A 112,817-nucleotide genomic window follows, 5' to 3' on the forward strand; every position below is an offset into this window, starting at 1 on the left:
ATGACAAGTCCTCATATGCCACCGTTACAGGGCCAAGTTCAGTTATAGCACAACCAACCACATTATCCTATGGCAACACGCTGCCAAAAGAAAAGGAAATGACACCGTGTACCATTTTTATATGTCACCTTTTGAAAGTTTATATTTGTATTACGTTTTTTCTTTTTTTCTTTTTATTTTTTTTTAACTATATTTGTATATTGTCAATAGCCTAAAATCGTATCTATTTTGATCTTGTCGTCCGAATTACTAAATTAGTAAATTTTATACTTTTATTTATTTATTTTAGAAATTTTATTATAAAAACATATATTTATTTTTTGTTTAATATAACAATAATATAATAATAAATAATAATTTTTTAAATAAATATAATAATAATATTCTTTAATTTAATATAATTCATCATTACGATAACCAAATACTCTTTAAAAAATATATTTTATGTATAATATTACCATATTCTTGTTTATTATTACTAATTTAGTTTAAATATATTTATTTCTTGAATTTTATTATACATTTGATATAGATCTTTAATTAATAGTATAGTCCAAAATTGAATAAAATAAATATTAAAAATATTAATTATTAGAGATATAAAAATAAATATATATTATTATATTAATCATAGTTTAAATATTAAAATATATTTATAATATGCAATCAGTTTTAAATTTTTTTATTAAATATTATAAATCATTAATTTTAAGATATCTGTCACGACTCCACCCGTGGGCCCGTGACCGGCACTAGGGAATGGATAGGCTTAAGGCCACCGAAACCCGTAGTAAGCCTGACACTCACTGATTTAAACAAATCTCATCTCAAATTAATATTATTAAAGCCACAATTTATCTTAATAGTTATACTTTACAAAATTACTTCGGTCTATCAGAAAAACTAGGCGAGACCCGAAGCTCAGAAAATTTACAACTGATACATTTACTATTACTACTACGGAGAATCTAAGATTTACCAATTTACATACCAAATCAAATACATCACCCGATGATGAAGGAGTTCTTGAATAAGAGTCGCGGAGAACTAACGATCACGAATCCGAAAAAACATAAATGGAGACTCGGTCTCGAGAGTGAGTTAAAATCAAATAATGTAGGGACTATTGCTTCTTCTCGGAAAACATAGATTATTCAAATCGATATCAAACCATACTATAATCATACCCTACTATTTCCTTCACATAAAATATTAATCATTCGAATCAAAATATCAACCATGCATGTAAATACAATCCATATTATAATCATACCACAATAAATTAATAAATGAATAAATAAAAATATATTTTTACTTTTACAGGACGAGTGGCTCGGTAGAACCCTAAACCCCAAAATCTAGTAGCCATTCGGCTCTCTTAATCCAATAAGACTGGCGCCCCTTGAGCAATGCTCGACCAGGGACCTTACCTCCAGTCTGGTCACTTAAGTATCCAAATAAGTCGGCGCCCCGAGAGCAATGCTCGACCAGGGACCTTACCTCCGGCAATTTACACAAATCAGCCCAGAGAGCCATGCTCGACCAGGGCAAACCCATGAAAATCTTATTACATGTCCATGATCATTGTCCGATGTAACCCATCAAAGTGGCATGTTCTACAAGCCACATTTCCCAATTCGCAATCATCACATATAATAAATATCATTATCTGATGAACTCAACCAACACATATCGAAATAAAGATTAAAGATTTAAGGTAAAACAACGTGCAATTTGTGAGGGGAAAATAATAACGTTTATCTTATTATAACATACTAATAATAATATTTATATTATTTCAAATATTAATAATCAAGTGAAATCATTTATTTTGCGATACTAATAATCATATTAAGCACAAATTCTAAATAGCATATTAAAATCAGACTAGCAATAGCGCAAAGATTAAATGACTTTAACTCACAGGATTGGGCGACCTCCTAGCTCTGCTCCGGTGCCTCGGTTGGAGCGAGCCGAACAGACAGATCATCTAATCACGGAAAACAATTTATCAAAATGCCGAAACAATCGATCATTAATCCTAGGTCTAGACTCCTAGGACTGACTGTCTAAGAATCTCGACTCGGGAACTACCGAAAATTCGGCAGAACCTCCCCTACAACACGAACATTACCCCCCGTAAAAACGGGTCCAGGACCTGCCAGAAAAACACTCTAAATATCCAACAATTTAAACAACGGGAGTCGGGTCCCCAAACTTCACTATTTCCGACCACACAAAGACAAAATACGAGGTAAACCGACAGACAATTATTTTTTACTCACAAAATCATCAAATACTCAATACCATCCAATAGACATAATTAAACCAAGAATTTCTAAAATTAACGGGCTAAAGATAATTACTGAGACGCTCGATCGCTCGGTCGACTCGCCTCCAGCCGCCGGAGTCCGATCGACGATCCGAACACACCATCGAACTCACAACGACGTGCTGAAGACGATCCCCGCTTCCGATTTTCCGATCTGACACCCGATCATCCGGAGAGATTTACAGACGATCTCGACCGTCGATTCGCAAACGAAGCCCGATCGCCACGAAACCGGTGCCAATGCGAAGCTTGAGATGAGGAGAGTCGGGATACGTCCTCCGATCGTCCATCCTCCACCGGAGCTTGCCGGAAAAACTAGAAAACACGGCTGCCACCACTTCGCCAGAACTCTCTCCTCCGGCCACCAAAATCGACGCCGCTGCCGCCAAAAGGAAGCTCTCTCCAAAGGGAGCTGATCGCCACCGAGATCGGCCGGAAAGGCCACCGAAATGGGGAACGACGGCCGCCGCCACACGTCGCCGCCGGGCCGCCATTGCCTCCACCGCCACCATCGTGCTCGCTGCGCTCCTTCCGACGCAACACCGCTACTGGCCTCCGTCAGTCCACCATGGACGGCTCTCTCTCCTCCCTTTCTTCTTCTTCCTTCTTTCTTTTCTCTCTCCCCGATTTCCATTCCTTTCAATATCGACATTTGACCCCTGAACTTTTCCTTATTACAATTTGGTCCCTCAACTTCCTTAATTACTTACAATTTCATCCATCAAAATTCCAATTTAACCTCCAAACTTTCCTTTAGCCTTTCAATTAAGCCCTTAACTATTTAATTTAGGCCAAAACCGAATTATTGAAAATACACAATTACAAAAATACCCCTGACCGACATATTTATTTATAAAAATACCAAGCTCACAAATTTCCATTAAAACCCCATAAAAATAACATTATACTTTCAATCCTTATTCCAAAATGAATTTCCAATTTAGTCCTAACACACATTTAAATTAAATAATCAATTTCCAACTTAAAATTTAATACTACTAATCAATTATAATACCAATTTTCCAAAAATTCTTTTATAAACATCCTTTACAATTCTACCATAATTTTCCAATATATAATTTTACTTATATAAATATGCATTTGGAAAAAAAATTTGAATAACCAAAATATAATCATTTCTCAAATAGTTTACTTAATTACTCCTTAAAAATCAAACTAATTGGATATGGAAAATAACTCATTTATTTATCTAACATGAACATTCAAAATTTGTATTTAAATCATTCTAATTAAACCGAATAAAAATAAAGCTAAAATTAACTTAAATAAAAACTCATTATTAAATATATAAAAAAATTCTGGGTGTTACAATATCAATTTAGATAGATATTGCCATAGAATATAAACATTGAAGATCTACAAAAAAATTATGAGATCTATTTTACAGGAAATCTAATAATTAATATATATTAAATATATATAGGTATATATCATAAATATTTTTTTTAAATCTAATAAATTTTATGTTTATATTGTATGTATGATATATTTATATATTGACTATTATATATATATATATATATATATATATATATATATATATAGAAAATAATTATTTAAAAAATAATTTTAAGATATATAATGAAAAGTATATACTAAATATATAACAAGTTATTTTAGGTATATGATACTGTGATTGTCATTGTTTGTTATCTATTTTGATTTTTAAAATCATAATTTATATTAATATATTATATTATAATATATATATAGAAATAATATTTATTTTTCTTCATCACAATAGATATTCAATAAAAGTAAGAGACACATAAATTTTGATGCAAAGAATATTTAATAGTAATAGCTTTTTTATTCATTTTTATAACTTAGTTTTATAAATTAAGACTTATATAATTAAATAGTTTTTATAATTAGTTTATAGCTATTATAAGTGATTAAAATTATTTATTAGAATCTACAGTACTTGAGCAACAAATATATAGATTTTAATGAATTAAAAAATGGCAGTAGATACTTATAATATAATGAATATATAAGTTTATAAGTCTGTTTGAATTTAAGTTGAATATACTTATAATATATTTTGATGATACCATTTGTATACTCAAAATAAACTTGATATTAAATCTTCAGTGGCCGCTCTATTCTAATTTTGATTTGATTTGATTTTTGATATTATTTCTATAAAGTTTGAAAGCTGCTATTTTTTGGTATAAGAATGTTCATTACATAAAAGTTTACATATCTCATATTTTTTTTTTCAATATCTATTGTGATGGAGAGTAATAATAAATATTATTTCTATATTGATATATAAAAAAATATAAAAAATAATTTTAAAATATGAACTTAAAAAATTAGATAAGAATTAAAGTATCATATACCTGAAATAAATTCGTTATATATTTAATATATACTATCTACTGTATACATTAAAAATTATTTATATTTATATATTCTTTTAGAGAATAATTTCTCTATATGATATATATTTGATATATTCCTTTTATATACTTATATTCATATAGTAGTTAATATACAAAAACTTAACAAGATATATACAAATTACATACAATATAAACACAATTTTTAATGAAGTTATATACTTAAAAAATCATATAACGAAGTTATTTTTAAGAATTTTTAGCTAAGTAGGTATCATTTTCTCTTAGACATATTTTAAGCTGTAGATTTTATTTATTTGAATTTGTTATGAATGAAATTTATATATTTAAAAGTTTTATGGCTTAATCTAAATGTGTAAATGTCATTTTTCTTGTCATCAAAAGTTTTTTAGATATAAACATCCTTGAGTATAAATTGAATATGCTCGTCATATACTACGACAATGCCCTTTATATACTCATAATATACTTCAATGATACTCTTTATATACTCAAAATAAATTTAGTGTAAATTATATACTCATAGTAATACTATATACTATTAACAATGAGGTTTGAAAAATTATTATCTTTCTATGATGAGAATACATATTATATTAAAATTTGCATATCTCATGTTTTCTTTTCAATGTACATTGTGGTGGAAAAAATAGATATTATGTTCATATCTATATAAAAATAGATATAAAAGATGATTTAAAATTTGAATAAAAAAGATTCAGTAAGCATCAGAGTGTTATATACTTGAAATAAATGCATTATATATTTAATATATATTGTTTACTGTATGCATTTAAGACTTTCTTTATTTTCTTTTTAAAAAATTATTTCTTTTATAATATATAATTAATATATTCTTTTTATATACTTAATTCGTATAATAACCAATATACAGCATTTTTATAAGATATGAATCAAATACATAAAATATAAATACAAATTTACTATATTTTAAAACCATATATTTATGATACACCTATAGACACTATAAATTATAATTATATTATATAAAATAATAATAATATATATATAAAATAATATATAAATAGCGAACTATATATTAACAATATATAATAATTTTTATAATTTATATAATAACTCTATTCTATATAGTTAGTTATTATAAAAGTTATTAAATTTTATATATTTCTATTATAACTATAATATAAAATATAATAAATATATAGTATATAGTTATAATTTGTTATAATAGAAAATATTTTTGAGTTATAGTATATAGTTATAATTTGTTCTATATAGATAGACTCTAGATAATATATATATACTATATGTATACTAATAGAATATAAATTAATAAGAAATTAGAACAATGTTAGAAAAAATAATTATAATAAGGAAAATTGAAAGATTGAAAAATTTAATAATTTAATAATAAATTCTAAAATTTAGAATATTTATTGATAAGACTACTATTAAACTTGTTATGTATTTATTCGGGTTGATATGTATCAACAATTGTTACGTATGTTTTGATTTTTGGATGAGTTTGGATTCACCATTTTAAAAGAAGAGATGCCCGTTTAACTTTAATCGTATAAAAGTGAAATTTTTTTATTTTGGTGTAAATTTGTTATATTTTAAAATTAGAGGTATAAAATTAATTAAGTTAATTTTGCAGGCATTTGTATGAAAATTACAAAAACATAAAGGATATCACCAATGATTTCTTAATTTGGAAGGAAGAATATGGACACTGTATTCTATTCTAGCTGCTAAAGGAAGGGCCTAAAAATAACAATCCAAGTTCGAATGGCCAATTGAACTGAAATGGACTGTACAGACCTAACCATATAATTCATGGACACACAACACGATTTTTACTCTTTTCTTTTCTTTTTTTTTAAGGTGCCGTGTTTTTTATGTTCCTTTTTCTATTATTTTTCTATGGTTATCTATCTTTTACTACAAATTAATATTTTTATTTCAAATATATAAATTTAATTTATTTTTTATCATGTTATAATTTATTTTTAAGTATATTATTTTTTATTTTTTTAATTTATTTTCATAATAAATTAATATTTTTAATTTATTTTCTGTCATGTTATAATTTACCTTTCAATACAGGCTTTTAGTTTTTTTAGTTTATATTTAATTTATTTTATTTTTTTAATAACAAATCAGTATTTTTATTTTTTGATTTATTTCTTATTACGTTATAGTTTACCTTTAATTATATTATTCTTTTGTTTATCTTTATGATAAATCAACATTTTTTATTTATTTCCAGTATGTTATTTTTTATTTTTTTTGTATAACATATAATAATATTTTTGGATTTACTTTTTACTTTTTTTTTTTAAATTTAATCTTTTGAAATCAATTCGAAATTCTTATAAATATTTCATCAATGTTGGTTGGAAATCGACCAAAACAAATAAAAATTTAAAGATAAATAAAGTAATTTTGTGAGATTTATAATTTTATTTTTAAGATTTAAAACTGATTTTTTTCTATTATTTTGAATATAGTAATTTTGGCTTTAAAATCGAATTTGGAAATAAAGTTTCACCATTCTATTTATTTTTTATTTGGTACACTGAATTTGTGTTTGATTTATTCCTTACATTTTAGATTTTATGCTTTGTTTCAAAAAATTAGATATTTTTTATATTAGTTTTAAAAATTCAGATATTATAGATATTATTCTTAAAAATTTCAGTATTTTTATAATAAATTTTGAGACACGGAATTTAAATCTTTTATAAAAAGTATCCCAGATTCTGTATTTGTGAAATTTTATCTTTTATTTTTTGCATAAAATATTCAGTCGATCAGGCTAATGGCCCCAACCTTAAACTAGTCAAGCCTACCAGACCGAGGAACAAATCCATTGCCCTTGAACTTCGTCTAATTTCAAGGTCCGAGCTTAAGAACCTAGGATTTTGGTCTAGTGATGTTTTTAGCGGGCGAAGAACAAAATTCATTTGCATCATTAAACATGAAAAGGCTTTTTCTTTTCTTCAATTGCAAGTCAATTGAATTATCTTCATGCATCATATTGAAAGTGAACCCAACCAATATTTAAGAAAAGCTACTCAAACATTTCATAGTTGTCTTAATCCTATATATTGTTATTTGCATAATCTAACAATGTCCAAACTCAAAAACCTTTCCAGTTTAGAGGGTTCTGCATTGCCATGGAAAACAATCTGAAATTTACAGTTCAAGCATCAACCCCACCCCCTTATTGCCCATTTGCACATGAAAAATCAAAAATAACAGAGCAAAAAGCATAAAATCCTATCATCGAAATAATGACTTCTTTTTAGAAGAAAAATCAACTACCTTACAAGATTATTAATCCTGACTGTAAGAATGTTAACTAAAGAGAGCTGCATACAAAAGTTCGTTCCAAGTATCAGGCAATCCAGGCAGACACCAATGGCTACAATCTGTGTTACGATCCCTGCTGTAAGCTGACGGATGAGCATCCTTTCTGTATTCTGAAAGGGTAGTCACGTCTAGTAAGTAGACTGGTTTCTTGATTCTGCTCAATACTTTGTTCACAACAACCCATGCCAGTGGTGTTCCTGCTGGGTACCTTATTCCAAAGAATGGCTGTGTCTCTGCAGCACATGACCTTGTCGGTTCATTCCAATCCTTGCCCCTAATTTTGTTAACAACCCAAAAGAAAACATCAATTAAGGTTTTTACCAATTGAACAGCACTAACACATGTCAACAATTTTTAGTGCTAATTTACTTACTCATAGTGAGTGGGAGAAATGCCTTGGAAGAAGACTTTGGTTTTGGAAGGATCAACATTTCGGTTGACCCATCTAGCCCAAGTGGTCAATCCTTTGTAATAAGCAACTAGACGGTTCATATCTTTGTACAATTTATTTCCCTCTTGCATATAATCCCACCTGCAATCAAATTTTCAAATTACCCTTATCAGTTTATCAATTTTTTCTTGATATTTTGGAACAAAGGGAAATTGCAAATGCCAAGAGAAGTGAGAGGGATCATACGGTTGGGTTCTTCCTGTGTGAGTCCACCAATGCCATGTATTAAATATCAACATGTCCATGCCTGCCCATGCCCTGCCACCGTATATTGAGTCAAGCTTCAAAATTCTTCCTGCCTTACCATTAACGACATCTACTAGAAATGGTGTTCGATACAAGAGTATCGTCACTCCATAATCCTGATCATATAAGCGCAAATATAAATGGATCAGAATATTAAAAATATATTAGATCATTCATCAACTGTATGTAATTTGTACTCTTTATTCAATAATGACCTTCTTATATGAGAAAAGCAATGCTCCTATGACACAGAAAGAAAGTTTTCTTATTGAAGCTAGCTGTCCTAATGCTCTGCATTATGTTCCCAAAAGTTAGGAAAATGACATGAGAAAATTTTAAAAAGAATTTAGGGTAATTATCATCAATTATCCCTCTAGTTAACAGTCATTAGTTATCAAGAATTTGTGGTCCATGTCCTGTATTTGCTATGTTGCACACTACTCAAAAGAAACATTGCCGTATAAGCAAAGGACTCCCCCTTTGATTAATATTTCCACAAGTGGTCCTCTTGAAAGCCCCAAGTGCAATAAGAAGCAAAACATAACACAACAGGGAAAGGAAATGAAAATGTTAACCTAATGGAATATTTTCCTACACACACACAAAAAAAGAGAAGCAAAAAAAGGGTCAATTTTCACCTCCAGAATTAAATAGTTAATTATGAATTTAACATCTGTTATCTGAAATTAAAATTAATAAAAAGGAAGGGGGAATAGGAAAGAAGATCCAAGCTGTTAGAAATGAGAGACAGAAGATATGTAGATGTCTTTTATGTGAAGTTGAGTTAGTTTTTGTCTTGTATATATTGGGTGTACTATGAGGTGTGTTTGGTCGAAAACGGCAACCGTGTGGACATTGATAAAAGGATTTGAAATGATGCTGTTAATTGAAACATGTTTTATGCACACAATTGTGGAGTAATCATTGTAAACAAAATTTACTGTGCTTTTTACTCTAACCAAATTTTTACTCTAACCAAAAGGGTAAATCTCACAACTCTCAACTATTTTCTAAAAACAATTATTAAACTAACTTGAGATAAATACGAATATTTATTCTTATTCTGTCATTATGTGAATAACGTATTAAGCCACCAATTTGCCAGTAAATTTTCATTTAGAAAACAGAAGCTATAAATATATTTAATCAGAGATCCAGTCTGAAAGCTTTATATTATATATATATGAATTATTTCATAGTAAGAATATAAAAATATAAACGTATTATATAATGGGTAGATCATGATGAATCCTGACAACCAAAATCCCAGCACATGAAGGGTTCCATGGGTAAGTGATTTTTTAAAGACAGGAGGAGTGTGTCAAAAGTCTGAATCCAGTTTCTATAGTACAAGACAGATGACTGCTAACCTAATGGTGCAGCACTCTTCCTTTTCCTTAAAAGAGATAAATAAATTAATCTTACAAACTTTCGGTGTGATTTAGTACTTCCATGATTGAAGGTAAAATCTCAGGAATTTTTATTTAAAAAAAATCATTTAATAATGTGTAATTTTTGCCAGTTAAAATCCCTAATGGAAGCTTAAGAAGATTTGGGTCTTATGCAAAATTGGAGCATTGATTAATCACCGGCGGGGAAAAGAAAAGAGAAAAACAAAAAACAAAAAACTAGACATGTCTCCGGCAGTCACAGAGAAGCCCACCACCAATCACGCTCCACTTTTAAATGCTCATCAGGAAAAAGAAATAAATAAAAGAAACTAAAAGAACTCACTTAACTTCAAAGAATAAGATCGGATAAAGAAAGAAAACCATCTTGAATGCAAGTTGGATAAAAATGGGGATACAAATTCTCAATTAAATTCAAGCAATAAAAAACTTTACCTTCCCACATAAAAGTTACTGAAAAAGAAAAGTACAAGACATGCATGCACCACAACTAAGCAATGATTGTATAGTTTGCTTTGGTATGCATTCTAAAACAAACTTGTAAAATAAATAATTGGGTCTAACTTAATTGATACTATGAAAGTAATTTATATTTTAGACTCTGAGATATGATTCTGAACCTCTGCTATCTTTTAAAATAAAAAGCCTCCATCAATGGAAGTCTGGAAAATTAAAATTCAAAATAAAACTTATTACCTCAAAAGTGACCGAAGATAACCCATTATTCCTTATGAGTGAATACTTGGAATTTGGCACCCAAGAATGAAGCATACAGGTCAAAGATTGCCATTGGTTCAAACTCAAAGAATCACCTACAAACATTATCTTCTTCCCTCTCCATTTCTCCAAGAAATACAACCCATTAAACCTGCAACACTGTAACCACATTTAACTAGCTGCATTCCCAAATTATATAGGAAATCCACCGGCTTTTTTACTCGGTAATACTGAAATGAAATCTCTCTAATGAATACAGAGAGTATTAGGATATGAGTCTGAACCAGTTTCAGACTGCTAACCCAGAAAAAAGAATGAGTGTACATGTAATAAAGAGTACCTGGGTAGACTGCAGGAGAAGGGCTGCCACCTATACTTGAGATAGTAACGATCAGGACGACCATTTTCTTGGCAGTTGAATTGTTTGTCTAAGAAAGGACAACTATAAGGATCATAAAGAGGATAAGAAGAATCAAAAACCCATTTTCCTCTAAACCAATTGCATTTGCTGTTAGCTGCTAATTTTCTTGAACTTCTACTACTGATCAAGAAATTACTGTCTGTACCATTATTATACTCATCAGCTTTTACAACTGTAGAAGAAGAAGAAAGAGATATTAAAAAAAGCAACAAGAAGGGTTTCAAGAACAAGAAATAAAAACCCATAATCTTGGGTTTCCAACCAGAATTTTTTTTTGTTTTGGTTTGGTAAGAAAAAGTTGTCTGAGACCAGTGTTTATATAATGTAAGAGAGAGAGAGAGTAGACCCAAGTTTTCTTTTTTTGTCCTTTAAGTTTCACTTCACATGGAATGTGGAAACAGAGGAGTACTAACTGTGAAATCTTTAATTTAGTTTCTGACAAGGAAAATGGGAAATGGATTTGGATTTGGATTTCATTATTTCTTTATTTATCTATTGTCTTTTAGTATAGCATGTGGTGATGATTCCCAATTCCAAATCACTTACTTTGAAAATTAAGGAATCATGATGAGTTTGATAGTATAATCATGGATACATTTTCCCCACCAAGAAAAAAAATATTTCTTTTGTATTCTATTAAAGTCTCTAGCTTTTCTGTTGGGTCATTTAATAACTTCTTATTTTATTCTTTTTTTTTATTCCTTTTCCTTTCTTTATCATAAATTACATTTGCCTTTTATGTAGCTGTTTCTTATAAATGTTTTCACTAGTTCCATTATAATGGCAGAACTCTCTTACTTTTGTCCCATAGCAATGTAATGTAGTTAGAAAGGCTTGCTAATAAAGTAGCTGATGGTCTTAGCACAGGGTTATGCCTCAAATGCTCGTCCCTCTTATTGGCTCTGTGCACCCTCCCTCCCTCTGTTCTGAATCCTGATACTTTAAAATAACTAAGTAACAAAATTCAGAATGAACAATGAAACAACCCATCACAGTCCTAATGTAACCCTTGAAACTATATTTTTAGAAGAAACAAGAAATAACAAAATGAAACCATCACAGTTCCAAGCTTGTAATTGAAACTGATGCTTATGCAGTAAAAGCAAAAATAATTAATCCAGCCAAGTGTTTCTTTAAATTTTTTTTAATTATTGCTGTTTGTACAACTATACCTCTTTGATATTCTACCCTACCAGATTTAGATAAGAATACCCAACTTTTTAGAATCATTCTCAATCAGCAGGCACTTGTTTCAGTTCAATTCTTCTTTTTCACTTTGTTCATTAGTGTAGTACTCCGCCATTGCCCTTTTCTCAGAAACAACACAGGATAAAACAGAATAGAAACAAAATACTGTATTATTTCCTTATTTGGCTTCTATAAGAACAATTTCTTTCAATTAATTAAGAAAGTATAAATTCTCTCAAAAAAATTATTTTAATCTGTATCGTTAAATTATAAAAATGAACTCTTTCTTAAAAAATTCTAAATTAATGTTCAGTTATAATTTATAGTAAATTGATAAAGTGCAAATTATACACTAATCTTAAATAAAAATTTCGTTCACACATATATGTATGTATGTAATTCGAAAGGAGTCGAATAAATAATTAAATTTGAAAGTATTTATTTTTTAAAATAAAAATTATTGTATTTAAATTTTATTCTCTGCACTAGACCAGCTTTTATTTTATGACCGCCAGGTATATTAGAGCTCCGATGAATTTGAAAAAGAAAAGACTCTGTGAATTAGGAATTACACCCTGAACTGCGCTCTATTTTATGGCAATCTCAGGGTGGAGGCAAAAGGGGCATCGCCATTCTATATTTGCCACTTATATAAGAAGGAAAATATAATAACTGAATCTGGGGGCTACACGTGTAGATGAAGGTGAAGAAAGTAGATATCTTTGAAATGGGTGACTGACCCACTTTGTCTAATTTTTGGTGTGGTTTGAGCCAGTTCTGTATTGGACAAACAGCCCCACAAGTCTTGGAAAAGTAGGTTCATTGGCTCATGCTTTGAGTTGAGTTCTGATCAAATGGTTTACATTTGGTTAGTAGAAATTTAGAATTACTGCAGAGGGTTAGAGCTCTTTGTACCAAATGTCAGGTCTTCTTTATACAACTTTTTTTTTTTTTTTTTTATGTTTTTATAAATGAATGACAAAATAAAGATTCACTTTTCCACTAATTGAGTACACATCAATTAATGTATTTCTAGATAATTTCAGGTGGGAATTCTGACTTTATGAGAGTCAAGGAATTGTTTTTACTAATAGTATACAATCTAATTTTCTTTATCAATTATTATTTTAAAAGTTTAAAATTTTAAAATATTATTTAATAAAAATATTACATGACCATCAGCTGGAATGTTAAATATCTTTTATTTTTCCTTTTTTATATAATAACTATTGAACCTCTTTATAGATTAATTCAGTCTTTGTATGGTTGGAAGAAGTCCCATACGATATTAGTTTATTAGTATAAAAAGAAAATAGTCCATACCCATAAAATGGCAAACTTAAATGTATATGATAATATGCCAAATTATGAGCATGATCATTAATTGATTAACACTAGACCATGATAATCATTTCCATGTTAAAGCAAGGGAAAATGTATATTTATCATTGCTATGTCTTGGAAGGAAACATAATTCATGGATTTTTGGCAACTAAGTGAATTGAGTGCAATTTGGTAGAGTTTGGTCTGGTTCTGCTACAAGAATATTATATAGCTAGGTAGGTATCCTCTATGTAATAAATAACTAAAAACCAAATGAAGCTATAAAATGATATATATATATATATCAAGACCACACAATTTTATTATAAGGTTTAGACATGTGGGGGTTTTGGTCAATTAGTGTTTTTTAAAAGTATTTACAATTATGTTAAAATGCCCATAATTCTGCTAGTAAATATAGTTCATTTAAAAAAAATCATATATATATATATATATATATATATATATGGATTTTAAAATAATACTGGCTAGTAATGATAATAATACATTGAAATTTCATACACTTTATTCCCCCCCAAAAGAAAAAAGAAAATAAAGGGAAAAGTTTGTGGTTGTATCTGTCTCATGCATGCATCATAAAGATATGACTTTAGAGTGTTTCAAGAGAATGAAAATCAATCCTTGTCAAATGGGTTCTTTTTTTGCCAAACTGTTATGCACTCAAATTAAATAAAAACAGTGGGATATTTTGTTTTTTTTTTTTCTATTACATGTCTCATTCATAATATAAATGTGATAGTCACTAATATATTTTAATTCTAATTAATGAGTAATATATTTGTAAAAGGATTGAACGTTAAATTTTTATTCTTATTTTTTGCAAGAAAACAAAAAATAGAAGGAAAAAAGAAAAGAAAAGGTTGACTTTGTAATTCTTGATGTAAATTTGATTTGATCTTATTGCACATGGAGAGAAGCTCAGTTGTAGGGAATGCAGGCAAAACATGTGGATGTGGATGTAGCCAACTCCTTCTTTCTTTAAAAACAATGCGTCATCTAGCTAACTTCAAGTTAAGATGCTATTTTAATTTGCAATTATTATAAAACACTGTTATGTGTAATACAGGTGTATATTATATGAATAAATAAGTATTTCTCACATCTTATGTTGATTAGTGATTATAATTATCATGAACTTATTTGTTAATAATTTGTTTTCTTTTCATTAAAGACGAAAAGATAAATTTTCGTGTCCTACTTATTTATTTATTACCCTATTACGATATTATTTATGAGAATTATACACATGTATTTTTCTTTTTGAACAAACCACAAATAAGATAATGACAAGTTGATCGATTTGTATATTCTTGGTACCTACTTTTATTTTTCTTTTCATTCAGAATATTATCTTGACACAAGAACTACTATTATTTTAAAAATGAAAGCAACGTTTGGCAACTACTATAATTTTTCAAGGATTAAAATAATTAAAGAAAATATCGCTTTCTAAATCTATCCATAAATTAATTAATTTGTATATATATATCAAGACATACTCCACACAAGTTGTACAACTTTCCAAAAAGCAATCGCAAGGCGGCCTTGGCCCCCAAAATGTAGATACCTCTTTTTCATCACATGATTACTCACATCAATTAAAGAACCCACCTTCTATATGAATTTTTTTAATAAATATTTTTGTGTTAATAGCAATGTTAAAGGTGTGAAAAACATTGATAGATTGTAGAAAAAAAAAATGGAACTTTGTTGATTAAGATACTTCACCAAGTTTATGGCTTGTCTTTAAATCAACCCAACTTCTCAATTATAAGAAATTATGTCTTTTTTACTAAAGTAATTTTCATGTTTTGGGGCTCTATCTTTTTTGAAAAAAAAGGGGAAAAGGCTCTCCACTTATGGTGTGCAATTATATAATATCACCAACTTGTGCAAGCTTTTTAAACCCAATGAATAGTATATTATTTGTGAATAATCATTAAGAAGAGAGGGAACTTCAAGTTAAGAACTCCACAGCAAGTAATTAGTCCATCCTGTCATGCTAGAATTTATATTGGTTTGGGATTTTTCGAATTGGGCTGTGGGCCATGTCCAGAAAAATCTTGGCCCACTTGATTGGAATTACTTGAACTTGCGTACAGGAGTACTAAATAAAATGTCAGTTTTTGACTTTTGAACGTCATGATTTGTCTGGAGGGAAAAGAAAATATGTTAGCACAGCCAGCCAGAGCTCAATTATTGCAAGAGACCCTCGTGCCATACTTTGGCTGCATTTACCAAACTTATAATCAAATTTATTGCATTGGCATGCGGTTTTGAGAAGGCAAGCTATATTGATTGTTGAATTATGAGGTTTTATACCCTTCAATATTGATAATCTATTTCATTCTTTCTTATTTAGTTATTCTCTTATGGTTAAATATAAATATTTTCCTATATATGTATTTATTATATACGAATAAATTTTCTATAAAATTTTGCAATTTATGACCTCACATTCATATACTATTACATAAAATAGTCATTTGTTTGAATCTTAGTATATAAAAAATTAGTCAAAAAGTTTATTTGTTAGCTTTATCAGGGACTGAAGTATTAATTTGCTATATAAAATAAATGTTAAGTATCAACATATAATACGGTGTATGTTGTGTTAGTTCTTGAATTATAATTTTAATAATTCGTCATGCACTTAGGAATATATCAACATAATGTGAGTGAAAAATATAATGTGGTATTCTTATAAAAGGACATAAATAACAGTGCATATATATATTTATAAATATCTTTTTTTTAATATAGTTATTAGTGACTAATAATCTGGTCATCAAATGCCTATTTCATACATTTTAAAGTTAAAAATCTTGACCTTTTGCTAATGCATAAACTATAATTTAATCTTAGAAATTGAATTTGTTTACGTCTCCTTTTCTCATTGTTCCATATTTTAGGGCAAAATGAAGTTCCATATAGAGGGTTCTGAATGGATTACAGGTCAGTGACCTTATCTTTTGATGTTTACGTAGTAGTCATCAGGGTCGATCGGCTAGAGCCCAGTTAATCATGGAAGAAGGAACCAGTTCTATTTGGATCCTTTTTTATGGTAAAGATTCTGTATTCTGGGCGCTCCACTTAAATAGGGCAACGATTCAACATCAACTTTCTGCAGCACTTACGAATGATATTGATACATGATGCCCCTAAAGCCAATTGCTAGTAAGCCACATGACGAAGAGAGCATCTTTTGCACCCCGGAAAGATAGAAAGACACCGAGCATCATCCCCTAGTGGGCTCTGTCTACAAGGAAAGGAAAAAGAAGAAGGAAAAATAAAACCCTACATAAAATAGTCATCTTTTGCACCTTTTGCACCCGAGACACTTAACGCTCGAGGTTGAGACATTCCTTTTTCAAAATGTGGTATTTATTTCCCATTTTATAAAAAGGAATTTTTCTCTTCTCTCTAATTTAACAACTAAAATGCTAACTATATCTATTGTTAAAAAGAAATACTAGTCAATAGAAATTAGAAGCAAATATTTGTGCTTGTTCTCGGGTGTGTCATTATAAGTTTGATTTTCTTGATCTAACATTCATAAAATATATAACCTGAACGCATAGACTAAATGTTGAGTGTCCTTGGACTAATTATGCATGCTTATAAACTCATATGGGCACCAAATATAGGTAAATTTTCAGCCATAGGTCCTCTGTTAGGGTTTCTTAGCCTTAATGGTTATCCCATTATGAATCCATAAGCACCTTCAAGAAACCACCGTTACAGCCTTTATCCCAAGTGTCACAGTCCACGAAACTCCCGGTTGCTGCCGCCGCTAAGAAACCCCAGCAACTTCCTGTTTTCAGTTGTTTTGTTCTCAAGAAATTGTTCCATATATCTTATACAAAAGAATAAAAATAAATTGAAATCAATATAAACTAGCCACTAAATATTAATATGCTAAAAATCGAAGTGATCAAAATGACCATATATATATATATATATATAGCATTAATGTTCCGGTTGTTTCTGGTAACGATTCATTATGGCTATCAATATCAATTGGCAGCTTATGGACATGAGTAACAGCTCCTTTCTAAGTCACACTTTATACTCATATAATATTTTCTTGAACTTGGCTCATAAGGATTAATTCCTATTTTTCATGACAGAACACATCAAAACTCTTCCTTGGTTAGGTTTGCAGATCTTTTAATGATTCTCTCATCGATTTTGTTCTCACTGTTTCTCCTTTTGTTCCCACTTAGCCGCTGCTCATTACCAAAGAGATTGACATTCATGCATAAATTTGATACAAGGATAGTGCAGCTATAATAAAATCAGCCCAAGTATTAGTTACATGATCTTTAGACTTTACAACATACCAACTGTAGGCCAAGTAGGTAGGAACAAATGGAAAAAATGAAAGTTGTTGAAACTAGCATATATTTAAAGAACAATGGGGCAAAATAATCAAGCAAACATGATTTTGGCTGAAAATCTCTCCTCTCCTCCCCTCTCTATTGCTTTACTCAAATGCTTGTTTCTCTCAATTTGTGTAGTTTATATTTAGTTTTTGTCTTCCTTCTACACTATGCATGTGACGAGAGAAAAAGGAGGAAAATTATATTTTAAAGGAAGGGGAGGGAGTTGAGTGTAAAGGCTGAAAAAGGTATTTACTCTCTTATATAAATATTTAGTTACATACAAATTAATAATTAAAGAGAGTAAAAGGAAATTAGTATTTTTCTATTATAATATTAGAAATTAAAAAATAATTTAATTAATATTTAATTTCCTTTCATAATTTAAAATTCTTTACACTTCAAACTGGTGTATAATTAGTAAGTTTGGTATATATCTTTACCTATACTTACTTATACACCAAATCGATAGATGATTGACACATATTTATTAGTTTAAATAATAAAGTATATATCAATCATCCAATACTAAAGTGTAAAACACTCACATATGTATCACTTTTCTATTGATTGCGGTGTATATACCAAGTTATATAAAAATCTTTCTTAATTAATTTCAGTTTTTATAAGAACAATAAAAGAGAATTATTTTTTAAATTTTCTTTTTAATTTCTTAAAATTTTTAAAAATAAATACGGATTTCTCCTTCTTTTTTTTTTTCTTTTTTTATAATTATTTTACATTTATGAGCAATGTGCCGAATCTTTTACTTCTCTGGACTTTTGAATCGTTTTATCAGTTTATTCGAACTATATAGATGATTGAAACTAATTGGAAATTTGAATTAAGTATAACAAAAAACAAGAAATCGAAGGATAAAAAAATGTAATTAAAATGTTAAAATTAGAAAATAAATAAAATACAAATTGTTTCAGTTTTAATTCTATCACGTGTTCTTACATCATGATTTGACCAAGTGAAACAGGAATCATAGGTAAAAACACAATTTAAAACTGCGAATACATTACTTACTCATTTCTTAAAAAGTCATCGACTATCAATTTATATATAGACAAAAATGTAGGATTTCTTTTTGTTAATATCATTAATTTTTTACTATTATTTCTCTAAAATACTTTAATTAAATTTTCTACTGTATAAAATGTGAAAATTAGTTGTATGTATAATATTTATTTAAATTAGTGAAAAGTATTTTAATAATTACTTATTAATTTAACAAGTAAAGTGGCTTATGATTGGCGCGCACCAAAACTGAACAAAAAGGACTATGTTTTCAGAATCGAGGTGGTCAATATATAATGCATGTGCCTGAATCTCTCATATAAACAGGTATTGGAAGGCTAATTGTACGTGATTCTCAATATTACCACAAAAATAGCTATGAGCTTCCATTGCTAGAACTTCTGAGCTTCAAATACATGATTCAGAAAATGAAGAAACAATAATGCAAAATTATTTCTAATCGGACGATGCTTGTAGTTAGGCAGTTGGATAGGAGCAATCCATGGCTATACCACAGAGGCCTTTCCTCGAGGTTATATCTCTCTTCATCCTGACGTATCCTCTCTCACCCCATTCAGGGCCCCATGAATTCTTGACAATCCAATACTTTGATCCAGAGCTACTCGTACCATACCCTACTGCTGCAACACCATGGTTTAGATCACTTCCACAGCTTCCTGCGTAAATACCGCTTTGGTAGAACTGAAAGGACATTGAACCAGCATCAATGGAGACTGAAACAGGTTGGTGAGCCACTGCCTTCAATAATGCCGCTTCGCTGTTTTCCGGAACAACTTGATAGCCGGTGATTTTCGCTACGTGGGAAGCCTCCTTTTTGGTGTCGCATTTTCCATCTCTTCCTCTGTAAGCATAATAAGCTTCAGTTGTGATTCCACCGTTTCTTTTAATGAATTTGAAAGCGTCTTCCATTAGACCACCTTGACAGCCTTTATCTTCGCCTTTAACATCACAATCTACAAGCTCTTGTTCTGATAGAGACACCAATTTTCCAGTTCTTAGCTTGTGAACCCCTTCAGTGGCTGCCACAGCCGAGAAAGCCCAACAACTTCCTATATATACAAAATTTGCAGGCATAATAATGTTAGCAAACCAAGATTAAGTAATGAAAGAAAGCTCCATATAGGAACAATGAGCTTTCCCTATACATTACTCGAATAATTTTCAGAACTATGAGGTTATGATCAGTTTGAAACTCCGCCGGACAACAATCAACTACTAACTAGCTCATTGTTCTTATGGCAGGATAATATTTTGTTTCGTTATAGCTTACCGCATTCTCTTTGATCCTTTATGGAAGTAACAGCTCCTTTCCTCCTCCAGTCCATGCTATAAGGTAAAGCAGTGACATTTTCATACTTAAATGGTGTTACTATTCTTGATGCATCAAGAGGTCTCTTGTATCCATTCCAAGAAGCCCTGAACTCTTCATTTGTTAAGTCTGCAAATCTGTTAATGCCAAGCATGTAGGAATTGTTCCCAGCAGCATTGGATGACTCAATGAACTCAACGTTATTCTTGAATATCTGAAATCGTCTTAGTTTCTCTTCATCATCCTTATAAACCTTCCCATGTTTTGCCATCCACTTCTCATGTCTTTCAGCCATGGTTGATTCATGGAGCTCTCGGGTAGAAGCTTGATCAGCCCACATTGCCAAGACAAAGAAGAGGGCAATTAACAAGAATTTCCCCTTGCATAGTAAAGCCATTTTTGGAGTATTGGTGGTGAAGTTTGTGCAGTTGTAGTTCAGACGATAGCAGCTTCGGGATACACTTATAATTACACTGTCTAAAAACAACTGTGTTTATGTTAGAAGAACAAAGATAGTGCAAAGTTTTCAAGTGTTGTGTGGATCATTTGTGTCTAGGGTCATTCTGCCTGCGCCCTTTTATAGCTTCAAAAGAGACTTCAGATTTGAAACATTCAGTGTTACATGTGGCTCCAGTAATGAGATTGATCTCTGAAACTTTCAAAGAGTTACATGTGTGTGGTAATAAAGAACTTAATTTAAAATTTTGAAAGGCTTCAATCTTTTGAAGTATTACATGTGGTGAAGATGGGATTTGAGATTTAGATGTGAAAATTAATTATCTTTCAAAATTTTATAATTTTTCCTAAAATTTAGAGACTTAAAAATACATTGATTCTTGAATTTCACATAATTAACATATGTGAATCTTTTCAATACACCAATCTCATATGAATTAATGATCAGTATCAACATATTGATTATTACTTTTAACAATGGCCAACCATCACTAAAGATCTTTTTAGTGACTGACTGAAAATCTTTTTAATGACTATTTTTCTTATTTCCATTCTAGAATTCTCTTATAAATTTTATTCTCCTTTGATGTGCACATAGATAAGTGTTTTTTATTATTATATATTAGGCTTTTTTTTTCCTCCTCTCCGTCTCAACAAGAAATTCTTAGAATTGTGCCTAATATACCACATGTTAGAATCACAGTCCAACCATACCTTCTTTCAACCATACCGAAACAAGTGAGACTGCAAAGCTATTCAAGCTATATTTAGTTGAAATTTATTAAAAAAATTTATTTTATTTGAATAAAATATAACAAAAAATTAATATTATAAAATGTATTAATAAAATAATATAAAATTTATTTTCAAAATTCAATTTATTTCTTTAAAATTTAGTTTAACTATACTTAATTTTATAGAAATTTAAGTATGTAGGATTTTAAATTAACTTTCACTTTATTTAAATTATTTAAATTTTAGATTTGCCAATGAATTTTATAAATTTTATGAACTTCAACCAAATACAATATTAAGTAGTTTGACAAATCAAATTTGAGCTTTGTAATACTCAACTTGATATGTTTCTTAGACTTATAATCAAACTTTTATTATAATTATTTTTATACGCCAATTAGTTTGATGAGAAAATTACTATTACCCCTCTGAGATTTGTTAAAATTTACAAGTTCAATCCTGCAATTTTTAGAAGTGAATTAGTACTCTTTCGGCATTTATTTTTGTTAACTTTTACCCCATTTTGTCTATATTTTTCATGTTAGTCAACTGGTCAAAGAGCTTAATTGATTAAAAAAAATTTAATTTAAGTCCTTAAACTTATTATCAAATATCAAATATGTCCAAAATTAAGATATTATTAGATTTTAGTGAAATATTTTTTTCTCTTAAAATTATTTAATATCATTTTCTAAGAAATTAGAATTTTTTAGTTGATATAACAGTTTAATATTTTTTTTAATTTACAAATTTTATCAATATATATGTAAAATCCAATTTTTTTTTTTAAATTTAAATAACCTAAATTGTTATCCACGTCTTAATATTTTGATGGGAGTTATAACTCTTTAATTTGATTTAATATGATATAAGTTGAATTTATACATTAGAATTTGATAATTGTGATGAAGAATAAAAAAAAAAGTATTTGATAATTTTGAAAAATTTAAGAGTTGCATATTCTCTATTAATTTTCTATGCTCGTTTTAAATTTAAAATTAGATTTCACGTATGATACCTTTGTATGTTTAAACTGTCCAACTTGATTATTATCAATATTTTTGAGTAATTAAATTTGAGTATAAATGTGTTATAAATTATTATATACCATTACTCAGTATATTTGAATTATAAAGTTTTACACAATCTATTATACCAAAAGGTTAAATCATGTTAATTATTTTTTTTACCTTTAAAAAATTATAAATATAAATATTATATTAAAAATAAATTTATCTTACTCTAAATGAGTTTGATACTTACATTACTCTAAGAAAATTGATTTTAAATATTAATTTAATAAAAATTTAATTTTGAATGAATTTGATATTTGATAATAAATTTAAGGATTAAATTAAAATTGAGTATGTTGAATATATTATTAAATAAAGTTTAAGATCAAAATATAATTTTTTTCCTAAGTAGCAAACTGAAGCCAAATTGAAATAAGTATGTAATAAGATTGAACTTGAACTCGGAAAATAAAGCCGAATTGAATATTTATATTGATTATAGCTTAGAATCAGACCATTTCTTTCAGTATTACGACGACTCAAATTCGAATCGCATAGCAGTAGGGACTTGGGTATTTTCAACCTTAATAAAGCCCGTAACGAACTTAAAAAATATATCTAGCGTTTGACATGATGAAGCCATTCTCTATGGGCGGGGGAATTGCCCCCCTTGACTATAAGTTTTTTAATAATATATAAGAATTTTATTTTTTTTCTTGTTATAATCACCCCTAAATTAAAATTAAAATATTAAATTGCCCCCTCTAACTAGAATTTTTGGCAAAAAGATCTTAAAAGGCTAATTCCATGCAATTCCCAATTAGCACAAAAATACTAGAGTTTCCATTGCTAGAATTTCTGAGATTGAAATGTACATGATCCAAAGAAAACATTAAGATTTAATAAAATTGAGAAAGCAGAAACAAAGCTATTTCTAATCTGATGATGCTTGTACTTGGGCAGTTGGATAGGAGCATTCCATGGCTATACCACAAAGGCCTTCCTTCGATCTTACGTCTCTCTTCATCCTGATGTATCCTTTCTCACCCCATTCAGTGCCCCATGAATTCTTGACAATCCAATATTTTGATCCAGAGTTACTCCTGCCATACCCCACTGCTGCAACGCCATGGTTTATGTCTTTTCCACATATTCCTGTGAAAATGCCACTTCGGTAGAATTGAAAGGACAATGAACCAGCATCGATGGCGACTGAAACAGGTTGGTTAGCCACTGCTTTCAGTAATGCCGCTTCGCTGTTTTTTGGAACAGCTTGATAACCGGTGATTTTCACTGCGCGGGAAGCCTCCTTTTTGGTGTCACATTTTCCGTCTCTTCCTTGGTAAGGGTAATTAGCTTCACTGGTCATTCCACCGTGCCTTTTAATGAATTTGAAAGCATCTACCATTAGACCGCCTTGACAGCCTTTATCTTGGCCTTTAACATCACAATCTACAAGCTCTTGTTCTGATAGAGATACCAATTTTCCAGTTCTCAGCTTGTGAATCCCTTCAGTTGCTGCCACAGCTGAGAAAGCCCAACAACTTCCTGCGTATACAAAAATTGCAGGCCTAATAATATCAGACAACCAAGATCAAAAATGATGAAATTAAGAGCCATGTAGGAACATTGAGCTTTCGCTAAATATTACTCAATATAGTTTTAGAACTATGATGGACCAAAAGACATATATATAATGCAAAATGTTTGTTTGGCTGTCACTTACCGCATACTCCTTGATCCTTTATGGGAGTAACAGCTCCTTTGCTTCTCCAGTCTATGCTAGAAGGTAAAGCAGTGACATTTTCATACTTAAATGGTGTTATTTTTCTTGATGCTCCAAGAGGCCTCTTGTATCCATTCCAGAAAGCCCTGAACTCTTCATTTGTTAAGTCTGCAAATTTGTTAATGCCAAGCACGTAGGATTTGTTCCCAGCAGTATTGAATGATTCAATGAATACAACATTACTCTTGAATATCTGAAACCGTCTTAGTTTCTCTTTATCATCCTTATAAACCTTTCCATGTTTTGCCATCCACTTCTCATGCCTTCCAGTCATCTCTAATTCATGGAGCTCTCGGGAAGCAGCTTGGTCAGCGCACATTGCCAAAACAAAGAATAGGGCAATCGGCAAAATTTTCCCCTTGCATAGGAAAGCCATTTTTGGAGTATATTGGTGGTGAAGTCTGTGTAGTGCGAGCAGAGAAGATGCCTGTGTTGAGATACACTAATAATTTAACTGTCTAAAAACAAAGATAGTGCAAGAAAAAAATAATAATTCAGTTTTAAAGTCTCGCCTCATTATGGCTTTTGTAGCTTTAAAGAGATTTTAGATTTGAAACATTCAGTGATGCATGTGGTTCCAGTAATGAGATTCATCTCTGAAACTTTCAAAGTGTTACATGTGTGTGGCAGTAAAGAATTTGATTTCAAGTTTGGATCTTTTCAAGAGTAAAATGTGGTGAAATTGAGATTCGAGATTTAGAAATCTGAAACTTAATTGTCTTTCAAACATAAGAAATCTAGAAAGAAAAAAAGATTATGTATTTTTTTATTTATTTTAAAATTACAAATTATTTTTCTTAATTGAAAATTAATATTTTGCCACTAATTATTCCGGACGTATCAACTTCAGAACATGTGAAAAATACTTTCTTGGAAAAGGTCTTCCCTAAAGAAAACTGAGCTTGAGAATTTTACAAGAGATAAAAGAGCCTTAAATATTTTCTTTCTTAATTTTGCTACTGTAATTTGCTTTATTTACGTAATTAATATTATATAATATTTTTGTTTCTAATATTTAGAACCAGTTCAATAATATTTATAGTCCTAAGCAAGAGTTAGTTTGATAGCCCTTTAATAATATAAACATTATATTTAAAATATTGTCTAAATTTTTTTATTTTTTTTTTACTTCTTCAAATGCAAAATTACTAATTATACTTTTGAATGCAAGTTTAGAAATATGCTATAATTTCAAAAAATTTCCTTTACATTTTTATTGATGATAATCGAATAAGAGAATATGAATAATTTGATGCAATAATTTTATAAATTAAAAAAAAGAAAAGAAAAGAAGAGACAAATCAAATAACATGAGAGTATGTCAGATTTAAAAAAGGACAACCTAAGTCTTTAAAATATGTTCCAGAGGAGATGTCATTAAACTTGGAGCCCTTTGGTTATGAGGTAGACTGGTCTTGTTTGTTTACAACAATCAAATCGTTTGTCTCTGAAAGTGCATTTGCCCTATTGTTTTGTCCATTACTACAAGTTGTGTACATCCATAGTATCTACACTTTTATTATGCCATTTATGTTCCATAAAAAGGTAAAGAAAAATCATAGTCCTAATCAGAAAGTTGATATCTACCCGCACACCAAATGTAGGAAAACGCCACGAAATAGGTAGAGAGGGTACCTAATAATCCCATATGTATTTTCATCTGCTGTTCTTACCAGTTGCCACTGACTCTTAACTCAAGACTCACTGATTTGAGCTGTTTGCATGAGCACAAGGGGAAAGTTGTCTCCTCAGAGAGTCAGACTGATCCTGATTGGAACGGAAAGATTCTTGAGAGTACTGCGGGTCATTTTTAAAACTTACAGTAATTAGGTCGCCAATTTTATAAATTCAGTTGACCTAGAGAAATACATTAAACCAGTTGCTAAACCAAACTGCAAGAGACTTGGCACAAACTCAATGGACACCACTTCCACCATCAACAAAACCTGGAGCCTTTGTGCATTTACAAGCTTTATAGGCTGCATTTTCCTGGTACTTAGTCTGAATCATGGCCAGGACAGACTAAACCTTTCAGCTGTCCAAAAGATAGCCATATCAATAGCATCATCAACTCCCACTTATAGCATAGAATCGTTAGAGCCTGAGAATTTCTCTGAGAGTAAGAACCTAGTAAATGAGAAAGAAGTGAAATGTAATATCTTTGATGGAAATTGGGTTTATGATCCTGAGACAATTCCTGTATATACCGCTTCTCTGTGTTCATTTCTCAGTGATAAAGTGAGCTGCCAAAGAAATGGAAGGCCAGATTCTGGTTACGAGAAATGGACTTGGGAAGCTAAGGGTTGCAACATTCCAAGGTAGGTTATGGGATTGCTTGATATGTTTTCCTTTCTGTAGTTTTATCATTGTCTGATGTAGATTACTTTCAAAAGTTTAATGGCACAGACATGCTTGAGAGACTTAGAGGAAAGAGGGTGATAATAGTTGGAGACTCACTTGACAGAAACCAATAGGAGTCACTTGCTTGTCTTCTATATTCTGACATACGCTCGTGTCGATGTCAGAAGAAGTGTTTATAAAGTCTTCAAGGCAACGATAAGAGTTAGCAGAATCTTTACCAGGTACGTCTAATAAAGAATCTAAACCTTGACAGAAGTCTTTGTTGCTGTCACAGGACTATAATTGCTCTGTAGAGTTTTACTGGAGCCCATTTTTAGTCCAACTCAGTGGAAGCAAGCAAATGGAAGCAGGATTCTGAGGCTTGACAAACTTTCACCCTCAGCAGAAGTGGAGAGGAGCTGATTTTATGGTATTTAACACCGGTCACTGGTGGATTCACAGTGGATCGTTGAAAGCGTATGTGTAGTCGAATATAATGGGGATTATGCAGAGTTGAATCATAAACTTGAACCATGGAATTTGGACTGAATTTTGCAGGTGGAATCTATTTCAATATGATGGAAAATTGGAGGGAATGGAGATCAAATCTGCATTCATAACGGCTATGAGAACCTGGGCTCATTGAATTGATGGCAACATTGATGAAACGAAAACAAGTCTTTTTCCGGAGTATATCACCCAAACGCAAAGGGGAGATGTGGTGTTACAACAGAACGCAACCCATCATGGATGAATACTATGCATATGCTTTTCCAATGCCGGTACAAGAAATTGTAGAAAGAATAATTGGAGGCATGAAGACACCTGTAAGGTACCTGAACATCACGAAGCTATTAGAGTATCGAAGAGATGCGCATCCAGCCATATATGCAAGAAAACAACAGAAGCTATTGATAGCTGAACTGCAGCAACTACAACCGGAGTCTCACATTGATTGCAGCCACTGGTGTTTGCCTGGACTACCTGATACATGGAACAAACTCTTGTATGCAGCCATAATATCAGAAAGCGCACCAGATATTACTACTTCAATCTAGAATTTCCGCTTGATCAATCTAGATTAGTATTATTTGGGTAACATAGAAAATCATGAAGCAAACTGTTCCCAAATGAAATTCTCTCTCTCAATAACAGTTGCTACTCTGAGGCAAGATTGATTAGATCCTTACGCCTATGATTTTCGCTTTTCTTTTCTCTTTTTTTCTGGTCTTCCTTCATTTTATTTATTTATTTATCTTTTTGCATTTTCTCAAATTGTCAAGTATGATCATGAGGGCTGGCTCCTCAAGGCATACAACACTGAACAGAGGATATAACATATAAGTAGTAGAGCTGCATCATATGTCTGAGCGAATAAAAACTTGTTTTCCCATCAGGCATACCACAGGGAAAATAAGCCAAAGTGAATTACAAATTTTTAACTTTCACCAATATAGGAGATTATACATCCATTTTTCCTTTGCCATTTTTGCCAACTTCACAGCCAAAGAAACGGGTTGGAGCAGCCATTATTAACATCCGGGAAAAGGATTTTAATCCCCCTGATCTGCAAGGGAAGGCTGCAAAAACAGTTGAATAGTTATCTATATACACAAATTTGTTTTACAGATGTCTAAAGAAACTCCCACTCAGAATCACAGCAATCTGGAGTTGAGTATCTATCAGCATCTTTTATGGTATGTCTTGGCATTGAATTCTTGGCACACTCTTCTTGATTGGGATTTGAATCACTGCCGGGGCATATTGAAAGTTGTTCGTGCTTCCTCATTGACCTCTTTCTTGGAGAGAAAACATCCCGAATCTTCTTCTGGAAAAAATATATATAAAAAAAGAAGACCAAAACAAAAATTACTACATTTGATAATTAAACAAGTAAATGGAGCGAGTGGGAGAGTACCTTGTAAGATTTGCTTTTTCTTTCACTTTGAGGAAGATAATGGCATTCATCTCTATTGACTAAAATGCAGGATTCCTCAAGCTTTGCCTTGTCAACTTGTTGAATGATTTCCATTTCATGGCTGATAGAAAAATCAATCTTGTACACATCTGTGTTACAGTCATCTGACCCTAATGGAATTCAAGCAGCCGTCAGTAGGTTTATAAAAGTAAAGAACAGCATAATCAAATATCACTACTAGCTATCACAAGAATATCTATCACTGCAAACTGTTAAAATATGTCCGTGATTATGCAGTCTTATAATTGCAAGTTCCATTTGCTTGTGTAAAACGAATATAACGATTTGAAAGACTACCATAATGAATAAAATTAAATTGAAAATCTTCTTTCTACTAGTGATAATAATATATCCCTTCACATTAGGCTTGATAAACCAGACTTTGACCAAGCAACACAGTTCACTATGCAGTCAAACTAACAGAAGCAGACAGCAGATAGTCCACTATGCACACCAAAACAAGCTCTTATGCAATGTTAGAGATCCAACTATGATGGGCAGGCATATGAGAAGAGACTAAATGGTTTGTGAGAAAATACGGACCACAATTATAAGCTGGTAGTAAGTTGTGCAATAATATGTAATGAAAATTGAAAATAAACAGTTTCTTGCTGCACAAGCCTAGTTCTTGATAATAGACTACATTTGAAGTCAAGTCAGAAAAGATAGATAAGCTGGTAGAATCCCACGCACACGCACAACAAAAATAAAAAATAAATATGCTTTACTAATCTCACTGAGAATAAAGATGGCTCGAAAATGCAGCTGAGCAAGAAGCATATGGATACCTGAATTAGACACAAAATCCTCATCACTGTCACTACTTTGTCCTTTCCCATTTCCATTTACAAAGGAATCTGCAGGAAAATCAGCCCCATGGCTCATACAATCATCTGCAGCTGTCAAATCAGAAGATAAGGAAGAACATCCAATGCAAGAATGAAAACCACTAAACAAAAACAACAGGATCAGGAAATAGTCACCATGTGCTTCTGCTGATAAGCTGCCATGTGAGGAACATGTCATATCCATTCCTTTACTCGCACCAGATTCAGTTGAATTAACCATATCAGGAATATCAGGAATTTGTTCACTTGCATTTTCAATCTCATATTTACTTTCATCCACAGAGTCATGCCCTGTCATTTCAACAGACCCTGGAGTTGTAATTTTAGCCTGCTGATCAACACAATCCTTGTGATTTTCATTTGAAAGTTCACAGATTGAGGATGCTCTGGTCAAATCATTATACAAAGGAATGACGACCCTTGCTTTCTCATGTAGGAATATATTTTGTCTTTCTGAATTTCCATTGGTTCCCAGACTTGTGTCTTTAGGCAGACAACTATCACCATATTGTTTTGGGGCTCCTCCACCAGAATCCCCTAGATTTTCATTTGAACGTTCACTGAATGAAGCTCTAATTAAACCTTTATCCAAACAACTGATAGCCTCTAATTTCTTATCAACAGACATATTCTCCCTGTTAGAGTTTTTCCTTGTATATGGATTTGATTTATTGGACAGACTTCTTTTCCCATGTTGTCTTGAGGCCCCTCCAGCAGAATTCCCTTGTGATAGTGGAAACCTATTTTCCACAAGACCAAGTCGGTGGAAAGTGAGTGGATCCATTGATTTTTTATCAGTAGTTATTTTGGGATCCTCAGTCAACCTCTCTCTATCATCAACCTTTCCTTGCTTTTCCTTCACACCTACCTTTGGCTTCATATAGATTCCAAGATCAGCATAAAGCTCCAGCGGCACATCAACGCCTGCACCTTTAGCTGCATCCACAGAAGATGGGGGAAGCAAATCTTGCATGACATCTGAATAGAACCTTTTAACACTGGACCCAACTGTCTGTACCTGATTCTCAACATATTTAACTGTGTCCTGTCCAAAATGATAAAAATTTATATTAACAAATATCGCTACTAGCTTTGGGAAGTCAATTCTCAGTAACAGAAACAATGAAGTAAACCAATTCAACTGAATGATAATATTTGGTAACACCAGGAACATGAAGAGATATAAGGGTTCTAAAGCAGATGATCATTTCATGGAAAGAGCACCAAGTGGTTAATAAATAACAATAGACAACTTCCCAAGGAAAGCCCAACAATTACAGGAGTAACTACAGCAATTTGTGTAGCTGCCGACTAGGAAGATCAAGAGGTTAAGAGGTAGATGCCTTAGAATCCTTCTCGCAGCTTTAAAGCTTTTGCAACATTTAAGGTCATATCATAGAAAAGGCATACCTGATACATAACTTCTTCAACCTCCAAGCACATAGCTTCAAACTTCTGGTAAATATTACCAACCCATGATATGCCCTTCAGATCCATAATGGTAAAAAATGACCTCAGACACAGATATTAAACTCCTTCCACTTGGTGTTGTAATAATATGGTCAGAATCTTTACAGATTCCACTTATCTGCAGAATTTTAATCCAAAAGTCAGCAAAGGGGAAAAGAGATACAAATGTAAAGTGCCATTTATTGGATCATATTCCTTTAGCAAATAGGCAAGGACCAAGGCAAAGTAATCATGTACATGATAGAGAGATCCTATCCAGAAAATGCACCACAAATCTTCACTCGGATCATGCAATAAGTGACATCATATAGTTAACTTTCATAAATATCTAATTCATCTAGAGCATGTGCCCATTAGAAAAGGTCAAACCAGCAGATTTGATAATTACTTCACTAAACATGATATCATAATCCAAAATCAAACATGTAATATAAACAAAAATCATTTTCGATGGCGAGTAGCAATAACCAGAATACTAAAATAATAAAAAGCCACTTTGACATACGGGTGTTCCAATGATCACCAAAAATCATGAGCAACTGATGGAAACATTACTAAAGTTTCAGTCAATCTCCAAATTGTGAAGAATGCTAGTAGAAAACATGCAACCAGCAAAACAACATTTTCTCTAAAGCAGCCATGTAAAGAAAACTTTTTGGACAAAAGTATCCAACTTGGATAAAGTTAAAGAAGAAAAACAAATTTTAGTCCAAGCATACAGTTAGGATAATGAATGTTAGCTATAATAATTAAAAACTAATCAAATGCTTAGGTGCAGATACTCTTCGGCAGAGCAGAAAACCTCCTGTATCCAATAAACAACAAGAATTTTTAGGTGAGAAGTATAACCAGCAGGGCATTGCAAAAAATACACAATCAGGATTTGGGAGTTTTCCAATGCCTGGTAATCTCTGGTCAAACAGCATCATTTCTGGACACACGAGATTATCAAAAGAAAAATGAACTACAGAAAAGGAAAGTCAACAGAAGACAGTAAAGCAAACTTGGACTATTTTATAGCGGAGTTTAGGACCAAAGGTCTATATATATTTAATCAATCAGACCAACACAGCAGCTCATACAACAAACTATATCGAGTAATCTCAGCACCCACTTACTAATCCAACATAGTTCGACAACAAAATATTCTAAAAATTCGTGAGCCAATTAAAACCCTTAAAGCAGCTTAGTAAACGCATACGAGCTAACATATCAAATTGCAAACTTTTGTATTACTTGGGTTAAAATTTCACGACTCACCACCAAAAAAGAGAAAATCAATAAAAAAAAGAAAAGGAAAAAGCATGCCAAATCATATGTTTTTGGGTAGGATCATCAAAACAAGCACTGTGATACCCTCAAAGCAACCTCAAACACCACACGCAAAGAGAAAACTTTCTAACAAACAAAAGAAGAAGAAAGTAAACCCAGCACCATACACCCAGAAAGAAAGTAAGAGAACTTACGTACTGTGACAGCCGAAAGATGCCCAGAAGCCCTTTGATGAATCAAATTATTATTATTATTATTATCTATAAATAAATCCAATTCAGTTCAGCTTTTTCTAAGAGACTCTAAAATTTACTTTTAGACCAAAAAAAAAAAAGGAGTGTGGAGAGAGAGAGAGAGAGAGAGAGAGAGAGACGTGAACTGGCTTCCTGTGTGACACATACGAGAAGTTAGTCGTAAAAAAATAATTTGTGGGTCCCGCATATGTCCTTAAGCTTCTACCAGTGGATATGTGGATCCCACTTAAATTTTATGTGGTGTTGTGATGCAGTTCTATCAAAAAAGAGTTAGTTGGTAGTTGGGTTCAGTTTGGGCCTTTAGAACAATCACCCATCAAGCCCAATCAAGACAACTGTTTTTTTGTTTTTTTAAGGAGAGAGTTTTTTTTTTTCTTTTTTTTTGAGAAGATAGAGAGAGAGAGAGAGAGAGAGAGTTGAAGAAAGAGAAAGAAGCAATCAATCTCAAACCCACATCCATTTTATAGGGTTTTATGGTCAGAGACAATATTGCAGTGGAAGCTTGCAAGAAAAGAATATTAGAAATCTTGAAGTAAACATCAAAGTAGGCTTTGGTAGTTTTGCTTGCAAGTCATAAAAAATATATGGGATGGTTTGTTGATAAAGAAGGCTTTTTTTGTGGATAGGTGTAACAGATTTTGGTTGGTTTATGGGAACACAAGAAGTTAGCTTTCAATAATCCCCTCAAGAAAAGGATAAATTTTACATTGTCATATGCATCCAAACTATACATGAAAGTGATTTAAGGAAGCATATGAGAGAAGGAAAAGAATTCTGTGACCTGAAATGAAAGAAAAGAAACAGAAAGAAATCAATGTACTTCTGCTACTAATAACTCAAAAATTAACTATTATTGTCTTTTCAAGTATCATTAGAACCATCCGACTACTTTAGTACTAATCATACAATCCATCTTCATCAAATAATTAGCAAACCTGAGAACCATGAAGAAAGATTTGGCTAGCTTTAGCTAAAAAAGATCTTCATTATTACTAAAGCAGTTATTTTATTTCCATAAAACTTTGATTATACAGAAATCCTAACTACTCAGAACTGGGGAGAGAGGAAAAAAAAAAACAAAAAAAGTAAACCACTCTTAGTCGCATATCTCATTATCCAAAATAATTAAGACTTGTGTAATATGTACCAGATACTTTACAAAAGCATGATCATCAAGCATTTCATAGTTGGATGTTTATCTAAACAGGTCAGTCTTAAATCTTACTTCACCCGGCAGCTTGAAAATCACCAAAATCATCATCCGGGATATCTTGTGTGCTCTCATTATCAGGAGAATGTTGCTCTTTAGCCTCTTCCTTTCTCAGCCTTGGGGAATTATCTATAGAAGTTCCATCAAGGGATATTTTCGGAGGCAAGTCTGATGGAAATCTCGGGGAAGTCACAGGTGAAACTGGAGCTGGGGGTGGTGGGGGCAGTTTGATACCAAGGATGAGCTCTTTTTGTTCACCCTTCTCCTCTAATGAGAGATTATTTAGACCCTGATCCAAAATCTTGGACTTCATGCCACTCCCACTTTTCTGTGGACATCAGAAATTGTTAGGATGTATGTGTTCGCGTAGAATTTAAACAAGATGCAAATGAGCTTACATTTTTTATTTGTAGCACAAGGGTCTCCCCTTCCTTTAAACTGTAATCAACTGTGGAGGTTTTCTGAAAATGTTGTTCCATCTCTTCTGCTGTTTTCTTCTTGTTCAGATATCTGTAATGAGAGGCATCAAAAGAGACATTTTATAATTTTAGTTATAATTTGTTATACATAATCATGTAATATATGGAAATCTTATCAGCATAAGTTAATACGCAAAGAAAATAACAGCAGTGCAACTTGGAGACATTGCAACGAGAAGTAAATCTTGCAGATTTATGTATGTTGAGACATACTTCATATGATCATGCAGGGCGGCCTGAAAGTCATAGGCTTCAGTTCTTTCTCGAAATCCTATGCCAATAAATGCATGCCGAAGGCGACCACCTGCAAGATTTTCCCAAAACTAAAAAGAATGGATACATATAAATCAGAAGAATATGCAAGTGATTCATATACAGCATCTTTTTCTTTTTAATCAATGGTTCTACTAATTGATATGTTTCAACAGATATTTGAAATTCAATTTCTTGATCTGAATCTTTAATTTTCGAAAACTGATAAGTTCTTCTATTAAGCCCTGATCAATGAGCCTACAAAATCCTTCAAATTGCATCTGATCAAATCCAGGTATTATAGACATACTTGTCAATAAAAGAGATGAGCAAGAAGGCAACAGAGCATCACTAGAAGATCAACTTTTTCTATATGGGTAATGCAACGCAAAAATATATTTTAAGCGAAAATATGTTTAGTGCCATTAATAATATAGTCAGGTACACTTAAAATATTTAAGCAACAATGATTATTTTGGCTGCGGATCTCTCAGGGCCAGAGAGAATCCAGAGAGTTGACTATTTTCCCTAGGCAAACAAGAAGAAAGATGATTATGACCAAAGTGTCGAAATACAATATCTGTCAGTCTATTTGGGATTTTGGATATCTAAAGTCTTCATCTTCAAAAGTATCAGAGAATTAAAAATCATCTAACAATCTGTCCTTGTTATTGTAGATAATTCAATGTGACAGATTTGTAATTTACTCAAGCTTGATAGCAATTAGTTTTTCCCTAAAAATAAACAGTGATTACAAATATGGTAATGACAATATGATTGTAGCAATGGCCCTGATGAAAATAAGGAGTTAAGACTACAAATAAAGAGGCCACCTGATGCAATTAGTCTTGTCACTTTTTGCAAGAGTATGGTCCTTTAAATGCAGGAAGAAGGGAAAAACAGGAAAGGGAAAAAGGAGAAGGGGGGAGGGGGCAAGGAGAGGATGGAATACAGTTTATCATCTGTTTCTTTGTAAAAGAGGAATCCTAAGACAGTTACAGATAAAGGTGCCAATATTATCCCATAAAAAGAGAACTTTCAGCTTGAATTTAAGACTCAAATCAATAGGCATGGTAGCTTACCTATGTTTTCCTCTATGCGCAAAACAAAATATCTACAAAAGAAAGGATTTTCGATTAGAAACCCTCCAGAGATCATGTTACAGGCATGGCAAACAAAAGCTAACAAACAACCACAGGTTTTAAGATATACATTAGACTAGAGACTCATGACCATGTGCTGAAAACTCAAACACACATCCAAAAAGTTAATAGGAAACAAAAATGAACCCCATCTTCAATGAGACAAAGACTTTACCTGCTACTGTCAATTACAGGTTCAACTGGATGTGGCTCGCCGTCTCTCAAAAATGCCCTTGCATACAATTCCCCTATATAACATTAATGAAACCAGTTCAGAAACCGTGTGTTAAGCAAAGATAATTCACAGCTTTTTCTACCTTACGGCAATCAAATTTCAACTAACCTGTCGTTTTGTCTTCAAGTTTGATAATGCACTCTTCACCCTTGCTAATGACTTTCAGCATCCCCTCCCATGCCCATTTGTTAACATTCCATTCATCAGCCCTGAAATAAACTTCAGATGTATATAATATGATAACAAGTTTAAGTCATGAAACGGCCACATAATCAAAGTTGTAGAGGAAGTTAGAATGAAGACGTTGATTTACAAAATTTTTCAAAAACAAAAAAAAGCTCATCAATGAAAAGAATTATTAAATAAGAGACACAGTGCTTAATGAATCAGTATATCAGGCACCCTATTTGCGTTTTGGAGAAGTTGAGCACAAACCTACATGAAGCAGCACTTTTCCTTGGGGGTATCTGCAAAGTTAACAAATAAAATTAGCTTATTAACTGATTATTTTCTTGAACTTGGTTTAATCAAGCAATTATTTGTCTATATGCAATTAATTTACATAGATATAAGGGTGAAAAAATGATATACAGAAAGTCAGTGGAAGAACAAATATCATCAGCCCGATTGTAAACATACTTTAACTTGCACAGGGAATGTCAAATTGTAATGGGTTTACCATACAAGTGAATGAAGTGGATGTCATGAACATAACGGATGTATGACTTCTGTATAATGCAGGGCAAAATGTTAAAAGCCTAAAAATTGTAATCGACCAGCTTAGATCTAAAATTGTGTAAACAAATGTAGCATATCAATAGCTCTACACAATCAACCAACAAATTTCATATGACAGAAATAGGAAAAAGATTTAAACATTAAAAAAATAAACAAATTAATAGCATGAAAATAACTGGGTATGCATATTAAATACCAAGTGCACATAACAAGTATCAGAAACATCTAAAGCACTCTAACTATAGTATCAGCTTCTCGCTATAGAAGGATTTAGGTTTATGATCAGTGTGTTTATAATTATAATACTCTTCAAGTCTTCAACCTGTCTCTTTCCATAGGACGATAATATTTCTTTCTTCAGTTTCAGCGTTCACAGTTCAAGGCCTAGGCCACTCACTAAGAAGTCTAAATTCTAAGAAATTTTTAATTTTTAATATATTCCACTAGAAGAGAGTCTATCTGAAACAAAATGCCACATTTTTGACATATGATTTAATAATAAAAAAAAATTGAACCTCAAAAGTTGAGCAGTAATCTTTTGATCATATGAAGTACCCAGTTTAGCTAAATTTTTGCCTTTCCTAAGGTAGGAGAAAACCTCCATGACACTTTCTACAGAGATAAACTTGTTGTTCCCAGAAACTCATTATTGAAATTGAAGATAATCAACCTTTATCTTAGAGATTTATTCACAGCAAAACACACCTAAAACACTACATCTTGCATTGTACAAAAAGAATTTAACTCAATTATCCAAATCTAAATCCTGATCTTTTTCACCTACCACTCTATCTCCTAAAACAAAAAGCTTCAATCTTTTCCACCATTGCCAAGAGCCCATTTATAAAATAACAAGATGGATTCACTAAACACAAATTCTAAAGAGAAGGAGTGTGTGCGCTTTACCAAGTAAATGTAGCATTCAGAAACATGAAAGAGAACAAGCTCTATTGCTTCAGTTTCTTCAGTTTCTTTCTCTTGATCATTTAGGTCCTTCACTTCAATCTCCATGATCTTTCACAGAGATACAAAAAGAACTAACTTAAATCGAGAAAATAAAAGACTTCCAGAAAAATTTAGCTTTAAATCAGCACTTGGAAATCGAAGGATTAGATTATTAATTTGGAAAAGAAAACTCTCTCTCAATTTTCTCTGGTTTCGTTTCAGAGAACAAATAAAACACAGATCGCGGAGCTTCATGTTCAGATTCTTCTTGATAATCACTCTAATTAATGTGAACCGTCAGATTAGATTATTTTTTTCCTCAGCAGACGTGTTTGTAGTTAATCCGACGGCTTTGGTTATGAGTCCTTTTGTTGTTATCATTGTACGGTTAAGATGTGAGTCAATAGAAAAGGTTTGGTGGGGTGGGTGATGCTTGATTTGTAAGGAAGAACAATGTTATCGGATTGAGGAATATCCAACTCATATGGGACCTTAAACTAAAAATTTATTTGCTCATAGCTGTTAGCCTGTTTATGAAAAATTATATTTTATATGTCTATCTATTATACATAATTAACTTTTCATTTTCATTTTCATTTTCATTTTCATTTATATTGAAATACTTATATTTCAGAAATATTTTTTTATTACTTTTCATTTAATTTTTATTATTAAAAAAAATATGTAAGAAAATATAATATGAATATGGCTCCTAAAAAAAGAAAAAATAATAAAATGTTATTAAGACTCATTTTTTTATTTAAATTTTAAAAATGAAAAGGCGGCTTTAATTTAAATGAAGGATAGATTAAAAAAAATATTAAATTTTTTTTTTAAAAAATCCGTATATTCAGTTCGAGTCGCCTTTCTCTCATTTTTTCCATTGACCAAAAATATTTCAATAATCATTTATTTTTACAGAATAATTCAAAGATTGAGGTTTAACCTTACTATAAATAAATAATTATAATTTCAAAACTGTATTAATGCTTGACAATCCGATGATAATCTATCTGTCAGTGTCAATAGTTGCAAGCTACTTGTTTGGTGGGCTTCGCACAAAATGATGTAAATTACAGTTAATACACAAGTAAAGACTAACGAATCCCAGCACCTTGTCAATTAGTCAGTTATACAGAAACATACAACTTACAATCAGAACCGGAACTTGGAGACAATGCAGGTTTCATCTAGATTGAGGCACTGTTGCAGTTATTGTCATGTGCCTTGGATCTGTGAGAACTGATTGTATATTCAGGAATCCAGTTTCCTTCAATCTTACTTCTAGATCAGTCAAATAGTATTCATCTAAAAATGGTTCGGTGCTCTTCATTAATGTAAACAGAACTGGAGACAATTCCTGTAAACGTGAGAAGGCGTAGCATTAGATCCATGCATACCTATGTAATCCCATAGCAGTAACTCCATTGAAAGCATACCTGAAGGATCTTTGACTTAGGCTGCATAAGAGAGGAAGATTCATATTGTTAGTGTTTTAGCAGTAGAACATATTAATATGACTTAAAACAAACAGGCATGAGAATTTACGGATGAATCTGTTAAAGCTATTGTCCCTCCAGGTCTAAGTAGCCGATATGCTTCTCTTAATAGACCATTTATTGCTCTTTCAGGGCATTCATGAACCTGCATTTAGGAAGTTGGAAGCATGAGTATCTGAGAATATCACAACAGGAGCTTCTGAAAAGAAACACAAAATTCAATGATATTTGGAAGTCCCTTGATCTCATCTCATCATCAAAGCATCAAAGTTGAAACTTCCCTGTAATGTTAAACTACCATTTAATTGCAGAACTGAAATATTCATGAACACTATCTGGTTCACAAGGAATGACACTTCGGTTATCCCAACTAAAGATATAAATTTAGAGTCTATATTCCCTTTTTATTAGCAATATAACTATGATATCTGAAAGACTGAATCGTGTATAGTGCAAAGCATGATATCCTTCTTTGGTAAAATTTACAATATCTTTGCCTTTATTCATTCTGTTGGGTTTAGCGTACATACTTCCGAAGCCAATTATACTATTAGGTACACGCACAGAAAGTTTCAAGCAAGAAGGTTAGCTCCTATATATACCGAAGAAATATGTCAGAATTCGCCTCGCACAAATCAAAAGAGGCTATTTGTGTTTCATATATGGTGTGATGAATATTAAAACAAAAAAACTGCTATACTAGAACTGGTTTCATCAAAACAAGGGAGGCATTTTCTTATAGTTTTTAAAAAAAAAAAAAAAAGAATAGAACTGCTTGAGAACCTGCATACCACAAATGCAATAGTAACAAGGTCATATGATTTGGAGGGCAAGCCTGTGTCTTCCCCATTAGCATGTATCCAGTTAATTGGATTCTTTCTTGGGGCACCCTTCTTTTCCTTGAATTGAGCTACAGAAAGAAAGTGAGGAGACAGATCAAGCCCCTGCAGCAGTTATATTGGGACAAAGCTTGTGAGGTGTATATTCACATTTTAACAACTAAATAGGTTTCTGTCATTACAATTTGAGAGCATCTTAATCGTGATTACCCAACTGTTGATAAAAATTTATCATTGTAGGATACTTGCTTATTAAAAATAAATACAGAAGACTTGAACTCACTGTGACCTTTGCCAAAGGAAACTTGTCAGCAAGAAATCTTGTGCTAACCCCTACAGAGCATCCAACGTCTAGAATGTCACTTATTATCGACTTCCCTGAATACTGTTGATGATGTTGTTCAATTGTTTTAAGCCAATTTCCACGAAGTACTCGATTTCCTTCTTCTAGTGAAGAAGCATTGGGTATTGCTCGTCTCACCATTGACATTGTTGCAGGTTCTGCTTCTGCTGCAGCCTGATATTAGACAAATAATGATAATAGACATATCCTTCATATTATTTGCATTTTTATAGACTAAGAGTTTAGAATTCAACTTCACCATCTATAGCATGTTAGCATTAGTCAAAACTGCAGAATCTAATACTCAAGTAACTCAACCACAAAAAGGCATACATATTCCATAAGATCTATATCCTACTAATGGAACATAATAAGAAATTTTCAAATCTAATATCATTTTACCCGATTGGGGAACATCAAGTTTTGAAATTCAAAACAAAATGCTGAATAGCAAGCATGAAACGAACAACATCCTTCCATTTTATCAAAGGAAAATTTTCATCACTGGGATGAATGCCCTATCTATGGATGTGATGCCACAACCAATCTTATTTCACCCTCCAATTCAAACTAGCAAAATAGTTTGACAAGAACTAACATACTTTATAACTAGGCAACTTTACATAATTCCATAAAATACATACACAGTCCTAAACCAAATCATTGTGCTAGCAGACTTGAATAGTAGGATATATCCAATGATACACAGAGAACCATGCAACTGATGTGGAACTGTTGTAGAAACTTGACAAAAATGCAAGAAAAATCCACAGAAAGAAAAAAAAGAAACATAACTTACCATCCATGATAGATTCCCCTCATCGTATGCATGGAAAGGATTTAGATAATCTGAAAATTGACCAGTTTATTTATGGTTATCATCAAAGTATAGAGTAAATGTGCATGAGATAAAGCAGTGATGTTGGAACTGAATTATAAGTGGAGAAGTTGGAAGAGAGAAGAAGAGAAGAAGGATATTTGTAATGTATTTGCTGTCCTTTATTGAACTCAAGACTGACTATTTATAATAGTCTTACAGCTCAAAATTTAACAAACAAGGCTATAAATGAGGAAAAGACTAAGGCCAGTTCACCTGGCACATCTGCACTAAAACAATAACGTGAACATGCTTAGGACTAGTTCTAACTAGCTTATTAAGTGGAATAAATTGTAACAAACTACTGACTAAGTCTTGCTAAGAGTAAACAAGGCCACGTATCATTCCTCCCCACTTAAGAATCCTTGTCCCCAAGGATAAAACCTAGATATGACTTGGTAAAGCGCCATTCATTTTCCCAAGTGGCATCTTCTCTTGGAGCTCCTTTCCACTTGATTAAAACATCAGACTTGGGACGATATTTTCCTTTTTGAATGACTCTGCGATCAAGTACAGCTTCAGGTTGTGGAAGAATAATGGAATCATCAGACACTGGTGGAGGTTGACTTGAAATAGGAGAGTGTACTGGACCCAAATGTTTGCGCAGCATGCTAACATGAAACACATTATGAATTTGAGAATTTGGTGGAAGGGCTAACCGATATGCAACTATACCCACTTTTTCAATAATCTGATAAGGACCATAAAAACGGGGGGCCAATTTCATTGAAGCTCGAAAGGCAACAGAAGTTTGACGATATGGTTGGAGCTTAAGATACACAGTCTCCAATATCAAAAGAGACTTCCCGTCGTTTTTTATCTGCTTGACATTTCATTCGTTGTCTGGCCAATGAAAGGTTATAACGGAGTTCACGTAGAATGGTGTCACGATCACGTAGGTACTCATCAACAGCTTGAATGCGGGACGTACCTGGAATGTAAGTTAGCAAATGTGGTGGTGGAATGCCATAGACGGCTTCAAATGGCGTCATTTTGGTGGATGAATGAATGGATGTATTGTAGCTAAATTCAGCCTAAGAAATCCATTCAGACCATTTTCGTGGTTGGTCACCTGCAAAACATTGCAAGTATTGTTCCAAAGTGCGGTTCACCACCTCTGTCTGGCCGTCAGTTTGGGGGTGGTAACTTGAACTCATGCATAGCTTAGTTCCCTGTAACTGGAATAGTGTTTGCCAAAAAGAACTGATAAATACCTTATCTCGATCACTGACAATAGATGTTGGGACACCGTGGAGGCGAACGACATTGGCAATGAATGCTTTAGCCACTGTAACAGCAGTGTATGGGTGTTTTAACGCAACAAAATGGGCATATTTTGTTAAGCGATCAACAACCACCATGATAACTGAATAGCCATTTGACAGCGGTAGTCCCTCGATAAAATCCATTGACACACCTCAATCCACATCTGATTTGGAATGGGTAATGGCTGAAGTAAGCCGGCTGGTTTCATGCAATCAGTTTTGTACCGTTGACATGTTTCGCATTGTTGTAGAAATTCCTTTACTACCCGACGCATGTTAGGCCACCAAAAACTAAGTTTAATGCGTGAGAGAGTTTTATGGAATCCAAAATGTCCACCTGTTGGTGATGAATGACAATCTTCAATGATTTGTTGGATTAAGGTTGAAGTGGGACTCAAGTAGATTTTCCCATGTTTGAACCAAACTCCATCCCGTTGCACTAGTTGTTGGAGTGATTGTGACTAACTCAACTTCTTATAGAAAGGGTCTTGTTGCACTTCCTCTTCTAATTTTGGCCACCAATCTGCACATGGCCTTGAAATGGATGTGAACTGAAACTCAACCACACGAGAAAGTGAGTCAGCAGCTTGATTTTCAGACCCACGCTTGTACTCAATTACGTAATCATAGCCAAGGATCTTTGGAAGCCACCGAGTCTGTGCGGGAGTGGTAATTCGCTGCTCTAGTAAATACTTAAGGCTCTTTTGGTCAATGCGGACTATAAATCGCTTGCCCGGGAGATATGGACGCCACCTCAGAATCGACTTAATGACGGCTAACATTTCTTTCTCATAAGTGGACAATAGCAAAGCTGATCCCTTTAAAGCTTCACTGAAATAAGCTATTGGACGATTATTTTGAGAAAGTACAGCTCCAATTCCGATCCCACTAGCATCACATTCAATGACGAATTGTTGAGAAAAATCAGGTAGGCATAGGACTGGTGGCGATGTTAGTGCTTCTTTTAATCGATTGAAGGCTAGTTCAGCTTCTTCACTCCATTTAAATCCTTCTTTAGACAAGAGTTGATTTAACGGAGCTGCTATACATCCAAAGTGACGAATAAATTTGCGGTAGTACCCAGCTAACCCGAGAAATCCTCGCACTTGTCTTGTTGTTGTCGGAATTGGCCATTCAAGAACAACTTGTATTTTTGTTGGGTCTACTGCCACTCCATGTTCTGAAATGATGTGGCCCAGATAGTCCACTTGTGAAACACCAAACCTGCACTTTGTTTCTTTAGCAAACAGTTGGTTAGTCTTTAAAATAGTGAGGACTATTCGGAGATGTGATAGATGCTCTTCCCAAGTTCGTGAATACACCAAGATGTCGTCAAAGAAGACCAAAATAAATTTTCTGAGGTAAGGTCGGAAGAGATCGTTCATGAGACTTTGGAAGGTGGAGGGTGCGTTGGTAAGGCCGAATGGCATCACTATAAACTCGTAATGCCCTTCATGTGTTCGAAAGGCTGTCTTTGAGATATCTTCTTCATGCACTCGAATCTGATGATATCCGGCCTTTAAGTCTAACTTAGAGAAGAATTTGGCTCCATATAGCTCATCAAGGAGTTCATCAATGACTGGGATTGGATATTTATCCTTGACTGTGATACTGTTCAAAGCTCGGTAGTCAACGCAAAATCGCCAATCTCCATCCGCCTTCTTAACCAATAGGACAGGTGAGGAAAATGGACTATTACTAGGCCTTATCAATTTTGATTGCAGCAATTCTCTCACCATCTTCTCTATTTCAGTCTTTTGGTAATAGGGATATCGATATGGTCTGACACTTACTGGTTCAGTGTTGGGTTGTAATGGAATGCAGTGATCATGTAATCTTCTTGGGGGTAAGTCTGTGGGTGATTTGAATACTTGAGAGAATTCGGTTAGAATATGGGTTATGTCAGGTGGGTGGGGACTTGGTTGGGTAATATTTGGAGAGAGTGAGATTTGGAATAGGAATCCAGTACCCTGTAGACAATGGAACTCCTTATCAGATAAGGCTTCTAAAGTTCCCTGCTTTAGACCTTGGATCGTATATGACTCTCCTCCAACCTTATAGGTCATGGTCAATTTCTGGTAGTCTGTCTCTATTGGTCCAAGTGCTGCCAACCATTGTACTCCTAAAACCACTTGACAAGCTGCCACAGGAAGCACAAAATAATCAGCGGTAATGGATTTACCTTGGATGTGGATGGTAAGATCTTTGCAAAGACTCATGCACTCTATGTGATCACGGTTGGCGACGGTGACTTGAAATTTTTTTGTCTGCAATATGGGTAATGCAAATTTGGTGACGATGGCTTGATCAACAAAATTATGGGTGCTGCCCCCATCCATAAGTACAATCACATTTTTGTTCCTTAATTTACCCAGTGCACGGATAGTTTGTGGGTGACTAGCTCCAGAAATAGCATGGAAAGAAATCTCGGGCATGACGTCTTGATAATCAGGTTCTGCTTTAGCTTGTTCATCCTCATCAACGCTTGAGTGGCCGACATCTTCTATCATGAATAATTGTGGCCGCTGACATCGATGACCTGGGGTGAACTTCTCATCACAATAGTAGCACAATCCTTTCTCTCGACGTTCCCTCGCCTCTTGATTAGTGATTCTTCGAAAGGTGGTGGGATTAGCATTTGCATTGGGATTTCCACGTTGGACTGGTGGAGGGCCTAGTACTCCAGAAGCTGAAGTTGAGTTTATTTTTGATGCCGTTATTGCTGGTTGGAAGCGGCTTGGATCAGGTGGCTTTTTCTGTAGTCGATTACGTTCTTCAACCAACCGTGTAACTCCTATAGCATCCGCTAATGTTTTGGGCTGTTTAATTTTCACATCTAAACGAATGTCATCTCGTAGTCCTGCAATAAAACAACCAACAAGAAATCCCTCAGGTAGGCCATCAATTTGATGAGAAAGTTTTTCAAAGGCTTCTTGATAAGCTGCCACAGTGGAGGTTTGTCGAAGGCGAGTAAGAGCTTCAGAGGGATCTTCATAATCTGTTGAACCAAAACGAAGGACGACTGCTTTGGTGAATTCGTTCCAATTTTGTGGTCCACGAAATTTCATGTACCATCGATGCCATTGTAAGGCAATATCTTCTAAATGAAAGGAGGCTAGTTGGACTCGATGGTCAGGACTGATGTTCTGAAAATCAAAGTATTGTTCTGCCTTGTAAATCCAACCACTTGGGTCCTCTCCATTGAATTTTGGGAAGTATAGCTTGAGGTGGTGATGGTGGTCATTTGGAGTGTGAGGTCTGATTGTGTTCGGGAAATGGGAAGTTTCTCCTTGGGAAAATGGGTTGACTTCAGGTTGGGGAGTGGGGTTAATGCGAGAGATACGTAAGGATTGTATCTCAGTTAACACTGTTTGCTGGGTAGCATGAATTTGATCAAAATTAGACTCATGACGAGCTAATGCTTCATTAACATCATTACGAAATTCAGCATTCGTTTTACCACGAGTGTCCATTGTTGATACCGGCTCTGATACCAAAATGTTGGAACTGAATTATAAGTGGAGAAGTTGGAAGAGAGAAGAAGAGAAGAAGGATATTTGTAATGTATTTGCTGTCCTTTATTGAACTCAAGACTGACTATTTATAATAGTCTTACAGCTCAAAATTTAACAAACAAGGCTATAAATGAGGAAAAGACTAAGGCCAGTTCACCTGGCACATCTGCACTAAAACAATAACGTGAACATGCTTAGGACTAGTTCTAACTAGCTTATTAAGTGGAATAAATTGTAACAAACTACTGACTAAGTCTTGCTAAGAGTAAACAAGGCCACGTATCAGGTCGATAACCCATAAACTGAACCAAGGTTTCAGACTTTCAAAATCAAACAAATGTTGCAATCAACACAATGCAGCAACCGGACCAAGTTCAACATTGAACAATAAACGCCAATCTCTAAAAATAGAGAAGCAAAGTAGCCATACGTGAGCCTTGAGGATGCAAAGCTTTCAATACAGAAAGCCCACTAAATTGAAAAAGAAAAATATAATCTAAGAATTCCACCCTCAAGTTCAGTAACTTCCATGAAAGAGAAAACAAAAAGTATACAGCACAAGAAAATAGCATTAAATTAGAAATTCAACTAGTTGAGAGAATCACAATCAGGATATACGACTAAGGGGTTCCGAACGCTCTCAATCTCCTTATACACCTCAGATTCCAGAATCTCTTTCCTCATTTCTCTCCATGGAATATCATTCTTCTCAGCTGTACTGTTCCATGAAGACACAAACTACAATCAGAATCCAAAATCTAAATAGTATTCCAGTCAAACACAATAATAAAACAACTACCACAAACAAACTACAAAATCAAATGCTCTAGTTAACTGGGCTTCGATTCGAGTTCAAGCTCCTGACCTCAGAGCCCTGTAGACAACTACAGTACCACTAAAGCCAAAGCTTAGTGGCACAAATTCCCGTTACTAATTGTACCGATACTTGTACAAAATTGTTGAATAATTAGACAAAGAGAACCTGATAAGAACTTGTCTGGCCCCAAGCTTGAGCAGTGCAGAAAGTGGCTTAATGGAAAGAAGAGTTCCAACAAGACGTGAGAGAGGAGTTTCTCCTGCCCATTTGGGTCTTTCTAGTTTTCCTTCTTCATAAGCCACAGCCATTTTAACAACAAGAACAGAATCTGCTCTTCTTGATTTTGTCCTTCTTCCATGGCCAATTTCTATAGTTTTGCTTGTGGAAAGAACAGAGAAGTTGTGGCTAGAAGCGAACAATGCCATGGAAGCTTAAAGACAGGTAATTGGAAAAATCAAATAACATAAACCTCCTTTGCCTACCACAACTAGTCCACCAAACGGGGTTTAAATCTTTATTTAAAGATTTTAGCTCAGATTTTATATATATATATATATATAAAATCTGAGCTAAAATCTTTAAATAAAGATTTAAACCCCGTTTGGTGGACTAGTTGTGGTAGGCAATAAATATATATATATATGTTCAGATTTTCTTGGATAAAAAGTACTGGTTAAGAGTGACCTGGGCTTCGGTACCCGCCTGGCCTGCATTTTTCGGGCCAAACTTGGATAACAAATTTTATATATAAGTCCGGTCCGGTCCAAATTCGAAAAAAATCTGTAGTTTTCGGACCGGGCTTGGACTTTTATATAAAAATTTCAAGTCCGGCTCGATCCGGCCTGATGTTTAGTTTAATTAGGAAAAAAAAAATGTCATATCTAGCATTTGAACTTGTTATCTTCAACTTACAACTTATAATTAAGTACTACATACCACTTAACTACCTATTATTTTTGTCTATAATTTTATTGTTATTAATAATATATTTAAATAAAACTAAACAAGAGCCCGACCCGAACCCGCCCAGACCCGATCCGTATTTACAGGTTTAACAATTGGTCAGGTCGGACCGGGCTGGGCTTGGCTTTTTAAAAAAAATTCGGGCTCGGGCTTAGGCTGAGAGATATTAAAAAATTCTCAGGCTTGGGCGGGCTCGGGCTTGTTCAAAATAAAGTCAAGCTCGGTCAGGCCCGGATCGAGCCCGCCCAGGCCCGGCCCATGAGCAGGTCTAGTTAAGAGTAAGAAAAATTACATCTACATCCCTGAAGTTATCTTGAAACACAATTCCATCCATATCTTCTCAAAAATACTAGGGCTAATTACCTTAAAAATTCAAACTTTTATTTTTTTAATAATTTTATTGCGAATTCCGAATTTTATCTCATAAATACTTATTTTTTATTTTTCTCCACTAAAATACAATCCGGTCACCCTATCACACAAACCCAACAAAACGAGTATTTGTGAGATAAAACTTAGAGTTGATGATAAAATTGTTAAAAAAAATTAAAATTCTAAAATTTTAAAATAATTTGGCTAAAATACTATTTGGAATTTTTATCATTTTCTGCATTTTAAAAATAACACAAAGTTTAGCATTATATTTACAAAAGACAAATATTTTAGTCCCAAACACTCTTACTTCATCTTTTTTTTTTTTGATTCAAGCTTCACCTAAATCATGTCTAATATATTTAAGCATAAGAAAATCCTTGATTTTCATCTAATGCAAATTATTATTGTTGAAGTAAAAAGAAGTAGCTTATCCTTTTTCAATTTTATTTTATTTCAATAGTGATAATTATGAACTAAATGAAATTTAAACTTTTTTTTTTTTTTTGTGAGGAGTGCGAGTTGTGAAGCTAGACCAGGGGAGATTATGGCAATTGCTGGTCCAAGTGGAGCAGGAAGGACCACATTGTTGAAAATACTTGCTGGCATCGTCCCACCCAGTGGAGTCTCTGAACACGTTCTTGCAAATGAACAGCGAATTAATGCTAGATGGTTTCAGAGATCACCAGGTTAAATCGCGCAAGATGAAGCCCTTTCCCCCTTCTTACTGTAGAAGAAACTCTGCTGTATGCTGCTTGTCTCAGAATGAGAGGTGGGTTCCAAACTGATGTATCTAGAGCTAAGGAACTGTTGAAAGAACTTGGATTAGAGCGTGTTGCTAACGTAAGAATTGGAAGTGAATTAAAAGGAGGAATTTCAGGTGGAGATAAGCGCAAAATATTCATTGGTGTTGTAGTTCATGATCAAGTTGTTCTTCTAATTGATGAACCAACATCAGGAGTGGATTCATCATCGGCTCTTCATGTAGTTCTCTTGCTGAAAACTATGGCTGTAAAGCAGGGTAAAACTACTGTGTTAACCATCCATCAAGCTGATTACCGAATTCTTGAGCTGTTTGATCAGATTATATTATTATCAAATGGCATTGTTCTTGACCAAGGATCCCTGCATCTCCTTTAGCAGCAGCTTGGTTTTTCTGGTCATTCCATTCCTAGGCATATTAATGTGCTTGAGTTCGCCATTGAAGTGACAGAAGCCCTGGTCATGGATACTGAAGACAGTGAAACGGAACAGAGTTATGAACAGATCCTTAGAAATACCAACTTAAGCAATGTTAAAGAACCTAAAATACTTTACCCCAATGGACTCAAGGAGGTATTAGTTTTGGTTCCGAGATTCTTCACCATTATTAGCAGAACAAGTCAGCTCTTCACTGCAAGAATCTTATAAGCAGTGCTTGGCACTATATTAATGAATGCAATTAATAACCCAAAGAAATACAAGCAACAAACTCAAATGGGGTTCTTTGCCTTCGCCCTCACATTCTTGCTGTCATCCACAACAGAAGAACTACCAATTTTCTTGCAACAGAGAACAATTTTAATAATAGAAACTTTAAAAGGAGCTTATAGGGTTTCTTCTTATGTCATATCGAATACTCTTGTGTTTCTCCTATTCCTGTTAATTGTGGCACTCCTCTATAGCACCCCAATATACTGGTCAGTTGGATTGAGAAAAGGAAATGAATGGGTTTGTCTATTTCTTACTGGTGGCATGGATAATTGTTTTGATGTCAAAGTTATTTTGTCGTATGTCCCAGTGCTCTTGTGCCAAATTTCATTATGGCAACATATTTGATTGCGGGCCTTATGGGGTCTTTTTCTTTTTCCCCTCTTTTCTGGGAGAAAGAGTACATACCCAAATATTAGATTTTCTCTGTTCAAAAAGAAGTATTAGATTTCATGCATCATTTGAAGCCTTTTTAAGTGCCCATTTGAGTGTTTAATGATAAATGAGTATGGAAGGGGAAGGGTAAGAGAAAGTGCTTAGAGATTATGGAAGGAAAAATGTTACTGCATGGTGAGGAGCTTTTGATGCAACAAGGCCTGCCAGAGTCAAAGAAATATAATGTAGGAGTGATGTTAGGTTTCATTATTGGAGACGGGTTCCTCTGTTTCTTGATTCTATGTTACAGATCAGACAGAACTAGAATTTGAAACTTTTTTCAACAATCAAATTGGAAAGCAAAGTAGACCAGACAAAACTAGTAATTCCGCCAGTTTTTGCTCTTCTGTAATCCAGCTGGTTTACAATCATGTATTTAAACTTCAGTCATGCATACTTCTGCTTAAATTTCTATTGTTTAATTGTTCAAGATTTGGGAAGTGTACTTAGTTCAACACCAATAGGCTAAGTTTCTAGAGATGGATGGTTCAATATACATCAACCACCAGTCATCGAAGTAGATTTGACCCTGCAATTCAACTTTCTTACTTCTGCAACTCTCATAGATTACTTAACATTAATTTCCCAATGGATCATTGTTCATTATATATGCTGTGTGTATTATAGACAATAGTGCTAAATCAGAAAAGAGAATGCACATCAAAAGGGGTCCTAATTGAAAACATAGTGCCAAAGAATTTATACTACATTTCATAATATGCCTCTTAAAATGGTATTAATTATTACACTATCAATAACACACATTACAGCAAATAGATTATATTAAGCAATCTACTTTGCAGGCACAAGGTATCTGTACTATACTCTCACTTTTATACAGCAGAAGATAAAAATATGCTATCAGTGAACTGAATCAGCGCCTTGTATGCCATATTGCCAATCATATTACCAAAATAAAATGGCATAGCCAGAAAGGTCAATATCTTCACCAGATATCTCCTGATGAAGATGAAAAGTGAGGATCAAATAGAGAAACTCTTTGCCTCTTGTGTGAAAGTGTGGATTTTAATGACAACTCATGTGAAGCAGAAAATTTGTCAAGTATGGACCTGATGGCCTGCTGGACAGAGCATGCTAGAAGTTTATGGACTTCAGTACATCCACTATGCGCTTCTTTGCAGCTGGTCATCACAAGAACATTCTTCATCCTGCCTTCTAAGGTTGCAATCTCTGATCTCATTACTATAAGATGGAGCGCATCAAGCGCTCGTCTTAAATCAGACAAGAGTCCAGGTTTATAATCACAACATAGTGATATTCTGATCATGCAAGGGGCACCATCCACTTTATCGTCCTGTCCTTCAACTCTTACTTCATCAACATCCATTGGCATGAGAAGACCTTCACTAACTCCAGCTGCAGTCATCTTCAGTTCTTTCATATATTTAATTACTTCAGCAAGCAAGGATGCCTTGTCCATCTGTGAGCTCAAACTGTCAATTCATTAGTTCAGCAATTCTATGCAACAAGTGTTTAAGCAGGAGATGATAATCAAACAAATATTTCTATAGATGTATAGAAGTGCATGTACATGAATCTGTCTATGATCAATAAATACCCTTCGTTCAATATTTTGCAGAGTCGGCAAGATTACAAGAATATGAAATCAAGAATCGATGAGAACCCAACAAGCCCAGATGCATATAAAAACTATCATGTATCAGCTGGTGACAGTAAATTACCTGGTATATAATCATAACTGATAAGATGCAATGTTTGCATAATGAAACTAAGGAAAGCTAACAACCATGCAAAATTGGCAGCACATCTAACTAAAATAGTTCCATTCATATTGGCTGGTTCACATTCAGCAACAAATGGAGCAAAATCACCAATAAGTTAGGATAACCTCGTCAATATAAACCGAAAACTTCAATTTATTAACAGTATCAATATCATAAATGCATAAAGTAAGATGCCTGATTTGGCTTCGTGACATGAGAACATAAATTTTCTCCAAACCAAACCGAAAATGTAAAGTAGGATTCTCCAGAGAAAATTGAAAAGGGCATAAATGAAGTAATCCTTGTCAACCCAAATGCTACAGCTATTATCAAGTATAGTATCACAAAATCCTAGTGTCAAAATTGAAAAATCAAGAGGCAAAAACAATGTAACAAACACAAATACCTTCTTGGCACCAGGTACTAAGCTCCTAAGAGTATCAAGATGAGCATTAATCCTAGCTCTACGCTTCCTCTCTGCTTCACAATGATTCCTCAAAGCCTGAGTGCTTCTCTCTGCAGACACCCCTTTTTTCCCTACACTAACAGTAGCCTCCACAAGCTCTCCTCTCTGACTATCCAAAACCAAAGAAGAAGTTGAACATAACCCATTTCTTATTTTTGCTTCAAAGTCAGTATTCATAAAAACCTCATCAGAGAATCCCTCCAAATCAGTACACAAATTTGAACTCAAAGAATGATGTTCCATAGCTAATAAAATAGCAATGAAGAAGGGTATTATTGTAATTCTTCGAATGATGGGTTAGTAGTAAAAGTGGAGTCTTTCAAGACTTGCTCTCTTGCTCAGTTCTTTTATACATGTGATAAAGTTGACACCTTTCCAATCCCACCTTATCTGCCTTCCTTTTTCTTCTTGATTTATCTCTTTTTGTTGCTAACACTGCAAAACTGTAGCATCAAATAATGCTCATAAAATGGTTTGAAACATTAAACCTAACATCCTGTAACAAGATTATGACTCAAATTGTTTGAATTGCAATTGTTTTCATACCTGTTTAGACCAATTATTGTGTGTTAAAAATTGTTAACCTCTACTATATTATAAAAGACCTTGAACTGCTACAAAAGAATATCATCAGACAATAATGTGAACATTTTATTTCTTTTTTTTTTAACCATTATTTCGTTTAGCACACTTAACAGAATTCTTATCACAATTACACACACATGTTTAAGTAGTCGTATTAAAATATCATACTTAAATATATTCATTTTTATTAATTGGATTATTTGGATGGAACTTATTTAGTTAGTTAAATTATAAAATACTATTTATTTTAAATGAAAAATTATCAATTTAATTTTTAGAAATTATATTTTCTAAATATAAGAAAACTCAAACTTGAGTTATTATTTTAATATACAATAAAATTTTTATAGCTGAGAAAATTACTTGATAATTTATTAATTTATTTAAATATATATGTTTATTCATATTATTTGAAAATTAATTTAAATTTAATGTTTTTATGTGTTATAATCGGATTAAACCCATATATAATTATATGGTGTGCAAAAATTACCAGTGGCAGTAATGATGGCTAATTCAGGAAAAATGAAACTTGAATCATAATTTTAGTTCACAATGAATTATTTGATCTCCAATTTGTTTAATTATATCTCAAATTGTGTAAAGTGAGTGCCGCAAATTTAGATTTATTCCTAAAATCTGGTTGCCCACATCATTGAACATTGTTTTGGCGATTAGTGTGGTACGAATTTGTGAATTAGGCAAAGAGACAAGCATCAATGGGACCCCTTGTCTTGCTTAGCCAGCTCATCTCTTCACTTTATTATACCCAATCAGAATCACCCTTCCAATTTGCATTTTGACATTTGGATTAACTCACAACACATAAAACAATTTAACTTTTAATTATTATTATTATTATTATTAACAATTTAACTTTTTCTAATGGCCGTGTAATCGAGTTGCTTTGCATCGTTTGAATTGGTCCCCTTTTTCTTTCTCTTTTCTTCTTAACTCTAGAGATCTTAACTTTTTCTTTAACCAAGAAAAAGGACCAACTCATTGACTTTGTGTTTTTAATCTTGTGACCGACGTGCATAAATATGCTATGTGATTTAGAAGTCTAGCACCTCCGTGACTAGGCCCTGTATATATGTACTGAATTAAAAAAATAATCTATATATATTTATTAATTTTAGATATAAAAATATATATTAAATATTTAATATTAAAATATAAAATATTTATATTATTTATTAATTAATTATGGTGTATATATATATATAATATATATTAATAAATATTTCAATAATCAAGTATATAATCCACTTGAAGTAATCCAATTACGATGAGCGAATTGTAATAGTATATGGGTTTTTAGCCCAAATACCAGTGCGCAAGGCCTTCAATCATTCCCAGTTTGGGCCTGTTCATTGACAAATAAGTCCAAATTAAGAGCTTGAAGTGGATCAGACAGTAAAATAATTTTCTAGAGTCTACATTGATTTTATTATTTAGTATATAATGTAAAATCTATTTTTTATTTATACTTCAATTAAACTGGAATTAATGTAAAATCATTTTCAAGCATTACAAAATATGTCTAAAATTTTTTGATTTAATATTTTTTTATAACAAAAATGTATAAATTAGTTTTTAGTAAAATCTGTTTTTTTTTTAAATATTTTTTAAATTTAAAAATAACTAAAAAAATACTTTTATCTCTTGATATTTATAATATATAACCGATAACCGTGATAATATAGTATATAACAAAATATATAAATTATTATCTGATTTGATCTTAATTTATGTTTTAACGCAAGAGATACAGTAATCTAATTATAAAAGCTAACTCAAATTACATAGGAAAAAAAGAAGAAGCAAGTATATCAAAATCAAATCAAACTTTTCATATTTTTTATGTTTATTTCATTTTTATATTTTAGTAGTGAACACATTTTTTCTTTGTTTAGAAGTAGAAAAAGTAGAGGGGAAAAACTCAATCAAATCAGCTTATTATCCATTAATATGATTTTTGCTTTTACTTGATTTACGTTAAAACCAACGCTCAAGGAAAAAATAAAAAAAGAAATATATATATATATATATATATAGGTAATGGACAAAACCCCAATCTTTTTCTTTCATTTTCAAACATTATTTGCATATCTTTCTCCTCCAAAAGAATCTTTATCACCCGAAAATATTTGAATTCGAATATGTTAAAACTCTTGAATGTAAAAATATGATATAATTCCAAAATATGATCTCTTCTTTTCATCCCATTTGTTTCTTCGACAAAACCCACAATAGAAGTATTACGGTAACGGCGCACAATAGCAGGCAATAGAAAATAGGAGACGTATCTAACTACAAATTAGTATAAAACGACTGTTACGAGTACAAGTGTCGTCATCCTTTTAGCTAAACTCACTGAAAACTAGTCGCTGGAATCTCTCCTTCTCTTCTCAGCTCTTATCGTCCTCACAAATGTCTGCCACTGCCTCATTTTCTGCTACTCTTCCTAAACCGACGCCGTTTCTATCAACTCCGAAATCCATCTCATCCTCCTCTAGTCTCAGTACTTTAGGATTTCTTTCAATTAGGTCCAAGTCCTTTAAGTCGCTTAGAGCTAATGGCGGCGGCGGTTCAGCTGTTGGTGCTTGTAGTATGGTCTCGATGCCAGCTGTTAAGCCTTTGATTTCTCTTGATTTTGAAACTACTGTTTTCAAGAAAGAGAAAATCTCTCTTGCTGGCCATGACGAGGTTGTTTAAAAATTGGATTTTCTTGTTCTCACATTTTCTTTTTGTTTCTGCTTGAAACCAAAGAAAAAAATATGGCATCTTTATTGGATTTTGTTTTGTTTGATGATGTGGTGTTATAGTACATTGTAAGAGGGGGGAGAGATCTGTTCAAGTTGCTACCTGATGCTTTCAAAGGAATCAAGCAGATTGGTGTTATTGGTTGGGGTTCCCAGGTGAATTATAGTAATAAAAAAACGATTTCTTATGTTAATGTAGAATTGTAATGTCTTTTTTTTTTCATCTGTAAAGGATAAAGTAATGATCTTTACCTCTTTTTTTCTAAAAAAAAAATCCATTGAAGGGTCCTGCTCAAGCTCAGAATTTAAGGGATTCTCTAGGAGAAGCCAAGTCTGATATTGTAGTAAAGGTAATTAACACACCCATATTTTCATATTCAACCACTCTATGGGCTCGTATGGAAATAATCATCTGCATGAATTGAATCTTGCCATATCATGTCACTTGTGAAGTTTCCAAACACGAGAATTATATGTAGGAATTGACATTCTTGCATTTTTAGACATTCCAAAACAATGTTACATGTTTAATTTGTCTAATGTTGCTTGATGGTTACTTTTGTATAATGTAGATTGGACTCAGGAAGGGATCTCGTTCATTTGCTGAAGCTCGTTCTGCTGGTTTTACTGAAGAGAATGGGACTTTGGGTGACATTTGGGAAACTGTTTCTGGCAGTGATCTTGTACTCCTATTGATATCTGATGCTGCGCAGGTGTGTTATATAATACTCACTAACTCTTTACTCTGAAAAACCTTAGCTGACCTTTACAACTCTCTGGCTGTTAGATTTGGCTCAATGCACTGCCTACATTGAACATTCCTGCTCTTCTATGCGAGAGAGGAAAGAGGGAAAAGCTTGGAAATATTCTCATAATCCCTGCCCTTACTTTTTGTAACTTTTTATCTGTCACTTACAAGATATAATGAAAAGTCGCATGAGAGTGGAGATGTGTACGCTTCTTTCAAATTTTGTATGAGATGTGTTCTAGTAGTTTGATTCCTGTAGGTTATGAGATCCAATTCTTAAAGAAGTTAACTCTTTGAGGAAGTAGTAAATGTAAAATTTTATCTTCATGGATGCATGTACTCAATATCTGTTTTTTTGTGTGTGCTCTTTTCGGTGTATGCTATGCTAAATTTTGATATATGATGTGAACCTCCTTTTTCTTAGGGGTATCTTTGGGTTTCTTGGATAACTAAACTGCTATTTGCTAACTTCTCATTTTATTTCTAACACATCCTTTAGCTTCTTACTTTCTCTGTCTTTTATTTTCTTTTTGCATGTTTGATTCTTCTATGAGTAAAGTTCTGTATTATTAATTATGTAAGAGTTTCACTTCCATTTGGTTGATGCTTAGCAAAAATGAAGTGTAATCAGAAATCTTATAAATTCTACAGTTTTCATATTTCAATTTTCTCATTTTTTCTTTTCTTTATAATTTTTTTCCTCTCAAGAATGATCTTGGGTTTGTTTACAGGCTGATAATTATGAGAAAGTGTTCTCCCATATGAAGCCAAACAGCATACTTGGTCTTTCCCATGGATTTCTTCTTGGACATTTGCAGTCAATGGGACTCGACTTCCCAAAGAATATTAGTGTTATTGCTGTGTGTCCCAAGGGAATGGGTCCATCTGTGAGGAGACTTTATGTTCAAGGCAAAGAGATAAATGGTGCTGGAATAAATTCTAGTTTTGCAGTCCACCAGGTTATATGAACATATATATGCAGTGAGGTTGGGCATGTCCATTAGGCTTTATTTCATTCATTGACTGTTTCAGTCTTAATTTTTTTTCTGTTAACAGGATGTTGATGGTAGAGCCACAGATGTTGCCTTGGGATGGTCGGTTGCCCTTGGTTCTCCTTTCACTTTTGCCACTACACTAGAACAGGAGTACAAGAGTGACATCTTTGGAGAGCGCGGTGAGTGCAGCTAGTTGTTATCGTCATCTATATATTGTTGTGCTCTTACTGCGTGACATGTGACATGTGACTTTTGTTTGTGGTTTATAGGCATTTTACTTGGCGCTGTTCATGGAATCGTAGAGTCTTTATTTAGACGATACACTGAAAACGGAATGAGTGAAGATGAGGCTTACAAGAATACTGTTGAGTGCATAACAGGAATTATATCAAAGACCATCTCAACCCAGGTTGTCTTGCAATCGGATTTGATTCATATTATTTAGTAGATCATTCTCATGCATTTTTAATGTTGATTATGAAGCAAGCATCCGTGGTTAACTTTTCATATTTTGTCTTCTTTAAGGGCATGTTGGCTGTATACAATTCCTTGTCTGAAGAAGGCAAAAAACAGTTTGAGACTGCATACAGTGCCTCGTATTATCCTTGCATGGACATCTTGTATGAGTGCTATGAGGATGTAGCTTGTGGTAGTGAGATCCGCAGTGTTGTCTTGGCTGGGCGTCGCTTTTATGTATGTTCATTTTCTCTTCTTTTTTGGAATTCAAATGGTGCTTTTGTTCATATCTGTGAGGAAGATCATAACTCCTTGCCTATGATAAGATGTAATTTTGAGCTTGTTCTGTCGTCAATGTCTAACCTGTTTTAGAGAAGAAGTTCTATTGTATGTGATTTCCGTGTTGTCATGTTATAGGAAAGGGATGGTTTGCCAGCTTTCCCAATGGGTAAAATTGACCAGACACGCATGTGGAAGGTTGGTGAGCGAGTTCGATCAACTCGGGCTGCAGGGGACTTAGGTCCTTTAGATCCTTTCACTGCTGGAGTCTATGTGGCACTAATGATGGCTCAGGTATGATGCTTCCTATTGAATGAAATGGGACCGTAAAATGCAGAATTGCCATGGCCCAATCTTCTAACTACTGAAGGTTTCTTTCTAAAGTTGGAAAACAATTACAGAATTCACCAAGCTGTTATTTTTATTCTTCTTCTCTTTCTCTCTTGTTTGAGGCTTATGATAAGTTCTGAATGCTACTACCTTGTCACTTTGTTAGATAATGGAATAGATGGTGTTTTTCTGTCCATTATTTGGTCGTTCAATACCTAATGCTTCTATCTTTTGCTCCCCAGATTGAAATCTTGAGAAAGAAAGGGCACTCCTACTCTGAGATCATTAATGAGAGTGTGATCGAGTCGGTGGATTCTTTGAATCCATTTATGCATGCTCGTGGGGTTTCTTTTATGGTTGACAACTGCTCGACAACAGCAAGATTGGGATCAAGAAAATGGGCTCCTCGTTTTGACTATATCCTCACACAGCAAGCTATGGTATCAGTGGACAATGGTACTCCCGTCAAATGTGATCTTATCAGCAACTTCATGTCAGATCCAGTGCATGGTGCCATAGAGGTATGCGCCCAATTGAGACCTACAGTTGACATCTCAGTTCCCCCAGATGCCGACTTTGTGAGACCTGAATTGCGCCAATCTAGCAATTGAGATCTAGGGGAAAAAAAATTTTCTTCGATCGGCTAGTAGAATTCTAATTTGTAAGGTTGAGTGAGAAGCTTGCTTCCAATAACAACTTATGGTCTAGTTTTTAGTTCTTATTTGTAAGGTTGAGTGAGAAGGTTGCTTTGAATAACAACTTATGGTCTAGTTTTATGAACTTACTCGTGTGATGTTTGTAGTACTCAAATATTTCTATGTACGAGACATGTCTGTGCGCTTCTATTACATGGATGTTAAAACTGGGAAATATATGTGATAATACAAAACTAGAATTCCTCTAAAACACCATAACTGGAATTTGTAAACTCCGCTTTTAATTTTAACAAGAAACGTGTACCCACTGGCTTAGCAATCCAGTTGGGGTTTATAACACATCCCTAGAAGACAGATAACAAGATGAAAAGTCACTGATGAACTTAGCCATCCTATGTCCTTTAATGCGATCATCAAATCCAAAATGAATGGTCAGGTTGAACTCCTGGTAACTCTGTCGTACAGGTACAACCTCGTCTCCAACGCTAAAGACTATTGAATATAAATTTATTTCATCAATGTCAGCCTCTTCCAGATTCCGGCAATTTAACATTCTCGAGGAAAGGGAATTTCTTGGAGACATTGTTTTTGAGCCACCGGCTGGTTAAAACAATATTCTTCAATGCTATGATATTAAGAAACTCGGTGGCTGCAACGTTGATATTGCGTGGGCTTGGACGTACTATTGTTGCGGATGAAAGATTCAAGATTAGGAGCAAGGATCTAAATTTCCTGCAACCTGGAGCAGTCGTAAAACTGTATTCTTTTAAGATTAGGGCAAAAAACAAATGCACATCCTCCAATAAGTGTCAGCAGCAGAGTTTCAAATTCTCTAACAGAACAGGACTTGGAACTTGAGATGCAATATACTCGGAAACAGAACATTCTCTGCTGATAAATAAATCGACCTGCTTGCAGAAATGCTATTCTCAGATAATCTTAACAGAAACTCTCCTTTTCATGTCTTAAACCCTTTAAACAATGGGCATTCAAGAAAATATTAAACCCTTCAAACAATGAGCATTCAAGACAATAATCTCAATATTCTCAAGATCATCACAAGATTCTATCTCAAAGAATTTCGATTGATAACATGAAACCTTTAGAGCTTGTTTACTTGTAGAGAATTTTTTATTATTTTTTTTATTTTTTAGTTTTTGAAAAAAAATAAAAAATATTTTCATAAAAAATTTATAAAATTTGTAAAACATATTTATTATATAAAAAAATTTATATTTTCTATTTAGATAATATTTTAAGTATAAAAAATATATTTGGAATAAATGAAGTAAAAAGTTCATTATTTTTATGAATTTTTATGCAAAGAAAAAAATAAAACATGTTAAATTTATTTTCAAAAATCTTTAAAGTTTAGTTATAATTTAAAAACATGAAAAAACTGTTTTTTATTTTTATTTTAGAAAAAAATACCATAAATAAATACAAAATTTTATTTTATGTTTCTCTAAATAAATAAACAGAGGATAAGTAAACACAAAATTCTATTTTATATTCCCTCCAAATACCCAAGCCCTTAAGAGTCTTCATCCAGGATAACACCTGAGACTCAAGACCATGATGAGGATAGGAGAGTCGAGCCTCAAATCATCCTGCGATTTAAACACAACCAAAACCTTTCAACTTCAAGAAAGTAATTGATTGTGCAGCAGATGACAAAACTGCGAGTGGCAAACAATAATTGATGGAAGCAGCAGCATAATACTTGCTCTAGTCTCCAATAGCATCAAGGTCAATTTCTTCAACATGATTTTCTCTATCGGCCATTCCGATAGACAATCCAGATCCACCTCCTCTTCGATTGACCACCCACGATAGTATTTCTGTGTGTTTTGCGTATAAAATTATACATCTCTATAACCTGTAGGAATTACATGCATGTATATTATGCAACTTCCCTTCAAGAAGTCTACCCCTTGTGCGCAAGACAAACAAATAACACGGAGATTGTATTGCCTATATAGATGTTACAAACACAAAGCAATATATTAAACAAGATACTGTTTTGACAATCCATGTGAAAGTAGAGGGAGCTCAGAAAGGCTGTTTAAGGGCTTCAAAAGTGAGATTAAAAACGTAAAGAAAAAAAAAATAAACGGCTATATATTAAACAAGATACTGTTTTGACAACCCACTATGAAATTAGAGTTCATCTGAACTAGGGTGAATACTATCATCCGTTACAACTCCTTTTAATAGAACAGCAGCAAACTAGAACACCAAAAGGGAACCCCCTCCAGTTATCAGCAATAACATCCTACCACACCATCATAATCTAAGCTATAGGTGCTTGATAATAGAACGTCACTGAATGCAAAATCCAAGTGACGAATTGCAGGAGGCAGCTAGGCATCATAGTCTCCCTGACTGAACTTGTTCTCTGGATAAAACACAGCCACAACTTGATTTCCGCCAAATTTCCTCCCATTCATCCCTGACCGGGCTTTTGAAGCACCTTCAATATCTGCATACTCCAGGAACACCTGAGAACAGGACGAAATTTGTGCTCAAAAATCTAGGCTGAAGAAAAGATGTTTAAGGACAAGTTCCAAGGACAAATCCTATGCACCCGAAAATAGGGAGACGGGCACTAACCTTCCCAACTCCTGCTGCAGCTTCACCATCTCCCCTTGGGCGTGGGATAACAACATTCACCAATGCACCTGCATTTAAAGTGTGAAAATATGCAACAAGCCAACAGAAGTTTTTGAAATCAATAGTTTCATTTTTAGAAAAAAAGGATCTCAAGTAAATATAAATAGGGGATAATGATGTCTTCTGTCTGTGTATGTTAGGCCTGATTCTTTATAGCAGAATGTGGCACTACAAAAGGCTGTAAAACAGACATACAACAAAAAGAAAATAAAGAAAATCAATTACTATGTAAGAAGTCTCGCAAGAGAACATTAAACTAGGGCTAACTACGAAAGCCTTGCAGGAAGAAAAACGGGTAGCTAACTTGGAATATAAACAAACAGTCCAAATATTTTACCAAATTTCCCGCCTTCAGTTCTCATATCTTCCAATATGTCTTCATACTCATCGTCATCTTTGAGCTCATCCGCAGTGACAACTTGAGTTAGGCATACAACTTTAGTAGGCACAGGTTGCAACATTAGCCTCTGCAAAAAGATAAGGCTTAATAAATTAACTGAACAAAAACCAAACTAGAGGAGACAAGAAATTAAACAGAAAGGATTGGAAAATGTTAGATATGTAAAAGTACTAGTAAGTTCACCCACACGATGCAACAAGACAAATTTTATAAATTATAATATATAATAAGTATTGATTAAAATTCTAATGTATTTCAAATATATCATCAACTAATAATTCAAATTTTACCATAATATTAACATTTAGATCAGATAAATTTATATATGCATTTTTCAGAAAAATAGAAAAATTCCAAAATATCCTTTCCAAACGCCGGTTGCTCCTTTCATACAGTAATAGGCTTACAACATTAAAGATAGATAATTATGTCTTTATTTGTTAGGATAAAATATAACCAACTACTTGTATGTTAACAAACTTATTCAACATAACATGAGTAAGAAATAAGCATAGAATGCAATTCTATCAGTTAAAATGTAAATCTTTTTTAACAAATTTTAAAAATTGTATTAACCTTTTAAATAATTTTTTAATTTCTATTCTATTTATGTCAAAAATTCAAAATTCCAATTGACGATCATAATTCTGTAAAAGAAAAGAAAATTCAGTAAATAAACACTGTTAGATAGAGTGTCAATTTTTTTTAATAAATTTCAAATTTTTAGTATATTTGTATTTTTTAATAGCATAAATTTTGAATTAAGGAGCATAATGTAGCAAAAATTATACTTTTAAGAGAATAGGATAATAAACGTTAAAACACACAGTCAAAGTTTCTGTAAGAAATATATACTCTCTAAGTTGGTAGGAAAAAAATAAAACAACAAAATAATACACATTAGCAAATAATCATCTAAACTAAGGAAACACCAAATTGGTTCCAGACCCATTCAGGGACACATCAAAAGACACCAGTGTTCCCATCTAAATCACGCAAGAGCAAAGTGGAGATGAGAGAGAACAGACCCAAAAACACCCATATTCACTTTTAAAACATAATAACAGAAAAAAATCATAAGAAGAAGAACCAGAACAAGGCGAAGAGATGAGAGCAAGAAAATCACAACAGACCATTGTTTAGGCTGGGTTCTTCTCTATGGAGAAACAGTTGTGTGAGAGAAAAGTTAATGTAGTTTTTCTTTTTTTAATTTAGGGCGGTTCCTCATCTAGAAAGTGTGTAGATAATGGAATTTGGGTTAGCTAGTGTCAACTAGTGAGAAGTCAGTCCCCACCAACCAAATGACAGTCTAAGGCATGCTAATACTAAAGCTCAATGGGCAGGAGAGTAACTCAGCAAAAAAAAGGGTATGTGATGTGATGCCAAAGAGCTTAAATAGAAAGCCAGGTGGCTTTAATGCATAAATTAAAAAGTCAAAACTAACCCTGTCAAGGAGCACTATTAAACCAGAAGATATTTTGCTGGCTCGAAAAATTAGTCATTTAATATATAGATGGCATGGCATTGTTTTAGGGAGCAAGGGATAAGTTGCCGTCTTTTCAGTAGTCTGGCACAGGGAGCAAAGGCATTCTGGACTTTTCAATTAGCAAATTGTAAGCAAGGACGTTTGTGTAATTTCATCTGGAAAAATAAATTGGAATATCACTGTTCATATACAGTGACTCTGTTTACTCTTATTGTTATATGTAGATGGGATGGAATGAAAATCATGAGATAACGGCGACTTTACCTGCAAAGCAATCTGCTGCTGGGCATGCAACAGTACAGTCTCTTGCTCAGGCTTAGGTTGGTTAGCACCTTGGTTGGCACGCCTAACAGTGAGAGTTTTATCACCCATTTTTATTCCATTCAGGGCAGCACAAGCTATGTCTGTAACTGAAAGATCTTGATAAACACAGAATGCATATCCTTTTGAGTTCCCAGTTTCCCTATCTTTGACTAGATCAAAACCTCGAAGAGGCCCAAAAGATTCCAACAACTCCCTGATTTGTGCTTCTGTAAAGTAATAAGGAAGCCCACCCACAAAGATGCGGTCTGGACCCTCAAGCCCACCAGCAGAGCCTGGAGTTAGGCCAACTGCACCCAGGTTCAGATTTGGATTGGGCTGGCTTGGACCAAGTGTAGCAGCAAGAGACGGATTATAGTCACTAGGTCTCCTCACCTTGACAGGAGCTCCCTGGTTAATTTTTTCCCCATAGAAATAATTCAGATAGATCATACCGTGAAACATAAAATTGAACAGGTTAAAGCCCTAAGCTTACAACAATCCAACAAGAAGGTACAATTACCTCAAAGATAATCCCATCTAAAGCCATTGCATTGCTAGCCTCCTCAACAGATCTCATCTCCACAAATGCAAACTTCTTTTCATGATTAATATAAACATTTACAACAGCATCGCCTTGTGAAAGCAAACATGAGAATATTTAGAGACTCAAAGCATCATTGGTAGTTAAGTTGGTCATCAGGAAAAATAAAAAATCAGCATACCTGGGCCTGCAGTATTCCCTCCAATAGCAGCCATTACATGGCTGAAAAATGTTGCTACAGACTACAGGATACAATAAAAACTACTGTCAGAAATAAGAATGGGATATCAGCCAAAACAATAAAATAGAATACAGAACCTGTTCATTAGCTGTAGGAGGAAGCCCTCCAACATATACCCGCCGAGCATGCCTAGTAGCCTAAAACAACAATATAAACCAAATAAATTTATCAAGGAATTGATGTCTCATAAATAAACATGAAAATTCCAAAACGCAGATATAATGTATCTTTAACCCTCCCAACCTGCTGTGTCATTGCTTGAACTGGCATAACAGGAAGAGTACCAAACTGCTGCAGTTAAACAAATGACACAAAATTAAGAACTAATAAATCATTTTTAAAAAAAAAGTATCCAAAATTCAATAATAAATAAGTCAAATCAGTAAGAAATACCTGACCAGTCCCTAAAGGAAACATGTTGGGGAACATTCCTGGAATAGCAGGAGCTGTCCCAGGAATCTGACCTGCAGAGATGGTTTGATAGAAATTAGAATAGAATACTAAACTGTACATAAACTATAATGCATTCAACATATCAAAATTGATACCTGCATCATTTTCTAATGGAACAATTAAAGGTCTAACTCTTACAATAACTTTATCAAAAGAGATGAAAGGAATACATCATTTATTCAAGTACTGGAGGAAATATTTGCATGACTACCAAAACAGGCAATAGTTGCCAGTTGAAGACGAACAAGAACCATCAAACCGGTGCATTGAATCCTCCTTGTACATAAAAGCTACAGAGTCGGCTCACGCCCATAGTCAGCAGAGTGGGGCAAGTAGCCCAACATTGCCTTACAACAAAAGACGAGACAGAAAACAAACAAACAAACACCAAACACAAGAAAAACCAAAAACGCTCTCAGTTCCAGAATTATTTCACCAAGCAATAAATAATAATAAGAGTACAGCCCATTCACAGACCATAGCTTTAGAAAGCTATAAGTACATAATGAAAGAAAAATTACCGCTTACCAAAATGACATCATGTAATTGGTACGAACTTTCCACACTAGATCACACAAAAAAAAGATGGCAGTTAAGAAATATGACAATTTTGACTATGAAGGAGGGTAAAATGTACCTGCAGCAGCAGCCACCGCCGCTGCACCAGTTAACATCGCAGATGGGGGAGGAGCCATATCAAAACCACTGATCCTTTTGCTGCAAGCATATATAGTAAGCATGGAAGGGAAAAATAAGTGAAATTCCTAAGTCAAGTATTGGGCTCATCCATCCCGAATTAATCAATAATTTAATAACAAAGCATACCTCTTCGAACGTGAGCGGGAACGGGAGCGGGATTTGGATCTGCGTTCTGATCTGCCCCTTGAAGGAGATGGTGACCGACGTTTATGTCTCTCTTCCCTATCTCGATCATAGTCTCTTCGCCTATGATTAGCATTAACAAATAAAGTAAGAATAGTATATGTAACAAGTAAATGAAATAAGGTGGAATAGCATTCAGATATAGTTTAAATTTTTTCACCACCTGTCCCTATCATAGTCTCGGCTTCGGTGATAATCATCATCATCTCTATCTCTTCCCCGTTCCCTCCTCTCACTGCGATCTCTGTGGCGATCACGATCTCTATGATGACGGTCACGGTCCTTGTCACGATCCCTTTCCCTATCCCTATCTCTATCCCTGCTTTTCTCCCTATCCTTGTCCCTCTCGCGATCCTTATCCCTGTCCCTATCCCGGTCTCGATCCCTCTCCTTATCTCGCCCCTTTTCTCTTTCCTTTTCCCTACTTTTTGAAGACTCCCTTTCGTGGTCACGAGACCCGTGCTGTAAATTAAAAATTATTATCAGCACAAAGATAAAAATACAAAGGATTATGGACAACTAGGATTAAAATGTTAAAAAGAAAAAAGAAGAAATATCTGAAATGTCAGTATTTGAAAATAATTCACTTTCTGCAAGATGCTTTGAATGTCAAAAACAAATGACAAGCATAAAATCACTACCAAGATATGACATTTTTACAATCAATTCAACAAAGGAAAAAGGTAAATAAAATCCAGTAAAGTAACACATTAAACAAATGAGTTTAATTGACTGCATGATGCTTTACATGTCTAAAGTAATAAACCTAATAGAAGTATCCGAAATTTAATGAGACAGTCCAATATTAAGCAAATCTCATTAATCTAAATTTATAAAATCACTCTGAAATAAATTTCAGAGTAAATTTACACTAATAAGGCCCAATTATAAAAAAAGAAAAACACACTCCATATTTTATCATAACCCTAAACCAAGCTGAAACATCTGCTACACATCCTTACCTTACATCGCAAACAGTGTTCACAGAACTCTACAAAACCCTAACATCCACAAGAATGCACAATTTAAGGAAAAAAGTATTTTAAAAAAATTCTTATTCAATTACATTACCTGAGATTTCGAATCACTGTGATCATCAGGACGAGCCGGAGGAGAAGAGCCGCCGCCGTCGGCGCTACCATAGTTATCGTTATCAAAATCGGTACCGTTTCCTTCGTATCTTCCTCCTTCGTAATCGGTCATCTTATGATTTGATTCTGTTTCTTATAGAAAAGGTTCCCGAGTTTATCTTCTTTATCTATAAATTTTTGGGTAAGAATTGAGAGAGAGAAAGTTGAGAAATCTAGGGCATGGAATTGGGTTTTAAATATCGACCTGGAAATCGTAGTCCTGTGTAACTGTAAAATCGGACTTTGTATTAGGGTACTTTGGTTATTTTGTACTAAAGGAATTTCATAAATATCTTATGCTGTATATAAAGACTGGTAAAACAAAAAGTTCTGACACGTTACGGATCTAAAATAGTAAAAAAAATTAAAAGTAATTAATTTAAATTTTTAATTTTAATAAAATTAATTAGTATTTAGATTTTTAATTTTAATAAAAGTAATTTTATTTTATTTTGTTCTTACAATAATTATATATATAATTTACACTGATTCAAATAATTCAATACAAATGTTTATTGAATTAAATAAAAAAATTGCAATATCTAATATGAAATAATAGGTTTATTTCTATAATATAAAGTGTTAAGACCATAATTTTTTTTGCACCAAAAGTTTATTTATATAAATAAAAAAATTGTGGCCTATATAGTATAAATATCAATTTCTTTAGATCTAACTAAAATTTCGATCCAATAAGGTTAAAAATCAAGATTTAAAAATTCAATCGAGATTGAATTAGTACTTTTTAAATATATATTAAATAACTTATACAATATATAAAATTAATAGCTTTTATGATATAAATTATAAATATATTAAATTACATTAAATTTAATAAATCTTATTAACATTATAATGAAATTAATATATCGAATGTAGTATATTTTAATGATCTAAAAGGATTAAAATATTATAATTGATAAATTTGTACAATTATATAAATAATAAAATAAAATTATTTACAATTTAAAATTAAAATTCTAAGATAAAAAGCTAATATAAAATAAATTTTAAATATTATTTGATAAATATTAATTATTCTTGTAAAGAATAAATTTTACAATAAAATAAGAATAATATTAATATGGCTTATTGGTTTAAGTTCTTTTTATTCTATTTTAATCGTCAAGTGTTCGAATTATAATTTGTAATATTTTTAAAATCTTTTGTTAGAAATGATTTATTTAACAACTTCGACCCATAAACGAATCACTAAATTACTGGTTGATCTGATCGAATCGTTGATTTTAAAGTGAATTGATATAAACATGACTAAACTGAAATATAAGTTTGGTTCAGGGTTCAACTGGCCGGAGTGGGCCAGATTGATAACCATGGAAAATAGCATTTATCCTATTAAGAGTTGGTAGGCAAATAAGACATTTTTGTTATTAGGAGGGTAATAGTTGGATGACAAATGTTGTCCAGAAATCAACGAGGGATTTAATGGCTACTGTCATTAGTGTTAGCGCTTTTCAGATTTGTCAAAAATTATAAATAATTTATAAAAATAAAAGTCCAACAGTAATTATAGTGATTTTAATATTATAAATTGAAATTTAATTCTATTAATTAGTTATATACTCACTGCTTGATCTACCTTCCATCTTAATTATTCGATTGAAATTCTTAATATTGTCGATACTGAATATATATGGATTGAAGAAGTCCCTATGGATGCGAAACTTCTCATTGACCATGAAGTAAGGCATTTGCCTACTTTATCAAATACATATTATGGGTTCGTGTGAAATTCAAGTTCGTGTGAATACATATTAAAAGAAATAGATACATTCATATTTTCTTAAAAAATACATTTAAGCAACTCGGTTTTATATGAATTTATAAAAATAATATAAATTAAAATAAAGAATTTCAATCTATTTTTTCAAACACCTAATAACAAACCTAAAAATATTTTAGAATAATACAATATACACGGCCATATTAAAAAGAAATATATATACCATCGTATTTTATTTAGACCAACATTATACTTCAATAAAATTATATTTTAAATGCAGTTATTATATTCATATTTAACTCCAACGAAAAATAAATTTAATATGAATTCATAGTAATATAATATTTCTGTATCAGATTAATAATGATTTATTAAAAGTCGTTGGACATAATTAAATATCCGAATAATTTATAATCTTAGACTAATATGTGGGAATTAAAATTGAATCTAGATTTATTAAGTCCAATTTAGCTATACAACCTTCTCCAATATTTGGAAGTCTATTTGCTTTTGTCGAGCAATACCCCTAACCTAGCCATATTTATTTTAGATTTTGATTCCAAAGTTAAATTTTAGATTTTATAATTAGAATTGAAAATTATTACTTAATAAATAATGAAGCACAAAATTTGAATAGGTTCCAAAGCCAACACCAACTTCTCCACCTTAATGTTGACTGGAGAATAAACTTGATAATTAGTTAGTATTCCAATGTCTCAAATTCTTATTCATAAAGTGCATTTCAAATGGAAGTAATGGCTAATATATGATTAAGTAAAATGAAATTAATATGAGTCAAAAGAACAAATTTAACATGAATGTGAACAAAAAGATTTTCCTATTCCATCTAATTAATAAATGTGTGACAAAAATTATTTATTTATATGTTATAAGTTATGATTTAAATAGTCTTCAACATATGTCAAATATTTGAGTTGAATTTATATTGTGAAATAAAATTTTATCTGTAAGTGCCAAGTTAAGTTATTCAAAAACCTATAATAACTATATATTTACGTACAGTCATCAATTTTAGAAGAGTTTTGGTAAAATATTCATATACAAATACTTCCATCGATTTTGGAAAATAGAAATAATGAAATTTAAATCAACAAACATAACAAGTATGAGCTAGAACAGATATTTAATCAAGAAAATACTTGAACAGCGAAGCTGATTGAAATCTAACTTTTTTTTATAAAAAAGAAAAGACTTAAAATCAGAATCTTCTTCCTAAAAAATAAAATTGGAAATGCAATCACAAAGCACAAAGCACGGAAACTTCAATGAATTTCCATGTGTTCAGGGCAATATTGAACTTGGAAAAAGAAGGATGGAGTTTATTGGAGACACCACATGGAACAAGTGATAAGAGCAGCTCAAAAATGGTCAACCTGAATCAAAATTAACAGCAATCTATTTGATGAATCTTGTCAGAATTTCAATCATCGCAGCACATTGGACCACATCCATCAGTCTGGTTGAAAATCTCTTTTCTGATCTTCATCTAGATCATTGCCTGAACCATATTCACTCTCATTTGTAGCTTCCGCACCAATGCCTACGGTCTAGGAAATTTCAAGTGCTTTGCTTCGGCAGTTTCAAGTTTGGAACACAAATCTTGCTTGTTATCCTGAGTAAAATGCAGGTAATTTCTGATTTTGTATCTTTCAGAAGTGTTTGGTCATATTTCTTTCCAGAAAGTCACGAGCATAGCTTGACAAAGGGCTCTTGTATACACTGCAACATGATATTGGCGGTGCAATTGCACCGTACAGGGTTATTGATAAAACCTTAAAGAAAGATGATAACAAATTACTGTAAACAGATCCGGTTTCTTAAAATTAGATGCCATAATTCTATTATGTGCCTTCAAGTGTTTGTTATTGAAGTGCTCATCCTGTCATAAGATAGTATCCTCATAAATCCGATTTCAATGTGAAGTAACACTTGACTAATAAATGTGCAATTGTCATCTTTGATAATGTATATGAATGCATCAACAGGTCATTATATCAGATCCTAGCCTAGCATAATAGGAATCCAAGTCTTACATCATTAAGCAATCATTTTTTTCATCTGTACCTTCCAACTAATTTTCTCTATCATGCGGGCTTTCCGTCACCACTCTTCAATACCCATGCAGAACCTTTGGATTCGCAAAAATCAGTCATGACCTGAAAACAGCAACATTTGTTGGACCATAACTTTATTGAATAACAAGATAGATGCATCATGCAACTCACTATCACCCATTTCATCCAGCTGCAGAACCTAAAGTATCACCAATTCTGTAAATTACTTCAACATGAATTAATTCAAAGTTAATTCAATAATTTAGTCCACAAAATTATTGCAATTCAACTACTCCCCTGCTCTCCCTGCCAAGAGAAAAGCAAAAGACTATGAAGGAGAAAATAAAGACAAAACTAAAAAGGAAAAATCAAAAATAAAATAATTCCAAGTCTGTGTATTAGAACTTTTCAATCCCATTTAGTTTATTTGAATATCTAAACAGGCCCACTAAAGTACATGATTTTTGAAGTACCATGTATTAACAATTTAGCATAAGTGGAACCGACGTGTTGATATAACTAATCCATAACAAATACCACAGCTGCTGTGTAATTTCCGTCCCCATTGGTTGCAATCGGTGAATTATAAAAATTTTCTCTCTAGTTCCAGCCCATTTCAACCCTATCTTTTTATTTAGCAAACCCTTATCCTAAATTGTAGCCAAAATATCTCCTAAGCTAGGGGTGAGCATTATTCAATGAGGTTAGCAACTGTGCCTTTCAAGATAACGAGGATTATACAGTTCAAGCTGAAAATGCCAATTGAATAAGAAATAAAATATGATGCACCAAAAAAATATGAGAACAAAAGCTGGTAGCATCATCAAATATATTATACTGACCTTGTTGTACTCAATGTTGGTAACATCTCTCTTAAAAGCAAGCCTGGCTGCCTCAAAGACTTCAGCCTTCTTAAGCTTTGCATTGGGGCCTCGTGCCAATAGGAGATCTATTATGACTTTCCTGGAATGTAGGGAAACAATTCAGAATTGCAAAAGAAGAATTGTGTTTAACATTAATGTATAATATTTACTTATAAGCTCCTTAAATTCACAAGAAAATCAGAACCTTAATTCATCATATTGTGGGTGTTCTGGTGATGACTTCAAAACATAAAAACCATGAATATTAGTTGCCACTTGGCTTATGATTTCCTGAAGCTCCTCCGGAGGAGCATCAGCACCAGAGGCTGCCGCTACAGCAATTCTGGGATCAGCTTTTGGAAGAGTAGATTGAGAAACAGCCAAGTCCCGCAAACCTTGGCAAATCAACTGAAAGCTGCAAGGACATAGTAATAGCAATCCAATCATTTAGCCCAAAAACATTGCAAAACATCCCACCAATTTATGTCAACAATATGCTTAAAGTAACAATTACTTGTCAAAAAAATAAGTTGCTCCTGTAAACCATATGTTAAGATCACATTGTATAATTTTGACACCCAATGCTGAAGCTGACAGGGTCAAAAAAAATGAAACGTCCAGAAATTCTCCTTCATGTTCATATACATAGGAAGTGCTCACTGAAGCACTGAATGGTTCAACTTTGTCTTCATTAATAAGTAGAAATCAGTTAAGATTTGGTTGTCATAAAGTAAATGTGAACATCAAAATAAAATTAAAAGAAATGAAAGAATATGCTTAGTAAATGTATGAATTTCACTCCATCTGAGAGATTTAAAATATATATGCTTTGTTTGGCTAACTTGCTGAAAATGCTTTGTTCACTTTCGGGAAGCAGATTTACCAAGTTTTCCAAACAAGACCTAACTTTTTCATTTTTGGATATGTCCAACCAAATTTTGTATTTCAAACTAGTAAGAAAGCAAAATAAAAAACAAGCTAAGACAGCAAATATAATTCCATGGCACCAAAATTGAAATATTTGCACATTTCCTCTGTTGCTAATTTGAGATATACTGTTAAATTGCTTTTACATAGAAGAATAGATTAGTTAATCAAAATTGTCAGTGTGTCTAGTAAATCCAACAAAACATCTCTATTAGCAGAACTCCAGCATAAACCACGCTCTTTCCTCCAACCTGCTCATAAAAGCTGCCACAAATTTTGATGCAATGACTGGAAAAATGTAATGATCAAATCGTGAAATTTACTAAATCTCGAAGTAACACCTACTAATTCCTTCAACTATCATTTGCTGGTTGGAGTTGCCATTGCATACAGATTGATTGAGAAGTAATAAAAAAACATGTGCATGATTCATGCTTATACATGCAGTAGATGCATATCAAATAAATATATACAACATGACAAAAAATGAAAACTAAGGGCTTAGTTAGCTGCAAAGTATTAATATTGAAAAGATACCTGCAAACTTTGTGACTTTGAAAAACTTTTGGCAGGGCCTTCAGTAAAGCTTCTCGAGTTTCAACTGTTATAGTTGTTTTAGTCAGCCTTCTCATTCCACTTGCAATTTTGGGCATGCTTTTTTCAGAATCCAAATGTTTTACAGTATTATGAACCATGGGGGGCTTTGGTATAGCATTCTTCATACTAGCTTTTCCACTTCGATCAAAAACCTTACTTAACCTTTTCTCTGTGTTGTCCCAAGCTTCTTCTTGCTTTTTAACAATATCTGGGTAGAGCTTTATAAATGTTGTATCTGTATGCTCTTTAAACTTCCAATCCTTAAAGGAAGGCCTTTCGACAGCAAACAAATTAAGGAAGCTCTTAATCTCTTCTTTAATCTTGACTGGGAAGTTAACCTGTGAAGAGTTTATCACCAGATTTTTACTAAATAGAAGAAGAACATAATCTCTAATCCCCTGTTTACTATTTGCATCTGGAAACAGCAAAGAACTCTTTGGAGCCCAAAGCCCCTGCACCAATTGCCCGTATTCCTGAAGAACTTTTAAGACATCTTCAACACTGTCATCTGGCGCAAAGTGCTTAAGAACACTAAACCGTTGAACCGGAGGCCCCTATTAATAGAAACACCAATTATCAAGAAAGAGATTATAAATTGGATAGCTGTTTTAGAAAGTGACCATAAGTGCATCACAAAATAAACATGACATTCCAGCACAGCTTCAACTTCTTCCTTAAAAATACTAGGGAGACATGGTTGAGAATGAAGACATGGAAAATTCAATAACTCTTAACTTAAAATAACAGGAAAGCTACCATCACTTAGGGATTCAGAGAAATGTAATTTTCATCGTTACTTTAAATAGCATTGCCTTATTTTTTATGTGTACCAATTGAAGTATTTGAAACAAGCAGATAAGTTCTGTTGGGATCTCTAACAGGCAAAGATCTTTTAGGTTTAGGACTAGATTGCTTGAGTGTAAGCCCTAGGAGTAATAAACAAAAAAAAGACATCATAAATACACAATTCTTGTTGTGAGGTAAATAAATAAACATGTTAGTATCTTCTATATGGCCAACAAGGATGTCAAACCAGTTAAGAAATGAAAATAATGCCTCACCCTTCATAAAACAATGACACATGCGCACAAACAAAAACAGTACATACACATGTGTGCACACACTGACACAGATGTGAGCTGGTTAAATTTGACATCCGCAAATATATCATCAACAGAAATAAATATTCACCGTCTTAAGTTAGAACAAACCTCTAAAATCAATTTCTTGAGACGCTCTGCCAGTGGCAATGAAAGCAAAAACCTGAAACATCACAAATAAATCTTTAAATTCTAATATCAAACAGATATATATAAAAAGCTAAGATACTCATTCAGACAGAGCAATCAAGAAATCAACACATACCAATTACTTCCCCCCATAACCACTGGAAACAAAATTCTTCCTATTAGCATAAACCAGGTCACACAACTAAAAAGCAGAATTCTAATAGAAATTAAGAGTAGTAGATGATGCTAATGAAAATAATAATCTCCATTAGCAGAACAGAGATACGCTAACATAATTTAGCATCTCAGTGTGTCCTTATTAGCTCAGAGCATCATAAAATTTACATAACTATATAGCAAATAACCAAATTGTGAATGAAATTGCCTGCTCGAACTTACAGAGCATTATTTTCTCCAGAAAAAAAAGATGTTGCTCGGAGTTTTATTATTTCAAGTTTTTAATAAGCTTTCATTCCAAGGCAAACAACACAGTCAACAACGAGGGATCCAAAAGTCATACAAGATGCAAACTCATGCACGTAAGTCTATGCATGCTGTCAATGACTTCAATAGATTGTAATTCAAACACGCCGATGATATTAAATTAAAAAGATGTTAGCAATTAAAAGGGTAATAGTACCTTCTCGGAGGACCTTTAGACTTAGTTTTCTCGTTGGATGCTACTGGACACAGTGAACTCATATAATCATACCTTCAAGTAAAATAAAAGTAATCAATACGGTCAATGCTTCAGGGGGAAAAAAACACTTAAGCTCTTTGCAAAAATTTGCAGAATTAGCTAGAGCTCAAATAAAATTATAACAAATAAATCATACGGGGCCATTGTGAACTCCATTGGAGAGCTTTCTTGAGCAATCATTTTCTCTAAATATCTAGAAGAGAAGTCACTCTTGGAGCCATGGTACTTGAGCGAAATCCAACACTAGAATGAAAAGAAAATAAAGGGAATACAAAATGGTGAATACTTAAAAGTTAATGTACAGTTTTCAGATAATTTAATGAAAAACGTGAAAGTAACTAACGAACCATGAAAATTTGTTAAATTGGTAATAAAATAACATAATAAAGCAAAGTGCTTCTGCCTCCAACTCTACTCCCCTTTAGTCAATTTCTGGAAACCTCTACATCACACAATTCTGATCATTGAACTTCTTTAAAAGACTAACATATTAAATTTGCTGGCTGACTTCAGCAGTATGTTCTACATTTTAATCTTTAAATACTTATTATAGTTTGCAGGATGAACCGCATGAGAAATAGTAGAAAATGGAATGAGAAAAACCCTCGCCTACTTAGAAACAAACAATCACAGATTTTAATTTTTTATCATCAAACATCACATACAGCAAAACTATAGGTATCAAAGATATAAAAATTGACTGTAACAATAAGTTCCATTATAAATAAAAACACTTTACCCTATCTCAATAAAAAAGATTGAAAATTATTTTACCTCCTCAGAATCTGAAATCTGATTATTTGTCACCTCCATGCGCTTGATCTGCACAAGGAAAAAAATATTTAGGAACTTGTAGATGCTAAACTCAGCCAATACTTGATCTCAATAGAGATAGAGTGGGCTGTCTGGTTGCCTTTTCACATTCTACCCATATTATAGATAAGCTCACAAAGAGGTCTTAGAGATACTGCACCCTGCTTTGCTAATGTGCCCAAGTCACCATAGTTCTAAATCATTAAGAAACGTATACAGCTTTGGCATAGCAGAGGACCAGCTCTCAATAGCAAAATTCCAATTGACTACTGCAATTAGATTAGATATGCCTAGGAGCATAAATGTATATGTAGATTCATTTCTAAAATTCACTAAATCAAATTTAGAGGAAAGTGCAAATCATTTTTCATGTAGATTTTGTCAATAGTAGACACCATTTGCATGTTATAAGAATGTTTTAAGGATCATATCTTCGGCCGAGATAGCAACTGCTAACCTAAATTTTTAACCAAAATTCCCAGCCAAAAATATCTTTTAATGTCAAAAATAGTAATTACTTTTGGAATGGCAGTTGGAATGATATTAACTCCTATTTATTTATTATCTATGTTACATCAGATGTTTTATGGATACAAGATGTTTAATGCTCCAAACTCTTATTTTTTTTATTCTGGACAGAGGGAGTTATTTGTTTCGATCTCTATCCTTCTACCTGTAATAGGTATTGGTATCTATCTGAATTTCCCTTTCTCGTTATCAGTTGACAGAGCCCAAGCTCTTCTCCCTAATTATTTCTATAGATAGTTTTTCTAAATAAAACTCAAAATTGAAAAGAAATGTAAATTTAAGTATATAGGCGAAAGACTCTTGAATGAAGAGTCCGTTTAAATTTGAGAAGCTAAAATAGGGAATTAGTTAGAAAAAGTAGGTGGGGTTATGAAACAGCATCGCTCTTTATTTAAAACTAAAGTGGAGTTACGAAACGGTATCGCCCTTTATTTAACACTATGATCCCAACCTTCAAGAGAATTACTAGCCATCATAATGACATTCTAAAGCACTATATGCAATTATTCTGCTAAGATAGTTTGTGTCTATTTGAGAGCACGCAAACGTATGAGTGTGAGTGCGTGTGTGTGAGAGAGAGAGAGAGAGAGAGAGAACCTGCTTCTTTGATGAACCAATAGGCTTCCCCTCATTAGAATCTTCCAATTTAACCTCTGGATTGAGCGTGGCACTATTCTTCCTCTTTGAATCATTGGAATTAACATGTTCCAATGATGGTCGAAGCTGCACAACTGCATGAATGGGATTCAGGTGTAGCTGCAAGATGATAGAAAAGCCACAGCCTCATAAACCACAGGGTCTGTTTTTTCCAAATAGCAGTAATTGAAATTAAATTTACACCGACATTAAGAAGCATAGTAAAAAAGCTAACCTCAATTTGAAATAATGGCTAGTGATTTATCAATTATAGAAAAAGATTCTGGCATTCATATCAATAATGCCCATGGCCCATGCCCTAGTTAACAAAGGCAGGGCAGGATAATCAATACAAGTTACATACCTTGTTACCTATTAGAACTCCAACAGCATAGCCAGTGACACGAGGCGGCATAAATGAAGTTGATAGAGTCTAAAGAGAAACCACAAAATGAGATGATTACTATCTGACATAATACATATAAAGTTAAAAACAATACACAAGGTCACAAGGATGTGCAATACCTTAAGCAAATATCACACTTGCAATTAATGCAATCAAAATTAAACATGTATGTATCATTTTCTTATTAACCACAAGAAAACAAACTGAAATTTCATATATAAAAAGAACCTTATTGAAATAAAAATGTGCCAGAAGCAAACCTGCTTTTTAAAATTGTATTTGCTAGCTTGAGCAGGGTCCCAATTGCTGGAATCATCTATAGTCAAATCAACCTCCACTTCTGTACTTTGCGGTTTCACTCTAACCTACATATAGATGACCAAAACAACCCTCTTTCTTTTATCCTGCTTTCTCTACAAACAATAGAATTTCTCTATTAAACCAAAACAAATAATAATAATAATAATAATCACCTCCTCGCAACGTTCGTCTAATTCATAAGGCCTCCAGCAAGGGCGCAATGGATATTGCATAACATAAAGCTGAAATAACAATGAAAAATAATAACAATAAGGCCTTCTCTGGAATAAGGATAACTGATAAGCTAGAATTCAATTAAATATTAAATTAAAATTTTACCTGAGTAGCTGAGTCAATAGAAGGTGTAAAAAATACATCAATTTCACGAACTATCATATCTTCTTCTTCTTCTTCTTCATTTTCTCCTTCTTCGCGTTTATCTTCATCCATAGAATCATCAATTTCCATTTTTACAGCGCCATTATTTGATAACCATGCTTCATTTTTAGGTGTGGAAATGATTTTAGGTTTAATTTCTTCTTCTTCATCATCTTCATTTTTCTTGGAAAGCGGTGCGTTTTGAGGTTCCTGCAGTTCTGAATTTGAAGACGGCAGTTGCGGGTCTGGTTTCGGGTTCGGTTTCGTTTTGGGCTGGGGTTTAAATTTGGCGGATTTCGGCGCGTATTTTGAGGGTCGCGAAGGGACCTGGCTCGGTTTATCTAGGTCATCCAAGCCGTCCATACCCGGTGGCCGATTTAAGCTCCGGTGACTGGAAAAGTTATGAGAAAGAAGACGTAGCAGAGCTGAAAGTGAAAAACGAAGGGGGGTTTTGTGTCCACAGGGTTTTACTCGAGAAATATATAGGTCATTGTTGAAGTAAGAAACGCGGTCGTTTCAGAAAAAACGCAACATGAAAATATAATGGTATGATTACGAAAATTAGATTTCAAAATCAAGTATTCAAACTTAAGAATTATGATTTTTGACAAAGTTATTTTCGAAACAAGATTTGACAAAGGTTCAAACGCTCAATTTTCAAATTTTGTTAAGTTCACGTATTATTTTTATGATTATTCAACTTTTTTTTATATAAATGATTAAATTTACATATTTAAAAATTAATAAGTCTAATTATATGTTAAAATATAACTATTAAGATTTTAAATATTAAATTTTAAAATTTTAATAATTTCAGACACTATTTTGAAATTATTAAAAAATCCATATAAGTGCCTTTATTTTTTTTTCTCAATAGAAATGATACTCAGTTTACTAAGAAACCCAGATACATGAAGGACCAAAGGCCAATTCTTCAACTGATATAAACATAATGAAGAAGATCCAACACATCCAAAAGGCTCTCTCAACACTAAAGTACTCTTCTTTTCATGAATGAAACACTGTTGAGTCTAGAAAGACTTTCCTCGTCCAGAAATATGGATCACTAAAGAACTTCACCATGGGAGATATTACCGCCTTTTTAAGAGATGACGAACTAAAAACTTGTAATAAAACAACCAAACTAGAACATAAGAAAAATATTTAAAGATCCTGAATCTAAAAATTTGGACTCTTTCATTAGCTGGGAAGAAGAAATAAATAAAGAAAAGAAAGATTTGGAGGCTACTGCCAGCAACCTCAAAAAGAGGCTTTTAAAGTTTTATTTTTGGAGAGGAAGATAGAAAGCATTTTTGGGATTTGTTTTAGATCTTGCATATGTTATTAGTCATTTTCCTTTTTAATTATATTTTTATTAATTGGTAGTTTATTTGCATCTTCCATAATTGTTATTATTATTTTAATTACAATAATAATATAGAATAAGGTTATAAAAGAAATTTAATAAACTTTTTAATTTTTTATGATTATCTATCCAATTTTAATTTTTAAAATATTTTTAATGCGTTTCTTAACTAAATTTCTAATATTTTAAAATTTCACTGATATAATAAATATAACAAATATTTTAAAATATTTATTAGTTATATATAAAATTAATGCTACAAATGCTATTGATATAGTATTTTAATATCAGAATCCATTTGTATAATTAGGCACTTATTAGTTATTATAATATTAAAAGTATAATTAAAATAATATTTTCTAGGATTAGAATTACATTTAGTTAGGTAATTACTAGTCAATAAATTAATTATAAGATGAATATAAGAATTATATATCAACATTATATTTATATATAAAATAAATATACACATAAAAGACTATATATCAAAAATAAATAGAATATCAAAAAAGTTATGTATTAATTTACTATATATATATATATATATATATATATTTAATATGTTACTTTTCAAGATTAGAAAGCAAATGAAATATTATTAAAATGATAATCTCTAGTATTAGAATTATTATTTAATTAGAAAAATAATTTATCGATTAATAAATTAATATAAAAATTTATAAAATTATACGTCAATTAGAATTTATATATGTCAAAATAATGATATATATTATATTTAAGTGTTCAAACCAATCAAAAGATGGTCGTCGATAGTTGATTACTCTTTGACCAATTATCCAATTTATGTTTAGTTTTCATGTGACTTTATTCAATTCTTTTCTTGACTAAGTCTAGTGATGGTAAATAGCTGAGATGCAATTACAATATTTCAATAAATGGCAGATTAAACATGGCCAGATTCATCATAAATGCAATTTGAAGTCTCTCTTTTATTACCTCCAATGCTAAACAAAAATCAATACAAGGCCTTATCCCATTCCTTACTCTCGCATGAACTTACATTCGTTAAAACCCCTCGGTATGATGATCAAAGTCAATCCAACCAGTATGGACCCTGCAGTGCAATTGTACTTTAAGCCCTTCTTCTTGCAATTCAATCCAACTATACTTCTATAATAGAAAAAACTCACTTTTAGCAGTTCATGATTCTCACTTTTATCATATACACACAACTACCCAACTAATATATTAAGAGTCTATTTAGAATTACTGTTGGGTGGTATATATATGGATTGACAAAAGAATCTAGTTCAGAAGCTATTTTGAAATTCTTATAAATTGCAGGTGGTAAACCTAGTTGCTTGAAATGATCTTGGTGATAAATTCTTAGCATGAGCTTATCTTTTTGTAGCTAGCTTGAGTTTGCAGATGGTTACTTCTGTCACCAAATGTGTCAGTTTATAAAGCAATAAGCACTTGAATAAAGATGAATGATTTAGCCCTAGATAACATGGTCTCTTTATACAACTATATATGAGTATTATATAATGATATGCTTTAAACAATGCAATGATAACATGCAGAAAAGGGTTGCTTTTGATCTTTTAGCTGACATGATAAAATCATACAAGAGACAGCACCACAAGCAAAAGAATAAAATTCAGAGAGACAAGATCAGGAAAAGAGTGTATATCTGCACTCTACAATAATTCACAACTTTTACAAAATTATTAATAAAACTCTCAGCAAATTTTCAACTAATTCGCTGAATACTTATAAATCTATAGTACAAGATATTTGAGGAAAGGTATAAATTATTATTATCATTAATGTATGCATATTTCTTGGTTTTTTTCTATGCAATAACAGAACTCAGCTAAGCATATATATGATTAAAACACTGATAAATTATATTTTCTTTGTTTCTTCTTTCACTGGAACAGTTTCCTAAGTCTATAACCTGCAAGCAACAAAACCTGAATGCATATGTGTTTTAAACAGTGACCTGGCATTGGAAATCAAATATATATCTTGACCATTGAATACATATATATAAACTCAAACATATATCTTGACTATATATTGTAGCTTGGTTGCTTTCAGATGGGAAGATGTAAATTTCAGAATATCAGAAGATACAGAAAACACAAGAAATTGACTTTGCAACATCAGAAGATACAGAAGGATTGTTAATAATGTGGAAGTTGGGATTAGGATGAGAAGTTAGCCATTCATTTAATGATCATTAACTTGACTATTGTGCTTGATTGCTTTCAAATGGGAAAAGAAGTAAATTTCAATGACAAAGCTGATGATTCCTTATATTTTTTAGGTCAACATGCCATTGATTAGTTTAAGATAATGATATTTTTTATTTATTAGCAAAGAGTGACTCGATGCGATAGATTTTTGTAATATGCATATGCATATATATCTATACTCAAGCTTGATAAAGAAAAAGATCTAGACTTTTGTGTGTCCTGGCCCCCATCCAGACAATGGTTGCTTAATCCACTATATTGCCTGTATTATATATGCTGACAAAAAGCACACTACAGAAATCCTATATCATCACAAATAAATAGCCTTAATTTCTTCCTCCTACCCTGCAGCTCTATCTTTTTTTTTTTTTTTTGCTAAATTTCATATTTTTTGGTCTTTCATGCCGCATAATTCAGATAACAAAACCATACTGAAGATAAAAACATGGGTAATGCATAAAATGGCACATGAACTTTTATGTTTTTATCTGTTGTCAAAATGTTTCATTGCGACTAAGATAGGTGTTCTTCTGTTTCTTGATGTTCCAGTGGACAGACATATTTGTTTCACCTGATGATATATATGATATGATATGATATGATGTACCGCAAAATCTCAATTGCAGAATCACATGCATGTTGTAAATGCAAGCAAGCAGAAAGAGATATTGTATTTATGTTGAGATCAGTTTTTTGATCTGTGGGCAGCAGCACAAAGGAGTGATCCCCACTTATTGCAAGCATCTCAATCCACCACTTGGCCACCTTCCACTTGTCTGCTCCGACACACATATATACTCATATAAGTTGTACGATGCAGATGCTTTTTACTTACAATGCTCTTTCGGGTAGATTTTCAATAATCAAAGGGATTACGATTGCTTGCTGTGTGTTAAATCCTGATTTATAACTATATTTAGAGAGAGATAATGCCATCACTAGATTATGATCAGTATTCTAGCTTACAATCACATTATAAGAAAAACAGTCGATCCAGTGAATTATTAGTAATAAATAGTATAATTTTAACAGATACTCAAAGCAAAAAAAAAGGATCATCATTACTGTGGGGACTGGAGACATCATGGATGGCATTGCTTGTCCCTGTCAATATTTGTCAAAGGTAAAAAAAAAAAGAAAAAAGATGGAATCCCCTTTTGCAAGTTACATGTTCAAAGATGGCAACTTATCTGTTGGTGAATTAGATATTCCGCTGCTACTGCTTTCTTTTTCTCTTCTTCTTCTTCCTTCTTCTCCATTTAAAGTGAGAAGAGAAAGTGAAAGAATGACTGGTCATTGAGATGTAGTTTTCCATTTGTAGCATTGCAAACTAGATGAGGGCCGAAGTAGTTGTGGAAAGACAATGAAAATTTACATAACATGGTTTCCAGTCATCGCACCTTAATAAAGGGGCCCCCTTCTTCCTCCAGTAAAAATATTTCCAGCCTGATTGAATAAGAGGAAGTCCCAATTTATTGATTTTCGTATTATAATACTGATATAAAATAAATCTTTCTTAAATAATCTAACATCCAACTAAACATTTTTTATGATTATACCTAATTATATTTAATTATAAATTAAATCTTAAATTTTACACTTTTTAATAATTTTATCCAATTGCTTCAAAATTTTAAAATAAATATCTATTCTTTTAATTTATTCTTAAAGATACTTTCGATGGTAATTTTTAAAATATCAAAGATAATATGGAAAATTGATTATGCTTATTGAAAAAATAACAATCATGATTAAGTAAAAATAATTTATCATAAACTTAAAAATTGCAAACATGTATATTATTTCATATATTTATAAAAAAAATTAATATATTTTTAATAAATTTTTTATTAACTTACTAATTTTTATGTTAGTAAGCATAATTGATTTACTATATCATTTTTTTTATTGTAAAATATTAAAATTATTATTGAAGTGTTTTTGAAAAATAAATTAAAAACATATATTTATTTTAAAATTTTGAAACAATTAGATAAATTTATTGAAAAATATAAAATTCAAGATTTAATTAGTAATTAGTTCTTATAAATAATTATTAAAATAAATATTTTTAAATTCTAATTAAATGTAAAGGATATTTTGTAAATAAATTTTTAATTTATTCATAAATCTCGTAATATTACATCATTTAAATTTTATTTTAATTATAGTTCATGATAAATACATAAAGAAATATATAATTGTGAAAAGTTTGAATTAGTTTGGTAGTAAATTATTTATAAAAATATATTTTGATAAAAAAAAAAAAAAAAGGATTTCTATGTCCTTAAAATGTCAAATAATAGTTAGGAATTGAACAATGAGTTTGGATCACTGTGGTCCTAATTTAATGGGAGAGCAAGAAAAGATAAACCATATAATATATGTATTCAACTATCATTCAACAATATATAGTCTACCATGGAATTGTATTATGTAAAACTTTAGTGTTTTTTCTTTTTTTAATTTTCTTGGAACAATATACTTAATGCAAGTTTATTTTTAATATAAGTTGGGGCAGAGGCCAAACTGGAACTTCTGATGGGTTCCATAACCTACCTATCATTGACGGATTGGTATTTGTAAGTGCAAAATATGATGCCAATTAATGTTCTCTGATCTTCCTTTTAATTTATAAGAAAATAAAATTATTGTTCTCTATTCAGTACAATTTATTTTAAAATATTTTTTATACTACTTAACTAATACAGAAAAATAGAAATTAAATTGAACATAACACCAGCCTATTTGATTCAAATATAACATGCCATGAGTCATACGGCTAGTTATAGAATTTAATAACCATAAATTTCATGAAAAGTTGTTATCCAATATTTTCATATACAATAAATCGATAAAAAATAATTTATATATATTTATTAATTTTAAATAAATATAATTATTTAATATTAAAATATATTATATTATTTATTATGATATATATGACAGCTTTAAATAAATAAAATTTTAAATTTTATTTAGTAAAATTAATTATAAATCTCTAATATGAAGGTGAAATTGATTTTGCAACTACTTTGGATGGTTAAAGTTAGAGTTAGTTGGTACATGTATTTTTTTCAACAAATTCTGATTAAATTGAAGAGATAATTTTTTATTTTAAAATGACATTACTGTAATTAAAGAAAAAGGATTCAATATTACCTTTAAAAAAAGGAAAAAAAGAAAGAAAAGCAAAAGGACCCATTTGAATAAATTTTAAAGGAAAAAGAAATAAGGCAGTGGCATTGCCGGCTTTTTGGTTGTATCTTTCTTTCTGCCTGCTTCTAATTTCTCTCTATTGCCTCACCTGAGCATTATCGTCATTTCCTTCTAAATAATATATTATTTTATTCGGAAGCAGTCACTTATATCATTGATTTTGCTGCTGAATCTTTTTTTTTTTTTTTTAAGAAGTATTTGCATAACTGATTTGTGAAATCTTGAATTTAAATATCTTTTCCCTGTTTATTTAGTAATATGGTATAATATATAATAAATTTTAAAATAAATATCTGTACTTTTAATTTATTTTAAAAATATTTATTAGTAGCATTTTTAAAATTTTACAATAAATTTGACAAATTAATTATACTTACTAACATAAAAATTATTTAAAGTAATAAAAAATTTATTGAATTTAAATAATAAAATTTATAAAAAAATGTACATATAAGAGATTTTTAATAGTTATATAATTAAGTTTAGAATAAACTATTTATGTTAATTCACGATAATTATTCTTTTAGTAAGCACAGTCGATTTTATATATGTCATTTTTTTATTACAGTATTTTAAAAATTACTATTGAAAAATATTTTTAAAAATAAATATTTATTTTAAAACTTTAAAATAACTGAATAAAATTATTAAAAGATATATAATTTAGAATTTAATTTATAATTATATCTCTAATATAGAGTAATTTCTTTGGACACAAAGATGATTAAATATTTTATTGATGAATATCAAGTTATAAATTACGAATCTCGTTATACAAATAAGAAAATATTTTAAATGGATTTAATTTATCATTTTATTTATAAATTAAATATTAAATATTATTGATGTATTTATTACCATTAGTTCTAATTTATTTTTAATATTATATAAAAATTACATTTGTGTCACCCATTGAGAGAGGGAATCCAGCTTCTGGCAATATGACTCAGATTAATTGTAATGGATTTCTATTAGTCAACAAAGCTATGGTAATGACATGCCTAATTTTCTACTGCACTTGCTTAATTCAATCATTTTAACTGCCAAATAACTTGATATTGTTATAATTTGCTAAAGAATATTATTGAGAAAGTTGTTTAAAGGATTTAAAATGCAATTAAGTATCACTTTCATGTTTTTTCCAAAAATTAATATCATAATCAAATCATACTAAAAAAACTCTCATAATATTGATGTAAAAATATGATAAATAATTATTTTAATAATAATTTAACATAAATCTTCGATTGCTTTAATAAGAAACAAACGCCAGAAGCTAACAATATGTTCCCGGAAAATTTAAAGTAATGATCGGTCTTTGAATTGGAACTCTACTTGTACATTTGTTTTATTGTTTTACCAATGTGAAATTTAGTACTTCTTCCCAAAATAAAAGTGGTCCATCTTCAAGAGGCAAGAACTCATCCTCGTTGTTATCAAAGGGCAAAGGACCAGCAATACCCAGGTTCAAGGGCTCTCCCCCTTGTCTTGTCTGCCATTAATTTTCATTTTGTTATACAAAATGGTTCACAAATTCATTGGGGCATAATATAACCCCTTTTGCAGCATTTTCCCAACTGAAAAACTTAATTAGAGAGCTAACATGATCGTTTTCTATGTGTTTTAAGATTTTTAAAAGCCTATTAATATCATGAGCGGCTAAATGAATGACACAATATTTATTTATTCTAAATAATTATATATATATATATCATTTTACTATTTATTACGATATATATATTTAGTATAGACTAATATTTTATTCACGTGTGTTCTATATAAATTTTTAATAATTTAATTTATTATCTATATATAATATTAACTTTTGACATTTATAATTTTTCTAACATGTGTGTTTAATTTTAATATAAAAAAAATTATTTTGACACGTAGAATTCAAACTTATGTGTAAATTTGTGATTCTTTCTATTAATTTATTGATTAATAAGTTACATTTCTAATTAAACATTCATTCTAATTCTAAAAAATAATATATTACTAATAAATTAATTTTTTAAATAGATAATGATTATTCTAAAAGATAACATATTCATTATATTTTAATATTATGTTAACTAACAAATTAATTTTCTAATTAGATAATGATTCTAATTATAGAAAATAATACTTTAAATATTTTATTATAAATTAATTTTTAATTATATAATAATTTTTAATTTTTGTAAAAATAGTAACATAAAATTCATTGATAGTATTAATTTATATAATATTAGAGTTAATAAATAAATATTTTAAAAATAATTTGTTGATAGTATTAATTTAAAGATAATATTAATAAATTAATATTTATTAATGTAATAATATAAATAAAATTTTAAAAAATTAAAGATATTTAAAAATAGTTTGTTTGATATTATTTCTAAAATTATTATAAATTAATATTAAATATTGAACAATTGAATTAAATTATATATATAAATTTGATTTTATATAAAAATAATAATAATGATCGTGCAATGCACGAGCAAGTTATTTACTTAATTTTAGTTAGTTATAATTGAAATAGTCGTTTATATTATATTTAATATTAGTACATTTCATATTTTTACAAAAAACATTTTTATAAGTTTAGATTCTATAATTTATTTCATATAAATAGATTTTATTTAGATTTTATGTCATTAATTAATTAATTAAATTTTATAGGATATTATTATATTTTAATTTTATAGTTTTTTCTTATGGTTGATAAAACATTGTATTTGATTAAAAAGACGCAACCTTTCCCGTGTAATTGATCAATAGGTACTTTAAAAAAAAAATATTATCTCTCAATTAATTTTATATTTTAAATTAATTTTTATAAATTCTTCATTTATTATAAATCACAGTAAAAATAAATTTATTTATAAGATAAAACTTATTTATAAATAAAGAATTTTGGAACTTTATTTATAAATAAAATAAATTATTTTTGTAACATACGAACTAAACACCATTTTAGATTCTCTTCCTTTATTATTTCAACAGTCTAACTTGCGCTAGATTGGATTTTATATCTTCACCGTCTTTGTTTGATCTTTTCGCTCTTATATTATGATTTAATTTGGCATATTGTTTTATGATATCTTCAAAAAGCACATTTTCTTTTTCTGAAAAATAGCATTCAATCTAACAAAATGAGACCAAGACAACTTCCCTAGAAAACATTTCCGATACATTTTCTTAAAGTATGAAAGATTAAAATATTCATATCAGACACACTCACTTAAATTAAAATAAAAGATAACAGGTCCCTCAAAAATAGAAAATTTCTAAATTTTGCCGGTTTTTTTCGCCGACATTGTCGTCTCACCCTTTATTACTTTGGAGTGACTAAAAAGGAACATATTTAAGACCGAAATCATAAAAATATATGCATTGGTGTCATTTGGAGCTCTTAAAAATGGAAGGAAATAATGAAATTTGGATATTACTAAAAAAGAAAAATAGAAGAATGGCAAAAGCTCATAAATAAAACTATATAGTAAAAAATATATATATATATAATATATGTAGAAGGAAGATCAAAAAGCAAGCCACATGTCTGTCCAATTTTTCAACATCTAATGAATCTTACTTACACCTCATTGCTGTGCACGGTTCTCTAATTTTTGGAGGTGAACCTAATCTCAATTAAAAAAAATTGGGTAGCAATCGAACATGCTCAACTTCACGAAACACATTCCATGTGGCGGAATCCGATTGGGTAAGAAACTAAAAAAAAGTCTTGAATTCAAGATAAAAAGTTGTTTGACTTTTATTTTTTTTATTTTTTTCGTGAATTTAGAAAAAGAAAAAGGGAGAAAAAAAAAAGGGGAAGAAAACAATACAATAATGATAAATCTAAGAGAGACACTTCACAGGTTCTTCAAAAGTCTTAAGCTTCTTTCTTGTTTTTGTCCCAAAGCAAAAACAAAACACGCAGCAAGCAACAAAAGAAAAGAAGACGAATTCAATAACACTTCACTAAACGACAAAGCACCGAACACAGTATTATAAGTTTTATAACACTACTGTGTCTGAAAACGACAACTGCACGGTAAATCCTCTTCCTGTTGTTGTGCAATTACTGGAAAAAAAGTTAAACAAAATTTGTACAATAAGCCAAGGTTAATTATTATTTAATTAAATACTTAACCAAACTCTTTAAATTAAAACATTGGCCAAAGCTTACTTAATCTTAACACTTTTATTATTTTTAACTTACTGATCAAATAAATCTTTTTTTATTCTTTTTCTATTGTCTGAAAAGTAAGACCAAAGACCAAAGACTTGGCCTTTTTCTCTCCAAAAAGCTTTCCCACGAAAGTTTCTCTCTCTCTCTTTCTCTGTGTGTCTATCTATAATCTATCTATCTATCTATCCATCTCTGTTTTGTTCTGTTATACACGTTTTTATGATTAGGTTTTGATGGGTATTTGTTTATTTATTCATTAGTTGACTGTTTGATCGGAGAAGAAGAGTTAGCCGGCGATCACTGGTTGTTGGGTTTTGAATTTGATTACTAGTTTTGGGCTAGCTTGCAGACTTTATGGTTTTTAATCATTATGTTTCTTTTGATTAATGTGAGTTTCTGGGTTGTGTACTTATAAAAGAGCTGGTAGTTGGGTTTCCTAAATACAAATAAAGTTAGATTGACTGGTAGCTGAGAAAGAAAGAGAAAGAAACAGAGCTAAAACAAAACCCTAGAAGCAAAAAAAAAAAAAATTTATTTTCCAAGTATTTCATCCAAATTCAAAGATTAAACCTTTTTTTGTCTTTCTTTTATAAATTCTGAGTTAAATGACATAAATTGTTCTCTCCTTCTCTGTATCTTCTCTTTTGTTTTGATCTACAATTGTCTTTATCTTTTACTAAGTTTAGTTCTTAGTAATTTCATATTATGTCAGTTGACTTAGATAATTCTTCTACTGCTTCTGGTGAAGCTAGTGTTTTTTCCTCCGGTAACCAGCCACAGCCACCCAAATCCACTGCCAAGAAAAAGCGAAACCTTCCCGGAATGCCAGGTAATAATGTAATGATAAAAAAAAATATGTACTGAAAGTCTTGATGATTGATTAATTAGGTTACTGTTATTGCAGATCCAGATGCAGAGGTGATTGCTCTATCACCAAAAACCCTGTTGGCAACTAACAGATTTGTATGTGAAATCTGCAATAAGGGGTTTCAAAGGGATCAAAACTTACAGCTTCATCGCCGCGGCCATAATCTACCATGGAAACTGAGGCAGAGATCGAGTAAGGAAGTTAAGAAGAGAGTTTATGTGTGTCCTGAACCAACTTGTGTTCATCATGATCCGTCGAGAGCATTAGGTGATCTTACTGGAATAAAGAAGCATTTCTGCAGGAAACATGGAGAGAAGAAGTGGAAATGTGATAAATGTTCTAAGAAATATGCTGTTCAGTCTGATTGGAAAGCTCACTCTAAGATTTGCGGCACCAGAGAGTATAAATGTGATTGTGGAACTTTATTTTCGAGGTTCTTGTCAATTTTATTTTGCCTTTCGATTAGATACTTTTTCCAGGTGGGTTGGAATTTTGAAGTTAGTTTTGTTGTTATGAAGGAGGGATAGCTTCATCACACATAGAGCCTTTTGTGATGCTTTGGCAGAGGAGAGTGCCAGAGGTCAGCCTCCAGCTTCAAATCCGAATCCTAATCCTAATCCTGCTGCTGCAACTTCGAATTCAGAAACTGAGCTGAAGGTTGATCCAACTCCGCCTCAACAACCACCACCACCACCACCACCGGCAGCTGTAGTTGTAGCTCCAGCTACAGTTTCAGCCCCACCCGTTCTATCTCAGTCAGCTGCTGTAATATCTTCTTCAGTTTCACCAATTCATAGTCCAGGTATACTGTTGACTCAAAGTTTGAAAGAAAGTTTGCATTTTTCTTGTTGGAATTTTTTGTGGGTTTATATTTTTTTTGCCTTTACAAACAAGAAATCGTCTTTGTTTTGTCTCTCTTTAGTTGGATCTTGGAGTCTAGTAGTTTTTGTCTGGTATTGATCTTTGTATTTATTAAGATAAATAGCACAGTATATTATTTTGCTTTAGTGCTAAAGGAAGCAAGAAATATAAATTTTCTTTAAGACTTGTGAGATTCAGTTTACGCAATCTTTGATATGATAAAGAAAACAAGTCATTCAAAAGCTAAAAGAGGGGGAAAGAGAAGTGGGTTTAGTTTATGGAAAGGGATCCACTATTGGCTCTTGCTTTTTCATCTAAAGTTCTTCATAAAGAAAAGCCTGACTTTCCATGACTGAATGTTTAAGTAACCCTTTTATGTTTTCTTCTTTTCTCTTGTTTTTTTCGCATATGCAGAGTTGCCAGGTAATCCCACTCCAATTGTAGAAGAAGCACCAGCACAGGCGCCTGCTCCTGCACCTCTCCCAGCTTGTTTAAATGGAAGTTGTAGTAGCAGCACCAGCTCAAGCAGCAATGGCAGCACCAGCAATGGTGTCTTTGCTAGTCTATTTGCTTCCTCAACTGCATCTGGAAGCCTACAGCCACCTCAAACTCCTGCCTTTACTGACCTAATTCGGGCCATGTCTCGCCCTGAACGCCCAACAGATCTGCCTCCATCCTGCAATGAACCAATTTCTCTCTGTCTTTCTACCACTCATGGGTCGTCAATATTTGGTACTGGAGGACAAGAGCGTAGTCAATATGCACCTCCACGTCAACCAGCAATGTCTGCCACTGCACTATTGCAAAAAGCAGCTCAAATGGGGCCTGCTGCTACAAATGCATCATTGCTTCGTGGTTTGGGGATTGTGTCGTCTTCGTCATCATCATCTCAGCAAGACAATATGCAATGGGGTCATAGGCGAGTGGAGCCTGAAAACAGCTCAGTTACTGCTGGGCTAGGACTTGGATTACCTTGTGATGGAGGTTCAGGATTAAAGGAATTGATGATGGCAACTCCTTCTGTTTTTGGTCCTAAGCAAACTACCCTTGATTTTCTTGGATTGGGAATGGCTGCTGGTGGAGGTTCTAGCGGTGGCCTGTCAGCTCTAATTACGTCTATTGGTAGTGGTCTAGATGTAGCTGCTGCAGCAGCCTCTTTTGGAGGCGGAGAATTTTCTGGAAAAGACATGGGAAGGAGTTCATGATCTTGTCAAGGAAAGAACTATCACTTCCCTATTTTTGAACGGGGGGAGTCAAGGAAGGGTGTACAATTGAACAGAATATCTGGTCAGGTCATCACAGGCAGTCCTACTATTTTAAATTGTTGTTCTGCCTTGATGATGCAGAGTTGTGATATGATGGGGTTTGAGAACTCTTTCTTTCCTCATCATGTATTGGGGGCTTAAGTTATTCGGCATAAATGTTAAGGTCACTTGAGCTTAAACAAAAAACCATCTCTTTGTTGGTCGACTTGGTCATCACATCAGCTGCTCTGTGATTGTCGAGATAAATCATGAGAAAACAAACGAGAGTTCATAATTTGGTTAGCAGCTCCAGATCTAAATTGATAAACATGTAAAAATTTTGTTGTTGTGAGGTGGAATGCAGAGATGGACCCAGCATGTTGCTGGTGGTGGATGCTTTTTGAGTTGATCTTGTAACTGTCTATATTTAGATGTTGCTTCAGCAATTCTGTTCTTATAAATCAAATCCATAATTACTTGTATCTTTCTTATGGGGTCTATTCTTGTGTTAATTGGATTCATTACATGATGGCTATATGAAGGATAAATACGAGCTGCAATGCTGTCATTTACTGCAAACAAAATGATGTGAATTCATAAACAAGAAATCAAGATCCAAAACATTACTATCTGGAATTAATGTGAAGGGTCAAAGATTTGTCTCTCATGTTAGTTATCCAATAAATAAATCTGTCTTCAGTAATTTGTATATGCAAAACAATAGTGCTGAGTGTGAAAAATTACTGTAGGAAAAAGGAGGAGGTCAAGGAAAAGAGGAGGTAACAAAAGAAAGAACTACTGCTTCTTAAAAGTTCTATCAGCAAATGATTGATGAGTTATTATTACTTGAAAGAAAGAATGAGAAAGTTGTGACTAAAAGGAAAAGAAAAGGGAGAAACTACAAAGTGATTGATTCTTTCTTCTTTTTCATTAGACTGAACATCAATTTGAGTAGAGCTGCACAGGATACATACATACATCCCTGCAACTATAAAAACACCTTATAAAAAATTTTCTTTCCAGTACATCATTGTACATGGCACTAGGGAATAATTGAGTTCCATATACTCTCTTTCTTATACTTTGTTGTTATTTCTTGATTTCCATGGGATACAAGACAAAATGAAGAAAAGAAAGATTCTTGGATCCAATAATCCAATGTAGAGATTTGGTTGCTATCATGGAAGAAGGTCCAACACCTAGTATCTTCTAGTTGTGTCTTATTAGACAAGAAGATAAAAATCCTATAACATTTCCAGGTTGAATCAAACATTGCCTTAATACTAGAGAAAAGTGGTAGTCTATTGAATTAGAAGTGTCACAAAGTCTAAGCATATATCATTAATCCAATAGCAGAAGATGATTGTTTTGTTGCAAATGAAAATGAGGGACCTTTGCACTCAGTACTTCTACCTTGCTATCTTTACTACCACAACTCCTCTGTGGGATAAGCTAGAGTAGTCAGGATGATGGAGGTTGAGTCATAATTGGTCCCAAAGTTGGATTGGATTGGACCACACCCCAAGTAAGAAAATCAAATAACTCTGTAGCAGCTTTAAAGGGTCAAAATTCTACTCTAATTTTAGAGTCATTTCCTCAATCTGTGAGGGAGGAATTCAATTTGAGGATGCTCCACAAATCTTTAAAAAAAAAAAAAACACCCAAATACAAGATCTCTATATACTTGTCTTTTTTTGGCCAAAAATAAGAAAACCAAATACAGGATTTATATATGTTTGTCAATCAAAATGGTGGTTGTGGTGTAGATGTTGAATATAAAGATAAATGCATTTTCAGTTTTGACTATATAATATAGGCAAAACCTGAGAACATGATGGATTTAATATAATTCAACTGCTTTTTTATTCACAATTAAATAGAAACAAATACATTAAGATTACAAAGCTATCAAACATTTTTTTTTTTTTAATATTGAATGTATTATCAAATTCAAAGTCCAACTTTTGGTTTGTCTTTTCTTCTTGTCGTTTTCTAGTGTCTTATATGTCCCCAAGACAATTCATTTTGCCTTTTGTTTAGTGTTGTTCTTGTCTTTCTTCTCCACGTTCGCTTGCTTGTTTTTCCATTTGGCATCTTCATCTTGTATTCTTGTGCATCTTATACAGAAGAGAAGACCCTTTTTAACATCACTCTTCCTATTTGATATTTGAAACTAGATTAATAATCTCAACTGGAGAACCATTGCCATTCGAGCTCACTTTCCTCGCCATCATCTGTTTACATCAGTAAAATAATATCATTTTTATTTGTTCTTATTATATATTATAGTGAACAATTCATTTGGCTTCCAGCTAACTAAAAAAAAATTAATAATTGAATTAATAATTTCTAAAACTATTTTTAACATTTAGATATTAAAATATATTTTTCTAAAGAAAATTTTCTACTCCAATCTGTATGCATTTCAGCATTATGATAAGTTATCATAAAATCTTAGGCAGTTTTCTTTAAATATATTATATAACTCATCAAAATTGAAAATGTGTTAGTGTAAATTAATGAGCAAAGGGTTGGCTTTGTATGTGATCAAACTTAAATTAGATGAAGTACTTAGTTAAGATATAATATGAAGATATAGTTAATATGTCAGTATACTAGGTTATTGGAAAATTCTTTTTTATTTTATAAAATGAAAAATAAAAAATTATATTTAAAAAATAGTAATAATAATAAAATTAAAAATTTCAACATCCGGCTAATATGAAAAAAGGTGCTTATATGTAAATATTAATGGTAATTAAGTTGTCAGCTATTATGTCAAATTAGAGTCGACATGTGCAATCCATCCAGTATTTGTTTTGTTAAGACAGTCTCAAAATGTTAGGCGGCTGTCCTTTTCTTTCCAAGTAATTAAATTGTCTTTTTCTCTAAGAATCCCACGAGTTCAAGAAACACATGACTTTGTCCTTTTTTTTTTTTTTTTTTTCAAGAAAAGAAAACAGAAGATACAGATTCATAGAATGGATTTGTAGCTTGTGAATAGTAGTTATAGTTAGGCAGCATTTCATCTTAAATCAATCAAGTTTGCTTATTGAATATACAATCAACCATGTTTGATAAGCACTATAATCTGTAATTAATGATAGCCACTGAAACAGTGATACATCTCCTAAAAGAAAAAAAAAAAAAATCTTATCTCTAGCAAATATGATCCAAAAAAAAAGGGGATATTCTTTTTAATCTATCCTAAAATATGATCTATATTTTTAATTATTAGTTTAATAAATAATTATCAAAATTTATCACATTAAACTTAATTTTCACTTTGATAAAGAGAAATAGTGATAAAACAAAGCAATAATTTCATTTGCCGGAGAGCATTTATATCCGGCCATTGGTTCATCGCTTTAGTAGGTCCCCTTGTCCTTCCAAACTGACTTTTGCTTCCTCTCCTTCTTTAGGGTTTTTCTTTCTTTCTTTCTTTCTTGTTGACAAAATACTGAGTCGTTTTAATATCTGCGTAGCGTTGCTGATTTTACTTCCTCGGAGAACACGAGTTAAGATCACCGAAGGTCGGACCTCAATAAGGTTGAATCCAAAATTATATTATACCTTGTACTATTTACATAAATAAAATATTTTATCTAAATTCGGTGTATATCTCCACTTATATATTAAATTGGTAGATAATGGACACATATTTATTAGTTTTAAATTATGAAATATGTATTAATCATCTAATACCAAAGTGTAAAACACTCGTACATACGTGTCACTCTCTTATTAGTTGTGATGTATACATTAAGTCTAAATCAAAATCTCTCAAATACGAAAATAAATTATTAATGTAAGACCATTTATGTGAAACCAAATACGAATAATTGACACGTGTTTATTATATATAAGAAAAATAAATTATTTTTTTCATTCTCGGACTTTAATTAGATAATTATTTTCCTAATAATAAGCATTATAATAATATTGTCAGAATTTACCACTTTAATTTTTCTTTTTTTTTTAAAAAAAAAGTAATAATTTATAAATAACCTCGTTGGAGACAAATATGGCATTCTCCTTAAGACCCTCCTAAGAATTCTATGAGCTATAACTTACTATCATATTATGAAAGTGAAACAAATTTCTGAGAAAAAGATCAGAAATGAGAGATTACTACATAATTTATGTTCACACCTCAAGTTTCTCTATCTATCAACTTATTAGAATTTAAAGTTTTGGAAAGCAACTTCATGTGGTAAGATTCCATATACACAGCACGAAGACCTCAATGATGTTCCCAAAATTCTGACCTGGCAAAACAAGTGCATAGAGTTCAACATCACACATTCTCTTCTCATCATGACATGCATGTTGGTATATGGGTGCTGTGCATGGAGATTGGTGTTCAATTTTATTCTTCTGATCCCTCATTCTCACAAGCTTATTCCGATTTTCTTGTTTCACATCTGAGCAAAAACCAAAGTGGAATTAGCAAAACAATTCATTAAGCTATTGCTTTAGGTCATGGACATTGGAGATTGACTGCTTCAAGGTATATAATAAGACTTGCAAAAACATGTGGTAGAATTAAGGGAGGTCCACCAGGCTTGGCTGCTGCCCACCTTTTTTATACCACAAAATCTTGTATCCTTCCACACATGCCGCAGACAATGGCTAACTAGACCCTCTTTTTTCTTCTTGTTTTTTCGTTCTGCTTGTCAAGCTATCAACACACAAAGATGACTTGTAATATTCAAAAGTGAATTTAAATTAGTCGTCTGTCCACGAGTCTTACTATATAAATATGTTTTAGATAAAAAAAAAAAAACTGAAAAACTCCACTTCTTTATTTTAAAAAGTTTATATCTCCAGCATTTGATTAATAATAAATTAAATACTTTTAATATTTATTTAATAAATGTATAATCCACGATATGATCAATCATATTCGATATTTTACTGTTTTTTCTTAATAAAACTTTCAATATTATTGGTTGAGATAAATATATGTATAGATTATTAATAAGAATATAATAAATATTCTACCGTTTAAAACTAGAATCATAATTTAATTAAATAATTTATTATTTAATATCTTTCTATCAATTAATTTAAAAATATATAAAAATTGCACATAATAGTTATAATAAATAAGATAATTATACATGAAAACTAGTCATAGACTCAGATTTTGTATATATAGATTATAAAAGTTTGATATTTGAAATTCATGAGACTAAAATGCATAACAATTGGGTTGGCCCGAGTATTGTATGGATCAGGCAAACCCTTTAATCCTGGAAAATGCTTTTTTCTTGAGCATATATTTGTCTTACATCAAAGCCCAATCCTTATTCAGTAGTTACCTCTTGATGCCCCTCAAGAGTCCAAATTTCTGAGACCATTCAATAAAATTTGTGGGAGCGGGAGCCCATGGCTCTTCAAAACCCATTTCTGACCAAACAATACAGAAGTGGCTCACATATTATCTCTTACTGGTGGACCAACAACCCACCACATCTTGACATCTCACACCCGGTGGGGCATCTCATGGTCCCACTTTTGTTGTGCACTCGTTAGTCATTTTTATTTTTTATTTTTTTAACATTGTATATCATTCACATATAAGGATATTAGTGTATTAAAAAAGGAGAATTATAAAAGGAGCTTTCCAATATATTTAGGCTAATTAAATCAGTCTTTTAATAAAATATATTTTATCTATAACATATCAATACATCATAATACTTCGTGATTCATAATATGATAATTTAAAAATGGCACCATCTTTTCATGCTCCACATTAAATTAGTGTATATTTAAAATTACAAGAGCTTGTCTTCATTGGTATATTTGCAAATCACATTAACATGTTCTATTATTGTAATAGACATTATTAATTGGATGTTAGATAAACCCTAAACAAAAATAAAAAGCAAATCAGTATTTACAAGTCAACTTTTAAGAATCAATTTTAAACTAAAGAAACGGCTCTATATTATAACATTTATATAGAGTAAAATCAGTTAGGTTATAAATGAGAACAAACAAAAATGACCCAAGTAGATAAATTGAGAGAGTGAAACTATAGAGCATAATTTTTTTTTTTTAGAAAATGGTCAATTTGCCTCCTAAATTTTTATTCAACAGTTAAATATACTAATTAATTTTTTTTTAGTGAATACCCCCTTGAATATATATCAAGGTTCAAATATATATAATTAAATTTTTTTCAGCAAATAGTCCCGTGAACTTATATCCAAAAGTCAAATACATTAAATTTTAAAAAATTTAATAAATAAAAATAATATTATATTTTAAATTTTAATTGAAATATAAAGATTAAAAATAATATTACTTTATTAATTTATTGATATAAAATTTAGATTTAATTGATAAAAAATGACAAGTATTAAGTAAGTCAAATTTTAAATTTCTAAAGATTAAATAAATCAAATTTTAACTTTCTAAAGACTAAATAAATTTAATTTCGAATTTATTAATAAATAAGTCTATAATGTGTCACTAGATTACGAATTTTAAATTTTATCAAATATGTTATTATATAATACATCAATAAATATAATAAAAATAAATAATACTTTTAAATTGGATATATTTAATTCTTGCATGAGGTTATATATTGAAATTTTTTTGTTAAATATATTTAATTATTGGATATAAGTTAAGTTTAAGAGATTATTTATTAAAAAAAAAAAATTTAAACTGGACCTATTTGATCTTTAGATATAAGTTGAGGGGCAAAATGACCGTTTATCCGTTTTTCTTTTTGTTGGCTTCTCTTTCTCCCACAAAAGAAACAACAGAGACAAAAAAAAAAAAAAAAAAAAAAAAAGAAAAGGAAGAGATAAAAATTTGGAGAGAGTGAGACAAAGAAGCTCCGAAGATAACCAAAACCCATCTTCGGAGCTTCCACTAATCACAAAAAAGTATCAATTTTTATCTCCATAATTCCCTCTCTCTCTCTCTGCAAATCCCAATAGAAAAGGTTATTTTTTGTTTTACATTTCAAGTTCTTTTTATAGTTTCTTTCCATATTTAGAATCTAAAGCATTAATCTTTATCAACGAAATGTCATTAGTTTGTTACCATTTGAAAAAAATCCTCAACTTATGTTTCGATTTCAGGTTCCACATGAAAATATTTGTTTTCTCCAAGGGAGTGATTCAAGAAACTGAGGTATTTGGTATAAGAGGCTAAAATGCCATCTGGGTTCCTTGTGAAGTTGAATTTAGGATTTAGAACAGCTGCTATTGCTAGAGATTCAGCGTCTTTGTTGCCGAAAAGTTCTCGATTTTCAGTAAGACGTTATCTTTCTAGATATTCTATGGCTGCTTCTGGTTCTAAAGCTGTTTTTGGTGATGTTTATATTGATGATATGATTACTAATTGTGGAAATGGATTGGAGATTTCAAAACCTAGCGGAGTATTTTTTGCGGATAGAAGTCGTGCTAGTTGCTTAAAAGCTAGCATAAGAATGAGAAACGGAGAGCTTCCTAATAGTCGTTTGGTTTGCGGGTATTCTAGTTTTGATGCAATAAGGAGAACTGGTCAGTTGAATTATTTTGGTGTTGGGCCCTTGTTGAAAAACTTGCATACCTTGTCTTCTATGCAATTTTCTGCTGGAGCTGCTCCTGATGTATCGTTTGATGGAAATCCTCATGAGGAACAGTTGACAAACTCCATGGTGTCCAGCCAGTATGTCCTCTTATCTTCTGTATGTTTCGGTTATCTTCCATTTCTTTTGTTCTGATTGCATTTGCATGTAGGAATGACATTTATATTTACCATTTTTTGTGTGCTTGAAACCATTAAAATGATTCTACAATGATTTTATGGTGTTTCCTTTATAATGGAATGGAATTCATAGCATTCAAGAAAGACATCATCATCATACTAAACTTTGCTCATGCAACTGGTTTTAAGATAATGAACTATATGTAGTAACTTAGTTGCTTGCTCGGTATTGAGTGGAGAACTATTCTTGGTGACAGAACCCTGAAGCTGCTTTCAGGATCATGTTATTTGCCGCATCCTGATAAGGAAGAAACAGGTGGGGAAGATGCTCACTTTATATGTGCAGAGCGGCAAGCTATTGGAGTGGCAGATGGAGTAGGTGGTTGGGCAGACGTGGGAATTAATGCTGGAGAATACGCCCGTGAACTTATGTCTAACTCAGTAAGTGCAATTGAAGAGGAGCCCACGGGTTTAATTGACCCAGGAAGGGTGCTAGAGAAGGCACACTCGAGCACTAAAGCTCAGGGTTCATCAACAGCCTGCATCATTGCCCTTACAAATGAGGTCTGCTTTCTTCCTTTTGACTACTGGCCTTAATTGTCAGTCTCTTCTCTGTATAAGAATTGACAACAATTTAATGAACTCTGTAGATGCATGCATATCCAAGTTTTGATGGAATTTTGGTCCCTCCGCTGTCATTATATGATAGAATCATTTAGTTTCTGCCATCTGATATTTGGTGGTAAATTCATTTCAGTATCAGTTAATATCAAGCCTTCATTAAAAGAGATAGAATTTCAATGTGAGCCCATAGTGGTTTAGGTGGTTAATTGCTATTCTTGGTGGCACCAAACCAGATTCTGAAGTAAAATTGTTGTAATTTATAGAAGAAAATGAATGCAATATTTATTACTATTGGATGAAAGTAAGTACTTTTCTTACTAAGTGAAGTCGTTTATTATGAACATGTCCTTTATTTTATTTTTTTATGGTAGGAGAAGATCTTTATTTAGAAGTATTAGAATAGGTTACTGTCGCTGCTAGCTATGCTAAGAGTATATTTAGTTTCCAGGTCATACATATGAACATATCTCATCGTCAACCAGCACTGTGAATTTATTCAAGTTTGTGTTGAGTACTTGTTGAATTATTTGCTTCAGCAAGTATAATCTAGTAACTTTCGATTTTAAGCCTATGTAGTTTTATATGGATCTTTCTTTTTTCTTTCGTTATCAGGGAATACATGCTATTAATCTAGGAGACAGTGGATTTATGGTGGTCAGAGATGGATGCACTGTGTTCCAATCCCCAGTCCAGCAGCATGGCTTCAATTTTACATACCAACTGGAGAGTGGAGGCAGGGGTGATCTACCAAGCTCTGGCCAGGTCAGTGAATTCACTGTGCGTTGAATGGTATAAACTCTTAGTTATGTTATCGTGACCTTTATAGTTATTAGCATGCTTCTGTGTTTGTAGTAGAAGCAAATGTTGTTTGGTTCCTGCATTCTGATAACGTTGGATTTTATTAGCAATTAATCCCAAATTTCATGCAGTGCTACAATACAATTGGTTATAGCTGCCGAACTGAGAATTGAATTTAACCTCTGTTTTGCCTAGATCTCTTGAATAAGCAGAGGATAAGAAATTGTTAGAGCAGAGAATAAGGGTCAGTTTGGCATAACTATTCGAAATAGCTATGATTATTGATAAAAGTGCTATTTTGAAAAGTTCTATTTATAGAAGTTAGTGATTGTTTGGTAAATATATTTTAAAAAGTACTTTTACAGGCAATTTTGTCTATGTAATTACTTTTAATTGGTAATTGTGTCAATAAAATTACTTTTGAGGGATACATTTATCCATAAAATCATAAAAAAGACTTCTGCTTGGAAAAGTTTGAGAAACCAACTTTTCGCAAAATAGGATTTTGAGCTACCCGCAAAAGCTGCTTCACTTGCTTTTGCATTTATCATACGCCTCCAGTGGTGATTTTTGAGCCGAGAGGAACCAGGCGCTGAGGAATTGTTTGAGGAACCTCAAATGTTAGAGCAGAGAATAAGGAATTGGTTCTATGGTCCCTGAAATTCCTAGCTGCCAGAATGTCAAATAAAATTGCTACTTTTTCCTTTTTCTTTTTTTATTGTTTTGGAAAGAATAGAGTGTTTGAGGAATATTTTCCACTTGTAGTTGCTTTATTAAATAGTGAGTAGTTTGAGATTTGGAAAACAACAGACACTCTGACTTAAGCATCTGTTTTGGATTAATGGCCTCAGGTTTTCACTTTTCCAGTTTCTCCTGGTGACGTAATTATTGCTGGAACAGACGGATTATTTGACAACTTGTATAACAACGAGGTTACTGCTGTTGTTGTTCACGCGGTAAGAGCTGGCTTAGGTCCTCAAGTAACAGCTCAGAAGATTGCAGCTCTGGCACGCCAACGGGCGCAAGATAGGAACAGGCAAACACCTTTTTCTGCTGCAGCTCAAGATGCTGGATTCCGCTACTATGGTGGCAAACTTGATGACATAACTGTTGTAGTTTCATACATAACAAGATCTAAAATTGGGTGATCGTGTCTTCTCCTGTGCGACTGCAGCAATGGTTAGTATGCTGATTCATTTTTTAACTGGCTTAAAATCCCTGAGCTGTCATTTGGCCAAGAAACCTAGCGGAGCAAGTTATTCATTAGCGCCTACATGTATCTTCGATCACATTTTGATTAATAAAACTGCATCTTTGGAGACCCTCTTCTCACTTTTATCATATGTGTATGTTTGTTTGCTTTTGACTTTTATTAAAATGCCTTTGGAAAAACCTGATGAAAGCTGGTTGTACCGATCACTAGCTACAATTGACCAGTGTCCTCTATTTCCTCCATTTTGTACATGTGAATCGGAAAATTAACTCACAACTTAGAATTCGAATAGGTGTATATCTTGATTCATATAGTGAGAAAGATTTTTCTGTTATACATAAATAATCTTTAGAAAGAGGAATACAACGCAAACTCATTCCGATTCCTAAAATCTCTTTCTTTTCTGAAGCTCTACGAGCAAATATAATGGTACGAAGTATTACAAAATTCACCAGTATTCGAATATAAATTCTTCTGCTCGTGAAGCAACAAATGCTACCCGAATGAATTAACCCATTCAATTTTAATGCCAATTTTTAACTTGATTGAAGCATCCAACGGATTGAACTTCACATCTTGATCTGGTTGCGCTCGAAACTTGAAAAGTTTCAAGTTAAATTTACACCATCTCGTGCTTTTCTAAATCAAAGATCCACTTCACCGGGGTGTATAAATTGACAGCACGTAGTTTCAGTATACCAGACAGAAGTGCAAGGAAAGAAAGAAGAGAACCAATATGGATTCCGAAACTTCTTTTACATGAAAGAAGTCACCACCAAACTCGTGAAAGAATCTAAAGCTCTCAAGCTCATTACAATATGCACATGATGTCCAAAAGCATAGATCGCAGAGCTTATTATTACACTAAGGAAATAGAAGCTCGAAAACTGGACATACGCATTAATATACAAAACTAAAGAGTAACGATCTTGCAATACTGCAGCAGCAGCTAATTGCACCCTTTAAAACTTCCAGTTCCACACTTTTCTTGGAGCTTTCACTCCTTCCCCACCGCCACCTTCATGCTCTTCTTCACCTCCTTCTTCTTCTTTCTCTCTCTGCCTCCTAGCTTCTTCTTCTTCTTGCCTTTGTCTCTCTTGCCTTTCTTCTTCCTGTCTCCTGGACTCCTCTTGCTCTCTCCTTGCTGCTGCTTCTCGTCTTTCTCGTTCCTCTTCTTGCCTCTTTTCTGCTTCCTTTTGTTCTCTTTCCCTCCTTTCCATTTCTTCCCTTTCCCTTTTTTGCCTTTCTTCTTCCTGTCCCCTGGCCTCCTCTTGCTCTCTCCTCGCTTCTTCTTCTCGTCTTTCTCGTTCCTCTTCTTCCCTTTTTTCTGCTTCCTTTTGTTCTCTTTCCCTCCTTTCCATTTCTTCCCTCTCCCTTCTTTGCCTTTCTTCTTCTCGTTCCCTTGCCTCCTCTTGCTCCCTCTCCGCTTCTTCCTCTTGTCGTCTTCTCTCTTCCTCCTCTTCTCGTCTTTCTCGTTCCTCTTCTTCCCTTTTTTCTGCTTCCTTTTGTTCTCTTTCCCTCTTTTCCATTTCTTCCCTCTCCCTTCTTTGCCTTTCTTCTTCTCGTTCCCTTGCCTCCTCTTGCTCCCTCTCCGCTTCTTCCTCTTGTCGTCTTCTCTCTTCCTCTCTCTCTCTTTCTTCTTCTTCTTCTTTTCGCTCTCTTTCCCTCCTTTCCATTTCTTCCCTCTCCCTCTTTTCCCTTTCTTCTTCTCGTTCCCTTGCCTCCTCTTGCTCCCTCTTCGCTTCTTCCTCTTCTCTTCTTTTCTCTTCCTCTCGTTCTCTTTCTTCTTCCTCTCGCTCTCTTTCCTCTTCTTTCTTCCTAGCTTCCTCTTCCTGCCTTTCCTTTTCCATTTCTTGCTCCATCACTGTTTGCTCTTCCTCGGCGCAAGAAGTACAATCCAATATAATTGCCTCCTCCTGAGGAGCCAATAGCTCATGAATTGTAGTGTTAGTGACATTGAAGGACAAGGCCAAGATATCTTTGTCCAAAGTTTGCAAGACCGAACTCTTCCCAGCTAAAAATTGAGGATAATTTTTCCTTGTTGAAGTACTAAATCCCATAAATACAAATGAGTCATTGTTGAACGACATTTGAGCCATAGGATGAAATCTAGGCACTGCAAACACATCTCCTTCTTCAACCTTAAACCTCATGTTCTTGCAGTCTGCTTCATTTGCATTGCTGGAACAGACCACCTTCACCATTCCTCGTCCCTGTAACACTATTGCTATCTCACTAGCCATTGGGTTCCAGTGCGGCCCCATCATCGACCCCTGCAAGTGAAAACCAAAATGAATAAACACTCTAGATTGCTATTTTTCTTTTTGGCAATTATCTAGGCTCCGACTAGTTCTCAAACTGAAAACCTCAAAGTTAACAGACAACTACCCCATTGATGGAAATTCTACATTTGTTTTGGTTTTATAACTATAATAAATTGATGGAAGAACTCATTATCCATATACCTTTGTCAAGTTCACCATGAAAACACCAATGTTGGAACCTCTAAGAGATTTCAAATCACCTCTGCCAACAGTCACACTCCAGCCATTGCAGTTTTCGAAATCTGGGTTAGCATCTAGAATGTTGAATATCTTGGTTTTCTTTTTCTTGTGACCATTGACGCCATAGAAGTCACCATCTTTATTACCAATAAGAACATTTAGAAATCTAGCTTCTATTTCCTTGAGGATTGATTTCTTCTCTTCAGGCATTGCATGCACTATGGCTGGTGGCCTCATTGCACTTGCCATTTCTTCTATTACATCTCCAGACACCTTAAAAGCTGATTGTAGGAGTTTCCTGTCAAAGCCAAGAACCAAATCGCTGATACTAGAGTATGCTCCAATGTACGGCTCCTGCAAAATATAAATATTTATGTACCAATCTCACAAAGATAATAAGGGAGATTAGGGAAGTAAAAAAATTACATAAAGGTCTTCATCTGTATTTGAATATATAGCATAAATCCTCAGCTTTTGTCTTTCTGGCTCCAAGTTGCTCTGCATAAAGAAAACTGAGCCTGCAGGCAGCCTATAAATATCTCCTCTTCTTATGTTCACCCTCTTCATTTCTCTTCCATCTTCAGCCCAAGACAGCTTTCCACTCCCTACGATACTCTTCATTCAATTAGTTTCTAGATAATGCGAGCAACTAATAAAATGGTATGAAAATTTAGTTCGATTCTTTCGTCAACTCAAGGTGCAACAAGCCAATCAAATTACTGATAAGGTAATATAAAATAATCAAGAATTTCTTATCATATTGCAATTTACTGGGAGAAGTTATAGTTTCATCGTGTTATTACATGTTAATGTGGCATGACAGATTCTATACATATGAATTTGAATGTTCTTTTTAATGGGTCCATATTCAGACATCTCTTTAGAAGGCTCGTCTCTTATGAAAGAAGTAAAATGCAAATAATTAATGATTGCATTTATCATAATTAACAACTAATGAAGTAATTAAGGTTGAATCCCCTACTTATTAAAACTAAAAAAAGAGAGAGAGAGAGAGAGAGAAGTCGAAACATTTTGAACTTAATCAATTACAAGAAGGAAAAAAAAGGATTAATTAAAACAAATACCTGTGTTGACATAAAACACCATATCAGCATGAAGAGCAACAGGAAGAAACAAGGCATTAGGTTCTAATGTCATAAACTCAAGATGATAACCCCCTTTCCTTTCACTACAAATATCAACAGCTGATATCTCTCCATATTCAGTCACCACTAAAGATTTCCTGTGTCCTTTCTTCACCATAGACGGCCTCATTCCACCACCAAAAACATCATCTTCATTCTCCTTGCGACAGGCCTCACCGTCACGAACAAAGACACACAAAGAAACCAAAACGAATAGTGTTAAAAGTGATGGTAAAGATGGCATAGTGAAAGCTTTTCTGGACATTCTTTTCCTTGTTCTTGTTCAAGAAATTAAACAACGGAGAGGCTAAATGCGTTGATACATTGCTATTGGTGTGTAGTTATATATAGAGAAGGCGATGACTGGGGAGTGTTTACGTGTCCTTCATGCGGACACGTGCATGCTCACTGGACACGTAGTGATTTGCTTAGATTTTTCTTCCCGCTAAATTACAAAGTTGTTATTTTATCCTTTGAATTTTTTTATTTTTTATTTTTTTTATGAAAGGAATTTATCCTTTGAATTTTGACTGCTTAACTTTTCGAAATATATTTACTATTACAGTTTCTAAGGGTAAAATATTAGACATATAGATTTGGTGGATATTTCTTGCGTTGTAAGACAGGTATTTGTCCCTTTGTATAAAGAATTACGAAACTGTTTATAAATCTTTATGTGATATTCATAAATTTATCATATACAGTTTTTTTATTTTATTTGAATTCATAAGAATTTATAGTTAGTTTGTTATTTATGGAGTGAAATTTATAATTCTGCAATATAATTTATACATGTTTATGAGATTGATTGGTGTTTTACACAAATGGATCTATCAGTTAATCTTATATTTAATTGAAATTTATTTATAAATATAAAACTTATATATTTTATATAAAATAAAAATAAATAAAAATTTTATATAATTAAATTTATAGAGAAATAATTATATAATTAAACTAAAATTTTAATAAAATAAATAAAATTTTAAATAAATTTTATATTATAGTTTTTTATAATATTAAAATATCTATTTTATTTTTATTTTTCTAATTTTTTAGAATTAATTTCAATTAAATATAATATAAGTTACAATTAAATTATTTAAAAATCTTAAATTATATATAGAAAATTTAATGATAGAAAATCTCAAGATTAACTAAAGATTAGATAGTTAAGATTGAAATGTTAAATTATTATTTTCGTATTACAGAGATGTAATTGATAACTACTATAAAGTAATTTCTGTCATAAATATCTTCATAATATAAATAAATAAAAGATAAATTAAAATTTTTTATTTACTGCAAAAGAAGTTAAATTATATGTAATAAAAATCAGATAAATATAGGCATTTTATATTAAAAAAGGAAAGAGTAAATATAGCAACTAAAAAAGCACGGCCAACCATCTTCTTCGACTGTATTATCATATTCATTATAAGTAACAAAATCATATGCTTCTCTTGATTCCATTTCAATTTACAAAGCCAACGAGATTATTGTTTTCTCTTCTTTTTTTTATTTTTTTTTCTTTTTCTGGTTTTGGCATTAGATTAGAAATGAATATAACCATACTAATTAACATACAAAAGATTAATATACTATTAACAGAAAGTTCTTGTATGTTAAATGGCTACGTGATAAGCTGTAGAAAGGTTTGGTCTGTTATATATAATATATATACAAAAAAGATAATTATCCTGTAAGGAACTGGATTACACAAACGTACAGAGGAAGCCCATTTGCACCCATCCACAAACTTGTAAGATGTCAGAATTTACAAATTCAAAAATGATGATCTATATGATTCAATGAGGACAAAGAGGAAGGAAAGGAGAGAGCGATCACACTGCAGGATAAAGCGAGCATGGAGATGATGATAAGGAGGAGTGGAGGAGAATAAGACTCCACCAGAGGAAATCGAAAAACGGGACACGTGATAAAGAAGAAAAGGAAAAAGAAAAAAAAGGGAAAATAATCAAACAAATATTATATGCTGAATGCCAGAGTTAATTCAGCTTGCTTCTTAGATTGTCCAAAATTAGGTTTAATTTGAACTTCTGAATTTGTGAAAATTAAGGTCAAAGCCCATCTGTCGGATCTAAATGTAATCATTTTCTTTGATTGAATTCAAGTTAGGACCGGAGTGTCCATGTATTAGATACTCTTCTGCTAATATATCGATATGTATTTTTCTTTTTTCTTTTTTCTTTTTTACCGAGGCAAATATATTTATAAAAATTTAGGATGAAAATACAGAGTTTTGGCTAAATCATGAGCTAGAAAGTTAAATTTTTGTTTGGATGGATGTGTATTTGTATATATTAAAATTTAGTTATTTGTTTAATAGGTATTTGAATTTTATTTTTATAATTTTTAAATATCTAATGTTTTGATTTAATATAATATTTGAATTTTATTTTTTAAAAATATTTAAAATTTATGCACAATGCACTCAATAAAATTGTATATTAAATGTATATAAGTATCATAAAAAAAAAAAAAAAAAAGTCTACCAGAGTACATTGAAAAGTAACATGCTAAAATTATTAAATAGTCAAAGTTTGGATATGTAAATATGTATTTAATTTTTTTCTCAATTTTAGGTATATATAGCAGCTTTTATTAATTATAATTATTTAGTATGAATAACATTACTCTTAAATTTGGGTAGTTGGATCAACTGTTTAAAAGCATTGGACAACGGCCTCTTCAATATAATTGGTTGAAGTTCATGAAATCAAGTTTTGATTTTTGTTTCTGATTTTAGTGTATAATTTTATTTATATAGTAAATTAATTAAATATTAATAATCATATTATAAATGAATTATTTAAAACTAAAATTAAAAAATACTAATAAAATATACCACTGCTTTATCGCACCGCATATACCAAAACTAACATGTATTACAATAAGTGAAAGGAGTACACAAATAGCCCTAATGCCCAAATTGGGCCTAAAGCAGAACTCCAACTTGGCCCAAAAGGCCTATATAACAAGTGAAAGGATTATATAAACTACTGTTGGTACTAATTTCTGTTTAATACCAAAGCTTTAATTTCTTTTACGGACCACGTTACCTATTGGGCTTCCCGAAGCTCCATGTTAATATCACATTAAGCCTCCACATCAACCATGACTCACGTCTTATTTATGGTACATAACATGGGCCCCATAAGAAAAAGAAAAAATTAACCTTAATTTTGGCATAAAGACGATGATGGCGACGGTGATGAAGCATTAAAAGATGTGATTGACGGGCCTAGTTAAGGCACAAATTGCTTCATGTAAGGATGACAACCGGTAAGGTATTTATTCGTCTAAACATATTCAAACTAAATTTGATTAAAAAATATATAATTAAATTTATTAATAAAATTATCTTTATTATCAGAATTTATTATAAATCTAAATAGAAATATTATATTAAAATTTATTAAATTAAATAATTATTAAATATATTTATAGATATTTAAATAAGTAGTGGGTACTTACTCGTTATATAAACATTCAAGTAATTAAATAGTTATCCGTTTACAATAATTAAATTCTAAAATATATTAATAAAAATTAATATAAACGAAAAATATAAAATAGAAACTAATCAAATTTAGATATTTACGTTAATTATTCAATATATTATTAATACAATCCAAGTATAAATTTAGTTCAACTCAAAATAATGTTCTAAATAAAAAAAATATTAATAAAATTTAATATAATTAGGTTCGAATAATATGTACTTGCAGGTCCAAATTGGAACCCGACACCGATAGTAAAATCAAATTTCAAATCAATTTATTACTATCTAAATCCGTTCTATTAAGGTTCGATAAAGTAAGATACCTAAAAATATCTGTCTGACTGCTATCTCTAGTTATATGGTGGTAGTTAAACTGTTGGTTGCGAAGGTGATGAACGATATTTTCAGTAATTGAGAACCATATCTTCGGTTCTGCCTTTCACCTTCGCCTTCCCGCTTCCTGATCTTTTTCTACTTTTTCTCATTTTCACGGCTGCTTCAATCTGATTTTATTTGGCAAAACATAATATTAGCTTTCATCTAGCTAACACTATCATCATCAAATCTTTAATGCTTCTAAAAGAAATCTTATTAACATTTCCAATCAAGTCCTCATTCACAATCCAAGAATCTTAATACTTAAATTGAATAAGAACATAATTCCTCTTCTTTTCTTTAACCAAAAAGCCAGTAAAGTCAAAATTTTAACCGGTTTAACTCGTTTGACTTATTAAGGTGAATTGAGGAAAGTTCAGTAAGAATTATGAAATAAATGTGACCATGTGTAAGAAGTTTGCCTAGCATTTGAATTTGGAGTTGTACGAGCTTGAAATCGACAGTTATGAGATGAGCTTGGCAGGAGGGTGAGAGATGGGAACCATTATAGAATTGAAGACCTTGGATTTGGAGTTGGATTTTCAAAGGAGAGATTCAGAATGGTAAAGAGAGATGTGAGCTGTAAATGAGTAGAAGATCCGGAATGTGACTACTGGATTTTGTATATCTTTGTCCATTACCTTAAGCCCTATTTGAATAATAGATCTGGAATTCACATAATCAGCAAGCTCTTCTTATCCTTCCTAACAATCATCCAATGAAAGCATCCTAAGAAGTTGAAGGGAGTGACGGAAATCGAATAAACATGACAAATTAGAAGTAACCACCAAAATACCAAAAGATTGATCATTAATTTCTAAAAAACCATAACTAGAAAGCACAATAAATTTTTATTTATTTATATATATATATATACATATATACAAAAACGTTAGACAAAATGTAAGAAGTTTGGGAGTCGGCCAGACTTGGCTAAAAAGTCAGTTCGAAGTATAAACTAGATTGATAAAATTCATAATCAAATCATGTTAAGTATGAAATCCTAAGGGACAAGATCTTATTAAGACTCAAATATCATATATTGAATTTGAATTGATATGAACCGGAAATGCTCATCTGGATGGTTCAACTATTAAATAAAAAAAATTAAATAAAATATTATCTTAAAAAATTTTTTAAATTTATATTTAAATTTGATCCATTTATAACTTATATAAAATAATATTAAATATACACAAATAATTTATTTAATATTATTTAAATATTTAATTAAATTGAAATTTAGTTAGCATTTAAAAGAACTAAATTAAATCATCATTCTTAACTCATTTGTAAACTGCATAGTTATTATAATAAATACTGTAAAAAATATAAATAAATAAATTAAAGCGTATAATCAGTTATATCTTTTTATAATTTTTGAATTTAAAATTTTATTTTTTCACTATTTGAACCGGGGCCTAACTAGAACCAACTAGAAACTCTAATAAACTTAAACAGTAAATCGGCCCTGAACTATTTGACCCTTGACCGCATAACGAACCTTCTGTGCACGGACTGGTTGAAAATTTAATCTCTAAATAAACCCTAAAATGACAATTAAGGTCTCTAGCTAAGTCTCGAACCGGCCTCCAATAGCTGAAGCCACTGGATCCAAAAGCTACGTTTTAAAAAGAAAAACTTTACAAGAAGAAAACTTATTATGTCAGAGAGATGGGGAGGGTTTTATTGAAAAGAAAATTGGATTATTGGGGACCATCATTAATTAATTTTCCTGGATTTTGCAAACTCTAGCAGAATGTGACCCTCCAAAATTCTTTAATCAAGTGGGACATTGTGAGTTGGTCATATCATCAAAGATCAAGTAGCCAAAGAGAAAAAATACCAAACAACTTCCTTCAAAGACCACTAAAAACTAGATGATGTTTACTATATAGAAGCTAATGGTCCCCAAAATAGCAGAGATATAGAGAACCCATAAAGCCACGTACATGTATGTACACATACATAACATATAGTTTTTTGTGTAAGGAATCCACATTATCAAAAGTTTATGAATTATTGTGGTCATAAAGGAACCTATAATTGAATCAAAAGGTCTTTTCTTTTTCTTTTCCTCAAAGCAAATCCAGCAACATATCCTAAAGGATCCCTCCACATACACCCATATTGTAAAAGGGCTCGTTATAAGGTTTACTTGTAAAAATAGACAGGATAGAGAAGATCCTTCAGTCCACTACTCCATTGCTACCTATCTTAGCTTAGGTTAACCATTTTTTTTTTTTTTCAATTTTCTATCTCTCTTTTTTTCAGTGATGAATGAATAGAGACCCATCTTCTTTTCTTTTCCTTTCTTTTTACATGAAATGATATAACTTTGGAAGAATCTCAAACCCTAACTTTTGTGCTCTACAAGCTTCCTCCCTCTCTCTATTTCTTTTCCACCGCGTGTGCCCCGTGTATTTTTAATCCTTAATCCCTAAGTATTTGACTTAATTCCAATATATATAATATCTTGTTATTTAATACT

General features: G+C 32.1%; 13 protein-coding genes and 2 pseudogenes across 30 annotated transcripts; 6 read left to right on the top strand and 9 right to left on the bottom strand.

The window, feature by feature from the left end:
- Positions 1 to 7,834: 7,834 nt before the first annotated feature.
- On the bottom strand, positions 7,835 to 11,724 carry LOC8264210 (protein trichome birefringence-like 39). Of its 2 annotated transcripts, none has more exons than XM_015722917.3 (5): positions 11,240 to 11,724; positions 10,879 to 11,050; positions 8,714 to 8,889; positions 8,450 to 8,608; positions 7,835 to 8,350 (listed from the first exon to the last, which is right to left on the bottom strand). In XM_015722917.3, the coding sequence occupies exons 1-5, from the start codon at positions 11,563 to 11,565 to the stop codon at positions 8,062 to 8,064; spliced, it is 1,122 nt and encodes a 373-aa protein (XP_015578403.1). In that variant the 5' UTR covers positions 11,566 to 11,724; the 3' UTR covers positions 7,835 to 8,061. The 2 variants fall into 2 exon arrangements, with proteins under 2 accessions (XP_015578403.1, XP_048233397.1); XM_048377440.1 differs by having other exon boundaries at positions 10,879 to 11,058; positions 11,240 to 11,378.
- A 7,894-nt stretch (positions 11,725 to 19,618) lies between these two features.
- Positions 19,619 to 21,147, bottom strand: LOC8264209 (senescence-specific cysteine protease SAG39). Its single transcript, XM_002525078.3, has 2 exons — positions 20,549 to 21,147; positions 19,619 to 20,327 (listed from the first exon to the last, which is right to left on the bottom strand). The coding sequence occupies exons 1-2, from the start codon at positions 20,982 to 20,984 to the stop codon at positions 19,735 to 19,737; spliced, it is 1,029 nt and encodes a 342-aa protein (XP_002525124.2). The 5' UTR covers positions 20,985 to 21,147; the 3' UTR covers positions 19,619 to 19,734.
- Positions 21,148 to 23,611: 2,464 nt separating this feature from the next.
- Positions 23,612 to 25,077, bottom strand: LOC8264208 (senescence-specific cysteine protease SAG39). Its single transcript, XM_002525077.4, has 2 exons — positions 24,518 to 25,077; positions 23,612 to 24,339 (listed from the first exon to the last, which is right to left on the bottom strand). Exons 1-2 carry the CDS (start codon positions 24,951 to 24,953, stop codon positions 23,726 to 23,728), a joined length of 1,050 nt encoding a protein of 349 aa, XP_002525123.2. The 5' UTR covers positions 24,954 to 25,077; the 3' UTR covers positions 23,612 to 23,725.
- A 1,189-nt stretch (positions 25,078 to 26,266) lies between these two features.
- LOC8264207 (protein trichome birefringence-like 42) lies at positions 26,267 to 28,213 on the top strand. Its single transcript, XM_048376503.1, is given in 8 exon segments — positions 26,267 to 26,899; positions 26,971 to 27,110; positions 27,112 to 27,139; positions 27,213 to 27,264; positions 27,267 to 27,321; positions 27,323 to 27,394; positions 27,476 to 27,592; positions 27,594 to 28,213. Coding segments are annotated over 8 exon segments (1,251 nt in total). The 5' UTR covers positions 26,267 to 26,494; the 3' UTR covers positions 27,976 to 28,213.
- Positions 28,214 to 28,251: 38 nt separating this feature from the next.
- Positions 28,252 to 33,137, bottom strand: LOC8264205. 7 transcript variants are annotated; one of them, XM_048376502.1, is made up of 6 exons: positions 32,680 to 33,137; positions 31,154 to 31,331; positions 29,879 to 30,788; positions 29,684 to 29,788; positions 28,836 to 28,999; positions 28,252 to 28,745 (listed from the first exon to the last, which is right to left on the bottom strand). In XM_048376502.1, the coding sequence occupies exons 2-6, from the start codon at positions 31,238 to 31,240 to the stop codon at positions 28,551 to 28,553; spliced, it is 1,461 nt and encodes a 486-aa protein (XP_048232459.1). In that variant the 5' UTR covers positions 31,241 to 31,331; positions 32,680 to 33,137; the 3' UTR covers positions 28,252 to 28,550. The 7 variants fall into 7 exon arrangements, with proteins under 7 accessions (XP_048232459.1, XP_015578432.1, XP_048232458.1 ...); XM_015722946.3 differs by having other exon boundaries at positions 28,836 to 29,005; positions 32,680 to 33,126; XM_048376501.1 differs by having other exon boundaries at positions 29,684 to 29,794; positions 32,680 to 33,125.
- Positions 33,138 to 33,725: 588 nt separating this feature from the next.
- On the bottom strand, positions 33,726 to 38,131 carry LOC8264204 (uncharacterized protein At1g03900). Its single transcript, XM_015722959.3, has 8 exons — positions 37,702 to 38,131; positions 36,493 to 36,524; positions 36,166 to 36,266; positions 35,998 to 36,070; positions 35,763 to 35,794; positions 34,642 to 34,732; positions 34,348 to 34,459; positions 33,726 to 34,277 (listed from the first exon to the last, which is right to left on the bottom strand). The coding sequence occupies exons 1-8, from the start codon at positions 37,804 to 37,806 to the stop codon at positions 33,966 to 33,968; spliced, it is 858 nt and encodes a 285-aa protein (XP_015578445.2). The 5' UTR covers positions 37,807 to 38,131; the 3' UTR covers positions 33,726 to 33,965.
- A 10,592-nt stretch (positions 38,132 to 48,723) lies between these two features.
- LOC8264202 lies at positions 48,724 to 49,667 on the top strand (annotated as a pseudogene).
- LOC112533694 lies at positions 49,644 to 50,440 on the top strand (annotated as a pseudogene).
- Positions 50,441 to 50,823: 383 nt separating this feature from the next.
- Positions 50,824 to 52,713, bottom strand: LOC8264201 (putative transcription factor bHLH107). The gene is made up of 2 exons (XM_002525070.4): positions 52,287 to 52,713; positions 50,824 to 51,576 (listed from the first exon to the last, which is right to left on the bottom strand). Exons 1-2 carry the CDS (start codon positions 52,587 to 52,589, stop codon positions 51,082 to 51,084), a joined length of 798 nt encoding a protein of 265 aa, XP_002525116.1. The 5' UTR covers positions 52,590 to 52,713; the 3' UTR covers positions 50,824 to 51,081.
- A 2,430-nt stretch (positions 52,714 to 55,143) lies between these two features.
- On the top strand, positions 55,144 to 59,352 carry LOC8264200 (ketol-acid reductoisomerase, chloroplastic). Its single transcript, XM_002525069.4, has 10 exons — positions 55,144 to 55,640; positions 55,760 to 55,852; positions 55,981 to 56,046; positions 56,269 to 56,409; positions 57,176 to 57,403; positions 57,501 to 57,618; positions 57,709 to 57,848; positions 57,965 to 58,132; positions 58,313 to 58,468; positions 58,747 to 59,352. Exons 1-10 carry the CDS (start codon positions 55,365 to 55,367, stop codon positions 59,113 to 59,115), a joined length of 1,755 nt encoding a protein of 584 aa, XP_002525115.1. The 5' UTR covers positions 55,144 to 55,364; the 3' UTR covers positions 59,116 to 59,352.
- Positions 59,353 to 61,255: 1,903 nt separating this feature from the next.
- LOC8264198 (splicing factor U2af large subunit B) lies at positions 61,256 to 67,509 on the bottom strand. 10 transcript variants are annotated; one of them, XM_015722935.3, is made up of 13 exons: positions 67,211 to 67,508; positions 66,303 to 66,601; positions 66,083 to 66,202; positions 65,895 to 65,974; positions 65,198 to 65,268; positions 65,048 to 65,092; positions 64,882 to 64,941; positions 64,745 to 64,805; positions 64,543 to 64,655; positions 63,984 to 64,430; positions 62,171 to 62,300; positions 61,774 to 61,841; positions 61,256 to 61,661 (listed from the first exon to the last, which is right to left on the bottom strand). In XM_015722935.3, exons 1-13 carry the CDS (start codon positions 67,340 to 67,342, stop codon positions 61,524 to 61,526), a joined length of 1,764 nt encoding a protein of 587 aa, XP_015578421.1. In that variant the 5' UTR covers positions 67,343 to 67,508; the 3' UTR covers positions 61,256 to 61,523. The 10 variants fall into 10 exon arrangements, with proteins under 10 accessions (XP_015578421.1, XP_015578420.1, XP_015578425.1 ...); XM_015722934.3 differs by having other exon boundaries at positions 65,048 to 65,095; XM_015722939.1 differs by lacking the exons at positions 66,303 to 66,601; positions 67,211 to 67,508 and adding an exon at positions 65,469 to 65,604.
- A 2,678-nt stretch (positions 67,510 to 70,187) lies between these two features.
- LOC8264197 (DNA-directed RNA polymerase III subunit RPC5) lies at positions 70,188 to 78,951 on the bottom strand. 2 transcript variants are annotated; one of them, XM_015722953.3, is made up of 14 exons: positions 78,427 to 78,950; positions 78,261 to 78,329; positions 78,048 to 78,152; positions 77,746 to 77,814; positions 77,343 to 77,501; positions 76,179 to 76,226; positions 75,541 to 75,647; positions 75,345 to 75,416; positions 74,687 to 74,738; positions 73,416 to 74,029; positions 72,157 to 72,366; positions 71,931 to 72,051; positions 71,099 to 71,190; positions 70,188 to 70,753 (listed from the first exon to the last, which is right to left on the bottom strand). In XM_015722953.3, the coding sequence occupies exons 1-13, from the start codon at positions 78,826 to 78,828 to the stop codon at positions 71,119 to 71,121; spliced, it is 2,100 nt and encodes a 699-aa protein (XP_015578439.2). In that variant the 5' UTR covers positions 78,829 to 78,950; the 3' UTR covers positions 70,188 to 70,753; positions 71,099 to 71,118. The 2 variants fall into 2 exon arrangements, with proteins under 2 accessions (XP_015578439.2, XP_048232843.1); XM_048376886.1 differs by lacking the exons at positions 70,188 to 70,753; positions 71,099 to 71,190 and adding an exon at positions 71,200 to 71,394 and having other exon boundaries at positions 78,427 to 78,951.
- Positions 78,952 to 89,524: 10,573 nt separating this feature from the next.
- Positions 89,525 to 92,907, top strand: LOC8264196 (zinc finger protein GAI-ASSOCIATED FACTOR 1). Its single transcript, XM_015722951.3, has 4 exons — positions 89,525 to 90,281; positions 90,357 to 90,753; positions 90,839 to 91,122; positions 91,596 to 92,907. Exons 1-4 carry the CDS (start codon positions 90,158 to 90,160, stop codon positions 92,384 to 92,386), a joined length of 1,596 nt encoding a protein of 531 aa, XP_015578437.1. The 5' UTR covers positions 89,525 to 90,157; the 3' UTR covers positions 92,387 to 92,907.
- Positions 92,908 to 99,208: 6,301 nt separating this feature from the next.
- On the top strand, positions 99,209 to 102,884 carry LOC8264195 (probable protein phosphatase 2C 55). The gene is made up of 5 exons (XM_002525064.4): positions 99,209 to 99,392; positions 99,532 to 100,102; positions 100,399 to 100,705; positions 101,378 to 101,527; positions 102,415 to 102,884. Exons 2-5 carry the CDS (start codon positions 99,606 to 99,608, stop codon positions 102,709 to 102,711), a joined length of 1,251 nt encoding a protein of 416 aa, XP_002525110.1. The 5' UTR covers positions 99,209 to 99,392; positions 99,532 to 99,605; the 3' UTR covers positions 102,712 to 102,884.
- A 611-nt stretch (positions 102,885 to 103,495) lies between these two features.
- LOC107261734 (vicilin-like seed storage protein At2g18540) lies at positions 103,496 to 106,745 on the bottom strand. The gene is made up of 4 exons (XM_015722933.2): positions 106,366 to 106,745; positions 105,707 to 105,885; positions 105,242 to 105,634; positions 103,496 to 105,049 (listed from the first exon to the last, which is right to left on the bottom strand). Exons 1-4 carry the CDS (start codon positions 106,688 to 106,690, stop codon positions 103,739 to 103,741), a joined length of 2,208 nt encoding a protein of 735 aa, XP_015578419.2. The 5' UTR covers positions 106,691 to 106,745; the 3' UTR covers positions 103,496 to 103,738.
- Between the last annotated feature and the right edge of the window lie 6,072 nt (positions 106,746 to 112,817).

The sequence above is a fragment of the Ricinus communis genome, chromosome 7 (assembly GCF_019578655.1).
Source record: "Ricinus communis isolate WT05 ecotype wild-type chromosome 7, ASM1957865v1, whole genome shotgun sequence".
NCBI lineage: Eukaryota > Viridiplantae > Streptophyta > Magnoliopsida > Malpighiales > Euphorbiaceae > Ricinus > Ricinus communis.

What these genes read in the sequence shown, in the direction of transcription:
- LOC8264205 (XM_015722945.3), bottom strand. Translation starts at nt 31,240, where the DNA reads ATGGATCTGAAGGGCATATCATGGGTTGGTAATATTTACCAGAAGTTT. An exon ending in CTTATCAGCAGAAGCACATG is followed by an intron (nt 29,795 to 29,878) that starts GTGACTATTTCC and finishes CTGATTTGACAG; the next exon opens with CTGCAGATGATTGTATGAGC. An exon ending in GAAAAAGCAAATCTTACAAG is followed by an intron (nt 28,746 to 28,835) that starts GTACTCTCCCAC and finishes TATTTTTTCCAG; the next exon opens with AAGAAGATTCGGGATGTTTT.
- LOC8264200 (XM_002525069.4), top strand. Translation starts at nt 55,365, where the DNA reads ATGTCTGCCACTGCCTCATTTTCTGCTACTCTTCCTAAACCGACGCCG. An exon ending in TGACATCTTTGGAGAGCGCG is followed by an intron (nt 57,619 to 57,708) that starts GTGAGTGCAGCT and finishes TGTGGTTTATAG; the next exon opens with GCATTTTACTTGGCGCTGTT. An exon ending in CAAAGACCATCTCAACCCAG is followed by an intron (nt 57,849 to 57,964) that starts GTTGTCTTGCAA and finishes GTCTTCTTTAAG; the next exon opens with GGCATGTTGGCTGTATACAA.
- LOC8264208 (XM_002525077.4), bottom strand. Translation starts at nt 24,953, where the DNA reads ATGGCTTTCCTATGCAAGGGGAAAATTTTGCCGATTGCCCTATTCTTT. An exon ending in AAAGGATCAAGGAGTATGCG is followed by an intron (nt 24,340 to 24,517) that starts GTAAGTGACAGC and finishes TTGTATACGCAG; the next exon opens with GAAGTTGTTGGGCTTTCTCA.
- LOC8264195 (XM_002525064.4), top strand. Translation starts at nt 99,606, where the DNA reads ATGCCATCTGGGTTCCTTGTGAAGTTGAATTTAGGATTTAGAACAGCT. An exon ending in AACTCCATGGTGTCCAGCCA is followed by an intron (nt 100,103 to 100,398) that starts GTATGTCCTCTT and finishes TCTTGGTGACAG; the next exon opens with AACCCTGAAGCTGCTTTCAG. An exon ending in ATCTACCAAGCTCTGGCCAG is followed by an intron (nt 101,528 to 102,414) that starts GTCAGTGAATTC and finishes TAATGGCCTCAG; the next exon opens with GTTTTCACTTTTCCAGTTTC.
- LOC8264197 (XM_015722953.3), bottom strand. Translation starts at nt 78,828, where the DNA reads ATGGACGGCTTGGATGACCTAGATAAACCGAGCCAGGTCCCTTCGCGA. An exon ending in TAGACGAACGTTGCGAGGAG is followed by an intron (nt 78,153 to 78,260) that starts GTGATTATTATT and finishes ATCTATATGTAG; the next exon opens with GTTAGAGTGAAACCGCAAAG. An exon ending in TCTAAAGGTCCTCCGAGAAG is followed by an intron (nt 74,739 to 75,344) that starts GTACTATTACCC and finishes GTGATGTTTCAG; the next exon opens with GTTTTTGCTTTCATTGCCAC.
- LOC8264198 (XM_015722934.3), bottom strand. Translation starts at nt 67,342, where the DNA reads ATGACCGATTACGAAGGAGGAAGATACGAAGGAAACGGTACCGATTTT. An exon ending in TCCCGCTCACGTTCGAAGAG is followed by an intron (nt 65,975 to 66,082) that starts GTATGCTTTGTT and finishes ATATGCTTGCAG; the next exon opens with CAAAAGGATCAGTGGTTTTG. An exon ending in AGGGAATACTGCAGGCCCAG is followed by an intron (nt 64,656 to 64,744) that starts GTATGCTGATTT and finishes TGCTTTCACAAG; the next exon opens with GCGATGCTGTTGTAAATGTT.
- LOC8264209 (XM_002525078.3), bottom strand. Translation starts at nt 20,984, where the DNA reads ATGGCTTTACTATGCAAGGGGAAATTCTTGTTAATTGCCCTCTTCTTT. An exon ending in AAAGGATCAAAGAGAATGCG is followed by an intron (nt 20,328 to 20,548) that starts GTAAGCTATAAC and finishes TTGTATATATAG; the next exon opens with GAAGTTGTTGGGCTTTCTCG.
- LOC8264201 (XM_002525070.4), bottom strand. Translation starts at nt 52,589, where the DNA reads ATGGAACATCATTCTTTGAGTTCAAATTTGTGTACTGATTTGGAGGGA. An exon ending in TAGTACCTGGTGCCAAGAAG is followed by an intron (nt 51,577 to 52,286) that starts GTATTTGTGTTT and finishes TTGAGCTCACAG; the next exon opens with ATGGACAAGGCATCCTTGCT.
- LOC107261734 (XM_015722933.2), bottom strand. Translation starts at nt 106,690, where the DNA reads ATGTCCAGAAAAGCTTTCACTATGCCATCTTTACCATCACTTTTAACA. An exon ending in ATACAGATGAAGACCTTTAT is followed by an intron (nt 105,635 to 105,706) that starts GTAATTTTTTTA and finishes TATATTTTGCAG; the next exon opens with GAGCCGTACATTGGAGCATA. An exon ending in TCATGGTGAACTTGACAAAG is followed by an intron (nt 105,050 to 105,241) that starts GTATATGGATAA and finishes TTTCACTTGCAG; the next exon opens with GGGTCGATGATGGGGCCGCA.
- LOC8264204 (XM_015722959.3), bottom strand. Translation starts at nt 37,806, where the DNA reads ATGGAGATTGAAGTGAAGGACCTAAATGATCAAGAGAAAGAAACTGAA. An exon ending in ACTTGAAGACAAAACGACAG is followed by an intron (nt 36,071 to 36,165) that starts GTTAGTTGAAAT and finishes AATGTTATATAG; the next exon opens with GGGAATTGTATGCAAGGGCA. An exon ending in CCTGTAATTGACAGTAGCAG is followed by an intron (nt 35,795 to 35,997) that starts GTAAAGTCTTTG and finishes TTTCTTTTGTAG; the next exon opens with ATATTTTGTTTTGCGCATAG.
- LOC8264196 (XM_015722951.3), top strand. Translation starts at nt 90,158, where the DNA reads ATGTCAGTTGACTTAGATAATTCTTCTACTGCTTCTGGTGAAGCTAGT. An exon ending in AAACCTTCCCGGAATGCCAG is followed by an intron (nt 90,282 to 90,356) that starts GTAATAATGTAA and finishes CTGTTATTGCAG; the next exon opens with ATCCAGATGCAGAGGTGATT. An exon ending in TGTGGAACTTTATTTTCGAG is followed by an intron (nt 90,754 to 90,838) that starts GTTCTTGTCAAT and finishes GTTGTTATGAAG; the next exon opens with GAGGGATAGCTTCATCACAC.
- LOC8264210 (XM_015722917.3), bottom strand. Translation starts at nt 11,565, where the DNA reads ATGGGTTTTTATTTCTTGTTCTTGAAACCCTTCTTGTTGCTTTTTTTA. An exon ending in TATCTTCGGTCACTTTTGAG is followed by an intron (nt 8,890 to 10,878) that starts GTAATAAGTTTT and finishes TTATATGATCAG; the next exon opens with GATTATGGAGTGACGATACT. An exon ending in ATTTCTCCCACTCACTATGA is followed by an intron (nt 8,351 to 8,449) that starts GTAAGTAAATTA and finishes TAACAAAATTAG; the next exon opens with GGGCAAGGATTGGAATGAAC.